The 138,194-nt window shown below is 50.5% G+C and overlaps 15 protein-coding genes and 1 pseudogene across 16 annotated transcripts in view; 9 read left to right on the top strand and 7 right to left on the bottom strand.

Annotated features, from left to right (window-relative positions):
- The first annotated feature begins 21,821 nt into the window (after nt 1–21,821).
- LOC131207039 (uncharacterized) lies at nt 21,822–24,452 on the top strand. Its single transcript, XM_058199646.1, has 2 exons — nt 21,822–21,893; nt 21,967–24,452. Exons 1-2 carry the CDS (start codon nt 21,830–21,832, stop codon nt 24,450–24,452), a joined length of 2,550 nt encoding a protein of 849 aa, XP_058055629.1. The 5' UTR covers nt 21,822–21,829.
- Nucleotides 24,453–24,940: 488 nt separating this feature from the next.
- On the top strand, nt 24,941–27,149 carry LOC131208467 (myogenesis-regulating glycosidase). The gene is made up of 2 exons (XM_058201232.1): nt 24,941–26,721; nt 26,802–27,149. The coding sequence occupies exons 1-2, from the start codon at nt 24,981–24,983 to the stop codon at nt 26,984–26,986; spliced, it is 1,926 nt and encodes a 641-aa protein (XP_058057215.1). The 5' UTR covers nt 24,941–24,980; the 3' UTR covers nt 26,987–27,149.
- A 725-nt stretch (nt 27,150–27,874) lies between these two features.
- Nucleotides 27,875–34,355, top strand: LOC131210191 (uncharacterized). Its single transcript, XM_058203401.1, has 2 exons — nt 27,875–28,745; nt 33,243–34,355. The coding sequence occupies exons 1-2, from the start codon at nt 28,553–28,555 to the stop codon at nt 33,638–33,640; spliced, it is 591 nt and encodes a 196-aa protein (XP_058059384.1). The 5' UTR covers nt 27,875–28,552; the 3' UTR covers nt 33,641–34,355.
- Nucleotides 34,356–35,869: 1,514 nt separating this feature from the next.
- On the bottom strand, nt 35,870–37,094 carry LOC131207040 (uncharacterized). The gene is made up of 2 exons (XM_058199648.1): nt 37,063–37,094; nt 35,870–36,977 (listed from the first exon to the last, which is right to left on the bottom strand). Exons 1-2 carry the CDS (start codon nt 37,092–37,094, stop codon nt 35,870–35,872), a joined length of 1,140 nt encoding a protein of 379 aa, XP_058055631.1.
- A 6,362-nt stretch (nt 37,095–43,456) lies between these two features.
- LOC131212413 (myogenesis-regulating glycosidase-like) lies at nt 43,457–51,283 on the top strand. The gene is made up of 5 exons (XM_058206272.1): nt 43,457–44,320; nt 49,139–50,015; nt 50,093–50,657; nt 50,719–50,875; nt 50,946–51,283. Exons 1-5 carry the CDS (start codon nt 44,119–44,121, stop codon nt 51,143–51,145), a joined length of 2,001 nt encoding a protein of 666 aa, XP_058062255.1. The 5' UTR covers nt 43,457–44,118; the 3' UTR covers nt 51,146–51,283.
- Nucleotides 51,284–51,293: 10 nt separating this feature from the next.
- LOC131212412 (nucleolar protein 6) lies at nt 51,294–55,166 on the bottom strand. The gene is made up of 4 exons (XM_058206271.1): nt 52,643–55,166; nt 51,938–52,569; nt 51,580–51,873; nt 51,294–51,503 (listed from the first exon to the last, which is right to left on the bottom strand). The coding sequence occupies exons 1-4, from the start codon at nt 55,164–55,166 to the stop codon at nt 51,372–51,374; spliced, it is 3,582 nt and encodes a 1,193-aa protein (XP_058062254.1). The 3' UTR covers nt 51,294–51,371.
- A 343-nt stretch (nt 55,167–55,509) lies between these two features.
- Nucleotides 55,510–56,912, top strand: LOC131210162 (zinc finger protein 69-like; annotated as a pseudogene).
- A 1,147-nt stretch (nt 56,913–58,059) lies between these two features.
- LOC131210531 (adult enhancer factor 1-like) lies at nt 58,060–59,632 on the top strand. Its single transcript, XM_058203789.1, has 2 exons — nt 58,060–58,209; nt 58,277–59,632. Exons 1-2 carry the CDS (start codon nt 58,072–58,074, stop codon nt 59,525–59,527), a joined length of 1,389 nt encoding a protein of 462 aa, XP_058059772.1. The 5' UTR covers nt 58,060–58,071; the 3' UTR covers nt 59,528–59,632.
- A 1,922-nt stretch (nt 59,633–61,554) lies between these two features.
- LOC131207041 (putative ammonium transporter 2) lies at nt 61,555–64,208 on the top strand. Its single transcript, XM_058199649.1, has 4 exons — nt 61,555–62,000; nt 62,705–63,100; nt 63,196–63,428; nt 63,505–64,208. Exons 1-4 carry the CDS (start codon nt 61,555–61,557, stop codon nt 64,206–64,208), a joined length of 1,779 nt encoding a protein of 592 aa, XP_058055632.1.
- A 376-nt stretch (nt 64,209–64,584) lies between these two features.
- Nucleotides 64,585–65,817, bottom strand: LOC131207042 (mitochondrial import inner membrane translocase subunit TIM44-like). Its single transcript, XM_058199650.1, has one exon. The coding sequence runs from the start codon at nt 65,815–65,817 to the stop codon at nt 64,585–64,587; it is 1,233 nt and encodes a 410-aa protein (XP_058055633.1).
- Nucleotides 65,818–66,570: 753 nt separating this feature from the next.
- LOC131206938 (TP53-regulated inhibitor of apoptosis 1-like) lies at nt 66,571–67,328 on the top strand. The gene is made up of 2 exons (XM_058199542.1): nt 66,571–66,807; nt 66,904–67,328. The coding sequence occupies exons 1-2, from the start codon at nt 66,661–66,663 to the stop codon at nt 67,003–67,005; spliced, it is 249 nt and encodes an 82-aa protein (XP_058055525.1). The 5' UTR covers nt 66,571–66,660; the 3' UTR covers nt 67,006–67,328.
- Nucleotides 67,318–68,813, bottom strand: LOC131206937 (complement component 1 Q subcomponent-binding protein, mitochondrial). Its single transcript, XM_058199541.1, has 5 exons — nt 68,477–68,813; nt 68,219–68,369; nt 67,959–68,149; nt 67,806–67,894; nt 67,318–67,732 (listed from the first exon to the last, which is right to left on the bottom strand). The coding sequence occupies exons 1-5, from the start codon at nt 68,691–68,693 to the stop codon at nt 67,580–67,582; spliced, it is 801 nt and encodes a 266-aa protein (XP_058055524.1). The 5' UTR covers nt 68,694–68,813; the 3' UTR covers nt 67,318–67,579.
- A 2,695-nt stretch (nt 68,814–71,508) lies between these two features.
- Nucleotides 71,509–74,908, bottom strand: LOC131207043 (tyrosine-protein kinase CSK). Its single transcript, XM_058199651.1, has 8 exons — nt 74,646–74,908; nt 73,779–74,528; nt 73,479–73,698; nt 73,138–73,394; nt 72,881–73,042; nt 72,611–72,806; nt 72,445–72,531; nt 71,509–72,358 (listed from the first exon to the last, which is right to left on the bottom strand). Exons 1-8 carry the CDS (start codon nt 74,906–74,908, stop codon nt 72,167–72,169), a joined length of 2,127 nt encoding a protein of 708 aa, XP_058055634.1. The 3' UTR covers nt 71,509–72,166.
- A 53,908-nt stretch (nt 74,909–128,816) lies between these two features.
- On the top strand, nt 128,817–130,627 carry LOC131209631 (3-ketodihydrosphingosine reductase). The gene is made up of 2 exons (XM_058202740.1): nt 128,817–129,172; nt 129,229–130,627. Exons 1-2 carry the CDS (start codon nt 128,959–128,961, stop codon nt 129,996–129,998), a joined length of 984 nt encoding a protein of 327 aa, XP_058058723.1. The 5' UTR covers nt 128,817–128,958; the 3' UTR covers nt 129,999–130,627.
- Nucleotides 130,628–130,930: 303 nt separating this feature from the next.
- LOC131207044 (nuclear pore complex protein DDB_G0274915) lies at nt 130,931–135,788 on the bottom strand. Its single transcript, XM_058199652.1, has 2 exons — nt 135,442–135,788; nt 130,931–135,369 (listed from the first exon to the last, which is right to left on the bottom strand). The coding sequence occupies exons 1-2, from the start codon at nt 135,786–135,788 to the stop codon at nt 130,932–130,934; spliced, it is 4,785 nt and encodes a 1,594-aa protein (XP_058055635.1). The 3' UTR covers nt 130,931.
- A 661-nt stretch (nt 135,789–136,449) lies between these two features.
- LOC131209930 (methyl-CpG-binding domain protein 3) overlaps nt 136,450–138,194 on the bottom strand; it is a 1,900-nt gene continuing 155 nt past the window's right edge. Inside the window, exons 1-4 of one of the 2 annotated variants that reach the window (XM_058203091.1) lie at nt 138,131–138,194; nt 137,424–137,732; nt 137,002–137,179; nt 136,450–136,945 (exon numbers count right to left, since the gene is read on the bottom strand). The exon at nt 138,131–138,194 is cut by the window's right edge and continues 155 nt beyond it. In XM_058203091.1, coding sequence (XP_058059074.1) covers nt 136,634–136,945; nt 137,002–137,179; nt 137,424–137,732; nt 138,131–138,194 — 863 coding nt within the window. In that variant the 3' untranslated portion in view covers nt 136,450–136,633. The remainder of the gene's footprint in view (nt 136,946–137,001; nt 137,180–137,423; nt 137,733–138,130) is intronic. The other variant, XM_058203094.1, reaches the window with a different exon arrangement.

Genomic DNA, 138,194 nt, shown 5'->3' on the forward strand with positions numbered 1-138,194 from the left:
GCTCTTTTTTGCCCGTGGTGGGCGCTAAAAGATTAAAGATGAAAAGTAAACAACATACCAAACAACGTCCCCTCACTCGCATCATGTGAGCAATATCTCGGTTGGGTCGATTTGGAGAAATTACCGACCAAAGGGGCGAGTCGTCGAAAAAGAGGGGAAAGTTTTGGTCACTCCTAGGCGATTCCCGCTACCCGCAAGGGTGTGAAGTTTAAGCGCTTAAATTAGTCACGCACCCCAAAAGCCAAAGAAAGTGATCCGAAGAAGCACAACGCGTGTTTTGCCGACGAGTTACGCCTTTTTTGTTGTGAGTGCAAGTGATACGAGTGCGCGTGAATTTTCACCAGCCACATCTTTTCTGGTTCCCTGGTTAGTGGTGTGCAAATATTGTGGGTCTGTGCCGGGGTCCTGTCGCCGCCCAATTCGCGTGTAGAAGCATATCGACAAGCGTCCACTCCAATCGCTTCGGCTCATGTAATACCTGCAATGGGTGATCTTTTTTGGGCGAAAGTTCAGCGGAATGCATAACATTGGAGCCACCGGAATTTTCTTTTTTGTTGTGATCGAACTCTGTGTCTTTGGCCGAATCTGAACAGGCGTCGCGGCGCCCTGTCGTCACTTTTTCTCCACGCACATCATATCAATTCATGATTTTAAACGACAGCCTCTTCATCGAAACGGAACGCATCGCACCGAGAGAGGCAAGATCATTCAGCACGCGCTGGTGAGAGGGGTTCAGAATGATCAGACACGACACGTGGATTTAATTTTTAACATCTTGCTGCCATCTTGTCAATTGAGAGGCGCGTGTGTTCCTTTCTAATACGCAGTTCTTAGCACGTCAACAGGCCACAAGTCAAGATGGCGAGCGCTGGTGTGCTGGTGTGAAGGTACATGACCGCATGGAAGTAGAATAAATAAAATAAAAACATTGGCGCTGCTGATAAAGAGGCTACCCTCCGTCACACAACGCAGCCATCTCACTTCTCGCTTCGTCCGCGGATCGCCCAATCGGATCGAATTTCGATCTTGCCCCATTAACGGAGACAGCGGACGGAGCTCTTATCACCGCGCGCCCGACGGCAAACAACAGAGCATCAATTGCAAATCACTGCATTTGGGCGAAAATAGAAAAAAAAAAGTCCAAAGACGATAACCGACCGGGCGGCGGTCAGTTGTTTCTTGTGTAAGAGCGCGCGTCGTTATCTTCAGATATGCTCGTGTTTAACCCCGTGCCGTGATTACAACGAAGGATGCTTTCCAGCAGAGAGCGAAGAGTAATGTCCATTGTGTCCTCTACATTTTTTGATGCTTTCAATAACTCTGTTGGTGAAAAAACACTTCGCTTTAAGAATCGATCCACTCATCGGCCAGGCCAAGGCCAATGTGTGCAAAGAAAGCAATTGGCGGAAAATTGTCATCAAATTTTCACCAAACAATTATCTGATGACGCACACATAAGCAGTCGGGGAAGCAAATTCGGTTCGACACACACATTGAGAAGCCTCCTGTTACACGGGGCGTCGCCTTGAGCACTAATGGACCAGAGCACACTAATCGCCCCAGCGCACCGGAGATTATGGGTGAACGAATTATTCGATATTCAATAAGTACAGAAAGAGCCACGGGAAACGCGCACTTTCCGTCACCACTACGCCACACGGCGGCCACAACACAGAGCAGCTCTGACAGCGCCCACGTCCGGGGCCGAATGTCAACGATCGACTGAGACCATCGCAAACACCGACCAACCGACCCAGGCCAGGCCAGACCAGGGGCAGCCCGAGACGAACGCAAATGATGGACACGAATCGTGGGCCCGAGAACGCGCTCGCGGTACGATCGAAGAGCGGGGCGGGGAGTCTCGACTCCAGTTCCCTGTGTCCGCGCCGCTGCTGGACACACCAACGACGAAGGGGACACGCGAATCTCTGCTACACACGCGCTTGGCCGCCTCGCACACACAACAATCGTTCTAATCTCGTTTCCATCCGATGATGAATGGCGTTTGTCTGCGTATGGTGTTTGTGTCGCGCGCCCATTCATTCCATATGATCCGCTTTACTGGCTCTCTGATTCCCTCTCACTCTATCTCACGCACACACGGAAACATCGTCGATCGCTAAACTAAAGTAAACACGCCCGAAGACGGCATTAGCACGCGTTGGCCCGCTTCCCGCGTGAGTCATCATCTCACTGCCGTTTGACGTTTGATCGAGCGAAAAGCGAAAATACCACCAAAACAGGCAGCGATCACCAACACGATACGCGATCATCGCGCGTCAACGTCATCCGTTCCCGGATGAATGCATAATTTACATCGCGACCTAACCACTGCGCATCGCCTTATCAGCACTGTCTGCTTGCCTGCGACACCCGTCTCGTGTCTCGTTGGGGACAAATTGAAAAATACACTCTAAATCGCGCGCACGTCGGGGGGATCAATCTATATTCCGGTGCTCCTCCTGGCCAGCGACTGTTGCTGCGTCTTACACTTCAGGCAGGCAATGCTTTTCGCGGCTCGTCGTTATCTCGTGCGCGCAAAAACGAGTGTTTTCAAAACAACGAAGGCGCACAAACCGGACACCTCGGGGCGGCTAAGCCATCACCACACACCGCGCGGACCAGGACCAGCCAGCGGCATCGCGAGGATGAAACATCTCCGGCGCGTTCCGAAGCGAAACTGAAGTACGACTCACGCGGGTCTACTAAAGGGCGGCGAGCGATACTCCGAAATGACTCTCTTTCAGTCGCTCACTCTCTGCATCTCTCTCTTTCTGTCTCTCTGTAGGTGAAGCTAGGTTGGCCCTTATGTACACTCTACATAATTAATCTCGCTCGATGGGTTGGTGGACCCACCACTCCACCAACTGACCCTTTGCCGAATGAACGCGTGCGCGGACGTGCGCCCCCCAAAAAAAGAAATTAAAACCCATACAACTCGCTGTCCCCAAAGCGTAATACGGCATGTGGTGGTGGCCGGCTGCCCTTCGATTCCCCGAGAATAGTTTGACCACCACCGCCACCGTCGCTCTACTCTGCGCTCAATTTATCGATCATTTTTGGGTCGGAATTTGGTGGCGATCTCACTTTAATGCAATTGCGCGCGCGTTCATCACGTTCATTGGGGCCGGGCCAGAAGCACGGCGTAGAAGGACCCACACGTAGATTTCCTTATCGCGCGCAGGTCGCCCATTCAAAGGGTGACCCCACGACACACACCCGACCGGCCAGCCAGCCATCATCGTAATCCTGGGGAGTGAAATCCACCCAAAATTCAATGCCACAAAGTCACGCGATTTGGACTTCGAAAGCCGCTTAACACTTTCGGTGTTCCCCCCGCCGAGTTCAATAGCTTTTTGGGTTAACACTCTGCTTTGTGAGCTGGGCACCAGTTTTACATCGATCAAAGATTAAAGTAGCGTACCAGTGAAACTCGGGCCGGGTAATGGGTGCTCTTGAAATGAAACGAACTTCGAATTCGAGAAACCTTACTTTAATCGATGCCGAGGGTTCGCCGTCCGGTTTCGAACTGAAGTGGACACCAAAACCAAAATTTGGTTCTAGAAAAATGTGTGGCGTTCCTAGATTCGACAGGGTATGGTGACAGCAGCACCAAGTGACACCTGGAGCCTGGAGCCATGGTTTTCGTACGTTTGCTCGTCCTCAGTTTTTTCAACATAAATTAACCAAAACGACAGATACCACCCTGCAGCAGGAAGCGTGGCCGCCCGAAAGTTCTCCAATTGGTTTCGAAGCTGACAAGTCAGGGTCAGCGATTGCCATCACTGACGCCGCCGCTGGTGTGGTTTTGGCCAATGACGACCCGCTTCAACCAACAACGCTCCGCAGGAGCACAGGAGCAGTGAAGTGGCAAGCCCTTCCGGAGAGAGAGCGAGAGAATATTTTATCAATTTCATCGATCGGATGGCCGATAAACCATGAGCCCGGGAAATGCAACAAACACAAACACACAACACTGCTGCTTTCTAATAACACTAATGGCCGATGGATGGATGGTCGAACACGACCGGCAGTGGTGTTCGAATTTAAATTTTAGGCAACGAATGTAACGGGAATGTGTCACGATGGTAATTAAATCGAACACACCAGATGGACCATAGTAAAATCCTCCTCCTTTTCTCGGCGGAGGCACTCTCTCGCTGTGCTGGTGGCGGGGTGTAAGTGTAACTGTGCGTTTAATCCGCCCCATTGGTCCATCAATTTGGGCATTTGAAGCGTTTAATCTTATTTCGCTGGCGGCATCCACCAACCCAACCCAATTGCAAGCGATTATCCGTGTTTTACTTTTTCCCTCTTCCAGCGTTTATTAGGGCGCCATGCCGATACAAAAAGCCAATGCCTGCTGCTGCTGTGGCTCTGATGGGAATCACCGTCGTCGTCGTCGTCATTCCGAGCGGAATACATCGAAACGAAAATGGAGCATAAATTTGATTACCAACCGAGCGCCAGATGGAAGGGCGGGCGCGCCTGTTGCGATCGCCGGGGACTCAGTTGCGTTTCATTGCACCTACCCGGACACGACCTCATTCATGCCGTTAGTTGCCAGGAAGGCCCCAGGGGGGGCCTGCTATATGCGGTGTAGAAACGGACGAAAATATGGAAAAATCGATCGCGGGAAATTACCGAACGGAGCGCTGAAGGACCCACAGAAGCAGCGTACGAAAGCTGCCCCCAAGGCTCGATAATTACGATTTTGAGGGGCTTCAAAAAGTGTGACAGGTTGCACCTCGGTGGTGTATTATAGAAATGGTACCTGTGCCATGGTTGTGAATTACATTTTCCAAATATTTTATAGAAGCGAGAGACCCTTTGCAATACGTTCTTTATGCAAAGAACAATTGGAGTTAAACCATCGGGCACTCACTCATGTTCCAGGACTTTAAATGACCCCTAGAGGGTGCTACGTGAATCTGATTCTAAAAAATGGTTTTAAACCACAACGAATGGGACCCATTTATCATCCGGGCCGGACAAGAAGTAGTGCCCAGATGCATTGCACTATCGTCCTTGGCGCGACGGCACCGATAGTACCTCCTGCCTTGCCTGCCCGTTCGCCCATCCATAGTTCACCGGAAACGGATGAAAAACTCACCTGTAAAGAAGAGAGAAAGAGAGAGAGAGAAACGCCACATTAATCCTACTGCCAGCCGTGGGTAGCCCCAGAGTCAAGGTCGATATAGGGAAAAGTATCCAACAATTAATCTTTGACGCCTTTCGATACTTCCATCCTCTACAAATCCGTTTCTCAAACAACGCGATCGCGTTACAGTCGGAAGCTTATAATGGTTGGCAAAACGGTAGGAGAAAAAGTAAATCGTTTGCCTTCCTTTTACTAAGTTCCGTTTTTTATAGTTCGGAGAGAGTTTTTCTTCCGTTCCAGCCGGTGCGGGCAGCCGCACTTCGCGAACAATTGTCGTCATTGCGCGCCCTCAAGTGTGAAAAGTATCCTGTTAAACAATAACCAGGCACAAAAAGCACTTCACGGACACGACCGGCGTGGATCGAGATCCTCGAATGAGGCACCAAAAAAAAACACCGCTCACAATGGGGAAACGCAACGGAATTCACGGCAAAAAAGGGTGAAATCATAAAAAAGATAACTTTGGGGCCAGCCAGCGCCCGGTAATGAAGCGATAATTTTAATGGACTGTGTAGCAGGCATTACATCACTCGCCACACGCCACTCGCCAAGGCACGGTTCGGGGGCCACGCAACACGCAAACGCCAAAATGATAACAACGCTACCGCCGGCCGGCGATGAATTTGAATGAGCGGGTCTTCTTTCCAACTCCGAACCACGATTGGGCAACGAATCGTGTCTTTCGTTCATATGTGTGTGGGTAAACTTCGCTTGACCTTCCCTATTTATTTTGACGATGATTTGGGTGGTGCTCTCTATTTGTATCTTTGTGTTTGCTAAGCGTTAAAGTCATGCAAATCACTCACGATCGAGCCGATTACACACGTAAAACATGGTAAAGTACACAACTCGGTCAATATTTTGCTGCTCCTCCACCTCTTCCTTCGATGATATCGGTGGGGCCAAGTAAACCGTGAATGAACGTCTGTTGTACGCAGAGGATTATGATTTGTTATCACTGTTTAAACGCGCAAAGTCAACAACTAGCCCCTGCGCGGGTTACGTGCAAGATTGTGGTTGATAACGAACCCCGTGTGCTTGGAGCACTTCCACACACGGCCACACCACGACGCTACAATAACGTCTTACGTTACTCACTGTAAGTAGTGTTTGGAGAGTGTCTCACGGAAGAAAACAATATTTTATCGAATGATTCATACGATTACAGTAACTTCCCATCAGAGCTTTATCGCGAACAGAAGACGGGATTTTTCAAGACAGCCAGCTAGCATTAGCATTGCGGAAAAGGTAGCAGGTTCGCTTATCAAACTTTTGGGTGGTGCGTTACCTGACTCTGACTGACACAAAAACATTACACGCATTTTTTCTCAAATAGGAGATGAAACCCAGCGGAGAACTTGAGGACTCTCCTGATGAACCCTCAACGCCGAACTGCTCCCCCCGACACCGCCCGATGGCAGATAAGATTTCGACACAGACCCAAGAGACCCCACCACAGTACCGTTGATGTAGTCCGGAGTACAGTGGAGCATTTTCTTGTCGGACCGGCACAACATACGTAAACATTGCAGATAGTTATTTGTGTGACCTCACACCACTGGTGTGCTTTGCTGATACAGACCCCAAAGAACGGCGTCGTGGCCACCGCATAAGACGTTCGGAGTACAATTCTTCGACTCGGCGGCACCTCTCTACCGCGGGAGTCTACAGAGACATCATCCCATACTTGTGTCCGGCGGCGCAAAACGTTCTCCCTTTTTTGCGTTATTCAAATCTTCCCCGTCCAGCGAGCGGCAAGTCACAGACAGCAGGGAATTGTTTTCCTCCATCCGAGGTGTATGGAAATGAAGTTGGGGATGGTGTAAACAGCATTACGCATTCTATCGGCGGCTCCACCGGGTGGAGCCGGGCTGTAAAGAGTAGAAGCTGTTTGACAACGCGGGCTCTCTCCCGGCTCTGACCGGTCCCCGTGCATTCCAAAATGGCGGTGGCGGTTATGGCGGTTGATGGATGTACTCCGCTCACCGCACCAGGAAGCAAATAGTTGCCTCGTAGGACCGAAGAGCGTGTGTTCTTTGGACCGGTCAGGGAGCGGCGTCAGTGGAAAGAACAAACAGCGAAATGGGTTTCACTTTTCCGCTACCAACATAACGCGTAATGGGTGGCTCGGCATTTCCCTTAATGACGCATCCCGAGAGCCGCGTGCTGGTGCGCGGTCAAACGGAATCGATTTTGCATAACATCGAGTCCCCATCGAGTCCTTCCCCTTTCGGGAGTTTTGAGCCTAAAACCCGGCGCGGTTACATGGGCCTCAGATTGCGTTCTTCCGTTCAGTACACACCAGAGCGCGGGCACCGTTATAAACTTCACGCGACAGAGGATCCACGGAACAAAGAAGTCTACACCAGCGTAAAGAAAAAGGCAACAAATTGCCACACTCGCGGTGCGCGTTGTGACTAGAATGACAATTATGCTTGATACTTGGTATGTGCGATGCGCATCGGAATCGTGTGTTTGGAGCGTGGCATGTGCATCGCACCATCGGCACCGCGAGTTTTGTAATGGCCGCGGTGGTTACAACGCGAAAAGCCTCTGACCGATGCGCAACGCGCACTCACCTAATCGTTGTAACATCACACGAACGATTGTCGCATTTCCCTTTTTTCCGAGAACTGCAGAGTTGCTGTTGGTACGCACCCGAGGTTAGAATCCGGCACTAGATAGATCCTCAGCATAGCTGCGCACAGAACAACTCAAAATGTCACTCTAAACGGAACCGGGCCGGACCGGACTCTCTCTCTCTCTCTGTGGACAGCAACACAATCTACAAAGTCTCTGGCCGGTGTTCCACGACTGATTGACACTCCGCGGTACGCACACGGAGAGCACATTAACCGGTACCGGGCGGGCGGGCGACAGACAGAAGGAGGTCAACAGACTTGCAGCAGAAATGGCAAAAACCGGATTGAAGTAGCAGGAAGTTGCACCGTGCACATCATAGACACACAGACACTCACCCGGACACACAACAATCCGTAGAGAACGATTTCTGACACCTTTGTCGGTTTTTCCGGCAAAAGCCATTAGTGCGCCACAATGCCGCAGGAATGTGGGAGAGCGCTGTTGGTGTGGTGTCCCAACAGCGCTCCATACCGTTTTCCCCATAGCTGCGCCCGGTCTGGCTCAAGCCCTGCGCTGGAATGCGCCACAGTTGCACCGAGGACTAGTCGCCGAGGCAGTAACGGGCTGATGAGCGACGACCGTGAAGTGTACAAAAGGAAGAGCCGCCGCACTAAAAAGTGTTACATTGCAACCTCCCTGCGGCTCTCGTGTTCGTTCCTAAAAGTTCAGGAAGTCACCCCGAGCCCGGTTAGCGCCAATGTGCCAATCGGGGAAAAGTACCGCAAAAACCTGAACCCAAAGTTCCGGGGACCCGCGAATCTCCACCGCGAAAGGGCCGCCTGCGGGTCGACCTATCCCTCCGGTCAGTGCGCCACGGCCACCACTACCACCACCACCACAAGAGGGCTGTGCTGAGAGAAGGGAACCGAGGAACGAGTTTTGCAAGCGCCTCGTTCGTCGATCCTCTTTCCAGTCGGGTTTCGCACACTTCTTCTGCGCGCGGTGCATAAACGCGTCTTATTTTACCAGCTCTGGCCAAAACAACAATCGCTGCACGGTGTGTAATGGCCGACGAGAGCCACGGTTTGGTTTTATTTATACCGCTGCTGTTGCTGCTCAGGAACTCCACGCCACCAGCAGAAGCAACAGCAGGAGTAGTTCCCTACACACACTCCTCCAAGCAGGAAGCTAAGAGTCCCGCGCGATGATGGACCGATCGGGGCCGGGGCGGTGCGTAAATCTTTCGCGGTGAAGAATGGAGCGCCGCCAATCGCCGCAGAACTCACTCAGTTGATTGAACTTCACGCGGAACTGTAATGGCGCGCCACACAGGTAATGACTCATTGCTTTATGCAGCCGTCAGTTACGTTCAATTCGCCGTCGCTGGTTGCGCTGGACACAGGTGGGGATTTCTGTTTGAGGCGAAAATCTGGCACTGAAACCAGGGGCCTTATCTGCAATTCGCCCTTTAATACATCAGAACATAAATTTTTCCATTCTAGTTAACTGGACCATCAGCTGCTACATCCCGCCGGAAGACTCTCTTTTAAACGCCAGTGGCCTATCAAAACAAATTATGTTAGATTTTCTATTGGCACGTCCAGCCAGCTCTGGCTGGACCGCACTAACAGTGGTCTGCACTATTCTCGCACCGGAAAGAAACAATCATCGATGGGACATCATGTTAAAGTGCAAAAACACCCGACTTTGGACCGCCTCGTGCTCGCGATGTGCAGGACGCGCCTTCAGGACAGAGCCAACAACAGATACACCACAAAAAAAAACTTTAATTAGATGCTATGCTGCAGTATGTTGCGTTCATTCTACGTCATTCACATCACATCAATCCCTCAATCATATCGCGTTATATTTTTCCCCATTCGAGCGAACTAATTGGTCATTTATGTTAATAATTCAATTCCTAACCGTCGCCTCGAGCAACCGGAAAGTGGCGATCGCGATTAAACGCTACCGGAGATTGTAAGCAACGATTGAGGCCGGCAACAAAAACCTCAAGCCTCCGGGACCGGTCAGCAACACAAATGTTTGCGTTTAATGTTCGCCATTGATGAGCACAATTTAAACTGGGTCTAGAGTTTGCGTGTGCGTGATGGAAAAATTTGGTGCCCTGTGTCCGTGTTTCCGACGGCACGAAGATCACCACCGTTTGCTAAGTGACGACGCCATTCCGTCCGGGGAACCGTTAATCGAACGATCAAACAAACGTGACGGGCGGATATGATGACGACGACAGGGGAAAAAGAGGCGCGTAGTTTAATGATCACGTGAATTAGCAGCTAGCCTAGGGACACCGTTTAACGACGCACAATCACACACCCATCATGTGGGAGCCGGCGACGCCACTTGTTAATTTGAGGTGTCAACCATTCCGCAGGATTCAATCCTAAAAAAAAGACAGAAAGAATCCCACAGTACAATGATCTTCTGTTAACTGCAACTGCATATCGCGGAATTTTGTTTAAGGTTACCCCACCAATTAGAGCGCAGCATCAACAACTTCCGTACAGGTATACAGGCTAGCTCAGTGTAAGGAAACTCAATAGAACGAGACGACTGTAAGCTCCATTTGCACAAACGAGTCACCGGAAGAAGCACTATCTGGGCGCGAGACCGGGTAAAGCATAAATGCATAAATCAAAGTGATAACAGCAATCGTACACCTTCTTCTAGCAAACGATACGCAACTTCCTGCTACCATTTGCCATTCGTCAGTACTTTTGTAGGCCATCGTTATCGTTCCTCAGATTGCTTATCTAATCACATCACCCTTCGCAAACTGCAATGCCTACAATGAGACTCTGTTCTCGGAAATGTTGTTACGTACAAGAAGCGTCAGTCAGCGGACCGGATAGGGGGGTTGACAGAAATTTTAGAAACACACTCTGATCATTATGCACCGTCAAACGATCGTCAAACTGTCTGCCAGATATGCTCTACCATGTTCCGCGAACACAACCTACCTGGCCTGTCGGGCGACGTCACGATCACGGGCCGCACCGCCGGTCTCGCTACCGGTTCGGCCGCCTCCTGGCTGCTGCGATTGTTGTTGCGACTGCTGCTGCGGCGGCTGCTGCTGCTGCTGCTGATCTTTGCCTTCACCGCGCCGCTGCATCTTCGGTTCTGTCGCCAAGATGTCGTTGTTGTCGGCCAAAGCTTCGGCGATCGTCAATGAAGAAAAAGCGACGAAGAAAGATCGCGAAAAACGATCCGGTTACCAGTACGACAGTTCCGGGGTTCGCTTTCCAGCACACAGCGCATGTGGTTCTTCTCCCCGGGAATGGGTCCTTGTTTCTCCAAAAGTTCACGGTGTTTTCTGCACTGATGATGATGTCTAGACAACTACTCTCAAGCACGGTCACTTAATTTTCGCGAGATATTAGGTAGGATTCCTTCGCGATAAAACGATAAGATAAATTTACAACACAGTACAGCGGGCGATCGCGATCGGTAGTTGGTGGTGGTTGAATCAATTCTCGCGAATTTCTATGCCCCGTTGCGCTGTCGTTATTTACACAATGTCGATGGCGCCACGGCGATAAGGTCGGACGAACACGCTAACTGGCACCAGCAGGTGATGACCTATGCAATTCCGCAGTTGCGTGAAATGAACGGTGAGCCACCAGCTGATTTAGTTTGTTCCTCAGCTCAGCTCTGCTGCAGGACATCGGAGGAAGCCCACCGGAAGTAGGAGCAAAACACACGCACACAACACTCACACACAAACCGTTGCTGAACGCCGCATGTTTGCAGGCGCAACTGCAGTAGCATTCCCTCTTGCAATAGCTCTGGCACACTATTTTCCGTTCCGTTCGCCGACTGGAACACACTACTACCGGCGGTAAAAGGATACAGGGGCTGTTGTCACAATGTTATCCACAACCGATATCGCCGCTACCGGGCTTTTTCCACCGAACCTTTTCCCAAAGTGCTTCTCTTTGAAGGATTTTTTTGTTGCGACGGGTACACGAACGTAACAGGACACACAGAGGGCCACTCAGCTCACTGTGCACACCGCGATCTCCACCCCCACCGTCGGGCGTACCCTCACCACGTCATGGCCAGCAGTGTTGCAGGAAGCAGCAAACGTGGGCAAACACTTCGCTTCCCTATGACCTATGGCTGTGGCTGTAAGGACAATGGACAACCCACCACTAGCTGATCGCCATGTTGATGAAGATTATGACGCGGGAAGTTCTATTTCCCTGCACTGGTCACACACAGTTACCGGAACCGACTACTGGGTGGCTCGTAGCTGGGAGACGGATCACTTTCTTCCGGCACTCGTTTGTAACCACCGAAGGACGCGATGAAAACGACGATCGGAAGATTTGTGTTCACGTTTCTGGTTCGTCCTGTTATGTGGAGAGAGAGAGAGAGCAGAAAAAGGTTTTGGTTATTGAACTATTCAACTACTGTATTAACATGTCTCGAAGGACACTATATTTATCGCGTGATTCGTTGTGCCCAAACGGGAAATTCCAACGCTTTGCCGCTCTGTGTTCCAGGACCACAAGGATGTGGCGCGTGGAAACTTCCTTCCGCGAGAAGAACCATCCATCGGTGCGCGCTCCTTTACACGGGACCAGTGATGTGTGTCACTAAACCACCTAGCACTGTTCCGTAACACGACCACCACCAAACGTGACGCTCTTCACCATTTCCCTATTGCTTTCGGTGTGCTGCTTGAATGGCAAACATTTGTTCCTTCCGTCCTTCAGTGAGACTTCAGATTCGGGTGAAGTACAGCACCAGTCCTTCCCAATTGTGTCAACAGACAACTGACAAACGACAACAGGCGCATTGGCCTTCCCTGATCCGCGTGGGTGGTGCGAAATTTTCCCGTTCCTTACTCAGTTCACAGCAATTTTCCCTGCTGCAAAAAGCCACAACGAAAACAAACTCAATCACCCCTTATCAAGTTAAAATAAAAACATCCCGCACAGTTCCCGATCACGGTCATCGAGACACGGTGGGAGTCCTCTTGAATGGGGCGATGCGAGTCTCAGGCAAATCGGAACTCCAAAAATCGATTTTTCACACAACTCCTCTAACTGATTTCTGCAATGTCCTGACATGTGTGAAGCACCCATTTCGCTCTCTCTCTCGCGTTCGCTTCCTAAATAAAACCAACACATACAGTCTCTCTAAGGCAGCAGGAAAATTGCGCTCCCACACAATATACCGGAAAAGTCTCCCCGATCAACAGTGGCCACACGAATACTGTTACATATTCCCGCGCACGCATACACACAGCAGAGCATTGCATTACACACATTCGCATTCGTCGGCCTGTCATGTCACTGAGAGTTTTTGGGGCTCCATTAGAGCCAATAGTGTTCAGCTTCAAACACAGGCCTTTGTTGGCATATTTTTCTAGGCACCGCGGAAAAACAACACACCATCGTTGCGTTCGTTGGGATTTCAGAGGGCGCGTGCACATTCACGAGGGTCGCACAATGCTACTACGGACATACATCATGTGTCATCATGGCTCACAGATCATAAAAGTTAGCCCTTTCGGGAGGCGCCTCGCCTTTCTTGCAGTTCTTCCGAGCGAAGCCACCGCACGCACGCACGCACACTGATGGATCGCGAATCTCTCCTACAACATTACACGCGGGTATCTCGCTCTGCATCTCTCTCTCTCTCTTTCTCTGTGCTGCGACGGTGCAGGCCGTTTGTGAAACATTAGTGCAATGTAGGCGCATTTGAAAGATGGCTGGAACAATATGTTGCTTGAAACGACTTCCAGTCCGCAAACGGTGGCGCAAGTCGAACCGTTTTTTCTATCGCTCCGTTCACGCATTCGTTCAAAGTCCCATAAGCTCGCAGGGTGGTGCCTCTCGTTGGCTCGCTCTGGTTGGCCAGTTGCGTTGACGGTGAGTGGCTGTGAAATAAAAATCAAAACAAACGAATAGTTGTAGTTTAAAAAGTAATGGAACTGCCACGGGCGCTTGTAATGGAACGCACCATGGCGGGACTAGGGAAGAGCAAAAAGAAAATCATTCCATTCGTCTCTCGCCATTAGTAGCGGTTTTATTTCTTTTTTCCAGTGTCATCGCTAGCACGGCGCCGATTGTCAGTCAGCTGTCAAAAATTGAGCAACCACTCGCTGACTTGAACTGCTCGACGGAACTGCTCGACTTGAAAAGCGCAGTGTGCGATGGATACACGCACACCAACCCATGTTTGGCCATGGTTTTCCATCTTTAAAATAGTGCACAGAAAATCACGGGCAAATAATATAGTCCCTGCTTGCGAAACTTGGTGCGAAATTCAATGTTTATTGAGTTTATAAGGAAACGCTTGTTCAGTTTTTCGTTTTTACACTTGCAGCATATGCCAGCGGCTTTAGGATATCTGAAAGCCAAAGTTCCTTTGTGCGATTGAAACGATTGCAAAAAACTATTGGAAGCGCAAAATGGATGGTGCTTTGAACTGTGTGACTTGTTGCTGGATGCTGTGGTCCTTATAAAACAGCCCTCACCTCACGACGTTCTCCATTCATTCATCTCCCCGTGTGGCCCTGCCTTCATTTCCTTCGCCATTAAACGTTTCATTCATGCATATCACCGTGAAGAACACGGGAATGGGACGCAGGTGAAGACCGGTGACTTTCAAACGCGTTACCGTCGCTCCATTGAACAGAGCGCACATCTAACCCACCTCAGAGACCCCATAGCATGAGGCATATCGGATGATGTGCGCCGAGACCAGACTCGGTCGTCTGCGCCAGCGTCGTCATGTACGAGGCGAACGGCAGTAAAAAAATCGTAATCATTCAGGAGGAAAATTGATCAAACGGAATGAAGCGGAAGTGACGACTCGGTCGGTCTAGGTTCGTAAAAAGTTCAGACCAGTACAAAAATAGAGCTTTACAACTCGAGACCTTACCATAAATCATTTTAAGGAATGTAGATTTATAGTCCGAAGATCTTAGATAATTGCTCACTGATGGAAACAACAATGAGCAGACACCGAGCGGCCAAATGCAGAGAAAGTTGGACAACATAAAAACAGGGGACACAATCCAGCACAGCACACACCTCTCTAAACGTGTAGAAACAGACTGAAGGAAAATTAAAAATAGTGCACCCGTGACTGGGTGGGGCGTGTGGCGCCATCCACCACCCCGATGAGGGACCACCCGTAGCGCGGAGGGGTGTTGTTGTTGCAGTAGACGGCAGAAGGTTACAAAACACAAGGCAATTGGAAAGTGTTTTGGAGAAAAACAGCACACAAACCTTAGACCGCGTGCGCACACATCTAAGATCCGCCGAGGCCCAGGTGGTGTGCCAATGGAAAAAGCGATAAACAAAAATAGGGCTGAGCAAAACTGGAACGCGGAGAAAAAATAGATACTTTCGTTTCTAGCGCTTCATTAATTCCCTTCTTGGGGCGTAATTGCTTCTCTGGTCTATGTTTGAATTTCAAGGTGATATCGAAAAGGTTATTCAAAGGGACGCGCGAACATGGCGGAGATTGATTATGGAGGGCTGTACGAAAGTAAGATGTTTCAGAAAATATGCACCACAGCAAAAATATCCTCTCTCTTTCTCTTCGTGACTGCGGCGGGCCCATTGCGTCCGGTGAGTCAGCAGCGTCGTGTCGAAACATGACTCAGCACGTCCCGCCAACAGGTCCCATTGAAGAAGACCGCACACGCAACAGAAGTACAACGCAAAGCTCATCAGGCCCGAAAGACAACATCACATCACCAACTTCAGACGACCATTTCCAGGTAGGACGGTAGACAGTGCAGGAAAAGATTCCACTTGAGGCCACCAACATTTCATTACCCCACATAACCGGATCGGAACGGAAAGAACAACGAGAAGATGTGCACCAACCACACTCGGCGCCATTAACTTGTCTCGTCCCTCGTTTCGCTTTGCCTCGCATGCCATTGTTACCTTTCGAGAAACACTAGAGCGCCAAAGAAGGACAGCATTAGGGTGGTGCAGTCGTTAACATTTGTTGTGCCCCGCGACGTGCTGGGCTGGTGGGCAATAGATTATTAGATAGACCATTTGACGTCGTGGAGGTGGCTGGCGATAGATAAGGCAACAAGCAGCAACACGAAAAGGAAGCTGCCTCTGCCGGCCAGCTTTCGAGTTCGAGCTTTTTGGCCCCTTTTTCCTGCACCTAGAGAAGGAAGTCCTTGGGCCGGTGGTTTGTGTGCATGTTTCAACACGTCTCACATCGTTAGTGCCTAATGAAAGCGCACGTGAAGCGAGCCACACACAGGCACGTGATTTGTTTCCCGAAACATTCTTGACTGAATATGGAGTTGACAAATGGCACAGCACAGTACAAGCAGGGGACGAGATTGGACGAGTTTTAAAGACGCCTTTATAGCACGTTTCATTCATTTGATGTTTGAATATTGAATTAACGATATTTGATTATTCAAAACCAAAGAGCTTCTCGGAATCGAAAAACAGCGAAGCATCTTCAACTACGATCCGATAAATATGTGGACACACAAAACGATCCGTGAAACCGATATTGATCGCCCTCCGTAGGGGTCACCGAAGCCAAACGAAGCTGAACAACATTATGTTAGAGAAACGGTAAACAAACATACGCCCGACCTTAGGTCATGTGCGCCGCCATCGAAGACGACGTTAACAAGCGCCATATCAAAATTACCCGTTCACGCAGACTGCACACGAAAAGATCAGTTCGCTCTGCCTCTGTCACTCCGTCTCAAAAGCGTGCAACAACAACACAAACTCAATCACCGTGACACCAAACAAACAAACCCCTCTCAGACGGACGGACGGACACCTCTCATCAGCTTCACACCCTGGGATGGTGTTGTGGCGTACTGAGGAGGACGCATGCGTATCAAATTGCGTAATCGGTTCAAGAAGAGGCCTCTTCCTTTGCCGGCGGAAGGAGTGGCCGATCGCAGAAACGTCCTATTCATAGCCGTCCACACCGATCGGGCGCGGGCTGCGAATCAGACTGACATTGGCAATGAAAAGGGGACAGACAACGGTGATGTTCATAAAGCATCCCAAAAGTTAAATCAAACTAATTGTCGCTTCTTGAGCATTTTCGATACATCATTGTTTAACAACAATGATTGATCTTCTGATTGAAGCAACGTGAGTTGGACTTTATACGTTGGCGGCACGACCTTCATTCTAAGTCTCTCCTTCGATAAAGCTCCCATTCGTGACGGTTTGGAGGGCAATTACCCAAATGACCTTTAGGTCGAATCATCTTGAAATCCGCAAGATGCTTCTCACACATGCCCCCCTCTTTGGTCTTGAAAATCATGGATAACGAAACTAAATTCAGACAGCTCAGTTTGGTTCCTCTTCTGGATTGTTGCCAAGAGACAGATTTAATGGGCCCCACTAACGTTAGATGCATCATTTTTATTCTTTTAAGCGCAACCAACAACTGGTTGTGCTAGGGTCCCCCCCCCCTCGATGTTGGCTCACGCACTTGTCGCACGGTTCCACACTGTCCGCACAGGACCAAACGTGATAACGACGACGTGATAAAAAGCATTGTTTGCCAAGCAGGAGGAAAAGCAAGGAGCATGACCGTGAGCCCTCTTATCGAACGAATGGGTGGTAATTCCGGTACACTGGTCTACCTGCTTCCGTCTGCAGTGACAACGATCTATGGAGCCTCTTCTTGTCGGTCGCTCTTGGAAGACAAATCACTGACTTAACACTCGGAGCACGCTTATCGCCGCCGCGATGCGATACTGGTGTGGTCCAATGGATACAAAAAAAAAATAATTTAGCCGGCAAAATGATTAAACGATTGAACTTAATCATCAAGAAAAGCCGGTCCGGGCCGGCCCGGCCGGCAGCTGATAATTACGTGCCCCGCACAGAAAGTTATTATTTTTCTGTCCAGCACACACACATGGCCAGTGTGTCGTGGATAAAATGTTCGCAAAGGTCTTTAATTAGCCTTGTTTTGAAAAGATTTGTAGATATGCCAGCCGGACGAAAGAGCCAACTCGGTAAGGGCGCGTAGAAAAAGTGCCCTACAATTTACACGTTACGCCTTGAACGGTACACTCTAATCTATCACCTGGCCCGCCACCAGCTGATAACGGAACCTTACGCCTTGCACTTGTGCCCAGCACCGCTCTAACCGCGCTGGCCGACCCATTACCTGCTTGCCCGGAGCACTCGGTTATCACCTTGGTGGTTGTGACGCGTTTTTTTTTCAGTTATCTTTCTCGGCACAGTTTTTACGATTACCAACTTGGACGGGCGCAGCGAGCAACTGGACTCGCGATGATGATGGTCAGGTGGAGCAACATTTCTTTGGCCACCACCTGCTGCAGCACCCCGTGGCGAAACAGTGGCTGACCAACGGCGCAAACGAAATGCGAAAGCGTAAACAAAGACACCACCACCAACAGGTGTTGGTGCGCAATGCAAGGTAACCTTATGGGGCGGCGGATGGATCTGCTAGTGGCCATCCTCCATTGTCGATCGTTTCCAGGAAAAATAGAATAAAATAGTCGATCGTTTCCAGGAAAAAAATGCGTACCGCCGCCGTGTTTTTTAACACGGCTAATCATACGAAGACGCTTGCGATTGATTTAAGACGATTTGTGGAATTTGTGGAATGGCCTATGAACTCACTGATCCACCCAAAAATTAAACTAATAACTAAAGAAAAATATGCGCTTTCTTCGCTGCAAAGCCCACCGTGTGTTGCGTTCGTAGGGCGTCATCAGACAGCGGCAATTGGCGCACACCTCACACTGGCCCGACTTCTTCGCGCGAGATATATTCTTTTTTGCCAGTTTTCCCTCTATTTGCTATTAGTTTCGCGGGGAAACGTGTTCCATCGGCAGCGATCGACAGAAAACGGTAACAGGAACCCGTTTGGCTAGTGAGGCCGCCCGAGAGGCTGTCCCGAACATACAACACACACGCAGGACGAGGAACAGAAAATATTTGAACAGCAGAAATTTCTTTTGACCCACATCAGGGGTTGAATTCGTGCAATGGAAAGTGTGCAGTTAATATAAATCGCCAGTTGAAGAAACAACTGTCATGAAAGAGTTGTAAACTGTTTAGCCAAGATTAGATTTGATCTGTTTTAGGAACTGTTGCCGTCTTACAGACCCCGGAAAGGTCCATGGACCGCATTTCGCATGGACCTAAACCGAAGAGAAAAAAGGACCTTTAAGCCCATCACTCGAAGAACTAAAAAGAAAGAATTAAGATCAAGAATAGCAGAGTTATGTTTGTTGACCGTGGACCCCCGCAAATTCCCGACCGGAAAACCGTTGCTCAAGTATTAACTGTGCGACTACAAAATGATACGATCAGCACCGTGTTGCTCTCATCAGTAGAAAGGCGAATCAGCAAAAAAAACAGCTTTATGTGCAAAAAAGACCCCACAGATCGGGGTTGGGGAATGGCGTGTGGAGTCTCGGCGATGAGTCACGTTTCCGAAAACCCATCGAAGAAACTTCGAAAACCCCCACACCCGGCTGGCCGGTCGTGGTCCACCGGCTAAATGAACGTTCTTAGGGGGCTTCTATTTCTCTGCACGCTCTGGAGTGGTCTCGCCGTCGTATCGTTTTTTGGTGGGCAATTTTTTATGTTGCTTTAATTTTTATGTATCATACCGTGTGTACCATAAATGGTACCGCGGCTGCTGCCGCCGTCGATAGACGCGTCGCGATTCCGTGCCCCCAGAAAGCAGGGGCCAATAAAAAGATCATCGACGCACACTCTGCTGCCGCCGGATGTTGGTGAAGCTTTTACTTGGTGTGTGCGCCCGACAAGGTAGTTTATTGATGAAACTTACCATTCTTTGCTCACTATGCCGCGATGATGATGATGATGCTGACGGGTCGCCAAGCTCCATTGATGGATTCACCAATCGCAGGCAGCCATGCTTCCTGTTGATCTCATTCGTTTTACCAATAATTCTGCATTGGGCCCCGGATGTTAAATACTTCCTGGAGAACGACACGATTCCAGGAATCGTCGGTCAGCGCATTATTCTCGGTTCGGAAAATTGCCTCCACGGAATCTTCAGTTCAAGCTGTCTGCCAGCAGCAAATCACCACACCTCCTGCAATTCGTTCACGCACACACTCGAATCTCGCCTTGGCTGAGTGCCGCACTAAGTTGCTCGAATTCGTGCCCGACTTTTTGCGGTTCGACCTGTCATTTTGAGCTGCCAGCAGTTTGCTCGATTTACGCACTCATACACAGTGCATATCTTCGTCCTCTTTTCCACCAACGGCAGAAAGCATGCCTTCTCTCGCTCACACCAAACCAGCTCGTCTAGATTTTCACAGCCTTCTTTGCAAAGCGGCCGATCTTCAGTTGAGCTCACACACATTCACACTCTAGGAGTACGGTAAACCAACTCTTTGCCCAATCTTTTTCTGCACACTACCTGCTACCTTCACGCAATGTAGCGAAAATATTTCCACCCGAACCCAGGTCGCCTTGCACACCATTCGCTAGTTTCGAACCACTAACAGCTTTGCCGTCGAGTAAAGGGCAAAAGCAGCAGCGCCACAATGGCCAATCAGAGACTCCATGCCAACGAAAGGCACTGGGAAAATTCTATCGCCGGAGCAGAAAAAATGGCGAAGAACTTCATTACTTCCGGCAAGCAGCCTGGTTCTAGGTGCAAAACGGTGCCATTTATCCGGATGCGCAATGCTACGAAGCGAACTATAATTGCCCCCCATTAGCATGGGTACACGTTCGGTGCATGCACTGGTCACATTTTCACACGATTACAAATCGAAAGCAAAGGCTACATCCTGCAGCTGTGCCCGTTTTACCTTCGATCTCGAAAGCACTCCTGAGGGCGCTGAACCAACGCACGCACCACTGATTATCGGAACGCGCCTTGAAACGAGCTTCGCGCACGGTTCAATCGAAATTTTCCTCTCTCGCACTCGACACGACACGCGAACGACAACCGCACGGCTTCACGGATTGCCTCGATCTGCCTGCCTGCTTGCGTTCGTATGTGTACGACTGCCAGCTTTCCAGCAGCACGCCAGCAATGTGCTCGAAACGTTGCACCAGCAGCTCGAAAGGTTGCAATGGCGGAGCTTGGCACTGCTCGAAAAGCGACGCGCAGCGCGATTTGACAGCTCTCGGTGTGGGTGTGTGCGTGTGGCCCAATTGTACACCCACACAAAGCACTCACCTGCTCCAAGGAACGTATTGTTTAGCGATGCAATTTTACGCGATAAACTCTGGACATGAAATGTACGCATAGAATCTGCGACTGCGACACTTTACTTTCACGGCACAGCTGACACTATTTGAGTAACACCAGCGACCGATCTTGCTGCCGCGATGCCATCAGATCCCGTTACATTGCGAACTGTCCTTCGCCAGCGGTGTACCGAAACACACATAAATCTCTTTTCCGGTATGCTTAATGCACTAGCTGTGACAATACGGCAAGGGTCGACAAACTACTTTACTCATTAAACGGATCCGACACATCCGTTTGTTTATTCTGAATTGTCAACAGCACAAGTTGGCGATAGCAAACGTATTGAACCGACTCGCATTCGTCGTCTTCTCTTTCATCCAACATTAAAAAACTCCCAATTCGAGTATGTTCATCAATTATTTATGTGTGCGTAGGCTTGGCATTTGCAACCGCTTCCCGGCCGAAGGGAACTCACTTGTGCGATTCGAGCAGAGGGTGTAGATTGTACACAGAAATTAATAACAAACGAAATGAAAATTGTTTCGGTAAAGGTTAATACACAATCGTGGTAGGCTCACTATTGTTTAATCGTTCAATCGAGAGAACATAATTCTCCCCAACTAAATGTCCCAACACGGACATAGATAGTCCTTGCATAAGAAGTATTACAATTAACAGTGTATCTTCTCCGTCATCCTCCCAAGCGTACTGTCAATTTCAAACGGTCGCTTTGTTTACATCTTTTCATCTTTTTTAGGGTTTGTGCAACGACGGTTTGCATTTCGGTGTTTGCCACATCAAAGCAAACTGTTGCGGTTGAATGAGTTTAATTTTCAAACGAACGCTATCAAACGTGAGCTACGCCAGAATAAAATGGAAAATAGACAAGCGCCAAACAACGAGGAGGAGCAGATCATCTTCTTGAAAATTATTCAAGGTAATCAAATACCGCAGCACCGTGGACTAAAGAAGGATGCGCTCAACTTACTGACCTCTTTCTCTGTACAAAGGAATACGGTTCAATCAGGACAAGCCGGCCCGTAAAATAGCCCTGGTGGCATCGCTTGATCACACCACCCTCAACGCAGTCAGCCGCAGGCCTATAACGCCCGGAGGTGGTTCTGCTTCGTTCAACTCGAGCATCGTGTGGACCTGTGACCGGATCTCGGTGAAGCGCATGAAAATGTCCAACCAACCGATAAAGCTCGATTGCTACGAAACGCATCCCGATGGCCAGCGGTTTCTTATCGGCTGTGTCGTCATTCCGTTGCGGTCCGTCTCGGTTGTAACGTTGGCAAGAGCCAGGCAACTTCAACCCCGCTGGTACCGGTTGATTGGGATCGAAAGCGAACGCTGGAGACGGCAGAAGCCAGAACTGCAGCTGCTGGTGATGGTAACGGATTCCCGCTACCTCCAGACCGAGGATTCATCAAGCGCTACCGATGATCTGAGCGAGGAACGCCAACGTACGACCATCTTCGCCAATCCCGACGTAGCTCAGCTTCCTGGAGCGGTTGAATTGCTCGAAGATCGGGGCCTACTACAAGTCGGTCAGCGGTCAACCGATACCGATCTCTTTCTGCTGGAAATTGTGCTGAAGTATGGCCGACACTTGGATCGCCTTGCCAAGGATCTAGACACATTCCACCTGCGCTACCAACTGCTGGGCGATCATTACTCTCCCCACGCAGAGCGCAAGGACCCTGGGTCGGCCGTGTTCGTTGTGCAGGAGAAAATATCCATCCATCTGCGCAGTTCCCTAATCGCTTTGGCGAGCTTTTTTCAAGATGCGCTAAAGATTAGGGTCGATGTGCTTCGCGAAGGCTCCGAAGGTGTCGAAGCGATTCCCACAGGCATGTCCACCATCGGCAGTACTACGATTGATTTTGTCAATTTTCTACACGGAAAAAGCATGCAAATGTTCGAAGAGAAAGATACACTTGTGGCGGAAGGCAACTTCCCCATCCTTCCGAGCGATCGCCCAGTGTCGGAGCAATCTGGTGATCGGGGCGCCGAGGAGTACCTCACAGAGGCGTCACTGAAGTGCAAAATTTCATTACGATTTCTGGGATGCGACAATCGTCCAGCGACGGGGGACAGTGTAAAAACAGAAGGAGGCAAAGCGGTAACCAATGAGGCGGATGAAATTGAGACCGTTTCGTACACTATGAACGTGACCAAAAGCGTTCCGGAATTGCATCGAAGACAGGAGTTCAAAGCACCTTCGGAAAAACAGGAGAAGATCGATATCGACACGATCTTGCTGACGTCCGAGCAGGATCTGCGAGACATACGGCGTACGTTTGCGTTTTCGGTCACCGTAGAAAGTGTCCAGTTCAACATCAACCCTTCTCCTGGCATGTGGCAACTTACGCTGCAGCATCCAAAGGGAGATACACCGTTCACGAGGCTCGTGCTAGAGTTGCTACCCGGCGCAATCACTCCGTCGTACCAGGTTGACTTTGGTGGTGTCGCTTTAAAGCTGCTCTTCTCCACCCTTCCCGATCAGATGGTAACCACCATCGGGTGCGAACCTTCGAAACTGACACTGAACGGACCGCACGGTCTGCACGGATTCGCCTGGCTCGACAACGGGAGCCTCTTGGTCGGTACACGAGAGAAGCAACCTTCCGGTGTGGTGGTGCTGGTAAACGATGCCGGCGAAAGTGTGGCCATTGCAACCGTTACATGCTCTCTGGAAGAGGTGGGCCTCAACTACAACAGCCAACTGCGGTACGATTCGGTGCCGAAGCCTTCGTCGTCATTACCGACTTGTCATCATTCGGCCTCCCGCTCAGTACCGTTCGATGAAACCATTGCCTACTATCTGCTCGAGGAGCAGAAAGAGTGGATGCGTAAGGAACGCGATCGATTTTTGGAGGAACTGCGCGAAAAAGAGCTAAAACATTTGGAATCTCTCACACGGGACTGGAAGGCGAAACAAGCAACGGACGAACAGTTCCTGGCCGAACGGTTAGCATACGCAGACACGCTGGCCAAGAGTCTGGAAGAGGCACGACGCAAGACGCTGGACTCTCGCACACCACACACGGCACGGATAGAGCAGATCGAGCAGCAGTTTCAGCGCCAGCTGTCGGCGATACGGGCGCAAGCCCTTCGATTACAGCGTGAGGCGGAATGTCACATCGACGCGACACGCAAACAGTGCCTCGAGCTGCAGGAACAATCGGCCGAACAAACGTTCCAACAGCAGCAGTTGCTGGAGAGGAATCGGATGCTGCAGGCCGAGCTGGATGACGAACGGGAAGCGCGCAGCAAGGAGGAGGCGGACCTGCGCCGGACGCTCGAGGATGTCGCACAATCGAAGGCGTACTACAAGCAGCAGTGGGCGAAGCAGACACGGGAGTTACATCAGCTGCGGCAGGAGCTGGCCGTGTGCCGCACTCCGTACCACCAGACCTCGTCGTTGGTGACTCGACCCAAGAAGCCGTCTGCTCGAAAACCGCCGACGCATTCGTCGGGATATGGCCGATGAAGAAGTCGTGCATCTATTTACTTATTTTAGATACCTCCACAAGCAAACTAATTCATATGCCTGTTCATGGTTTTCCTGATTCCGATAAGACTGACTTTTTGTAACAATTAGATCTAAATTGCTATGTAACGCGACAATAAATTGTACTGTGATTATGTTGTTCAATAAACAGTTAGATTGTTATGATAATTATGCTGAAAATTGCCTTTTTTACGGAAGTCGCAAAGGCAAAATGAGTACTTTCTTGCAAACTGCCCATTGATGGCCTAATGTGAGTGAGGAAACTTTCGTAACGGAAGCATTATTGTTGCGCTTATCAGTTCAACGGGTTTGCCGCGAAAAAGCGACTGATATCGGCGTTTAACAACAAAATATTGACCAGCACACTCCAAACCCGACGGGGGAATATAAATAATGGAGCCTCGCGGCCACTGATAGTGATTGGCTATTTAAGTGCGGACTTCCCTCGTTGCCCGGCAGGAAGTTATTCGGTTTTCTTGTGCTACACAGTGCTACACCCCCGTTAGGATGGCCACTGTCAGGTCGTTCGTGGTCGCGCTAGTGATATCGCTTCTCCCATGGCCGTCCCACGGCCAGTCAGAATACAGCCTTTCGTTCAACGAAGCCCCAACCGTGGTCAACGTAAATCTGCAAACCCGTGAACTGCGCGTTACCCACACCGGGCGGCTGGTGCAACAAATACGGCTCAGCGCCAACCTGTCGCCCGCGGCCCAGTACACCGAAACGGCCACCGGTTTCACGCTTACCGCGGCCGACGGGACGGTTCTGGAACTGGCGCGCGATGCTGATCGCTCGGACCTGTCTCAGTTCTCGGTCGTGCGCAGCGATGTGCCGCGGGCCGTGTCCCTTGTGGACTGCGTGAATCTACTCGGTACGCAGTGGTACGGTGGACCCCAGCAGAAGCGTCAGTACTGGCCAGTGCAGAAGCTCCACTTTGACCGCTACAGTATGCTCTCGAAGGAGGCGGACAACAGTGCGATCGGCGATCGGTACTGGCTGAATGCGCTCGGGTCATTTCTGTTCGTTGACCAGTGGGCGCCCCTGTTTGCTGACCAGCACTTCGGCCAACCGGGCTACCTGTGTCTGGAGGTGGCGGCCCGCGCTCCGTACGATACGCACGGTTCGAACTACGATTTCCGCTATACGATCGGAGTGGCCACCGATGCGAAGGTGGCTCATATGGGTGCGGTCCGTGGGGTGCTTGGTCGCCCGTCGGATCATCCGGCCCAATCGATGGTGGCCGAGCCGATCTGGTCAACGTGGGCACGCTACAAGCGGGATGTCGATGACGCGGTCGTCAGACGGTTTGCCGGAGAAATCATATCCAATGGGTTCCGGGGGCAGTACGAGCTGGATGACGATTGGGAGCAGTGTTACGGTGCGCTCACTTTCAATCGTACCAAGTTTCCCGACATTCGCGCCACCGTAGCGGCAATCAAGGCGGCCGGGTTCGAGCGGGTCACGTTGTGGATTCATCCGTTCATTAACAAGGGCTGCGAACCGTGGTACTCGGAGGCGAAGCGGCGTGGTTTTCTCGTGGCCGACTGGACCGGAAGCACCGACACCGAGTGGTGGAACAGTGGCAAAGGTCAGGCCGCGTACGTCGATTTTACGAAGGAAGAGGTACGCGAATGGTTCAGCGCACGGTTGCGCGGCATCCTGCAGGAGTCCGGAATCGATAGCTTCAAGTTCGATGCGGGCGAAAGCAGTTGGACTCCGCCGGATCCGGTGCTGAATGGGCCGTTGAAACGACGCCCCGGCCAGATAGTGGGCGATTACATTCGCACGGTGGCCGCCTTCGGGGATCTGGTCGAAGTGCGGTCGGCACAGGCCACACAGGATCTGCCGGTGTTTGTTCGCATGATCGACAAGGACTCGAACTGGGGCTGGAACAATGGGCTCCCGACGCTCATTACGACACTGTTGCAGCTGAACCTGAACGGTTATCCGCTCGTGCTGCCCGATATGGTCGGTGGCAATGGGTACGACAACCAGCCGCCTTCGAAGGAGCTTTTCGTTCGCTGGCTGCAGGCAAACGTCTTTATGCCGAGCGTACAGTACTCGTACGTACCGTGGGACTTTGACCGGGAAACGATCACTATTGCGCTCGCCATGACGGAACTCCACCGTTCGCTGACTCCGGCGATCATGGAGCGTTTCGCGCTCGCCGTTTCCGAGGGCCAGCCCGTCAATCCACCGCTCTGGTGGATCGATCCGACCGACGAGACGGCACAGAAAATCTACGATCGTAAGTAGCAGAGTCGCAACGACTGAGTTTTCATCGGGGCACGCCACAATATGAACGCTTCGCTTTCGTCCTTTCCGCAGAGTTTCTCCTTGGCGACGATCTAATCGCCGCGCCCGTAATCGTAGAGAATGCCCGAGCCCGGGATATCTACCTTCCGAGAGGATCGTGGACGGATGGCAACACCGGCCAGCAACACGTTGGGCCCACCTGGCTACGGAACTATCCGGCACCGCTGAACATGGTGCCATATTTCAGAAGAAGCTAACTCGTTGCGTCCCTTCCGAAGGCCGTTCCCGTTTGGGGTGGAAGAATGATAGATTTTATTTATTTTGCTGCCTCCTACATTAATCATTGAGAAACCTTCAAAGCATCCTCCAATCGTTAAGCCCAAATGAAGCGCTTTCGATATAATATAAAAAAAATACAAAATCCACGAAACGTACCAGCCCCGGCTCAAATAGAGGAGAAAGTTGCGGGAAGCACTACCTGTCGAAAGGCAGCGGAACCTCCTAACGGTACAGCATTTGCGCCGTTCTCTAACGGCGCGATAGCCACAGACCGAAAATTCGCCACAAAAAGGGGCCTCGGATCGTCTCCGCGGCAGCCAAACACCTGGTTCACATTACAGCGATCCGGTCGATCTTGGGGGCGCGGCGTCAGGAATTTCAGGTCATTGTTTCCAACGGAGAATCGTATCGGTTGGTCGCTATGTTAGAATTCGAATGCGGGTTTCTTGCCCTCCCCTATTGAAAGCGACGTAAAACAAACATCTAAAAACGATAATATCTCAGTAAAAACCCAACCGTCCATTTCGCTCCGTTCTCCCCTAACGTCTTGCGCAGCCCTTTCGCCGGCGTTATGTGGGCCACCGGTATGCGGAGTACAAACCACCACAAACGCAACGGTACACTGTGTCCTAAATACGCGCGCGAGTTTGTTTTCATCCGGCGCACTTTGCGTATGTGTTCGCGGGAACCGATCTTCGTATGATCGCAATGCGCGTGTGTATGTGTCCTCTGTGTCGGGGTGGGGTTGGGAGGGGGTTGGGTTCTTCTGTGATCCGCAGATGATAGCTTGCAGAGCCCATTTCCCGGCCAGCGGCCAGTAGTTGTATTCGGAAATCGGAATCGAGCACTTGGCCGTGCGCGTCGCGTAAACGCGAAACGGAGTTCACGAAGCGTGACACGGTGACAGACAAACGATCGATCGATCGCACGCACCGCGGTTTTCACAAACAACAGTGCAGCACACAAACCGATGCCGCTCTATTTTAGGATACGGGAACGGGAACGTGAACCTAAATAAAGCGGCCGCGCGCGGGTGTATGTATACAATCGGAAACATAACCCCAAGCATCGACGAGAAAAAAAAACAAATAAAATTAAACAAACCCACACGCACACTAATTATGCTGCGCGCGATTAAAACGCAAACGGACCCGGCAAAGTGTGGAGCAAATTTACGCAAGCAACCACCCAAGATATGGTTGCGCTGCAGTGAGTGAGTGAGAGTGTGGCAAGCAAGAACCAGCCAGTTCACTTCTGGTGCAGTTTGGAAGAGCTCCGGAAGATCGCTTCCTTCTTTCTATCGCCGGTGGGCTGGGCTGGGAGAAAACAGTGTCCTTGATAGAAATGTGCCGCAAAGCATACGCGCGCGCTCCACCAACGCCGTGGCCGCGTTTCCTACGCCAGGTGTCGTCGGTCGGTAATTGAAAACAAAAGGTCGTGGCGCGATCGTTGTGTTGTGGGCCGAACGGAAGTCGATCATAATTTGTGGTCCCAGTTTTGTGGGATACTCCTTCACCACCACCACCACAACGACAATCAGTGAGATGGTGCTGAACGCGACGACGAAACTGTTTCTGCTCGTGGTCGCCCTTTTCCTAACCTTCGTGGTGGGGTTCTTCGCGTACGTGCTCAGCCTGCGTCACGAGCGGGCGCGGCTGTGGAACGAGATCGAGCGACGGGGCGCCGCGCGGTACACTGAGCTGGGCGACATCAACTATTGGTACTTCGTGGTGCGTGGTAAGTCCCGGGGGGCGGTAGAGCAGAGCGCAGCAGCAACATCGTGTCACCGAGGGCGCCATATTTGTTGTTCAAGGCGATGGGGAAGACGAATGGGGGCCGCACTCACGGGAGGGGTGCCTGCTGCCACCAATACCCATCGCCGCGAGCAGTCGGAGTATGGAATTACTATCGATTACTGCACACCTTCGCTCGTTATCGTTGCCGGGGCTGATTCGCTCTTGATTTCCAGTAGGTCGCGATTGCTAAGTGATGACTAAACAATACCCATTGCTACTTGTGGTCGTGTGAGAGTGCACAAAGCGGGGACAACGACGACAACAAATTTATGATGGGGAGTTCGAATCGTTGCCGCGACACACCACCATCGAGAGGCGCAGGAAGTTGACGGAGAGTGAGGCCGCCACCTTCACACATTTCGCAGAAATATTCAAACAAAGGCCCCAACTTGGGATACACGTAATTCCACCGTGACCACCGTGCAAGTGCTGTGGTTCCGGCTTTGAGATTTGGGATTCAATGAGCCAAAAACACTGCATACACTTAATCTTACACACTGCATCCCCATTCCGGCAAGCGTTTCGGATTGGATGCTGAGTTTCCCTCCTCTTAGTGAAGCTTTTTGGGGTGGTGCGAAGTAACAAGAAACACGATCGTTTCTCTCATGTGAAAGCGCATTCGTACGATCACACTGTGTGAGCCTGCGCTCAAACATAACATTCGCGCGTGAAAAGCGTGTCGACTGGAAGTAGAAAACAATTCGTGATTCGCTTCGTTTCGTAACACTTAACCGTTTCGTTTTCTTATGCCTTTTTTCCATTCCTGCCCGCATTTGATTTTATCGCCACTGAAAAAACCGGGGAACGATTAGATATCTCGAATGCTATGTTTCGAACCGCGTAGTAAATTCCCGCAACTTTAATAAAAGACCCACATTTATCACCGATAAGCGCTGTGTACGGGCCGCTTTATCCAGCATCGTTCGTTTTCGAAGCATATCTCCCGACGTTCCACGTTCGTCTTAATCAGACAAAGGGTTGTTTATGTTTTTGGCGTTTCGTTATCCCCAGCGGATCCGGCAAGTTTCGTTCCCTTAACCTTGAGGTGTGTGAAGCGCGTTGTTTTTAAGGTCTGAAAAGATGTTAGTCCGCCTTCCCTTACCATGCCAGTGTGCCGGATGTTGCGCAATGCCGTCAGCATCCCCCATCAGCAGAGAAACTGGAACCGCCGCATCCATCGAAACTGTGGGGGGCCTTAAATGAGCGATGACTGGGCGCGACTCATACGGCAACAAACGTGCTAGTCGTAGGTTTACTACTATTGTGCCTGCGGTGGATGAGGGAGTTCCGTTATTCTCGCAGCAAAGAACCTGCGTGGCGCACTCTCTTTAACCTTTCTCCATTAGGGACCGCTTCTATTGCACTTAATCCGCATCGGAGCTACAGGATTGCTTTGAGGTGGTTAGTAAACACGATTTGCCAGGATCATGCTTTTTTAATCGTTCGGGCCCGTTGTATGGAAACCCAATGAAATCCTGTGCTTTTGACGTACAGATGGCGCTGCACGGTCCTAATTGATTTTTTTATTTTCTCAGCTCGTCGAATTCGTATAGGCAGTTTCATTTGGATAGTTTCACATAATAACTGGGTTTTAAGCAGAATCTGCGAACTTTGGTCATATTTTTACTAAATTTAATAAATTTTTACTAAATTTAATTTAAACTCTTTGCATGTGTATTGATTGTTGGACGGACTACGGCACATACCCCCGGAGTAGTTTTGCTTAATTACTTAGTGCTGATCGATAGAACTGATCGCGATAAAGAAGCTGGTAAAAGTTGGTTTTGAAGAGTAATCTTTATTACTCTTTCTACTTTGGCATATAAATTCTCGGAATCTACGCAACTAAAAACTGAAGGCTAGAAGCAGGTTTAAAATTTTTATTGGTCATAGATAACTTAAATATTGTAAGAAAATAGAACTAAAATCCTAATTTTTTTAAAGATAGGTTTATGATCGCCTTTCCCCCATAGTGCTCGGCTAGCTCTGGGGCTGCGTTGCCATCGCAACCGGTTGAATCGACACCTTCGTAGGGGAGATCCTTTTTTGATCACTCAAATTATGAACACTAATGACTTATTTCAAAACAAAAACAATGCTACGATCGTTACCTAAATCACTACGATCCTGTCTAGTGTGCGTCGAAATGATTGAGAAGTATTTGAGTTGCAGCCCCAACGAGATTTCATGACCACACCTCGCAGATCGCTCCGTCTTGAGCTTCGGGATTTAGAAGAACAAAGAATAATTTATAGTCTAACGAACCCGCCTCGAATGTTGAAAAAGTTTTGAAATCAATGACACAACATCCACACGCTGGGAGCGTGGGTCACACACGGATCCGTGAGGTAATATCCCTCTCTAATCACTCCGCTAATCTACTCTGAGCGGTCCACATAAATCAAACGGAACTCTAAGAACAAAAAAAAAATGTGAAATTTCACGCGAAGAAAAATCTCACACTACAATCACCGAACCCGATGAATGTTTTGCCTAAAGGCACCGAGTTTCGAGCCTCGCCCAGCTTCGCACGGTGAAATGGCAGTTGATCCAATTGCGGTGGACAGAGGACCCTCTCTGGTCGGTGGTAGCGAAGGCAGAGAAACCCCGGCAGATCACAAGTGCACCGGAGGCGGCGAGCCGTGATACGATCTTCGCCTGACCGCGTATGACAGGCGCAAATAATTTCCCACGGCATGATAAACAACGGACGCGGCCGGCCTGCCCCGTCTCCTGCCGGTCCGCATCTCGAAGACCGTCGTCGTTTTCGAAAGACGGATGAACCGTCGGTCAGCGAGCGTCTCTTAATTGGACCCCGCGCCGTTGGTGGACTTCTTGATACTCAATTTACCCGCAAGCGGCGGTTTCTTGGGACTGGTCTTAGGCCTTAGGGGGCCGTAAGGGTTCGCGAGTGACCAACACGGCGGCGGCCGGGGACGGGGCTGGAACCACCACAACACAACGCCGGTTGGCAGGATGTCAGCACTCGATGAGGTTCATTAGAGGGCGGCAAAACTGAGACAGAAAAAAAGACGGCGGGCGTTCGCGATGATGGCGGTTGTGAGTGATGAATGGACATGAAGCAAAATGTTTTGCACAATTTTTGCATTGCCGTCGCACGCAGGGCTTTCAAATTTTAATGTACACGGCCGACCGCGACGGGAGGCACGGGGAGAAGTAATAGACCGCGAACAGGATTAGGAATGCCGAAATGAGAATGTTATAGCAACATCGCTCTGAGTAAACGAATTCCATTTCCTCGAATTCCGTCATTACGTAGTGCCTACAACTTTTGATTATGCACGCTAACCGCTTCCGGTTCAAATGTGTGGTCCAATATGTCTAGTTGGCATACGATCACATTACGTTAGCAATCAGAATCAGAATGGTTGATCTAAAGTACAAAAATTATCGTAACGAGGTTCATGTTAAAACCTCATCATGCTAATAAATGATAAAAGTGTGCTCGACAGATGAAGTTATGTCTAAGATGTGTTCAAAGAACAATGAATATAAATAGAGCCCAGTAACTGTTATCCTCATGACTCGCCGATTCGCTTGCTCAAAGCGTTAGATCGACCCAATTTTGTGGATCAACTGATAAACCGACAACAATACGAACAACAACCTGTTAATGCGGTTGTTGACAAACAAAATAGTAAACATTGGACACCAGCGACACTTGAGCAGCGCGGACTTCTTAATAAAATGCGATTCCACCTTCATTAAACACACACCCACCTTACGCTCGATACTAACAAATCAACACGCGCATAGTCAAGGGCAGCTCACAATAGAAGGAAATAAGTCAGTGGGATTGCTTCTAGAACCGGTGCCCTTGGCATTAGCAGCGCACTGATGATGTCCATAGTACTGTGCACGGTGTCACAGCGCACAAAATGTCCTCTTCATTCAAGGGGCAATTGCAAAGACCTTTTGCATCATTCACTAGCGAGACGCGAGAGCACTGCTGCAGGGAATCAATCAACGGGCAGATGAGTGACATAAAACAAGCATAATTGACGTGCACCATATTTTACACCGATCGAAACCGGCTCTCGGTAACGTGACCGAACGGGGAGGGTGCTTGAGTTATATCTAATCCCGTCCCCCGTCGTGTTTTCGCCGTTGTGCCAGTAGATTGAGAAAACATTGGCCCTAATCGAGGGACACTTCTGATGTACGTGAAACATTGTTTCTCCATTTAAACCTGTGGGAACATTGGAATGGTATTTTTGTTATTTGAGTTCCATCGTTGCTCGCCCCACAAATATTTAGACTTGCATTTTTTTTATTAGGCTCATAAGCTGCTTTTTGCGTTCTTTTCTTTTTTAATAGTCCTTAGCATAACTGTAAAATGTCGCAACCCACCACCAGCTCCATTTCTTGTTACCAAAGTAATACTTTTTTCACATTACTTTTCCCGTTTCCTTTGCAGACATGGACAAAATACGCAACATGACCGATATCCACTACCTCGAGCGGGCCTCGCACATCGTGCCGGTGGACGACGGTTTCATACTGGTCGGCAAGGATTACGAAATTCACTACGAACGGATCCGTCCCCCGAAGTCCGCAAGCGGCATGGTGGTCCACCATCCACCGACCCACAGTCCGCCGCCCGCCTCGCCGGATGCAGAAGATTACATGCCGACGGTGGTCAAGCGGAAGCTGTACGCTTGGGAAATAGGCAAACCGGCACCACCGGCAGCCGATGCTCCCACCGCCGTAGTTCGGACACGCTGGAAGCTGGGCGAACACCGAATCCGGAAGCCGCCCACGGGAAACACAGTCCTGCCATTCAACGACATCGACGAGGGGCGCAATGAGCAGTAACAGAGAGCACGCGTGATATGCGGGAGACGTGTTGTGTGATCACCAAAAATCTGTCCAACATCGGGTGGCGAAGCATTTACTTTCGCTCCGTGGAAAAAGCACTGATAGTATGCGACTTCCGAGGGAACTGATGACATTTTAAATGGTGCTTGATTACCTGACGGACAATATATCGCGAACATATCGCGTCCCGCCAATGGCAAAGAACACTTTCCAGTGCATTGAATTGGACAAACACAACGGCTGTGAATCGATAAGCTATAGCGCAGGGTTATGGACGTTATTTTTGTTTTAAATCGAACTTTTCAAGAATTAACCCCGACGGGGTGGAAAAGACTGTAAGTAGCGACAGACATCCAGTGACAAAACATTCTTTCCGCTACCGCATCGCGAAGGGAGTTCTTTTTTCGAGCTAGCAGAGTTGTTGAAAGGTTGTGAATTGTGTGAAACAATGGAGTGGAAAATTCCCGATTGTATACGACTGTTGCCATAACTTGATCATCATCAAGTTGAGGTTCTTTGAAAGAGATCGGCGGTCATTTCAGATCCTCGTGTGAGAATGAGCATCATAAGAATTCCATCATTGCAAATGAACTTACAGACTTACACAGTCCACATCGATTCATTGATTGTTTCTATACGTATTCGTTTTATATACTGTTTAATTGAACTTCCTTAAAAAAAAAAAGTTTTGCATCAACGGAGTAAGATATGTGCCGAGTTCGTAAGTTAATAAACTATTGCTATGTTGTTGAGCTTAATTATAATGAATAAATATTTGTTTCTGTCCCGAGGAAAGTTTAAGGTCACACGCGGCAAATGGCACGCGTCGCGCGCGGATATCCGAAACCATCAACCATCACATTGAGAAAAATAGAAATATCATCCCACAATTGATGATGGTTCCCTTTTAGGGTGTCAACGACATTAACAGGGTCACCCCGTTTGGGTGGGCTCTGACAAGTGGAAGTAACCGGAAAACGCAGTACCGGGTCGGGTGTGGGGTTCCATTTAGCGGCACTGAGGTCTCGGGTGCGACACCCAAAACATCGCGACGGTGCACGGTGCGCATCTCCGTTGCATTCCGCTCGTTGTCGTGGTTGGCAATGGGTGGGTAGGCGTCTGCTAATGGATCGGCAGGCCAAAGGGCACCCGAGAGAGGCCACTCACGGGTGGCGGAACATTAATCATGTGCTCAGTTGGACCGCCAAATGCGCAACGGTTCCCTTCGCGCGGACCTCAGATCCCGCAGAGAAGTGATCGTTGAAAGGACGATTAATGTGAGGGAAGAAGAACTACCCCCGATGTGTTTACTTTTTGCCAACCGAGTGTCACGGAAAATAGTGAAACATTGTCCACACTGTAGGTGGGTCACAAATAAATGCAAAAAGGAACATCGTAAAGCCCTTTGCTTGTTGAGTTAGATTTTTGTTCTTTTATATTGTTTACACCTAAACTAACTTATTCATATGACTTAAGGATCAACTTATTATATTTGCACGTCAACGGCCTGGGCTCCCTCTGGACTGTGCCACCGGACCTTCCACCGGAAAAGGAAGCCTTCCCATCTAACAGGCCTTACCCTACAGCTGCCTTCGTTGGCCTACCAAGCAGCTTCCCCCTTCAACGATCGAAACGGATCTTCGTGTGTTACGTGCAAAGACAGACTGATGAATGATGAATTTATGATAATGTCGCGTAAGCTGATCTGCGCAATTGGGTCGCGCGGCACGATCGGTCGGTGCAAGGTGCATTTTTCACCAGCGGTCTCTTAGCACCTCATCATCTCGCGCACCGTGGGCGGGTTTCGTTCGCGGACTTTCGCGTGCCGACCGATGTCAAAACCATGCCGGGGTCACGCCGCCCGCTTCACAGGCCGCGGCGTTACATCAATTACCACGAAGCGTAAGGACCCGCCGGGATGATCACCGTAGCCGAAAGTTGTTTGCACAAACAATCGACACCATAAAGACCACTGTAAATACACACAGTTCTAGGTGCCTGTAGATGGTGATTACAATTTGTCTGTCACTGTCCGACTTTGCGAGGTCCCCGATGAGGTGTTTTTCTTCTCACGGGTGCTATTTATTGGCCCCCCCCTGTTTGAAATGGTGTCGGGACCGAGCTGCGGTTTGAAGGTAACGCCACCTCACCACAGTGGCCCACATTTTATACGCTGCACATCCACTCCAGAGGGCCATATTTCACTCTCTCTTTCTCTCTCTCCCCCTAGAATGGATCAAGGGCCCTGGCAGGGCCCGCCACCAGGTCGAACTGCTCCATCAGGGTCGTCAGGTTGGCGCGCAGCTGTTCGATTTCCATCCGCTGCCGCTGGATGGTGCGCTGCTGCAGAAAGATGCGCTCTTTGAGGTGTCGAATTTCCTGCCCCGGTGACGGCGTTGGCGACGGCGGTCCGCCCATGCCATTACCGTTGCTGCGTGGCGTGATTCCGGTGGTGGTGTTGTCACTGTCGGTTCCCTCGGCATCGGCATCATCGGCCACGGCGTCGCACATCCGCCGATCGATCAGATGCACGATGGACCGGTTGGCGAAGATTCGCAGCGCTTCACGGTACGACCGACAGTCTAGGGCGTTGGCCGATGCGTCGAAGATGCGAAGCCGCGGGAAGCGTGCCACGATCGAGCCGCTATCGAGCGCGGTGAGCAGATTGTCCCGCACGCCCAGGTTCACCAGCAGCGGAAAGTGCCACCGGGGCAGGGGCAACGTGGTGATAAAGTTCCCACCGAGATCGAGGTGTGTCAGGGCGGGCAGTTGGACCACCGTTTGCTGCGGGAGCGCCGGAATCAGCGTTTTGATGTGATTGCCGCACAGGATCAGCTGGCGCAGGTTGGTCATCGTGGCGAACGTATCGAGCGGGACGGCCTCGAGCTGATTGTCGCAGAGATTAAGCTCGAGCAGCTGCGTCAGGTGCTCGAACCGGGACACGGTGCGCAGTTTGTTCATCTGCACGCGCAGATAGCGCAGCGTGTAGCGTGTCCGGCGATCGATCTCGATCGTGCGCAGACCGTTGTCGCGCAGGTACAGCTGATCGACCGTGCTCGGCATCGTGAGGTGCTCGATGTGGGTCCCGCGGGCAAACAGCCGCAGGACGCCCGCCCTGAACAGCTGATTGTTGAAGGCGTGCGAGAAGTTCCCGATCGTACCGTGGACGAAACCGAGCTGGCGCTCCCGGGGAAACATCGACGACGGAATGTCGGCTTCCATGTGGATCGTGACGTTGTGCAGCTGGCACCAGGATTGGAAGTAGTTGTCGCAGGTGTACTGTCGCACGACGGCCCCGGTCGTGAGCCTTGAGGCAGCTATCATCGCGCCCAACCTACAAAAAAAAAACAGAGCAGCGTTGAGGGAGCACTAGAATCAGGACGATCGAACGATCGTAAGAAAATACTAAGAATACTTACAGCGTACAGAAGAAGGTTGGAACCGAAATCATTTCGATTGCATTGAAGGAACTCAGGGAACCTGCAACAACGGCCACCTCTACACTCGTTTGCGCACGTAGTCAACTTCCGCACTGACACCGGGACGATTCTAGCGCAAACCGACAGCGGCGGCTACCGTAGATTCCATCGATGCTCATCACCATTATTTCTTCGCTTTGCCAATCACCGTTTAAGGATCATTCCATCACACCCGGCCCCGACGATGCTCGGCCGTTTCCGGCACCCGATAGTGATGGGCCCTTTGAAGGCTACTACAGGCGGCCCGTCTAGTAACGCGACCGGGTGTGATCCAAGTACGTCGAGCGTCCACTAACTGCAACGACTAAGTGAGCGCGCCCGTCACGGTTGGTTCCAAAAACGCGCCACTACTGCCGTACTGGGTGGCCCCCGAGAGCCACAGGGACTAGCCACGATGGAGGGGTTGTTTCAAGGTGCATTTTAAGAGCCGCCAAAGCGATGCAGAACCTCCGGCCTGGGGGTTGCTGTTCCCTTTCCAGTGCGGGTCCCCGCCCGAGTGCGAATTATGCACCGGCGAATTGTGCTCTACGCTGCTGAGAAGCCAATCCGACTTCGGCGGGAAAGAATGCAGTCGCAACACGGCACAACTTCGACGATCACGACTTTTGCGCGGGCCCCAGATCTCGCGGGTCTTAGATCGGCGCCTAACCTTCGCCCATAAATCAGCGACGAGCTACGCGATCGTGCGGCGGAAAGAGAAAACAGTTGGGAACCCGAAGGGAGACCGAGCGTCAGATACCAACGGTGTGGGCTAGATCAGACAGCGAGGCGGACAACTATTGGCAGCTCGGAGGGGCAGCTTTGTTTTTGGCCAGCTGGGACCGCCGGTGGATTATGTTTCCGACCCCGAAACAAACCCCAAATTATGCTGTTGCCAGCGGGCTGATGTGCGCTGCTTTTGTTGGATAAAATTATCTGGCACCGCGAGTCGCCCACCATTATGTTCGGGGGCTTAAAATGCAATGGAACGCCGCCCGCCGAAATTGAATATTTTCATTTTTGTTTGAGAGTGAGGCATACTAATGTTTCGATTGTTTGCAGCGCCATCGACGTAATTCGCGCCGCGAAGCACCGGCAGTTGATGATGATTGGCAGAGAAAACCACAAACCATTGCTCAATCTGTGATAGGAATTTACAAAAAAAAGGGGTCATAGTGCGTCATACATAAATCATAAAAATTTGCCCCAAAATGTCGCCACCAGGTGCGCTGATGCCGGCGGCTAGGACGTACCATGATATCCGTTTTTTTTCGAGATCGTTTGCATTTTATTTCCAAAATTCAAAAATTCATACCTAACCGAGATCGTTTATTTATTGTTTGTTCTTTTTGTTTATTTCGATTATATTAAAATAAGCGTGCAAATGTTGAATATTGTTGTATCTTGCTAAGGTAGCGCGTGGCTCAAATCAATCTACAAGATTAACATTGACACCGCCGGGTGGCGTGCGCGCTCTTGTACCACCAAATTCCACGTAAAAGAACTCTACACAAACTAATGGCGGTATGGCGGCACATTGGTGTAGAAAATACCAAACCCTCGCCCCCCAAAAATTGTCTGATGGCGATAAAAATAACGAAACGCTCGAAACGATACTCTCCTTCGATACTCTTCGCTCTGTTCCGATCGGTTCCTCGCACAACGGAATACATTGCCGCTTACGGCGAAGCACATTTCGAAACATCATTAAACAAAATCAGCGATGAACACATCGCTCCCAGGATGCCCGAACCATTTTACACGACACGGTCTGCCCTCGGAGCGTGGTACATTGATAAGTGGTAATTTGTAGGCGGCGAGTGACAACGAGGACGGAACACGCGGAGTGTGCCTGGTGACCACCGAGCGAACTACGGGGCCATGTCATTCAGACATTTTCGCGCCCCGAAATATTCCGTATACGCCGACGAACTGGTGGAAAACTAGGTGAAGCCAACGGTCGGCGATGCACCGCACTCTGGTGTAGTGCCTGAGAGGGACCACCACCAGAGCGACAATGTTGGCGTGCGGTGAAATGGACACGGCAAGTAAGTAACTGTGTGTTTACAAAAATCAGGAAGTCCCCTGCCGCGCGAACGAATGATTGATGAACTGCGGCCACGCTGGTGCCACCACCGTGGTCCGAGTATACATCCTCCAGCCTGGGACACGGACACGCCGACACAGTCACAGACTCCTTGCAAAAAAAACGAGGCAGATGGTGATGGCCGACCATTTGGCTAATTTTAGGATATGCCCGGACACGACACAACGTGCAGATGGCACCACGTGAAACATGATCAGGTGCGATGCGCTGATGGGCAGTGACGATCACCGGCCGGGTTGGGCGGGTCGACATGTGAACTTAATTAGTGCATTCGGGTCAGACTCGGGCTGGGCAGAGTGTGGGGCCGTGCAAGACAGTTATTCCCCAAAGTACAAATTTGCGCTTCATTTAACCTGGTACAGCGCAGGGTTGGCCCTTGGATTCCAACTTGTTTTGGGTGGTGATCCTAGTGGCAGCGATCACGAGAGCAAAGACCGGGCACCGGACTTGAAAGAACGTAATCTGAGAATCCGAGTGCCGAGAATCCGAGTTGTGTTCGGTGCCATTTATGCCATTATTGGGAATTTACCAGAGGAAGAGATTTCTTGCCAACAGTGCTGCTCCAACTCACAGGTTCCAATTTTCAGGAGCTGCTGCTCTAACTCACCCGCCGCCTTATTCTTATTGTATCACTATAGAGACTTTGAGCGTAGAGCTTAGTTGGCTGTTGTGGTCGGTACTTGATGTTGTTACTGGTGTGTAGAAGTATCGGAAAGTATTTAGATGTGAGTGTATAATCCGGTTCTTCTGAGGAAATTTACGCTCTTGGTTAGTGTGGTTGAAGAGTACTTGGGATATGTCTTGGTTTATTTTACAAATTGATCGTTCTGAGAAGTAGATATAGCAGTCCAGAAGTAGGTGGGCTACGGTAATGTTGACTCCACAGAACTGATATAAAGGCTTGCTGGAGTTGCCTATTAGATGTGAGTGTGTTAGTCTAGTGTCTCCTATCCTCAGCCGAGATAGGACATTTTGATGTTGGCTGGAGGTGTTGTCCATCCAGGGGAGGATGGAGATTTTAATGTATCTGAGGGAGCAGAGGTTTTTATTCCATTCATGTTCCCAGTGGTTGGCAATGTTTTCGTTATTCTAGAGGCATCCCTTCGAGAGGGTGCTATTTGCATTGGATCGGTTAGAAGTCTGGCTTGATTAACGAGGTTGTCGGCTGTTGAATTTCCTTGGATTCCGGAGTGACCAGGGATCCAGCAGAGGGTCGTGTTTTGTGACAGGGTGTTTTCTAAGTATTGTGTAAAGGTGTCTGTTATGGGTCCCTTTTCCACATCCTGTACGACTCTTGCGTAGTTAGTGAAGATAATGTTCAACTGATCCCCGCTCGTGTACCTCTCAGCTGCAATACTGAGGGCTATTGCTTCGGCTGTAGAAATGAAAGTGTGTTCAGGAAGTTGGATTGCGCGATCCACTGTGTCTGAGTGGATACCACAATGATGTAGATGTGTTTGTGGTTGTGATATTTTATACAGATTAGGATTTGGGTAGATTTGATGCTGATATTTTTCTTTTGGGATGAGGATTTCCAAAGTCCAGTCTATTTGTAGTGCCCTCGTTCCAAGTCATAGGAGTTCTTATGTTTCGGGGAGTTTTTGCTTTGTTAGGGAGAAGAGTGGTTTGTTTGTTCTTTTGATGAGGTTGGTGTGTTTATAACCTTTTCCTATGAGTCTGCTGAGTCTGTTAGTTTTTTTAGATGGACCAGGTCGAAGGGTAGTAGTCCCATCTCACATAGGGCGGAGTCAGTCACCCGCCGTCTGTCACGCGATTTGACAGCCCAAAAAAGAGCATTCCGTCGCGACCAACTGAGCCGTAAAAGTGATCATAACTTATGCGATGAGATGGGAATTGGCAATCGATCGTGACTCGTCGGGCTCGGGTCGAACTACGCCGTGTGCTGTGTATGGCGTACGATCGTCGGGGCGTGCGACACCCGCGGCTTCACATTTGAGATGCAATTCCCGCCAATCACCGCCCGCCGCGTTTTGCCCCAAAAACAGGTGGTGCTATATCGGCGATGGTCTCCGGGGGTTGGAATTCCGCCGTAAAATATCACCGAAAAAACAACATGACATCGGTACAACGAATCAGTAGTTCACTAATGAGCAGTAGCAGCACCACCGAGAGCCAGGCCTCCTGAAGGGAGGTCTACGACGCGACGCGAGGTGGTGGTTTGGCGATCGTGCTTAGAGAACACGGTACATGAATTTAAATTTAACGACCAATCTTCGTGGCCGGCCTTGCGGGGAACGCCGGACGCCGGACGCAGGACTTGCGGTTTTTTTGCACTGGAGCAGCCGCCGACAGCAGCCGAGAGGCGCCATTTGTCTTGGGCCATTTTCCACTCACTCGCGGAACGGCGCCTCTACGGCGATCGGTCGGTCGGGGATGCACTTTTCCGCAGTGGCATTAAGTTGTCGTGTGAATCTTTTTGGAACAAGGCGCACTCCGCCGCCAGGCGGCTGTAATGAAGCAATTTCCGTGCCCGTTGCGCTGCGGAGAGGAGGTTTGATATTAATTTCCCCCCACGCCAAAGGAACATTAGGGAAATGATCTATCGATCGTACGTACTAATGGGCGGCAGCTTCCGAGTAGATCCAAGCGACATTTTAATGGCCTATGATTTACGGGGAATTGAACGCTTTGCAAAGCGTTTAGAGTAGGTTGGTTGGTTGGTTAAAACCGGTTAGTTAGTAGTTTTGGCAGCAGAAAACATGAATTTTAGTTAAAAAACCTTTAGTACTTTTAGTACATCGCAAAAGTAATGGCCAAAGTTTACAAAATAAAGAATACAAAACGAACATTATACCAATAAAAGGTACAAAACAAATATCAAGAGAGACTCAAGTGCAACTTCACGTCGGTCTCCCCAAACGTAACGGAATATTTTTAGCCAACCATTTACATTTTAGTACCATTTAACGCAAGCAATTATTTTCCGGTTTTTACGATTTACTCGAAACACGGGCCACTGGGTGCCCATCAAAAAGGATGGCGATGCGACAGGCCACGGTTGTGTTGCAGGAGAGCATCACGCAAAAAAGGTGTAAACAAAAAGGGGCAAAAAATAGCACAATGATTATCCGAGAGAACGAAGCACAATCATAAAACCGTGCAATGCAACAGCGATCCCGGCTCATCAAAAGCGTCCATGTATCACATTTCACCATCAAAATGGGGGGGTTCAGTTACTCGGCTCAGCCTTCGCGATTCGCCCTTTTTGTTAAAATGTATTTTGGCAGTACGCGCGGATCAGCGCAACACGTGCAGGACAACCAGTAGGACGCCGGATGCAGATCACCACCGGCCGTCACGGGCTGTCCGCGCCGGTGAGCGAAGAGAATGACTAATGATACGTGTTACCACCACCATCCTGTTTTTTTTCTTCTTTCGAGGATCGCCAGAAGACATTTCCACGCAGCCGGGCGCGGCATTCTTTGAAAAATGGAGGCTTTAAAATAGGAAACGCAATCCAGCGTAGCGCGAGCGCGAAACATGCTTCATTCCGCCCGCCCAACAACAACGCACGATTAATCAATTTTTCCCGGGTGTGGGGCTGGTGGTTCTGGCACCTCATTCTGGTGCCACCTTTGCCACCACACGACACGACACGATGACGCCCCCGACGAGCGAGAGAGAGAGAGAGGGGGCGTGCGCGTGCGGAAAAGTGACAAGGTCGAAGAAAATGAGATCTCCTTTCCGTGACTGGCTCGCCCCCGCCATCGCCTGCGCGTCGGATGATCTGGTGAAGAATTTCCCACCGTGCGATCGATCGTGCGCAGCAAGGTATCCCGTTCTGGCCGGTGCGTAGCTGGCAGTGCGCCGTGTCTCGTTCGTGTCACGACGTGGCGGAAAAACTGGCAAACAGCCGCCGAACTCATCTCGCGCTCAGTCGCTCTCGGGGTTTCGGTTGGCGCGATCGTCGTCTTTTGCCACTGACCTGTCGGGGGCAGCGCGACTGTCGTGTGTCGGAAACTGTGTGACAGCAACTTGTCCTGGGGAGTGATTCTGTGATCTTTCAAGTGTTAAGGGGCAGCCCAGTGCCCTATTATGAGAGTAAGGTCTCGTCGGGGAGATCAATGGGCTTCACGTGGTATCTTCATCCGTGGTGATCGATCTTGTGTACACGTGCCAGGAACGTGCGGATGGCCAGCCTGCGATAACACCGTACCGTTCAGTGAGATAATGATGTCTATGATGATGCCTATTGTTCCACGCCGTGAATGAAGCTTCGGACCCATTATCTGGCGAGATGTCCGATCGTCGCCATGGTGTGATTTGAACGTAAAGTTACTGCGCAGCCCTCACTCGAACGGCTGCCGTTGGTGTGCTCTGGTGTTTATAGGGTTGGGTGGTCCAACCCGTAGGAGCGTTGTACTAAAAGTGGAGTTCTAAAAAGAAGGATCTCGTGCAAGCTATTCTTGTAGGTTATTCACTCTCATCTCCGTTACGGCAAAAAAACTTGTGTGTCATTCCGGTGCCAGTGGTTCAAAATAAGCTACATGCTACGTGGCTACGCTGACGGGTCACGGGTTGGGCAGTTGTGTCGTGCGCCGTGTACTCGAGTAGAACCCCCACATGATGATATGGTGATGTCCGGGTCCGGGCGGTACGTTGTTGTTGGGGTAGAAGTTTATTTTGGGTAAACGCCTGCAAGAGCGTGTGTCCGGATGCAGGTCAACCAGGTAGACAGCGCCACGGGATCATCCAGACGTTTGACAGACATACGTGGAAGTAACGTACAGAAATTGCGACCACCCTCCCCGGCAGTGACGGACCGGAAGTCCGAGTGTGAACCTACACCAGTGATTGTTTTTCCCACCAGCGACCCCGGCCCGGCCTGACAGGCAACAACATCGCGCACCTATCACCAGCCTGCGGACGGTCGGCCCGCACGTTCCCAGATGGCAATCCGAGTGACGAAGAAATGTTGCCTGCTGTCGACGCTCGGGGTGCTGGTTTTGGCCGCGGCCCTGACCGTGACCCTCGTGCTGGTGTTGCGGGACGACGCGGACCTCACTGAAACGTATCGCTTCACGGCCAGTCCGATCGAGCTGCGGTTGCAGGAGCAATCCGATCACCGATACGTGCTAACCATCCACCGAGGTAAGTTCGCAGGGGGGGTGCAGTACCGAATCCGAATAAACCAGAATTGACCTAACCAGCGACTGGCGAGTGTGAACAGAGAGGCGTGTTTGTTTTCCGTTTTCCAAGAGTTTATAAATTCCGTCCGATCGCGGCGATCGGGGCGATCGGCGATGTTTTCATTGCGGCCAAGCATAACTACCGCCGCCGCCGCAATCGATTACTGCGCGCTCAAAAAGCGGGATCTCGTTGGTGGTTTTAAACCTCGTATCTCGTGGTTCTTATTGCCCCGAGGGGGTTATGAAAATAAACAAAAATCGAATATGATGGCCACATGTGGCGGCAATAATTAGCATCAGGCCGCTGTGTAGTGTACACCTCGAACGTTCGGCCAATATCGTTCGGCGCTCGAGAAAGGGTAAACACAGTCTGTCGGAGCGAAACTCTCACTCGATTGGCTCATTATTTGATGATTATTGGCGATCACTCGTCGAAGGAAATGCTCCTCGAACCTAAGTGATTTTATTTTGACTATCATTTGATGTTGATGCTCGATGGTATTGGTTTGATTTAAACTAAATTCAATTTAGTTTAGTTTTTTATTCTGCTTTTTTTAAATCTCATTTTCGATCCTTACATTTTCTACTTCACTATTTACATTCACGAATTGTATTTCCATTTATTCGTTAACACTTGTCGGCTAACTTATTCGATGCGTTGTCTGTACTTTTGTTGTTTTCTTTATTTGGCTGTTGAGTTTATCATTTTTCAAATATTTGAATTGATTCAAATGATTTCAATTGATTGTTTGATGAATTTGAATATTGAAAACGATTCACTACAATAGTTGACAACAGTATAAGCAACGTTTAGCGAAGGTACAAACTTGTAATAAGCAGTAAACTATAATCTTTAGAAACGATACGGAAAACCGTCGGAATGGGGCTAGCGAAACATCAAACGGTGACCAGCCAAACACTCTGCCGGTGCCGTCCATCTGCCAATCTGGCATCTGCCAATCTGCCAAACGGCAGACGTCGGAAAAGAATGCGATGCATTCGCCGATGCATTGCGGCGATGCATTAGATAGGGGACGGAATGCACATTTTGGCATCGAGTTCACAGGAACATCCGTGCCGGCAGGCAGAGCGGCGGCCCAACGCAAAGATCATTGCAAATGGAATATACCTTTCGACTGACACCGCCGGCAATGGACCCCACAAATTAACGCCGGAAGAGCACGGGGTCCCCGCTGCTGCTGCTGCTGCAGATTGCAACAGTGCAGCACAGTGCGCAGCGTTAAGAGGAATGTCAGGATCTCCGCGCCCGACAGCAGCAGTCACCTTGTTTGCCACACACCTTCGCCAAGGATGCCAAGGTAGAAGGTTTTCGGTAATTATCGCCAGGCCAGAGCGTTCCATGCGGCGCCGTGGCATAAATGCTGTCTCCCCACTTGGAATAAATCAAACCCCCGTTTGGCTGGCCCCACACGTGGGGGAAGAGTGGTTGGCCGTCGCCCAACCACCCCGACGGTAATCCGATCGGGCGGTCGGGGAACGATCGTGAGGGAAATCACTACGAGAGACTCACAAGGCGTTGGCCCGTTCGCCCAGAGTACCCTACCATTTTCGATCCATCCATCAACGGCATCCTCGACTGGCTTGAGGGAGCCCACCGTTTTGGGACCGGAATTGAAATCGGTTCGCCCTCAGGTCTTAGGTAACGCTTTGGGAGCCGACGCCACGTGTAATCGACACTCGAAAATACCCGCCAGAGCAGATGAAATTGTTAGAACGAATGGGGGTATTCGGATATGACACTATATGTAATAAAAAAAAAATAAAACATCAGAAAACAAAAATAACTTTGCCCGACTAAGCTTAACAGTAACTAATAAAATACGAAGTTTTGTAATTACCAGCAACTGCATGGCAATTACATTTCATTGGGGTCCGAACCCGAACTAGGTACCCGGAGCAGTGGCGGTTCTTTTATGCTTCAAGCAAACATGTGGGTTGGGTGCTTCAAAACAATGTTCAACACAATTGGATTTATTTTCACTTTTTTCAAATTTACAAAAATAATAACTGGTCAGTTTCATGTGGCGGGCCATTTATCTTCAAGGATACTGCTAGGGAAAGTCACAACTCGTCAAACATCCCCTAAACTAATAAAACGAGTGGAGCCATGTCATAATCCCAGTCATCAGAAAACAGAATGGCCGCCCAACAAAATCAACACATTTGCAATGGCAAAACAAATGACAAAAGTCAGTTATCACTTCCTCTTCTCCAACACGCGCTCGTCTCCCCGGCGGTGCACATGGCCCCTGGATGGGGCCCCGCCGACGACAGACGATCCGTCCCCGATCCCCGATGATGGACGAGATATGGCCGGGTTGCCAGTGCCCGCCGTCCAAGTTACGACGCGCACGACGACACAAGCAAAACAACAGAACGGCTCGTGACAGGCGACATGCAAACACGAGCATTAAAAGCCAACGGCCAGGCCACGGGCGCAGCGCAGCATCATGCTCAATGCCGCAAACGTCGATCTCGTGAAGGCGATTCATTCGCGATCAAAACTTGACGGCGGCGGTGTTTACATTTTCCGCTGATTGATGGACCGCTTCTCCGCGTAGCTCGCCCACAAAGCCGAGGAAGAACCCCGACAGTGAGAGTGGGGTTAGCCACGGAGATTTGGATGAGGTTTCCCCGGACAGGAAGGCGAAGGCAGTGTTGCCAGATCAAGCCGCGCTCTGATCGGTCGCCATGACGATGAGAAGCTGTGCCCCTTTGGCTACTGCGAATGACACGGCCAGTCGCGTTTTGGAGATTAATTTTAGAACGATCCAAAACCGATGTCGCCGGGGAAAGCACGCGCCACCGTTGGTCCATTTTTCCATCCTAAACGCGCGCGGCGCGGACAATAGCAGGAGTAGCAGGAGTAGCAGAAGTAGCAGTAGTCTAAGTTTCTAGGCCAGGTTTCGCAGCAGAACCAATCGTGGGTTGCTTCAATTTTCGCCATTCCAATTGGCGCGGTCCGCGGGTGCCGCGTTTGATTATTATGGAGCCAATGTGCCCTTTGGCGTCTCTCATCTGTTTCCTCGTCAGTCGTAATGGCCACGCGCTGCTGCTGCTCCGAGTTGATCCGAGCTCTTGATCTGCACTTCGCTGAACCCGTAAATCATCACAGCAGCGTCCGCAGGGGTTCGAGGGGAACCGAATCCAAATCCGAGACTCCGTGAAGCTCCGTGAAATGTTCATTTCGAAATGTGATGCGCTTCGTTTAAAATTTATTGATTGTCAGTTTCGACATTTAAAGTGACCGTAAGGGGTCCCCGCTTCGAAGCACAAGCTGGCATTTTTGGCATAGCATTGGCAATTCGGTTTTATTCGGTTGCTTAATGAATGATGAAATTCCAGCCATAATTTATGGTAATGGAAGTATGCAAAAGTGTTAATTGCTAGGCAGAGTTTGATGATGGAGTGTTTCATTCAATTTTGCTGCTGATCAAAGCCTGATGGAATTATAACATAAAACAGAAGAGGTTTAAATCATCAATTTTAAGACAGCCATAAGACAAATTTGATTCAATTTTGCAAATTGTGATATTAAATCAGGATAATATAAAAGAAAAATGCATCATCTTCCTCGTTACGCCAGCCAGTGGCAAGAGCCAACATTGCTGAATGTAAAAATAAACTAAATATTTTAAAGGGTCGGTTTTGAAGAGCGCATTCAATTCAATACATCATATCTAATCAAAAACCTAATTTCAATAACCCACTCACGGACCATAAATTAACAGCTTGCCATCTCGACTCGACTCGACCGAGCTGTCTTCGGCCGACGATATCTTATCGCTCACCTCGAGCAATTGTTCATCCCAATCGTTGCTAGTAATCAATCGAAATGCTTGTATTTGTGTTCGTTCGCAACCACAAAAAATGTAAAGATTTCCAAGGGGAGCTCCCGTTAACAAGGACCGTCAATAAAAATGATGCACATCGAGCACGTGACACCACGACGACGACGACGCCGCCGAGCGCCATTTCGATCATACGCACCATTTACGCGGGAGTTTCGTGCCACATTTTTCATCTTTTTCATAAGCCCGAACGCAAAAAACAAACATCTCTGTCCTCACACACCGAGTTTTTCACGTGCCAAACGCCCAGCGCACCGAGCGGTGGCACAAAATGGCCATAATTAATGGGAGTTTCCTTCGCTTCCTGGTAGCACGCGCGCGTTTCAGAACTTGAACCATAAGCGCGGCACATAAATCTCGTCCTCGGCCGGGCGCAGATCACCTACCAGCACCGCCGGAAGGCCAGTTGGCTCCAATCACGTCACGGTTGGCGCGTTCTCAAGACGCCACCAACGCGCGTGCAGCATCGCGAATCCCTCTCGGTCGCACGGCCGTTCACATCCCACCACACCCAGCGGCTCGAGCCGCGCCGGATATCCAAACGATTCGAAATTAATTTCGTACCAGAGGAATTAATTATCTTTCCCGGCCGTTGGAGGAGCTCACCACAACGTGACCGGCTCGTGGCACACCACGAGGAATGCGTTTTCGGTTCGCCCGCCGTCAAGAGGGCGCGCTGTCGATTCGCTCCGTTTGCTATTATGGGCAAAAGATTGATTACGGGACTGTGATCGCGATCGGGGGCAAAGGTCCGGACAGAGACCATCGTCTGGTTGCGGACGCTATGTGGGGGTTTAAAAATCGATTCCATTTTAAATTCGACTAGAACTAGTAAACAAAGTATGCTCTCCTGTTCCTGTCTCCGAACACACTGCTCTGTAATTGCTGACGCTGTCTCATCTCGACAGGTGACGAAACATTGCAGAAGATCACCTTCGATCACGACTTCACGGACGACTCGGACATCGAGCCGTTCCCCAAAGGGCTCCGCCTGTACGGCAACGGGCAGGACGTGGAAATTCGCGAGCTGGAGGACAGCGCCGGGTTTTCGTACCTCAGCATCAGCCGCACCCTGCGCAAAGGGCAGATCGGTAGCGACGTTATACAGCTGCAGGGCACGGTCGGTGGTGATTCACCGCTACACTGGTACGGTGGCCCCGAGCAGATGGAGCAGTATTATCCGATCGAGCAGCTGCGCTTCGATGACTACGCGTACATCACCAAGGAGCTGCACAGTGCGGCCATCGTCGAGCGGTACTGGCTCAGCACGGCCGGGGTGTTCTGCTACGTCGATAAGGAGGTGCCACTGTTCATCGACCAGGACGAGCAGGTGCTGCGGTTGACGGCGAAGAAAGAGCTACCGTACTACACGTACGACGATGAGTTTGTGTTCAAGTACCGCATCGGCATCGCAGCGGATGCCCGGGAAGCGCACAAGCGGGCCGTCGAACGGTTGCTCAATCAACCGGTCGACATCCCGGACGAACGGATGGTCCGCCACCCGATTTGGTCGACGTGGGTGCGGTACCGGCGCCCGATCAGCCAGCAGACGGTGATCGAGTTCGCACGGGAGATCAATGCGTACGGCTTCAAGAACGCACAGCTGGACATCGACGATCTGTGGGAGGTTTGCTATGGTTCTCTGACGTTCAACACGATCACCTTTCCGAACGTGACGGAAATGGCGGAAACGCTACACGAGATGGGCTTCCGAGTTACACTATGGGTGCACCCGTTCATCAACAAAAACTGCGATCCCTGGTACACGGAGGCCCTCAGCAAGGGGTAAGGAAGCGGGCAATCGGGTCGATGTCAATCAAGTACAACTGGTTTCGAATGATCGTTTCGTTTCGATGTTGCAGGTACCTGGTGAAGTCCCACAACGAAACCATCAGCTATAACACGAAATGGTGGAACAGCGGAGAGAACGAAGCGTCGTACATAAACTTCAACAACCCGGACGCGGTCGAGTGGTACCGGCGTCGGCTGGGCGAACTGCAAGAGCTCGGCATCGACAACTTCAAGTTTGATGCCGGCGAAACAAGCTGGGCACCGGACGATCCGGATATCGGGGGGGACAAAGCGCTTCTGCCCTCGAGCCAGACGGTCAATTTTGTCCGCATGTGTGCCGCTTTCGGTGGCATGATCGAGGTCCGCACGGGCTGGGGAACCCAGGATCTTCCCGTTTTTGTCCGGATGCTAGATTTCGACACACGATGGGGTTGGAACAATGGTCTCCGCTCGTTGGTGCCGACCCTGCTGCAGATGAACCTGAACGGTTATCCGTTCGTGCTGCCCGATATGATCGGGGGCAACGTATACGGTGACGACATACTGACGAAGGAGCTGTTCATTCGCTGGCTGCAGGCGAGCGTCTTCATGCCGAGCCTTCAGTTCTCCAAGACGCCGTGGGATATTGATGAGGAGGTAAACCACACCATCGCACGCTGCGTGACCGTAACTCAACTAATTGTTTCATATTTCGCAGAGTATTACGCTGGCGAAGAAGTTTACCGAGCTACACGAAACGTACTCAGACTACATTATCCAGCGGATGCGATTGGCCGTTACACTTGGCACTCCAGTGAATCTACCACTCTGGTGGTTGGATCCTGCCGACAAAATTGCCCAAGTCGTTAACGACCGTACGTTGAACCGTCGATAAGGAAGGCGTCTGGCATCTGATCCCTTTTTATGCTATTCATACCATTCCAGAGTTCCTTCTCGGCGAAGACATCATTGTCGCACCCGTGTTGATAGAATTCGCTTCCAGGCGAGACGTGTACCTGCCGAAAGGAACGTGGCGTGATGGTAATACTGGCCGCATGCATGAGGGTGGCCGATGGATCTACAACTACACGGCACCAATGGACACGCTGCCGTACTTTGTTTCCGCAACGTTCCAAGCGATCTAGAATCGAGCTGGGGGATTCTCGTATCCTGCTTAAAGCTTCCCACCACGAACGGAGTGCTTTCGGGCGAACAATAGTGATATGTATATTTTTACTTATCTACTCCCTGGAAGGGAAGCCAAAATAAAATGAACCAACGGTTTGAGGGGTATATGTTTTTTTATTGGCCTACAGATAGTGACCAATTCTTCTTCTTCCGATGGACAGACCTGTTCGGGTCTCTGGCAGTTCATCGACGCTCCACACGCGTCACCAATCCTTGGCCAATGATTTCAAAGTCTCGTATCAACGCGTCCACATTCAACCGCAGTGTGCCATCCGCTTCCGTTCCACTCAGCATACGACCGTTTACATTCGACATCTGGGGAAGATAAGAATCACGATAGTAGATAGTAGAAGATAGTAATAGCCTTTAAGATCGTTGTGCCTCAACCTACCGTAAATGGTTTCTCTTCGAGTGCTTCGGGGCGCCAGAGGACGGCAATACGATCGCCACCGCACGGATCGTAGAAGAAAAGGGCAAACTTTCGGTAGGCTTCACGGAGCTCGCGTAAGTAGAACCGCACGGGATCGAACCCGGCGGCCGGTTCCTTGCCGGCTGGCTGAGCGAAAAGACTGGGCGGTTCGCGATTGCCAATGCTTGCAGCGCTCCGTATACCGATCGACGGTATGATCGAAGGGTCGAGGTGGATGATCATATTGTAACCGTCGTACGAGGGCTTGAAGAAGTTCTGAAACACACACAAATCCCAATGAAATGCAAGTTCGGTGGTCACACGCTGCTCTGCGACTTACCTGAATCTTACGACGGATCGTACGAAAATTCTCGTCGATCATCCCGATCGCCACCTTCGCCAGTAGCGACACACGGTTCAGAATCGGTACTGTCGGTGCCCGTCGTCCGAACAACCCGTAGCGCCCATAACCGTCGCACGGTGTGACGATCGTGAGCGGCGGAAAACGGTCACGACGATCGCCAAACTCACGCTCCAGCTCGTCGATCGTTTCGGAGGAAAGTTCGTCGTTAAAGTTCACCACCACCATCTCCTTGCTCCAGTCGGTGGTCGCGATGAACTGGAGCCAGCGTAGAAAACCGGCCTGGGGTTGAACCGAAGGATGCAGGGGCTGATTGAGATATAGCGAGGCCAATAGCAACTCCGTGCACTCGTCCGGCCAGTGGTACGGATCGATCAACTGTGCGTACAACCACCTTTTGGCAATGGCCGCCACCGAACCGAAGGAAAAGTGCTGCTGATGCAGACCATGAAGAATGCCGGTTAGGTTAGGCAGAATGATAGCCTGCATCTCGAGCCCAATGCTTTCGTCCGTATCCTGCAGCATACGGGTGACCTTGTTTTCGGCTAGATACTCTCGCAGGATCGAGATCTCGCGCTGATGGATGATGACGAAACGGAACAGGAATTTCTCTGCAATTGCAAATACGGGACCATCAGAATCGCATTGAAGTTGGAGTTCCAAGTCACCTCCCTGCGTACTTACCATAGAGCACATCCAGATACTCGTTGTACGCTTGGGCCACGGGTTTCCCGGTGGTGCCCTTTGCCTTACCGATGCATTCGGCGATCCGTAGATAGAAGGCCGTTTTAAGGCGACGGATCGCCTCCAGCTGATCCGGCCACTTGCCGCTCGCTTCGAGCTGAATCGTTGCGTGAATGGGTTTGCCACTCAGAAACACGAGCTGCCCATTGACAAGCAGCCCACTTGCGGTCGGTCGCGCTGGATCAGGATCGGTGTACCGAAAGACTCCGTCTGTTCCGGTGATTGCATTGATCGTTAGTGGTAACTTCTCGAGATCGCGCATCATTCGACTGAGCGAGTCGAATGCCCGGATGATGGCAAGCGAACGCTCTTCGATTGTTTCGTGGAGCATCTCGAGCTCTTTCCGTGGCCACGGATGCAGTGCCGTTTCGAACTGAGCCGCCAGATAGCTGACCTTCTTCGCCGGTATGTCGTAGTGCGCTTGCAACAGAAACAGCACGATCGAACGTACGATCAAACGTTTCTGCCCGATCGGATCGTCCGATTGTCCCCACACGCACGATTCCGTGATCGAACCATCCTTGAAGCGACGAAGTTCTGCCTTTCCCCTCCAAAACGTTCGGAATTCTTCGCTCGCATCCACCTTAATCGCTTCGGGACCTTTATCGACCAGATTGAATGCTTCCGAGGGGTTTAGAACAATACCGATCGTACATCCATCGTCGGCTGTATCCCCTTGGTTAGCTTGTGTGCCGGGTAATGGCACCAAGCAAGTAACCCGCGATCCGAGACCCTTTCGGAGCAACCGTTCAATCATTTTCACAAACAGCGCCCGTCGGTCCCCAACAAAATCGAGCCGGTCGATGTCCTCCGCGAAAGATTCGATTGTTGCCGGCACGAGTCCCGGTTCGCGCAGGGAGACGATGTGATCGTACTGACTGAACACCGGATAGCTGGCCAGAAACAGTGGCAGAAAGCTGTTGATCTTCCGGTTATCAAGCAGACGGATTGCGAGGGCACTTTCATGCCGGACACGGCGGTACAGATCGAGCGGTAGGTTCGCGGTCAAATTGAGCACGCCGATCGGATCGAGAAACACCACTTCATGGAACTGGCGAAACGATGCGATCAATTCACGGTTGCTCGCCTCAAAGGACAGTCCCTCCGTGTCCCAGGTGCTTGCCGCTAGCTGATTCCAAAACAGTCGTATAATCTGATAGCTGCTCATGTTCGGGTAGATCCGTCGACAGTGCAGCAGATACGCAACGTAGAACGTGATCAGGCCTCCATCGAAACCGTACCGTCCCTGGTTGAAGCAGCGTTGGCTGGCCCACACCTTCAGCAGCACAATCGCTTCCCGCACACTATCCGACTGGATGATGCTTTCGAGCAGTTCCGCATTCTTCACGACACGCAAATCATACGCAATCGAGTAGTTGTAGTGGGGCGTTGGGAACCTCTCGTAACTTTCGGCCTCTGCGACGTGGCCAACCAGCGCCGGTCGGACGTTGTTGTTTGCCGGGAGGAAGCGTGTTTTTGAAAACTTGCCACCCTCGGGTACGGCGTGCAGGCGAAAGTGTACCTTGTGCACGAATTTTTCATCTGATGGCACCATTTCGAGGACTGGCTTCAAATGATCACCTTTCAGCGGAACGAAACGAACTTCGCCCACACTTTGATGTGTGGCACGAAGTATGTGCTCGGCAATCGTGCACAGATAGTGCGCTCTTTTGCAGTGATAACGAAGGTTAAGATAGTCATCCTTGTGGAAGCACTTATCGGGCATGGCGAGGATCAGGTCCACGATCAGGGGCTTACCGAACGAAGTTCGCAGCACTCCGCCACCGCCACCGATGATGCGTACGTTTTGCTGGGGGCAGTACTGGAACCTTCCCATGCCCAAAACATCCCGCAGATGAGAATCCTCGAGCTGAAGTGGAAACTCGATGCCATCGTAAGTAACCTCCAATAGACCACGAGCGATGGGTGCTTCTTCGATGCCTCTCAGAATGCCCTTAAACTCCTCCAACCAGACGTGCACGAAGCGTCCCACCTTGGCGGGGACACGGACCTCCTTCAGCATTTGTTCCGTTTGCATCCGGAACAGATTGGAGTGGTAGTAATTCTCCGTCTCCTTCAGCCGATTGATTTCCTCCACTGTCGGTGGTTTGTACAGTTCTTTGATCGCCTTCAACCGCTTCCGGTGAGCTTCTTCGTCCTCGTGGGCTGCCGCTTTTCGTTTGGCATGCTGGCGGCCGGTGGATGGTTTAGCTTTCGGCAGCCGCACAAAGGCGCCACTTTCGTGCCCACTGTCGGGGCTTTCGTCATCCTCGTATGGTACGTTGTGACCGTTCGAAATGTCACGATGATCGTCACCATCGTCGTCGTCGTCTTCATCGGTTCCGTTGTCCACCATGGAATCGTAGGAATCGATGTCGGATTCAACCGGCTGCTTCTTGCGTTGAACCAAAGGCACCGTCTGCTTACGCTTGGTTGCTGCGGCTTTCTTTTTTACTCGATTCATCGTTAAATCGATGTAGGTTGTACGACCGAACGAAAGCACTTTCTAAAAGTTTAACACCAAATACCTGCACTTGAATCGAACCACCAAAAGTTATAAATTGCACCGTTAAACGCACATTGTTTTCGTTCTTCGCTCTGCTAGTGCCGGGACACACGCGGACAGCAAATGACAGTTCCCACCATTACGCCACCCGAACGATTGCTTCGAAGGGAATCTTTTTCACCGGACCATTTGACAGTGAAATTATTGTTTTGACATTTTATTCTAGCGTGTTTATATTATTGTTTAGCAACGCTTCGGGATCGTAGGCACAACATACTAATTGCAGAAAGTTAATGTTAGATTGGTTCGTCTAACAGCATTGCTGGTAAGATGCTGCCAACGTGTGTGTCGTGCCATGCCAAATCAAACGGCATGATAGCCATCTACCAGCATCCGCATGGCCTAGACGATATGTTTCTTTCCGTAACGGGAATCGGGGTAAGATGTCGCGAAGTCTACGGAGGAGCTCGCTTTCTTGGCGACATAATGACACTCTTTAATCGCTTCATTCGAACCCGAATGTTAGATCGAACCGAACGACTACCTGTGTGTTCCGTGCTACGACGAGCTTAAGTCTGCGCATCGATTTAAACAGCGCAGCATACAAAACAACGTAGTACGCTTGTCCGGTCAATCGCAGCAGAAGGTTACTAGCCACTCGACCACCACACCGGACCAAGAGTGTGAGCCCAGTACAAACTGGAAATCAGAGGCTGAGCTGCAAATCAGTAGTCCACTGTTGGTGCCGTTACATGAATCTACCGCTCAAGAGGACAAGGAACACGAGCAACGATTGGCTGTCGAGGAGGAGCCTGTAAACGACGCGGAAGAACACGTAGACGATACAAAAGAGCACAGCATTAAGATTTTATTGGACGACAACGAGCAGAGCCGTGAGAAAGATGAAGAAGTGGAGCAGCATCCTGACGAGAGTGAAAAAGAACCAACCGAGCACAACGAGGAGGACGATGTAGTAAAAAAGTCGGAATACACGACGCACGACGAACACGACCAAGCGCATTCACTCGATGATGAACCACTACCGTCATTCCCGAGGCTCCCGAAAGTGCACAATCTTATGTGCGAATACTGCTTCAAGGAGTTCAAGCAGCTGCCGGAAAAGGTCGAACACTCCGTTATCCACGACACTCAGAACAAACCGTATCAATGTTTCTTCGATGGGTGTACTAGCTCCTTCAAAGATCGCGTTGGCTTGCGGGCACACGTTCGGATACACGCGTCATTCAAACGTTTCGGTTGCGGCTACTGTTCGAAACGGTTTCATACGTGTGGCAATCGCAACGCGCACGAACGGACACACACCGGAGAGAAGCCCTTCGTCTGTACCAAGTGTGGCGTGGGGTTTGCCGAGTCCGGGAACCTCAAAAACCACATGCGTCTCCATACCGGCAAAAAACCGTATGTGTGTAAGATCTGCAAAAAAGCGTACCGAACGCACTACTCACACACGGTGCATATGCGATCGCACACGAACGACCGGCCGTTTGTTTGTGACGCTTGTGGCAAAGGATTCTACTCGTCCGGAAAGCTTACCATCCACCGGCTGACGCATACCCGGGAGCGACCGTACGAGTGCAGCTCATGCGATGCCCGTTTTGCCGATCGGTGCGGCCTACGCAAGCATCACATAAGCAAGCACGCTGCATAAACTGAGCAGGCGCTGCACCAGTTTTATTGATTGAGGCATACGTTCTTTTTTACATGTCATCATAGTATCATCGGTTTCCATTCACAATCTTTCGTGTTGAGGTTTGGTACGACGCAGCAAAATTGAAGTTCAGTACAAATATTTGGTGAAAATATAAGTCATTTTTAACACAAAAACAGAACATTAAAGATTATTTCACTTCGAAGACAAAACAAAATCGGTGCGCCGTGTAACACAATGTCCCAACAAACGGTACCCGTGAATTACGAACAGCAAAGCCATGAAATGTTTTCCGAACCGATTCACCGTGAGTATTGCAACACATTCTGGCCGGCTGGTCTTGTACGGGGCATATACAATTTGGCTTGTGAATCCAACAGTTCCTTTCACTGTCGGAAATGAAACATTCATCATCACCCAGCAGGATCAACGCACGATTACCGATCGAAGGAATTGGTTTTTGTCCAGACTTTCTTCACCGGAGGCCCACCATCAGGTGCCAAACGGCTATCAAGTGTGTTGGCAGCAGCAAGTGCTGCAACAGCTGCAAGCAGCGATTGTGGCTCAACAAATCCAGTGCCATGGACAGAAATCGAGTTTCCGTTTCCATTATGATCAGCAAACAACCACCGATGACCTGCCGTACTATCAAAGGTTGGACGAACTGGCCAGGCCTAAAGCAGCTGTTGTGAAGCATGTCCACTACTACGTGGATTGTGCGTTAAAGGATAAGGCCGTTAATACAGACGCGACAGGATCGTTGGGTACTACGAACATGGATATTTCCACAGATAGTAATGAGTATGCCATGACCGAATAAATCATGGCGCACAAAATCGTCAGTCCCAAAACGTTGAGCCACATTCAAGTGACAAGGTCTGAAGTGCAATGATAAATAAAATATTTTTATGAAGCAAAAGGCAAAAAAAAATCTTGTTCTTCCCATTTGAACATTCGTGAAGATTTAGCAACGCTCAGTGAATTTGAACAATGTCACATACAAGCCACAAGCTTAGTGTGATATTTTTCACAGGGCTTCTCAGTTTTCACGCGACGTCCAACAACTTCAAAACAATTTGTTTACCTTTACTAGCGATATAAGTTGTGTACGGCGAGCAAATCAACTAATTTGCCTACCATGCTGCTATCATAGCCTGCAAATAGTCGAAAATCTCCCGAATCGGTTTCAGGTGAATGTTAACGGCACCAGCAAGCAGCAAAATGAGCCACGGCCAGTGCGTTGCGTGCCATATCCAGGAACCCGGCATGTTCAATATCTACCAACATCCAAGAGGTGTAGATACGTTACTAACCTACGTTACGGCAATCAGAGTGAGTTTTTGGCCGCATCTTCTGCTGGTTTTTCTCTTGAACCGAGCATTCGTGACGTGTTTTCCAGGTTGAACCCAAAGATCAGCTCTGCATACCGTGTTACGATGAGTTGCGAGTAGCGCACCGGTTCAAGGAAAAATGCACCCGCAACAATATCAACCGGTTGGGCAGGTTGCAGATCAGTGGTCATCATCAGCATACCCGGCCTGATGCGTCAACACAGAATGATTCCCTGGAGACTGGTGGTGAAACTTCGACCACGATGCGTGCGGAAAACCCTCGCATTCCCAGTGAAGACTGTGTCGAATCAGTGCTATTGACGCGAAGAAGGGCATTTTCGGAGCAGTCTTGTCCGCCAGTTGCTATGTTCATCAAATCTGAACCATCCGTAACATTCGATAGCGCAGTGAGCCTGCCTAGCACTCCGGAAGAGTGCCTTAATGACGCCAGCACCAGCAGCAACAGCGCAGTGAATGAATATCGGCAACAGCAGCAGCAGCAGCAGCAGCAGCAGCAGCAGCAAGAAAACGACCATATGGAAATGAACTATAGTGCCGGACATGCAATCGATGTGGTGAAGATGGAACTAGAACTCTCGCTGGAGGATATCGGACTACGAGCGGTTTCGCTGTCGAGTGACAGCGTCGAAAACGGCTTCGACAACGCCCGGGATCACGAAGGGAACGGAGAGGACGGCGTGCCGCAGCTAAATGGCACCGAAACCAAGTGCCACCAGCTGGAGCAAATGCTCCGTTCCGCCGCGTTGCCGAAGCAACATCAGCACAAGGAACACGCCACCGGTACCAAAGTGCGCCGGGACAACACGAACGCGATCAAGTTCCGGCGCATGCTGTCGGGCAAGATCAGTGCGCTGATGTGCCGCTACTGTTACCGGGAGTGTGATAATCCGGAATCGAAGGCGATCCACGAAAGCGCACACCTTTCCGATCCGAAACCGTTCCAGTGTTCCTACTCCGACTGTAACCGGCTGTTTCAGCATCGATCCGCGTTAAATCGCCACTTCTACACGCACGTCACACCCAAGCGCTTCAAGTGCAGCGCCTGTCCGAAGCGCTTTCATCAGCAAAGCTCGATGGCGGTACACGAGCGGTTGCATCGGGGCGATCGGCCACACATTTGTCCTCAGTGCGGGAAAGGATTCACGCACCTCTCGAACGTGAAGCGCCACATACGGTTCCATAATGGGGAGAAACCATACCAGTGTGGCCAGTGCCCGGCACGCTTCACCACCAGCACGGATCTCAGGCGCCACATGAACAGTAGGCGCTGCATGTTACGATCGTTGAAAGCGAAATGATCGACGAGAGAGATCGAAATGATTAACGAGTATTGAGAGCGACCTGGAGACGTTGTGTTTACGATGTATATAAAGTTTATTATATTTTTTATACACGCATATTCGTTGGAATTGGCAGATCGTAATGATTGATTGACACTGACACATCCACATTAATGTTTGTTTTCTATCCTAAAATGGGTTTGGAAGACGTGAATTTTTTAAACACTGTAAATAAAGTTAACTGTATTGTCGACGGAACGCGATAAAATGAGCAGTTTAATAGAACACGATAATCCGTTTGTTTTGATTCATTCCGACGTTGTTACTCACTACCATGCCTGAATTCTGAATAGAGTTCAGTGTTCCCGCCACGCTTTCTAATTATCGATCACAATTCTGATTCGATCATGAGAAACCACAAATGTTTCAAACATTTTTTATTTTATTTTTGAGATAGGCGAGATAGTTATCGTTATGATGTTTATATTTAAAAAAAAATAAAAAAATTGGCACGAAGTAGTGGCATCGTTGCAAGACACTCTAGAACACTCTGTCTGAAATATGTTGTTTCATTCATGTACACTATATTATTATTTTAAATTATGATAAAAAATTCAAATTCGAATGAAAAAAATAAACAAACAAAAGACCTTTTTTACTCATCATCATGGCGGAATCATCCAGCTTCCGTCGATGAGTGCAGTAGTTAACAACTCTATGCTAACAACATTTACCTAACTACTTCTTTGACGTACGGAGCGCAGCTTCGTCTAAACTCTCAAATGTTATCTGTATTTACTATCTCTTTGGGCATTGAATTCAACCATTGGATACCCTTTACAAATAAGGAGTTGCCGGCAATTCTCGATGGCATCCTTAAAATTATTGGCTCTTTTGTTCTTGTGTACATCACATCCCCTAACTATTCGTTCTCCTAGGTAATTCGGAAGCATGCCTCTAACTAGTTTGTAAATAAATATCATGGTCCGATACACCACCAACCTACTGACATCCATTGCAGAATGTCCACTATCTCTTTATGATTACCGCTGATGATGCAAAACGGCCATAACACAAAACTACCCTCATTACCCTGGTCTGTAAACGCTGAAGCCTTTTTATTTGAGTCTTCGTCCCGAGAAATAGGACTGAGGAGTAAAACTCTAAAGGTGGTGCAATAATAGCTTTGTAGAGGCAAAATAGCATAGCAAATTATTTATCCCGTTCCGTTCGAAAGACGCCCGAATTCAACCGTGACACTCCGGAACCGGAAAAGATCAATTATGTGCGAAATCAGGCGAACCACAAACGCACGCTGAAGCAGCGCCGAAAATGGCGACACGATTCTCCTAGAGATTTAGGATTATAACCCATCCGGGCGGAATATCGTGTAACGCTACAGCATTCCAAGCGCGAACCAGCGACGCGTGCGACACCACACTCCGCACGGGAGCGTTAGTCAATTGAGGCGGTGTGTCGTTTCGACAGCAAACACGCACGCGATCCGCGGCCAGGCGGCTGCCGGAAAACTTTGCATGACCACCTCAGGGCGCGCACCAACCAGCCCAGCAGCAATCACAACCCCCGATCGTAATGGCTTAATGACATCTAATTTTTTAATGAATTCCACACAAAACCTACAACTCGTACATGGCGCGCTGCCGACGGTTGGAAAATATCTTAACCACACGAGCCGCCGACTTGTCCCGAGAACAACATGCCGTTCTTGAATGGGTGGAAAACGGTAAGAGGGAAGCAGGCAGTGGCGGCGGCATTTCCTGTCCTCCCACGGCGAGGAAATTGTTTTCGAATTTTGCGGAAACCGACAACCAGAAAAGCTAATCCCTCCATCCGATGACCAATGAGTCAGTTGTCAATCGGCCGTGATCGGATGTACATTCGTGATCCCGGGAAGCTCCCACAGTCTGGTGAGGGCTCCTCCGTTGTTGTGAACTAATCGGATAAGGACACGTGAGATCTGGGTTAAGCGAGTGACAAAGGACTTGGCCGGTGCAGCCAGTAGCGCGAAAAACTATTCGACCATCATGGCGAACGGAACCGTGGCGTCAACTGTAACGAGTCCGGGAGCGTTTCAATCGCTGGCCCGCAACAACAGCTACGTCATCCCGGGCGTTTACGATCTGAACGTCGAGGACACCAACTGGGTGCTGACGTCGTCGTTCATTATCTTCACCATGCAAACCGGCTTCGGGATGCTCGAGTCGGGCTGCGTTTCGGTGAAGAATGAGGTGAACATTATGATGAAAAACATAATCGACATAGTGCTGGGAGGGTTTACCTACTGGCTCTTTGGGTACGCGATGTCTTTCGGCCGCGGGGAATTCAACAATCCCTTCGTGGCTCTCGGCGACTTTCTGATCGACCCCGGTGTGAGTGATCCACTGTTTGGGCCGATCTTTGCCGCGTTCCTGTTCCAGCTCTCGTTCTCCACGACGGCCACGACGATCGTCAGTGGAGCGATGGCTGAAAGGTGAGTTTGGCGATCGTTTATAACGGTTGCCCCGGTGTACGGTAATAATAATTTTAAATAAGTTTAACGTGTTATGAAATTTGTGATAAAATTATTAGTTTCTAACAGTATGCGTTAACGATCGGCTATAGTGCACTTTGCACAAGTAATTTTTCAAACATGATCAAGTGTCTTTAAATGGTGTTTAAAAGTTGGTTTATTGCAAACCAAGAAACAGTTCAAAAGAGTTGTTCACTAAAAATATCGCTCCATAAATGTATGCAAAGCGTACCAACGATTTCGACCTTAACCTTCAAACACAAACCCCGTAGGTTAACCTTTGCCCGGTTAGTCCTGAAGTTCCAGGGCACGGCGCTACATGCTTAGGTCAGACACGCTCCAATAATGATGTCCTGTTAAATAACCAATGAGTTCAACCAGAGCCAAACGACAACAAGTCGGGAGAGCATTTTACAATGGCGGGCCCTCGCTGGGTAGCATTCGCCACTGAAAACAACCCATTTGGACGAATGTTTCCGTTGTAGAGGACAGTGATTAGTGAGTGTTTTCAAGCAGTCGGAAGGGCTGGTCAGCCAATAAGAAGTTGTTGTAGAGTTCATTCAACATTTAGGCGCCATCCATGCATGCAATTAACAATGATGGAATGGGCAAAGGGAATTCATTGCATCGCTTCGATATTCAACGATCGTTCGTCCTTTCCACAGGTGCAACTTCAAAGCGTACTGCATTTTCTCGTTCTTCAACACAATCGTGTACTGCATACCGGCCGGCTGGGTGTGGGGCCCGCACGGATTCCTGAAGAACCTCGGTGTGGTGGACATTGCGGGCAGCGGTCCGGTGCATTTGGTCGGCGGTGCATCGGCATTCGCGTCGGCCGCCATGCTCGGGCCTCGGTTGGGTCGCTACGCGAAGGGAACGGATCCGTTGCCGCTCGGGAGCCCGGTCAATGCCTGCATGGGTTTGTTCGTGTTGTGGTGGGGGTGGTTGGCCTTTAACTCCGGCAGTACTTACGGCGTGAGCGGTGCAAAGTGGGCGTATGCGGCCCGGGCGGCCGTCATGACGATGATGGGTTCCTTCGGCGGCGGAAGCTTCAGCATAATGTAAGTGTTTCAACGCGGTACGATAGGATCTGTTCAATAATCGATGATGCTCGTGTTGTGGTGCGTTGGTTTTTGGCAATTTCTTCCCGGCGCAGCTACTCGATGTACAATAACGATGGCCGGATGGATGTGGTCGATCTGATCAACGGCATCCTGGCATCGCTGGTGTCGGTTACGGCCGGTTGTTATCTGTATCACGCATGGGAAGCGATCGTGATCGGTGCGATCGGTTCGGCACTCTGTTGCTTCGGTATGCCACTGTTCGATCGGATGGGTGTGGATGATCCAGTCGGTGCCAGTTCCGTCCACGGAGTAGCAGGGATATGGGGTAAGTTGGAAACGTCGCATCAACGCATTTAGAAGCGACCACTCTAATGCCCAGTCTTTTGGTTGCTCTTCCACAGGAGTGCTGGCTGTTGGTCTGTTCGCCGATAATCCTCTCCGAATGGAAACCACTTCCGGCCGGTCGGGGCTCTTCAAGGGTGGCGGCTGGTATATGCTCGGTGTGCAATCGCTGTCGGCCCTCTGTCTGGCCTGCTGGAGTGTTTGCAGCACCTTCTTGCTTCTGTGGCTAATCAACAAAGTGGTACCGATCCGGATGGACCCGAACGAGGAGCTACTGGGAGCCGACCTGATGGAGCACCGTATTCGCCACACGCAGATCGGAATCTCGCGTGCACTGTCGGCGCTGGCTCCGATTCAAATCGATTTGGGTGACGTCATCGATGCACCACCGATCGGACGCAATCCAGGGCACGAACGGTGTGTCGATCAGATCGAAGCGGCAAGCCAGAAGTTACACCAGTGGAGGGTAGCACTGGATAAGTTTGGTAACCAGGAGACGGAGGCAAAACAAAAACCGCCGAAAGAGGGCCGCCGAAGGGTCAATATTTTTGCCACAAGCGCCACAAATGGGACGGATAACCCGGCGTACGATGGCGGAGGTGGAGGGCCTGTGACGGTTAGCGTGTTTGGCGGTGAGGATCGCGTCAAGACAAGCAAAAAAGAGGCCAAAGAAACGATCCCCCTTTCGGTTATCGCTGGCCAGCTGAGCCAGTCTTCGCACGCGCCCGATGGCACCGAGCGTAATTTTGCGTGGATCGATTGAATGCGTTCCGATTGCGTTTTATCCGAATAAAATCACGTCAATAATCCATCGATGAAGTATTTCGAAACGATGTTTTTAGGAGTCCAATACTAATAACAAACAAAACAGGGTTTATATTTAAAAGTAAGAAAACAAACAGAAGTTACTTACCAGAACGATACAGATTGGACTGAGTGACCGCAGGAATGTCTGTGCATGAAGACGAAGAGTCAATTCTGACCAGCACTAGGAATGACACAGTAACACATTGAGACCGACAAATCACGGCTCATTATGAATGATCGTGAAACAGTCTTAAATAATAACTTTACTTAACTTTTAATATCAATTTCGTTTCACTTATGGTTTTTGTCTTCCGTACCTTCACGAACACGATCTATACGAGCTGCGTCCGATAGTTGGTGGATATTTCCATGAGCCGCCACGCGGATCGAGGATTAGGTTCGTTCGTATCGCGGCACAAAACCCACACATGATTGCAGCGCAGCACCTTTTCCGGGTCCCCTTCGACTATCGATCCTTGCGCATTCCGCACACAGGCCACTTGCTGCGTTTGAAACGAGACGATCAACACTGGGCCCTGCGGCATCATCTTGCCCATCACCAGATCTACGCTCTCGATGTCGAGCAGCTTCGAATCGAGCCGATAACCGGCCTCAATTGCCGCTTCAATCGGTGCCGCAATGGTGTTGTAAGTGCTCTGGAAGCACCAGTCACGCAGCACCTCCAGCTCACCGCGTATGATCGATTCCAGCACGTTCGGGATGATATCGTTTTCGCAGTCCAGAAGAAACTGTCGCTGATCGAAGCTCGGATCGATGCGGCAGATCTCGCTCAGTGCCTCCGATAGCTCGTTCCTCGAAAAGAGCGCACCGACCTTGTCGGTGAGCAGCCGGAACGCACGTATCATCGGCTGTTCCGACTCGTCGTAATGGATCTTCCACGTGAGGAACTGATTCACCACCTGGCTGTTGGTTTTGAAGCTTTCCCACGATTGGTATAGTTTGCTGTCCTTGTGAATCTCGATGCCGGTCGCAGTCGCGTTCGGTTTGACCGTTCGTTCCCCGGACGGATCGTTCGCCATTTCGATACGCTTCCGGAGCTTGACCGGGCTCCGGTACACACGAGCCGCCATTCCTTCGTGGCTTTCCATCTCCTGGCGCACCACTTTGGCCGTCTTGCTGATCGTCCGAAAGGCTCCGCTCTGCCCCAACTTGTGTCCCTGTTCGGCAAGACTTTCGCTCAACTGTCCCGCCTTGTGGGCTACCTTGGTCCGCGATGCTTCGTCGACTGCCTCCATTAGTCGTCCACGTAGTGCAGCCAAATTTTCTTTCAACGCCACACGACCTCTACTCGCTTCCGACTCGACCGTACGGAACTTCTTGCGGGCGGCCTGGAGCGTATCGGATTGCTCCAGCCGGTGAGCATCCTGGCGAAACTTTTTAACGTTTTCCTTCATCTCGTTGCTCTTTTCCAGCTCCTGTCGTATGTTGGCGATGACCCGCGAAAAGAAGCTGGGTGCACGGCCACCGGAGTAAGCACGAAGCGGATAGCGTCCGGCAGCGGAAGGCAGAGCACGATCCGTGGCTAGTAGTAGAATTCGTTGCATTTCGATCGTTCGCACAATTGGCCACTCAACACACTATCGTTGTTTGTGGTGGTTTTTATGGGTTTTTGACTGTTCGAGGCACCGGCAAGGAATCCGTCCGGGTCAAAGTTGGCTCTGAGAAGATATACGCCGTTTTAAGTTGCAAGCAAATCGCATTGTTTCATAATCACACGGAATGTCAAATTACACGAACGAAATAATGTACGCCGTTCTAAATCATTGGCAGGGAAGTTGAAACATTATTTAGTTGTTCTTTACCGAATTCAATCCAAACGAATTCTTCACCGTCCATTGCGGTTATAGCAATTCTTCGTGTTGCAACTTAACTATTGAGTTGAACCCAAACGAAGCATCATGCACTGTGCAAGTTAACCATAACCACCTTAACAGTTCATTCTTTCGTGCATTGACGATTATCGATTATTGGACGATTATCTTATTTCACTTATTCCGATTACTAAAGAACGAACCGATGAATCACATATATTTTCGAATTCACTGAGTCAAAATAGCTTGGAAAGAACGTGTTTCGCGCAATGATTTCTCAAACATGCTTCTATTACCGAACTTCTGACTACTGCAAATTCCGCAATGTCATTTTCTCGCGACCGGAGCGACGAGATTCAAATTTACCCAACAATGTGAATCTCCCAACTCGCGGCTGTAAACGCTCGCCCTGTGTCACGGCGCACTCGGGAGCACAAAAGGGTTCGAACCAAAATACGAAAGAGCGCAAAATCTAGGGAGGACGGACACGGCGCGGCAAGTGACAGCGAAAGCAAATGTGTTAGCGAATCCAAAACAAATAGTCGTGGGCCAATAGCAATACTGATTCCTAAAGCAATGAACAGTATCGGGGATAACTGTACGCAGTTGAAGAAAGATTACGATACCTGCTTCAACAACTGGTTCTCGGATCGGTTTCTGAAAGGCGACATGGACGATTCGCTGTGCGCTCCGCTGTTCAAAGTTTATCAGCAGTGTGTGAAGGTAATCATCTGCGTCGCGGGAATGGTTATTTGGCGGTTCCCGAACGGGATGTGCAATTTCTGCATTTCATCTTCTCCCTTTCAATCCGCACCATAGGAGGCAATGAAGCAGCATCACATTGAGTTTAAAGAAATCGAAAATGACCACCTCGGGGAATCAAAGCGGGAGGAAAAGAAATCACCGAACGATAGCAGTTGAGAGTCCGGCTGTAGTACCCGCTCAGCGGACATATTTAACTGAGTAGCGGAAAAGTTCAAACAGTAGTTAATTCCTTACCGATAAACTGCCAGCTACCGTCATCCTGTGGCGATGGGCGTCGTGTGATCGCATGGTGAGCGGAACAAAGTAATGGGGTCAGTCTGCTGGTTCCCTAGACCATCTTCATTCCCTCAGATTTAATTTAGTTAGTAGGAGAGAAGAAAGTCTATTCTACGGCTGCTGCTGTACACTATTTTTTAATTGTTAAAGTTGTTTCCCAAATAAATGTGAAATAATCAACGTTGCTTTTACGGTTGACACAAGTGAAATTGAATAGCTTTGTTTTTTATTATTGTACGGCGATGGTCTAGTTCACTATGACACAGAGGGGGCTTCCACAAAGGAAAGTGTGATGATCATGACGGTTAAACAATACAAATGCAGCAATTGATCATGTACTTTGCCCGACGCGATTCCTCCTATCTTAACGTTGCTCGACTGCGGACTGGGATGGATGATGAGGTTGACTCCGAAAATGAGCCGGAGATATTAAACGAGTAGCGACGGTATCGCTTCACTTCTGCTCCACGGTAAACTTAGAGATGCCTTCGAGCAGCTCCACGTATTTTGCGTGCTCGTAAGCGCTGGCAAATTCCGACATTTTCTCCGCGAACTCGTTGCTAATGCCCTTCTCCTCCAGGAAGTTCATCAGCAGATCGTACAGATACTATATCGAGGTTAGTAGTAAGAAGGAAAGTTAGCAAAGTATTGCTTCTTTGAAAGTATCTTCCCGAGCTTACCCCATCGAGAACATCTCCGGCAACGGCGTACACTTTGTCGTTCCACTCGCCCTTGAAAATCGTTACCTCGTCGATGCCGAACACATCATCTGGTGAAAGATTAAGGTTTATTCAAAAACAGGTAACGCCTTACGTCGATCAAAAAACACTCACTGTATTCTCCTTCCTGTGCTTCGCCGGGCAAGTAGGAACAGGTGAACGACAGCGTCGTGCCCCCGCGCACAATATCGACCTCAAACTGTGGTCGGCTTTTCATGGCCGAAAATTCTGGCTTACTTTCCGTCGCCTCAGCATTGTCCCCGTCCATATCGACCGTGTGGTTCACATTGAACGAGATTGTAACTCTGGCAAGGGTCAAGCGCAAATGTAAAAAGAAAACGGACACGGCAATCATAGGGCTTCAGCTTGCTTACTTTTCACGCTCAGAAGATTTCGTCAGCTCCACTTCCGCTTGGTTGCAGGTAACCTTGTAGCCGCTGAGCGACGTCGGAATGGGGCCATGGTTGCTGGATTTTTTCTCCGCCACGATTTCCTCGGCCAGAAACTCCACCAGCTCGCGTTCGCCTGGCAAACAAACACACTTGTTAGTACGGACCGGGGCGAGTCTGATTACATAAGATGGGTAACTTCTCATTTTTGCCGTAAGCCATCATCGGGACCCGATCCCTTACCTTTGGTGTGAATGTTTTTGCTTGGCACAGCGAAAATCGGGCTCCGGTTAGTATTACTACTCGAGATCATTCCCGCGAGCGGTCTTCTCATCGCACATGTTGCAAGGCTGTTAGCCGGTTGTGCAACACCGACGCCGGCACACCACGCACTGCCGGTAATCGGTTTGCTGGTCGTGAGGGTTTTGCTGATAGCGGTACGTAGAAGATTGCGAAGCATTTTGGAGACTGTTGCAGTTACCGGTCAGCGACACAAATCGGGTACAGCAGACCTAATGCAGCAAGAATTTGCCAATTATTTACAACCACACCGCACGCAGCACGCCTTGCTCACTCGATTACTACACGAGGTTTACGAGCCGGGCCGAACTGTCATGTTGCTGTCACCGTTTCAAACAATGGTGCCCGGTGAAAAAGCTGAGTATCAAAACGTTGAGTGTCGTACAGGGTGATCATAGATTTCGAATAAAGCCATGTGCAACTCAATTTCATTAATAAGGATTTTTGCTGTTTTATTATATTTACTTGAATAAATTCCAGTGTACTGTGGTTTTTACTTTCACCTCCCTTTACACTTTACTTTACCCACGATTTCTGCCCCGGCGTCCGTCTGAATAGTAACGGTGTAGTTCATAGTTGCTTTCCATTTCACACGTGCTGGTGTTACGCCTTGGGCCTAGGTTGTGCTATCGTTTGTGCCTGACTCGTCGGAAACGAAATTCTTCGCTTCCCCTCAAATCGATTGATTGTGTGTTGCTAAACTGTGCTTGCGTGTCCCTTCGTCACACAACGGGATACTCTCGCTATCTCGCTCTTTGCGTAAGGTAATTACGGTTCTTTAATGCAATTTTTATCCATCTCGAGTTCGTCTCTCTTTGAACAGCACACACAAAACGCATGACAGTGGAGTGATTCAAAATAATTTAAAACGATTGGGAAGCATACCGTTGATTGATTGTGCCGTTATTTTTTGCGCGCCTCTGGTGACGTTGGATAGTTTGGTAATGTGACTTCCGGTCCGAAGAAAACGGTGTTCTTTACGAGCATTTCATCTCCGCCGTTGTACGGAGCCAGCTGTGCGGCAGGTCTATAGTTTCTACTGAACAAAGCACTACTACTCCACTACACGCTTACCGTTTTTGTTTATGATGAAATTTGAACTATCAGTTTGTGTGATTTTTGTAATGTTTTTTTGCTTTCTGCTTCACTGTTTGTTTCCTCTGTTCTATTGCTATTTTATTTGATGATTCCACTTGATATTTGCTTCATGTACGTGCTTTCGGTTGACACCATGTACCATAAAACAGAGCTAAAGGGGGCCAGTAGGTTAGCTTTGATGATATCGTAATATTAATTGTATCATTCGATAAAATTCTGTCCTGAAATCATTTGAGTTAATTAATATACATGCGCTGCTGTTCTTCTGGACCTACTGATATTTTGGCGTGTGTTTTGCTAGTGTTTAATAATGATTGGTATCACTCAACACGAAACGTTTGACTTCACGTTGCCCGCAGGATTGTAGACGGTTCCTCTGATGATGCTCTCTTTGAACAAGGAAGGTGTGCTGTCTCTACTGCAGCCCATTGTGGCGCGTCTCTGTAGGGCTTATAGCTTCTTTTTTCATAGTTTTGCGCAAATGTCGCTTGGCGTTTTTACTTGGAATGGTAACAAGGCTATATAGGATAATATTACTCGCATTCCTCGATGACACAGAGTTAATCCTCTCTGTCCGATTCCGGCAGCTTTAACACACATGCTCTCACACTCGTTTCAGATCACTTCAGGAAGAGGCCTTGTGCCGCATATGGTCGGGCTCGGTCGATGCCACCCGTCTTCATTCAGAACCGTTTTTCGACTATCGAATTATTTACAAAATAAAACAACACTAACTATGCACACCGCAAACAAGTTGAAAAGTAAGTAGTATCCCTCTCTAGTTACTGATTCTTCCTTTTCACCATCATAAATAAAATGCTGCACCGCACCGAGTATGGCGCCCTTCGGACACTTGCTCGTAAAGTAATCGTTCCTCATTTCCCTACGACCTTGCAGGAGGATTGTGGCTTATACTCATAGCACTAAAAGTTTTAACGGGACGGCCATCTCTGGCATCTCTGCTAATGGTAAGTAATCGTAATCGGGCCGAACGTATTAAAACATTAGTTAAACAAGTTACGCGAACGAAAAAACTGATATTACAAACTAAACAATTCCTTTTCCTGCTACGTACCCAAGTTCTGTACAAATAAATGTTCTTGTGACTTCTATGAAAAACATACCCCTCCGAGGCCACGTACGGCGTTAGTATGTGAACCAATCCCAACTTAATATCGTACGCCGCCAGTGTTTTACTCACTCACTTTCAACTACATTCCTTTGCGCTCAGCTGAGTCCAGTCGTGGAACAAATGTATAAAACAATTAATCAACAAAACGATACATAATTTAATCAACGTATTTTCACTCGGTCTCTCATGTGTTTTCCTCTTTTTACAAGCGCCAAATGTGATCCGTTAAATTGTTTGTTTTTTGTTTTGTTTTAATTTTATTTTCTGTCTAGCGATACGTTAGGAATTTGGGTGTGTAAAGCGCGTACGCGGACCGTTCTTCTACCATTTGAAACATTTTGTTTTCGTTTTTTACTTTTTCTTAATGACCACACTACATTTCTCATTTGCTTTACCATTTTACTTTAACTTTTCGCTTTCTGATAGTTTCGTAGTTTAAAGAGAGTTACTCGGTCGTTTAATGTTTGTATCTTTTGCATACTCTTCTCGATCATTTTCAATCCCACCAATAAACTGAAACTGAAATCGTACCGTTCGCGCGCCGTTTCGGCGTCTTAATTGAGAAACGCAAGATTGCGCGCGACGTACGCTCGAAAATGCTATTTACCACCTAATCGACGAGCGACGAACCCGCATTACATTTACGGATATATTATTATTAGTTAGCACGCTAATCATTTACAGTGTAATGATAGTAATAAATTACAAATATGAATATCATATCGATAATTATTGTTGCCCTCTTTCACACCTGCACACCACGCGGCCCATAAGGTTTTACCTGATGTTACGATTATTATGTTTGTCAAGTTGCAATTCACCGCGGTACTCAGCATCAAAAGGTTGACCATTGTTTCATTTTTGGATTCCTGTTTTCGCAGCGGGAAGTTCGAAATGCGGCCATGGCTTTACTAGAAAACAATAACAGAAGCTGTATCTGGCGATCTGAGGAGCACCTGAGAAGCCGGAGGTGGCTGCTGGCCGCTGGCAGCAGCCGCTGCCGCTGGCAGGCTCGTAAGAAAGCCACTCGTTTGTTGATTGATTGCAGGGATTCACACGTAAACTGCTTGGCCCATTGGTTGTCATTAAAAGTAAAATGAGTCGTTCACTCAACCCTAACACGGATCCTCAGTGAACGGGCAACGGCAACGTAGAGCTGTATTCGGTTGGGCACGTGACGGACCATATCACACTGTCTGTACACGGTTCGACCACAGGGATTTACGCAAACGCAAAAAAACCCGTTGGTGACCCTCCTCCATAATGAGTGGCCCGTTTCGGAGCCTTCGAGAAAAATGCTGCGTGTGCGTATGAGGAGCGAACCTAAAAACTACCGGCGTGCGACGCACGTGCTTTCTCTGCCGGGTGGAAGGATCATTTTACCGATTCCCGTGTGTGCCTCTCTACGTCACGTAGGTGTTGGCCGTTTCCCGCTTGCAGCTGTAGAGCCGTCGCTTGAGCTCCGCAAAGGTTGGCCGCTTGTCGGGCACCAGATCCCACGCTTGGCGCATCATTTCGTAGATTTCCGGTGGACAGCCTTCGGGTGCCTCCATTTTGTACCCGCTCCCGACGTGTTTCACCACATCGGCCAATGGCTAGAGAAAGGTGCGTGGCGTAAAAAAAAGACAAACGTTAGTTGGTTCATTCGAAGCGCACATGACACTTCCTGCCCGATTCTTACAATTCTCGGGTACGGAACGCGACCGAAGGAATAGATTTCCCATAGCAGGATACCGAAGCTCCACATGTCGGTTTTATTGGAAAATTTCTGCAATTAAAAGGGGAGGAAGATTGATCGTAGAGCACACCGGAACAACGTGGATTGACGGAGAGACGGAAAAACTTACGCCCTCTTTCAGTGCCTCCGGAGCGGTCCATTTGATTGGCAGCTTGCTGCTGTCGCCGGTGTACCGCTCGTCCCGGGCAAGCCCAAAGTCGGACACCTTCGCGACGCAATCCTCCGAAATGAGCACGTTCCGTGCGGCCAGATCCCGGTGGATGACTTTTTTGGTTTCCAAATACTCCATACCGCAGCAGGTGTCACTGTGTCCCGGGGAGAAGAGGGCCATCGGTTAGCTTCCCAGTAGCTTCGTAACATCCGACGTAACATTACTTACTAAGCAAAGTTGATCTGGTCCTTTCGCGTGATGTGCTGCCGACCGCGCGATCGCAGATAGTCGACCAGCGAGCCTTTGCTCATGTACTCCGTCACCAGGTAGATGTACTTATCGTGGAACACCAGTCCGATGAACTTGACGAGATTTTCGTGCTCCAGCGTACTGTGTGTGCCGGGAGAAAGTGAGAGAGTATTGAACGGCTGGTGTTCAATTGGCGCCACGTAACGCCACCGAACCACTCCTACCGCGCTACTTACGTCATGACGCCCGCCTCGGCCAAGAACTTGTTCGACGCTCGGCCCGCATCCTTCAGCACCTTCACCGCCACCTTCTCGCCCTTCAGTATGCCGAGCATCACGTCCCCGAACTCACCCTTGCCGATGTTCTCCTTCAGCTGCAGGTCGTCCATCTTGATCTCCCACCCATTGTCCTGGAAGTCCTTCACGCAGAACTCTTCCTTCGGCAGTGCATTCATCAGCTTCGTGCAGAGACCGTCCGAGTCGAGCGTATAGTGCTAAATGTAACGGAGGACATGACATTGACATACATTGTGCCGTTGTGACCAGGGCCACCCCCATCCCCCCCGCTCTGCTCTTACCTCCACCAGCTGGCCAAGGTGATCGAAGTACTCATCGTCATCGATCGTAAGCTTGTTGTCCACGTACTTGATGCGATAGTGTTCGACCTTTTCGTTGAAACACACACATAGCGTGTAGTCGCCCGGGAAGTTGGTCGATTCCCGCACCAGAAACAGTCCGTCTTCCCGCGGTTTCAGCAGCGACTCCGCCTCTTCCCGCTTTATCCGCCCGTGGAACCAACTGTAATGGAGCAGGCAGACGAAGAGAGTTTAGCGAATTACATCGGGGGTTGTAGGGACTGGCGGAGGGTGCTGTCTTACGGCATCGCATTCAGCTTAGCGTTCACTTCCGCCCTCCGGTGTGCGGCGGCCGCAGACGAAGCCGTCGGCGACGAGAGTCCGACCGGGACGCAGTTCCAGTTCGGGGTCGCCACCGTCGGGCCGTTGCTTCCGCCGTCGACGGTCTGCGGTGCCGGTGGCAGTCCGATGGGTCCGTGTAGCGAGTTGGACATGTGTTGCTGCGATTGCTGCTGTTGGCCACCACCAGCCGCTGCCGACGCCGCCACCGACGTCTGTTGCTGGATGGAGAGTGAGGAACCGGATAGGGCACCACCGCCGACCGGCTGCAGGATGTGGCCCGCCAGCTGCGCGCTGTTCATCGACACGGACATCAGGCTGACGGTGGGTGGCCCGGTGGAGGAGGACGCCGAGGACGACGGGGCGACCGACGGCATCACGATCGGGTGGGCGATATGATTGCTCAGACCGCCGCTGCCGCCGGTCAGCTGTTGGGGAGCTGACGCCACTGCGCTTGCGGTGGACGAGCCGGACGTTGCACTTAAAGCTTGCTGGGGATGGTGGACGACGTGCCCTAGCGGTGGTTGGTGCTGGTTGGGCGATTTTGGTATGTGGTGCACGGCCGGCGGTGGATGGGAGGCGACGGTGGCAATCAGCGAGCCGGCGACAGGATGCGGCGGTATCGGTGGTTGCGCTGACTGTGCACCGATCACCAGTTGCTGCTGCTGCTGCTGCTGCACCGGATGGTGGAGGGAACTGAGACTCGGATTTACACTGTGTGGAGGTAATTGTGGTGGCGGCACGTTGGATGCTGCGGCTACGGACTGCTGACTATGTTGCTGGTGCTGCTGCTGCTGTTGCTGCTGCGGTGCTGGCGGTGGACTGATGAACTGCGGCGGCTGCATGTGGTTATGTCCACCGCCGCCCATTGGTCCACCGCCCCCCGGTTGGGGGGCAGGCCGCTTGTGCTGGCGTGCCGGGGCCGTCGGAGGCATCTGGTGTGGCATGAACCATGGACAGTCGCTGGTGGCGGCCGCGGCAGCGGCAGAGTTGGCGGCCGCGACAACCGTCGACGAGAAGCCCCGATGGTGCCCGACCACCGCTGTCTGTCCGGACGGGTGCTGCAGGTTGATGGCCGCCGTGTGGCTGTTCATTCCGCCGTTCAGCGCCACGCTACTTCCGGTTGAGTTGCGCCGCGACAGCAGGAGCGTCTCCTCGTCGTCCTCACCGGCGGCGGCGGGCAGGCGATCCGGCTGCTGCTGCTGCTGCTCGAACGATGCGGATGACTGGTACGGCGGCCTGCCTCGCTGATGATCGACGGCGCTGCTGCTGCTGCTGGACGGCGGCGGCTTAGTGCTCCGATCAAACCGTGGCGCACCCCTCACATCGACATCTGGAAACGAAATGAAGAGTGAAAAGACTGTCACATGAGTTTGTCGGAGTTGGGGACTATGACCAATACGGTGTGTGGGCGGGTGTGTTGTATGCTAAACTCGTCGTGTGCCAATCGTGCCGCCGATGGCGATTGCTGATGACGAATCGAATGGTGCCCCCACAACAGAGCGGCATGACGTACCGCGGCATGTGATGACCTTCTTCACTATATCACAACGTGTGAGGAAGGCACTGTGAGGGTCCCTCAAAACCAGTCACCTTGCCCACCTCTCTTCAGGCAAGAGTTGTTGACACTTCCCATCGTTTTGCGCGAAAACACACAAACATTGCCGGGGGTTCGAGAGATTCAATTGAATATTAATTTGTGACCACCACAAGCTGGCTGTCGAACCGCTGTTTGTTTGAGTTTGCTTTCGGGCTCTTTGCTTTTCCACTTCAGGTGTGCTTCTTGGCGATGACGCGCGGTACGATGCTAGAACAACGGTAGCCGGCCGGGCTCTTTCGGGATGGTGGAAGCCTACCAACTGGACAGACTGAGCTCTTTTTGAGGGTAAAAGCTGCCATTTTCATGCAGCACAAATCATATAAGAATGTGAGAAGGGTTTGAAACGGTTGTTTGTATATAAGGTCCTGGTCATCTACGCGAAACTTATCGTGCAAGCTCGTGCTCTTCCATCCGAAGTTCATAGCCTGCTGCGAACTTCTTATATAGTAAATGAGAGTGCTGTGCTCTCTAACACTTTTCTGCACATATAATGGCACCCCTTTGACAGTTACAGAATTGTTATGACACTTGGCCGACCCCCATTTTTGAAACGTCAACAGAAAACAAACAGGAAATGGTAGGGTCCAGAATGGGGCCAGAAACTGTTTCACGGTGCGCCCATGTACAACACATATCAAAGGCTCGTCAGAAAAAGGGCTGAAAGGGCGCTGCTACTGTCACCCGGTGTGTATGGTAATATCGGATCGCATCGATTCTTCGGCCCGCTTCGGCAACGGGGGATGGGAACACAGATGGCACACATTTTCGTAGTGACACGAAACATGATGTTGAAGGGTCCGGCCACTCTGGGCGCTACTGTTCGATTTCAACTTCCGCCTGTGACAGGCAGGTTGATGCGTACACAACGTCCTATTGTTACCCACGTGCCCCGCCGGGGGGCACAGGGAGTTTCGGAGGCCAGTTACGTATAATGAAGAGGGTGGCGCATTATTAATTTGCATACACTACGATTGTTGTTGCTGCTAGGGTTCGGCACCGTTCCGAATGTCCGTTTGATGAGCAAATCGGCTCTCGATGGGGCTGCGACGCGTTACACAATTTTAATTGTGAAACGTTTTGTATTCGATGTAGGTAAGGGTAAGGAGTCATCGTTCTGTGTGGGTAACTCTGCCATCACTTGGCAATATCGATACAAGAAAATAGTGATCCTTTACTAATCATCAACAAGTTGTGCTGCCATTGTTAAAATGCAACAGATCTTTCCGAGCTTCGCTTATTAGCTGACACCATCCGTCGAGAATTGATGCGTTCCACGATGACAAATGGCTAATCGTAGCACAACACACTCGGTCAAGTCACGTGCCATCTTTCCCCTTTCGGTCCAGAGCCTGCTGCTGTCCACAGTCCACCGCATCGTGTAATCGGTAACAAATGATGTTACGGCATCGGCACGTGTAGCATCATCGTCGACAGTGGGACAGCTTCGTGTCTCCTCTGCCAAAAACATAACCCAACTCTAGGTGGCCCCGAAAACCGCGAGGCGTTGAGAAGCGCGAAAAATGCCGCGGATAATAAAAGCAACAGCACTGGAACAATAGGAATGCCGGCGGCAGGTGATTGAACAATTAAAACCCATATCCATTAAAAGAAACGGAAACGGAGTTGCGAAACCGGAACACCACCGCGGGCGGACTCTGTCAACACCTCGACGCCAGGAGGGTACCGAAAAAAAGATGGCTGTTACGTGATTTGTGCACGTTGTTACTTGGAAAGAAAAACAAATGGCAGACAACCGAACGGTTTCTGTGCCAGTAGTAGAGTTGACCACATAACACTGTCTCTCCACTCAATCCGCGAAACCAGAAATAATCGCAAGGAGTTTGGACACAATGGGATTGGAATCTTGAACGCTTTTCCAAATGGCGCTTAGCTATTTTTAATACAAGATCGTTGTAATAATTTTATTTATTAAATTCATGAGAAAAATGTATGTTTCGCTAGATTGTTTTAATTTCAATAATAACATCGTTTTTTTCCAGTTCCAGAGACTCCAGGCGAATCCTTTTACTGAGTCGTTTTGCTCTTTTTCAAACACATCTTAATCAATTCTATGTGGTGGACTCTATGGACCAACAAAACATTTCCGAAGAAATCGGAACAATAATGACATCACATCGTATCTCCTTTATGAGTTTTTTTTCTTAAAGTTTCCCATAATCCGCTCACATTTTGTAGGGCCCCGCTCACATTATTCGTTGTAGTAGCAACTCATGATGCACTTCTCCCTTCAAATCCCAGCATCACCTAACCTAACTACATTGTTTGGAATCATTATTTATTGGAATCATTATTCATTATTATGGAATCATGTTTGGAATCATTTATTTATTTAGTTTTATAGCTTGAAATCTCTTTGACTAGTTTGCTTTGAAGAAAATAAGTAATAAACAACTAAGTCGATGCAAATTTAAATTAGAAGAATGTCCAATGTTTAAAATGTAAAGAAAAGGACCACATCGCAAATTAGCAGAAGATTAATCGGTGGCATCGGTGGCAACAAAATAAATAAAAAACAAACACAACGGACACTTAATCCGATGTGGCCTCAAAAATTCCGTTACTGCGTTTTAAAAGCCAAACAATCTGGGCTTTTAAGCTTCAAAATGTAAGTGCGAGGTGCACGTCCCTGATCGCTGATAAGCTGCTATCGGTTACTTTCCAACCACCCAAAGCGATGATGGTGTGGCCATCAACACCGGCGCACCCCCTCACACCCGCCCACTCTCTGCGCCCGGTGGTGTGAAGTTGCAAATCAAGTGCCGAATTCGGGTCCACCACGGCCCACACTGCTGTGTTGCGTGTTGGACACTAAAAAGCCGGTCCGTTGTTGTAGCCACCAGCCAGTAGTTAAAACCCGGGGCGCACGAGGTGCACACGTAAAGAAAGAGGAAACACTCAACCAACCAGCCCCATCCGGGCCCCTGGGTGGGGTTCGTATTAAATAACCGTCGGTGGGGATTACACCATTTCGCGCCCGGGTGTTCCACTGAGGAGGAGCCGATATTACGTGTGGCCAAAAAAGTACGTTCATAAACACGAAAGTCGTGGCCGCTCAGTCTGTGTGAAGGCTCGGAAAATTCAGTCATCAATCCTTAAAGCCGTGGCCGTTGCGGTGGCCAATAATGTAGGTTAAACAGTAACACTAAAAACCGGGCCGGGGCGCCACCAGTGGATCGGATCCGACGGGGATTTAAAGCGCTTCTCGGCGGTGGATGAATCGCATCGGGGATCGCTCAACCATGGGCCGAGGAAAAGTTCGCCGAAACGAACCAGCCAAAACAGTGTGTTGGTGGTGTGACCCTCTGCCCGGGGTGCCGATGGAAAAAGGTTTGTTGTGGTGCGAAACCACAGCAATTCATCCGCCGGGGCCATTTGGCGCAATTGTACGCACCATCATCATCATCAACATCATCATGCACTGGGCTTGTAATCGCTTAATTCCTTCGAGCGAATAGGCCTTTTTTTTTGGAGTCACGCGACTGGACCAAAGCCAAGCGGATTCCGTTTTGTTCCGTGTCAACAACATTGTTGTCGTGCAAATGTTTCTCCATTTTCTTCTTATTCAATTGACGAGGCACAATCAGGAGCCGCGTAAGTGATGCTAACGCGCGTTTAATTGAAAGATTAGGCCCGACGACGACTACGACCAAGTGCCGGCTGGCAACGAACGTCAGAAGGTTATGATTCGTGGGACCCACCACTCTTGCAATTTGCATAAAGGCGCTGCTCGATGTTCCAGATTCAGAAAGAGTTCCTATCCGTGGGGGCCGTACTTAGAGCCGTACTCTGGCAGCACACCTGTGCCACGTGTCGGGCGGGCAGGCAGGCATTAATGGCTGTGGCAGCCACAGATTTCACTTTGCGCCTTCGAATGCAAGCATCGTGTCCAACCCAGCAGAAGCCGCTAGTCGCCGGTGGGTCTCGTGCGTCTGGAATATCAATCGAGAGTCACACGCGGCCCCGGCCAAGTCAAGACAGTCTTTGGCTTTTCTTCGCGGCAGAAGAATCGTAAGCCAAGCTGACCTCTTTCGGGTCGGTGGCTTGATTCGCTGCAGAACTCGAGTTGTTGGTGCCCATTTTGCGCGAAACAAAACGGTCAAGATTTACAGACCCGAGCAGAGCCCCATTTTGAGAGCGAAACAAAACGGTCAAGATTCACAGACCCGAGCAGAGCCCCATTTTGGAGATCCTTTTGCCGGTTTTTTTTTGCAGCTCAATTTCGCTGGCCGGTCCTTCTCTCGTTGAAGGTCTGCACGTGGCACGTGGTTTAACAAACTAATCGCCGCATTTTCACGACTGAGCTAAATGGATACGCTACGTGGCGATCTACGCCACTTGGCAGCAGAGCGACATAAGAGGGTAAAAACTTCAATTCATGTATTTTAGCCACATTTTCTCTGCAATCTGCGACCATAGATCGGTTGGTGGCAACCTATTTTGCGTTCGCGTTCCGATTTAACCACTAGTTCCGAATGTAATTTTGGCAAACGGTACTTTCGGCCATGTGGGCAGTGAACGCCAAGTTCCAAGGGCATTCCAAAACATGTGAACCAATGCCGCCCCAACGGGCGAAATTTGAGCAGTTGAGCGTTGATGGAGCCCAATCAATCGATTGCTCACTCGACTCGAGGGGTAACATTAGGGGGTCCTTAATGACAAGAAATTTACCGTTGATTAACAAGTCGCTAAAAGAGCTCTCTCTGGACAGTGCCGATGCGTTCCGAAGAGGTCGCGGCAGATGAGGCACACCAAACTGTTGGTGAACCTTTGCCGTTCCAGATGTACAAAAATCTTCAGCATACGTGCAAAATTCAAGAAGACGATCGCCCTTTGACGCCCCATCCGACCCGGTGGGTCCGTCTAATCACAACGATACTGAAATTAAGATGAACTAGAAAATCTTCACCAACCCGGTGTAGTGTAGTCGTTTACTGCACTCCTCCCTCGAGTCCTCCCTGATGGGCTGCATATAATTAAGCCGTGCCCGCAGGATCGACAGGGCCGGCGCAGAGGCACAGAGAGCTGTATCTCGCTTTTCAATTCGCTCCGGAGTGCCATTAAATAAATGCAGCCCGAGCAAAGAAATCGTGACGTCGATCTCGATTCCCTCGATTCCTCGAAATTACATGCGTTGGCAGTCCGTCCCGAGCTGGCCTGTGCCTGGGCAACATTGTAGAAAATGTTTGACCATGCGCTCCGCCGCCGACGATGGGATTTTTCCAGCCCATTTTACTTTTATTTGTCGGCCACACACAACAAGTCGGTGAGCTGGGTGGAGCGGGCGCCGCCACGACCAGGGACCAGGATTTGGTTTTTAATTTTCTTTCGCCCGAAGTACGTGATTCAATTATTGCCGCACGTTTCTGGCGTGTAAAATGGCACCGTTCGCGGGGCTCGGTCTCGGTCCGGTCGGTCGATCGTCCAGCGTCTCCTTCGGGACTTCAGAGAGGGCACCGCCGCGCCCTCCATGCTACCACCATCAATCCAAAGCGGCCGTCCGGGTGAAAGAAGTGTAGCTGGTCGCCGTCTTCCACGAACCAGCTACGAAGGCGCACCAGTTTAGCTTGACCCCCGTCGTCGGAGAACATCAGGACCGTTCAGAACACTGCCCTGCGAAGGAGTGGTGTTGCGTTTCGAATAAAAAGTGTAAACCCTTCCCGTGACGTGCGATACCGTGGCGCGCGAAGCTGCTCTTCGAACACGCTGAATTCTCACGCTTCCCAGCCAAGTAATTGCAGCCCGGCCCGATAGTTGTGGGTCGGGTCTTCTACTCGAGTGCAGCGCATTCCTGTGCCCTGATTGCAGGTGGCCGGAAAGGAAGCCATCGTGTGGTAGGCGGCGGTCTTTGGTGGTCATTAAGTGTGCTTCCACCTGGCCGGCCGGCCAGAAAGTGAATCATTTTAGGCCCTATTTCAGCGAGCCAACACTAACACTAAACCGTGTAAGCAGCTTGATCTGCGCGCGTTAACTGCACGAAATTTTACCACCCAAAAAACCCCTGTCCAAGGCCAGGTATCTAGGTCCTTGGATAATTGTTTTTTAATTGCACCACCTCGCCCGCTCAGTGTTTCACAATCAAGACATTGGGCCACGGCGTTTGATAGTTGCCGCCGACGAGAGTTATCGCGCATCGCGCGCGCAATTCAGATGTTGCCACCGCAGAAGGAATTGCCGGCCGAGCCGTGTGCGTCACGCTTCGGTCCGCGCGATCCGAACACAAATTGGCTAAAACATACCTACAACATTTTCCAGCCATCAACCGGCCACGGATTTGGGAAGATCGTGAGACCGTACGCTGCAAGGGTCTGTGAATCCACCCCATCCGTTCAAACCTGTTCTGTTGTGACCTTCCTTCCTTCCCGAGCGCGCCCTCTGAGATCTGGGTTTAATAAAGTAATTAACTCTCCATGATGCTCCAGGATTTACGACCGATTCCCGCAAAACGGTTCCCCGGTTCCGTCTTAAGCTGTGATCTGGTTCTCGTGCAATCGATCAATCGGATAGCCGTTGCGGACCGCGCGGATTAGCTGGCCCAAACTCTGTGCGTCTCGGCTGACCTTTTCCGAAAGGTTCACCAAAACGCTCGGTCCCAACCAAAGTACACCCCAAGAGCTACTCAACCATTACACGTCCGGAATCGGGTGGCCGGACGGCCCGGCCAGTTGGGTGGGGTGCTTAGGTGCCTTTTTTGGGCGTATTTTTTATTGACAATGCCCAATTCTCTTCCTTATGGCCGGCGGATAGACACCATTGAAAGGCAGCCAAGCCAGCGCAGTGCCAGCAAAAACTAGAAGGCAAAGAGAGAGCCCAACCCAATCGGAATTGTTTGTCGCTGTTTTTTCGGTAGCTGAAGGCTGTAGGAAGTGCTTCGTTGCGAGACGGCGTTATAATCCGCGAACGAGCATAATCCGGTTCCGGTTCTCATGCAAAAGCAGCAACGGTACTCCTCCGAGCAAGTAGCAGTCCCATCGAGGGATTGAGGAGTTCCTTCGCAGCTCGGGCCACTAACAAAGAGGATGCGCTACGTAGAATAGGGTTATTGCATAGGGGATCACCATAACCGATCAAGAGAGATCTTCTTCAGTGAGTCGCTTGTCGCTCAAAAAGCACTTATTATGATCCCAAGATTACGGAGCACACGTCGTTATGCATGCCGAAGAGTGATAAACGACACAAGAAGCCGCAGTTGTGTTTTGACGGTGGGGCCAACACTCAACCTGCTTTACTGCGCGCGAAAAGTAAGAAAATTGGAGCTAAACGGTGACTGCGCGACATGGTTTCACGAAAAGCAGTCGGCCACCGATCGATGCGCAATTAGCTGCGCTTATGTAATCGACACCAACACGCCGCCCCAGGTACGGATGGTAGTGATCGTAGCCTGACTCTGACAACTACTCCATCATGACTGGGTGACTGGTACTGGTTTCGTCAGGTTTCGACGAAACTAGGACTGCGAGTGTCTGACAGACAGGCAACGTGGTTCCACTCGTACCTCGATATGGAACCGCCGCGAGTTGATTGAACCCTATCAAAGTCTGCCCTAAGATGGGCGCCCGAATAGGTGTGCCTTGCGACCCACAACAGCCATCGAGGAGGTTCATGCACCTTGCTCCGGGCGAGCTCTAGCAACCTTCGACCGGCAACAATGTTGGCCGCGGGCTGCGTGTGTGCGTGAAATCGGGGACTGGGCCTTACATGATGGGCGGGTCCGGAGGGAGGGGACTGTAATTCGAAGTGCGTGTGCGCACCCACTTTGTCAACCTGTCAAGGTTTTCTGCCTTCCATTTCAAGAGAGACAGTGCACCTCGTTGCTCACGACCAGATCACGATCAGGTTCGCAATTGGTAATATGTTTACGCGGTGCTTGCAGCCACAGCAACATGGGAACTAACGGCCGCGGTTTCCCCCACTCGAGACTAGAAACTACTTTCAACTGGCGCACTGCCACATGCCGAAATGTATCGATCGACACCACTGAGAACTAGGTGCGCAACGGTTGCGCAGGAGCCCGCGGAACCGGCTTCAGGTCCGAAGTTGGGCAGGTGCGTTCACGAGAAGAGTGCTTGAACCTTTGGAGCACGACTTCTCGACGGCGATCACACATTCCATCATCACACGGGCACAGAACCTGGAATCCGGCTGACATTAGCAGCGCCTGGCGTTGGGTGACTAATCCGCGTGTGGGTAAAAGTTCAACCCTTTTCGGCCATAGTCGCGGCCATGTCCCGATGAACTTGCGCGCGAGCTTGTGAAGGTTGCCAGGCACATATCTCGGTCACGCTTCAGCCCCCGATACATCAGTCAGAAACCACGCGAAGAAGCATGACCGACCGGTGGGGCCCAACAACTTCGCCAACAACGTTTTGTGATTAAACACAAACACCATCAATATTGTGACAAATCGGAGTGAATGTTTAAACACCGACTGTCTGACTCACGCGACCGACCAACCGGCGGAGGATGAGTTCACCATCCAACAAGCGGTGATTACACATGTATGATGATCGCAAAAATATGATCATCCCGGTGACCATCAGTGTGGACCAACATTGAGTTATTACAGACATTGATATTTAAAAGCGTGGTGCCTTTCCCAGCGCGAAACCGGCGCCAGACGCGATTTGTTTACGAATGCGGAAGATACGCCACCGAACAACTTTACGACCGTTCGGTGATCCTTCACCGACTCCCAAGGGCAACACCATCGCACATGATGTCATTGAGGTGATGCTTGGCAGGCAAGGCGTGGAAAGTGATAATCGCAGTAGGGCATGATTCATCTTAGTGTCTTGTTGTCCCTAGTAACGTATCGGTGACTGGTAGACTCGTCACAAGTAAAACGAAGGAGATAGAGCACGCACTGTCGCAGCTGTCCCAACAGATGGGATGAAAAGTCCCGAGTCTAACACACAAATGACGCTTTTCAGTTAGTACTAAGCTTTAAAAGAAGGCTGTTAAAATGTCATTATATAGTGTGAAAAGTGTTATAAGGACTTTGCATCATCAAAAACAACAGTAAAACGTTGGTTTACTGACTCCAAACGTGGTCGTAGACACACCGATGGGCGGTGCAGAAAACATGAAAAAAATCCACAAAATCGTTTCGAATGCTCGAAAAGTGAAGTTTCGTGAGTTAGCTGACATTAAGCAGATATCAAAAGAACCTGTCGACTTGCATTTGAATTGAATTTGACTATAAGATAGCCCTGTTCGAGGTGGCCACTGTTGACCAACAAAACGAGAACATGTTGACGATTCTGAGCAGTGTGAAAACTGGACCGTATTCGCCAGATGTGGCTCCCAGCGACTGCTGGCTATTCGCAGGCCTCAAAAAAATTCTCATCGGTAAGCAATTTCGCTCGAATGCAGAAGTTATCGCTGAGTGGATGGTGAGTTGATGAATAAGGCCAATTTGGAATTAAATAAAAATTCTTTCTCAAGCTCGGTTTTTTTTAAAATTGGACGATCCATTTGGGATGATAATTTTACAATTTTCGTACAACAAAGTTTTTTTTTTCATCTAACCATCGTTCAACGGTGCGGTTTCCATGCGAAAGTTCGTCAGTTCGATCCGTGACACGGTGCATCAAATTAGAGCGCAAAACAATAAATTGCTGCCAACATCCGATAAATGATACTAATAACCGTATCGATTAGCACCCTATTTCTACAATCCAAAAGAGTTTGCTGTTGCATCGAAGCCGTACCTTTGGGTAAGAAATGGATCAATTTTAGGAATCCCGACTAAATAAGACTGATGCGGCAAACCGTTCCAATCATCCAACAAGCAAGATTATTTCGTATAGACGTCAATCGTCAGGCTTTTGCCCAGGTAAAGTAGTTTGGTTCAGCCCGAAGACTGGTGGAAAAAATTTCAATATTAATTTTAATAAAGGCTAACGTTTCTTCATACAAAAAATAAACTAGACAGACATCCTCATGACGATATTGTGAACTAGAACAACGCACGGAAACGGCGAATCCTGACAGGGAAGTCGGCCGCAGACGCCGCGCCATATAATTAGGAATGTTACGAAATCGAAAGTGAAGCTTAAGACCCTGTGGGCTGGGCGCAATCGCATATCGACCACGCGGTGGGCAAGTGAAAGCAATTCGCATAAATGCATCCAACTGTGGGCAAGTAGTGCTGCGGGCGGTCGGGCGGGCGTGTGCAGTGGCGTTTTATTAGCAACGTTGTTGCTCTGTAATTTTGTGACCACCGAAGAGTGAAGGAAAAATATTTCATCGGTAATCGTTCAACTTCCCCGAAAACGTCGGCCCGACGCAAAATGACTTAAGCATTTAGCCCCGTCCGCGTTTTATGCTTGTGATTCAATCGCAACCGCAAGAAGGAGAGGCACGCACCACGGCAGGGGAGGATCTTGGAGTCCCCCGGTTTTTGCGAACGCGGCCAATTATCATTAACGGGGTTGCCTTATCATTAGCCTCCCGGTGGTGGCTTGGTATTTATGTTTACAAACGATGCGTGTGGTTTTTTGATTTGTTTTGCACTTGCTGCCCATTTATCTTTCGCGTTTTCCTACTACTTAACACAATCGTAGGCCATTTCTGCCCCATAATCGGAACGGCCCCCCGGCCGGCCACGTGGGATACGCCAGCCCAGTGGCGAGCCGCGTGTTGTATGTTTGGCATATTGATTTGCCATTTGCGCTGTTGTGCGGTGCCGAGAAACTCGGTTGCGGTGGTGTGCAATTATCGAAATTGTTCATTATTGTTTTCTACAGTCCGAAGCTAATTCCGACAAGCGGCACGGCACGTTGCTGGTTGTTGTATTGCTGTTTGAATGTTTGTGTTGAAAGTTGTTATCAAGTTGTTGAAGTTTCAAAGTGAAGCGATCCTCAACTCTGACAGAGAAAGGTAATTCTATTTTTCTCCAATTCCTAATCCAGAACACTGACAGCGATCGAGAGGGTCTCAGTCTTATCCGCACGGTGCGAACTCACCGAGCGCAAGCATTAGATAACCCGGCACGCAACTCGCGCGTTGAAAAATAAGCGACATAAATCATTCCGGAGGCTTCTTCTCCGCACATCACCGAGTGTAATCGGTGGCCATCGCCGCCGTTGGATCGATGAGATGGACTTAGCAGAGGCACCCCTCGTCGTGTGCTGGTTGGATTTCTCAACCCGCGACCAAGAGCGGGAAAAATCTGACCCAACAAAAACACAACCCCTTTCGATTTTCGACCTTTTCGAAAGGGTCGTCTTCACTTTCGCGGACGCGCATTAGGAACCCCCCACGGGCAGATGGTCCGACCCTGAGATGCCCAGATGCCTCATGCCTTCTCCAGCCTGGGGCTGACATTTGGGGCAACGCAGCCGCCATTCAGAGGAGACAGAAAAAAGCAGTACCAAGGAAAAAGCCAGTTACCCCAAAGAAGATATTCGAACCAATTATAAAATGCGCAGCCCCGAGCAACTGGGCCCTTAGGCAAAATGGTCAAGTCAGTCAGTCAGTCAGTCACGTGGAGTTTGGATGTTGGACGAAAGCCGCTCACCGACGACGCATCTTCTTGGGGCTAGTTTTTTTCAGGAGGTGGTCCATCCCAACAGTTTCGTTGGGACGTTGGAAGTTGCGACCCGACTTTGGTTTTCATCGACACGAGAAATCGATTTTCATCGCCAACGGCTGCCAACGGCCAACGAGGCCGGCGTTTCCGATTCTTTTCGGGCTTTTGGAACTTTGTGGCGAAGTTTCAATTGAGCCTTTCAATTGCTGCAATCGAGTTCTCTGTGTCATCTACCAAGATAAATGGGACGGCGCAGTGGTTTCACGATAATCCTTTTTTGTGGCGAATATGTTCTCGTTTTGGTAGGTCCCAATTTTCCCGCAGGGTTTGTGCAGGACGCGTGACCCAGTTTGTCGCTCACAGTACACTTCATTTTCCGGAAGCCAAATGGAAGGAAGGTTATCCTTTGCGAGGTTTCGAAGAGCGAGGGCCTCCATTACCGGTCCATCGTCCATTAACGTTAATTGATTTTCCTTCAACTTTTGGTGGAACCTTTGCGAGTATGAAGGAATGTACCAACCAAAGCCACGCACAACACGGACCATAAATCGATCGAACCATAAACTGCCCGAAGGTCACACTTTGCCAGATTCGTGAGCCGAGTGCCTACCTAGGTCTAGAAACTCCACGCACGGTCTCCACACGGTGGTGATGCACTCAAAATCTATCATCTTGTGTTGGACTTCGCAATTGCTTTACTTCACCGGTCAACAAATACACTTCATCGCGCTGAAGAACTGAACTACACGCCACTCTCGAATCACGGCGCAACGCCAACTGGCCGAAGAAGGTATCGAGCATCCGGGAGACTAGGGCACCATCCAAAACAAGCGCCCAGATCCCTGTCATCTTTCCCTGTCTCTCGCCTAGAAGAACCCGGTCCCAGATGCAACCACCCGCAGGCAGCAGGCGGACGTCACGGCGGACGATTTCGCTAAAACTGGAAATTGGAGCAAAACTGGCTTCCCACTCGCCAGAGGTGGAAAATCAAGAAATGGCGTACGCCGGGCGGCCCAACCATTTTCCACGGTCACACACATCGTGCGCACTAGAACCCGTTTGTGACTCTCCCGGGAACACACCTGTTAGACGGCCAGCCAAGTCTCAAAACAATTTCACTTACTCAAAGCAGCCACTCACACTTTCTTCGGAGCGGTTCCGGAACCGGTTGTTCAACACACTGCTAGTGCTGCTGCTGCTGCCCCTGAGATGATGGCCGCCAATGGCAGGAAGCTGGCAAAAACCGGCTTCCGGCGAGAGTGAGACGGCGTGCGCGAGCGTGCGCAGGAACCGGATTTAATTTCGCCATTAGTCAACTCCGGTCGTCGTCGTCGTTGTCGTCGGTGGAACCTTGGCGGGGAACTGCGCCACCATTTTCGTACTCTGGAGCAGAGCATAGCGCAGAAGAGGAAGCGCGCGTCGTGATTCGTGATAAATTTCTTCCGCCAGGCCAGGAAAAGGTCACTCGGCTCGGCAGCAACAGCTGACGGCTGTGTGATCGTGGACTAGAAACCACCAGGTCTGAGACCGGGTGGCAGATCTTGGGTTGATTGATTGCAATATCGTCCAAACGCCAGGGATCAGGCCGATAAAGGAAACTGGAGCTCCTGGACGAGGAAAACCACATCCAATCTACGATGATCTCAAGCGGCTTCAGGCGGCGGCTCTTGTTGTTTCACACTTTCTTCCGCGCTCTAGAAAGCTGCCGGGATGAAGCTAATTTGCGTCACACGTAAAAGCCGACCCCAGCTGGGGACCTTCACCGGGCGACGCATCATCATCTGCACGGCGCTAGGATTTAAAACCGAAAGTGCTCGAAAGCAAACCGGTCATCGGTGAAAGACAACCCCAGACGATGGGCAATATATTACCCCGGGACAGCAAATAGTACCATATAACCTTTCGTTTTCATCCGATGTCAACTCCGTCGGTTCCCCGGAGGAGCGCATCCTGCGAGATCTTCGAGTGGGACGAGATCCCCCACCAAGACGGGCCATTCGACAGTCAGTCAGGCAGTCGGTAAACTAGGTGAACCTCTTTTACTTCCCCAGGACCATGATGGTGGAAACCGGTTAAACGGAAGCTGCGGACCAGCTCTGGACGCATTCCTCCGTGAATGTTCATTGATCTAGCGACGAAAGTAGAACCGGTTAGCGCTTCCGTGTGTCCATGTGGCCCAACACAACAACCGACACCTAACCGAGTAATTAGTGGCCTCATGGACTCATGGACCTCTGTGTGGTGCTGTAACTTCATACGCTTTCACGGAGGAGAGGACCAGCATCCGCCAAACACAAATAATGGTCAATTTGTCACCTCAGAGGAGGAGCTTTGCTGCGTAGCGCTGGCAGGAAGGAACCGGGTGTCCGCGGGGTGGGCAAAATAAAGACTCATTAGTAAAGCGTGTAATGATCGAAAGTGGTCACTTTGGTGCCGTGGATGGACCGACGGAACGGGACGATTACGGGGATGGGCGTCATCATTATGGAGTTAAAAAGTGCTTCCCCTGTGTCGGACTCAACGCCCTAGGCGAAATCCTTCCCCCCGAGCCAAGTGTCTTTCCGCTGACACTTTAATAACTGACCACGATCCGGACGCGATGACCCCCTCGGAGGGTTAGGTTGGTCATCGCACCCCGCGGACCGGTCCGATGTATGCGCGGCGCGCATGACTTTCACTTGCGTGCGTTTCGACATCCATGTAAAGGTTAAACAATTGAGCGGCCTTTAACCCTTCAGAGAAGACCGATCGATGACCCTACCGCCATCGTCACCAGAAAGCTTAGGATGATCGCGATGCTCAGCCTGCTCATCGTCACGATCATCAGATGTTTCGAAAATTGTCCAGTGGCTGGAGGGAGATCGTTGAACTTTCAGCTTGGTGGGATCATAGGAGGTGCGAAACAAACAGCGGTACATCGAATCGAAAGTGATAAACCGTGATAAATGAATTGAAAATTTGCAGCCACAAGAAACATCAGTCTCCGGTTCGAGGGCAGCTGCCCTGTGCGTTGGCATTGACCGCGACGAAAAAAGGATGCTCAGATTCAAATCGGCCCCCGGGGGGGCTAACAGGGGCTAATAATGTCGAGGGGGCTCTCGAATGTCGATGGAAATCTTGGCCATGTCTGCGGCCTTTTCGTGAACCCTCTAATGGGTGCTGATGTTGCGCACGGTTTGTCGATCGTCGATCGATAGCGCCAAGCAGCGGTGAACATCACGTCTGGGGACGTCCACCGATGATGAAAGGCGAATCAATCGCTCAATTAGTTTAATTGCACAACCGTATCGAATCGTTATGTGTGATCGTATCCGACACACTGGGCGGCGAGTACATTTCGGAAATGATGTAATGGAACTGCGACTCCAACGTGCGCTGGAGCTGGAGCGTGAGTTGATAACTGATGTTTAGTCGAAAATTATATAATTTGGCTTCACAAGAAGAGGTAATGATACTTGAGCTTATCAAACCCACCACCATTAGTTCCCCGGGGGTACTCTTATACTTTATTAGGCTATCAGCCGTATCTTAACATAGTTATACAGTCTGTGTAGATTGCCAAAAAAAAAACGTCAACATTAAACAGCGAATATCGTTAGGCGAATGTAAAAGTTTTCCTTTCCATTCACTGGCCAAGTTCTCCCTTTCAAGCACACACAAAGCCTTCCTCTAATCCCATTGTTAATCTATTGTTCCCGCGCCGGACAGCCGGTCGGTCGCCGGGTTTCATCTCCCGTCCGTTTTTATGCTGCGTTATGTTTTCTCTTGCGCAAAAAAATTAGAAAACTGTGGCCAACCAACCGCGGCCCACCCGGGCGGTCCGGGAAACCAATCCGCGTGTGAATGGCGGACGTCTAAGCGCCCAAAAAAGCCAGGTCAGCCTCTCACAACGTGGCGGATAGAGAAAGAGAGCGAGAGACAGGCAACACAGCAGCAGCACAATTTTCACAAACAATTGGCACCATAAGAGCATCCCCATCCGGATGTCCGGTCGTGCCGGTGGTCCACAGTATCGCCCATCCAACAGCCAGCCATTTCACTGTTGTTTCGTTTTGTGTGATAATTATCTATTGGTGTCGGAGCTTTAATTGAACGCCGCTTGTTGGCCCGATCTAGAACAGCAGCAGTAGCCCGACCGGGGCCGGAAGTGCCGGATTTGGCAAACAGCTTTATTGTTCTGTGACCCACCGACCCCTGCCGCCACCTACGGGAAAGTACTGGGAACACAAAACAGTGAGAGAATGCGGTTGTTGAGGGCAGGTGCCAAACATTTTCTCTTTTTAGGGAATTGTAAAAATCCGACACAACCAACCCAAGATAGATAGAGGAAAGTGAAACGAAAATCAAGATAAAGAGAGAACGGGGAAACATTTGGCTCGATTAAAATATGTTCGATGTTTAAGATTATTATGCACCAATGTGTTCAGTGCAGCCTAATTGACAGCATTAATGATGGGAAAACAGTTGAATAATAATAGCCAAAAAGTTAGTACAATTAAGCAAATTTATACACAACACATTAGCAAAACGATAGCAACCCCCAAATGGCGCTCGAAATTCCTCGCCTTTCTCCCAGAAGCCCGACCGACCCGACCAGAGATTGTTCGTTTCAGATTTGGCCCTACATTCTCTTTGGAGTAAAGTAGGTCCCTCGCCCGGGACACACGAGTTCTTCGGCCCCGCCGGACGATGACGGAAAGCCCATCTTCTCTAGCGTCGACCGAGGCTCAGTTCAGTTAGCTGTTGGTGCTCCGATTATTATGCAAATACAGGTCCAGTCAACTGGCGGCCATATACGCCCCGGCCACAAACAATAACTAGAGAGAATGGTACCGCCAGCGGCGAAATCCACACCACCCATCAGAAAGGACCGGCCACGAACCCGGCTTTTTTTTTGACGTGTGACGATCACCCAGCTCCGAAATAATGGAGGAAGGCCCTAGGAAGGGCCAACCGTGAAACATGAACCAGCATCATCTCACCACGCTCTCTCCTCTCGCTGGGTGTCTGTATGACTCCTCGACTGGATGGTGTTGGGTATCAAATTCAGGCATCGCAGCTCGAGGCAGACAAACAATGGCCGGCTAGTGAAGTCGGGTGAAAAGCATAACACTACGACGGCGGCGGCAGCAGCAGCTGCCAAACATGATCCTTGGGGCCCAAAAATCGTACGACTTCGTTTCGATTCAGGCCGGCCTGTGAAGCCTTCGCGTGGACACGGAACTTATTAAATTTAGGACCCAAGTGTGTGGGTCCCCCCGGGTTTGGCAGTGGCTCTTCCGTGGTATCATGTTACCCAGCCAGATTACTTGTCCATTACACGGTTCCACTCGACAGAGTGGAGAGCGCCAGTCAATCAAAGGGGAAGTATCCATTTCATCCGCCGACAGGAGTAAATGATCAAGTGCACCCGTGGCCCAGAAGGCGTTTGGTAACTCTAGAGTCGTATAGCTTCGATGCCTCGGGGATCTGTTTGTCTTGAGTTTATTTCGAGTGCAGCAGTGCACGATGTGCACGAAACATATCGTCCTCCGGAACTACGTAAACGGGCGGGGTCCCGGGTATCACAAGTGGAATAGTTTTGTGAGGCCATCTGGTGGCCACGGCAACGTCCGGTCAGCCAGAGGTAAATCGACCTATATTTAGGGTAGTTGTCTGAAGCGATTGGACACGTCACAGGTCACGAGCGTGTGCACGGTGGGGATTACGATCTGGGGACTTTGGGTACAGTAAAATACACAACACACGTGTGATATAAGTTTCTACCGAAACTGTTTAAAATGTATGAGCGCAATCTAATCCATCAGGTTCCCCACACACAGCTGCTGTGAGGCCCCGCCGTGATGGATGTATTATGGCGAACGAGCGTGAAAATTACACTCCGCCGACGTCATGCATTTGTGGAATGTGTTTTAAATCACCCCAAACCATCCTAATATTAGCAGCAGCAGCCGGCACACCACGCGATAAAGGTTACGGCACCGGACTTTTCTTCACGTGCCATCATTAAATTCATCTTAAAACCCGACCTTCACGGCATCGCTGATCGTCACCCAGAGCCGTTGGCTCGCTCAACGATCGCGAGGCGTGTCGAAAAGAAATTTCATAATCATCATAATCACATAATGAACATAAGAGCATCACAGAAGAACAACACGCCATCATTGGCTCGTTGTCGATTTTCCATTGCGTTATATCAGAACCCGGAACACGGATGTCTATATTACTTTTCCGCATTTGAGTCAAAAGTTAACTTTCAGTCGGTTTACCCTTTTTTCAAAACGGAAGATGCGTTGCTTTATGACATGGAAAGAAAGTTGACCCAATTCAAGTGGTAAGTGTGTCCAAGGGCCAAACGCTAGCCCTTCGCTGGGCGACCCTCCCGTCAAGAAAATCATTAACCCGCGGCGCGGCGGCATCTACATATAAAATAATAAACTCCAACTATCCCACGGCTCCAAGCAAACCCAGCAACAACCAGCAACAACATCATTGACATTTTTATCGGTCGAGGCAGCATTTCGAGGCCCCCCACTTCGAGGTTTTCGCCGTGACCTTTCGCCGTGGAAAGCCGCTTGATGTGCCACGGGGCCTCCACGGGCACCGAAATGCAACCTTCCAAGAGCCTCCGCTTCCAAACGGTGCTCGATGGTGAATGGTTTATTGAGCCTCCCGCGCGCGCGCTCGCGCATCGTGTGAGAAAAAGGCCCACAACAGCCCCCAACAAAGAAAGTCCTCAATTGCGCTACACACTTCCGCCTGTTTGTTGGAGAGCGTGCGCCGCCGTATTTTCTTTTTAAATCGGTAACAAACCGCACCGCACCGCGCAGCTAGACCTACATTTTCCTGAATCCGAATCCAAGCTCTCCAAGAGGAGAATTAATTTCACGGCCCGAAGCAAGTTGCAGATGATCGTCACCGCCGTCACACCGGCGCAGAACAGAGGCCGGGGCCCTTTGACGGAAAACTGCACCAGAAAGACGACGGGGAACGGGTTGAAATTGGAACGTCTTTCGGTTGGCAAACTGAAAACTCCAAGGAATAGCGACGGCAATTCGTGAGCCTTTCGACGCGCGGGTCGCCGATGAAGACATCAGCCGGGCCAGGGCTCTGTGTAGCGGACACGATTCTCTCGCCCGTCCCCCGGCCAGAAAAGATGCATATCCCGCGTGATCTCGACCTTTCCCCCGACCGGGCCACACGACATCAAAATATGCACTCGTTGCATTCCCGACACCGGTGATGATATCCACTCCCCTACTCTGAACGGATGCCTATTGGGCAATCCTCGTCGCCGCTGGCATGGGAACCCCCGGAGAAAGGATTTTCTCCGCAGCCCGGCGCCGCGTATCACCAAGTGGGAAGACTTGGGAATGGCATCTAACGGATGATGCTCCTTGACGACGACGACGACGACGATGATGATAATAATGATACGATGTAATGAGGCAGGCCCGATGCGGTGATTGTTGAGGCGTTCGAATGAAACCGTCGCACGACAACCATTACCGCGGGGACTGTAGAGTAGATGAAGAGATTGAGCGCATTCCAATCGAGGTTCCCAAAGTCCCGGAGCCTCACTATCGAACTCCTTGTATTTTTGGTTGTCCGGAGACACCGTCCCGGGCACTTTCAACGGATCGCGCAAGAAGCTTGGGTGCTTGAATGAATGCAAATGGCCGTTTTAAAATGTAAACCCCAAAGAAGAACCGTTTGGCTGGTTTTTAAGGGTTTGTTGTCACTAATTGATTGAAAATATGGGGCTATTTTGGGCAACAAGAGCTATCGATAAATTTGTATAGACCCCCGCTTGATGCAAATTGAACCTCTAATGTGATTAATAAAATAGTTGCAAAACAGACTTGAGGGTCACTGTCAATGGCAATACATTTACACAGTTCATACATCTCTTATTTTTATCTATTTCTTGTCATTGGCAAAATAATTCATTGCCAGCAAAAAAACGAGCTCTGAAGTATTTTTGAATTAACTTTTTATCCGGAAAATTGACAGGAATTTTGTCATGACGAAGTCAGCAAGTGGTATCAATTCCATGTAGTCATCAAATACACAAAACTATTTCCATTCATTACAATAAAATGATGGAAAATGGAAATGATTATTCCCAAACCCGAATCAGCTTGGAAAGCACCAGCAGTGAAGCAGCAGACATACGAATTAAATAAAATTTATTCCTTTGCGGAGCTGGTTGAATTTTATTACAGCAGCTTCTGTTATTTTTGTAATAAATGCCGATGCAGATCCAGCGGAAAGCCTTCCAATTAAAATACCGCTCCAAAAAAAAACAGTAACGCGGCGACGACGATCCATTTCGCTGTAGTCAATGGTAGTGACACGACGCCGGAGAGGCTGCCCGTTTTTTCCAAACTAATTTAATTTGGCGATTGACAGCAAAAACAGAGGAAAGAAATCTCCCCAGTTGCTGGTGGAGGAATCTTTCCTAACATCCACCAACAATTAATTGCCATCGCTGCGCCAACGGGCCCGGGGCCGTGAAACAATGTCCGCTAGATTCGATAGCCTATAGCAGCAGCAGTATGTATTTGAAAACTTTCCAAAAACTATGTCATCGCCATGTCGTCTGTCCTGGCCAACCATTTTTTGCGTTAGGCTTTTTTTGGCACGCAATAGAAGACACAGAAACACGAAGAGAGACAAACTAGGTTTGCAAGTTCGCAAAATAAACCATAAAACACGGCGGGACGACCATCCTTTGCAGGCCTCGGCGGGTGCCGGCCTTACATCACAACACACCGATTTGTGTCGAGAAACGGAAAATGAAGATTTGCTCCGCTAGTCCGGCCAACGGCCGTCGGTCGCGTTGTTGGTGGAAAAATCGTCATTAAAAGCATTTAAATCCGAGCAAGAAACCTCTCTTTCTTTCGCATCGTACGGCGTACAAATTAATTTTCAATGCCGTTTCCTAACGTCGAACAACACGCTGCTGCTCTGCGTGCCACCACCGATCGCGATCGCGTTCCGACGACGATCGCGGGAAAAATCAACATAAAACCAAAACTAACGCCACCCCTCAGTCGCGATTCGCGTGGTTTAATGAACCGATCTCTCCCTCCGATCGATCGATGATGGTTTTTTTTTGCAGCAATGTTACGATCGGTCAACATGCAACAAAGCACCGTTCCGATTCGCACTATTCGGTGGCTCTTTCTCCCATCGATGGGTGGTAGAAATTTATTTTCAGTCAAACACGTTTTCTTTAATATTGAAATGAAGCGCCAATCCCGGCAACAGGTCGAGATGGTGACAGGCGATTGTCAGCGGCCTTTAAATAAAATGTTAAAACATTCGATTGGCCGAAAACCAACTCAATAAGGTCGCTGCAGCATAGCGTAAAAGATGATTAATTATTACTTCGGTGGTTGCCACTCGAAGTAACTGCATCGCTTAATAGGCGATTGTTCTATAAATAATATAAGGGCTACGGATGGCAGCCGAAAGCACTTCCTGTCTGCCGTCATCAATATGAGTCATGCGAGCGGAAGCTAAAAGAGCAGCTCGCCGACATGTGCACCACCACAAGCAGCAATGCAGATCACCGGTGGCACCTTGACATAGAACACCCGCTGCAGTACTTGCGGATGGACCGAAGACCAGAAACATGCGCATTAAAGTGCTGGAAGTTGTTGTGGCGTGGCCTGGCGTTGTTGTCACTAGCAAGGTCTCCCTGCCTGGCTCGGGCTTCCCAGAACCAACCGACATCCATAAGTGGGGTCGGTGGATATCATTGACGCCCTTCTCAACTTTGCGTCGAACCATGCGACGCTTAAGGCGCCACACTGACACCAGACACACTTGTCCAAGGGCGTGCGTGCAGCGATGCACTCACGTACCAGAGAACGCGAATGCAATGCGAGGAAGACATCCGGCAGAAGAACAACCGCTATTTCCGCTTCGCGATAAAACCCGACACCGTGAACCCCCAGAGCTTCGGGTGCTGATGTTCGTGTCGCCTTTTTTTTACAGAAAACCCTTCTCCGATTAAGGAAGTAAGGTCCATTAGCAGCATCGGGCGTATCGGGAAGAGGTTCCGCACAGCCCGCCGTCTGTTGCCATGATGATGCGCGAAGGTTAGGTCAGTGAGTGAGGACAACCGACAAGTTTAAGGTCACCCAACCCCGGAGGCAGGCGGCTGATGACTAACGGTTTGGCGCCGCGGTTGTTTCGAAGGTTGCCGTGTGGTCGATAAGAAACCGGCGGCGACATCGTACGCCTCATAAAGCATTGCTTGAAGGCTAAAAAACGGACCCAAAAATCGCGCCCAATAAAAACACGGTTGACTCATCCATCGCGGCAACATTCCAACATTAATTTTGGTCCTTTTTTTGCTTCGAAATCGAAAGGGCCCAAAGGGAGCGAATGGTTTTTACAGCTAATGTAAAACGATTTCCAATTTCTACGAGGCGGAAAAGTATTCGTCTCAACTTGATCAAACATGCGAGTCGGCGGGCCTCTGTTTTGGACCAATGGAGAGCGCATCTTCAACTTTTTCACTTTCACCCTCTGGGCATGCATATTTGACCGGCAGCACCCCACAGCTCCAGCACCATAATTATGTTCAATCACCGCGGTCACTACTAGCGCTCGTCGGTTGAGGTGTGCCATTCGCAAACCAATAACACATAATGTGCTGGCGCGTGTGTTGGTCGGTTTTCGTTCACTTTCAACTTTATCACCGCCTCCCATCAATTTGGCCTGGCCCCTGGGCCAGGTGCACTGGCGGAGCTACTACTTTCCATTGCTTTCCGCCGGTGGTCGTCGTCGGCGTCACCGCGACCGAAGGAAAGCATTATTGACGCGTGGAAATCGTGCGCATGAAAAGCGTGCGCATCTCGATCGATGGGTGGGCCTCCGGAGGGTCCGTCCTCCCGATCAGCGATCGATCGGAAAAGTCCGAGCACAGCGACGGGAAAACTCACCTACAACGAGAGAGAGAGAGAGAGAGAGAGAGAGAGAAGAAACGGTGGGGTTAGATAAACATAACATACAAACGGCACAACGAAAAGAAAAGCAGCGGCCACGGTAAGGCCGTGACGGTGTGGTCAGGCGCGCAGTTGTTGGGTCATTAGTGAAAATTGCTTAAAACGGCTGCGGCGGCGGTGGCATTATTGGTGGCGCCAACGCCACCGATCGATCGCCGAAGTTCGTTGATTTTTATGATTATTTCCGACTCCTCCCGGCGACGACCGCGAGCAGAGTGTCGTAATTAAGCCGTGCGTCCACTGATTGGTTGGGAGGCCCAACAAGAGGAAAGCTACCGGCCGCCGGACCGCGGAATGCTATGCTCTCACCCCCACCGCCACCAGCGGTGGGGCCAGTGATAAGCGCCCTTGCGGATCTCTCTAAATTATTTACCGATCATCACCATCATGCCATCGGCTCGGCTTTTCGTACTGGGAAGATGTGCGGCAGCCGAAGAGAAAGCTTTTTCGGCAACGCGGGAAGATCCTCTCCGGAGGCAAAACCCAAGTCCTCTTTTACTTCTGGCGATCGAGTCCTGTGGCGTGGGGGCTTCCAAACGGGCGTTGCAATGGCGACAAAAAAGAGAAAAGCAGTAGCCAGGCGCGCAATAAAATACGATCTTCGTGGGGCTCACAACAGGCTCCTGACACACACGACACGAGGTGTGTGCAAAAACGAGGCACCAAATTCACTTAATTTGCATTCCGACGGTGCGCGGAAAATGGATGATGATATGTAATTTACATGGCGCCCGCACGAGCGCGAGAAAGACTTTTCAATTAACAACCATTAACTATGAGGCCAGCACGGACAAAAAACGGATCATCATTCGCAGGCACACTAATAGAAAAAAAGGAAACATATTAATTTGAACGAACCCCCCCAGCGCGATTGGACGATCACCTATCGTCTAGGGTGTTTGTAGTAAACGAACGCGGGCTAATTAAATTGGGATTTTCTCACTTCTCTTTTTTGGTAAAACTATTCAAAAAACCCGCATAAAGATGGCTTTAATTTAACGAAGCTCATTGTCAAGCCAACATATCAAAGCCGTGCCGTGTAAAAATAACAAATGGGGTCCTTTTCACGTTGAGTTTGTAGATGAAAGTTGGTCTCTTTACATGTTACACCAGGGCAACCCATACCCATCGCGGCATTGTGCGGCCGAGGGTCCCATATATAGCGTGGTGGTGTTACGTAAAATGGTGTTCCGTTTTCGAAAACTGTACAACCTGCCTGCCTGCCTGTGCATTGGCGTTTCTCTTCCGAACGTGATCAGAAAGTGTCAACCGGTCAAAGATCCGGTCTCGTTACGTATGACTGCCCCGTGCAATCGCCGGGGTTCGGAACAGTTCGAGTGCAGGGGATTCGTGGGAACTACAAGAAATTAAGTGAACCTAAATTATGCCCCAAAAGGACAAGCGATCGATCATGGAGCGATGTGCGTTCATTATATGCCGGTAATCTTCTGAGGCGCCCTTTAGGGGAAAATGTCCTTCTGTGTTCGGAGAAAACATGTTACAGTTTAATTGATAATTGCTCCCAGTAAAGGTCTTTCTTAAATATAATGAATATATGCAAATTGGCTAAATTGGTTACCCTTGCAGGATGGCACTGCAACGTTGCAACAATCTTCGGTTCACGGTGAGGAAGCCAAAACACTTTGCCGACGGAACGCGGAAACAATCACGTACCATGCTATTGCTTAACACTTAAACAGGGAAATGGAACGAAATATTGTAAACGGCACGAAAATATGAGCCCAAAAAAAACAGAGGCGGAAAACCCGAAACACACACGATAACCGACAGCGTTAATCTCTCAAACTGAGAAACGGTTCATACGCTACTGCGATCGTGTTTAGCACCCGTCCGTCGTCATGCTTTTCCGTCATTCCAGATGTTCCATCGAAACATAAATCGAAAAACATTTCATCACCGAGGAAGGCCCTAAACGCCGGAAACATTTTCTGGCAGACGCAATAAACATTTCCCAACATGTTTCTCGATGATGATCGCTCACCGAATAAAAGCAGCCTTTTACGACAACTCAGCCGAAGAAGGACGGATGCTGTGTACAGAAAAAACCAAAAATTCTTGTCAAAAAACTCGACCGACTCGATAGCCGCTCCCTTCCGACAGCATGATGAATAGAGTTTACGATGATGGTTCGAACATCGCGTGCCATCCCTGGGTCAACGCCAGATGCTGTCGACAGCCAATCTAACTATTTACGACTGTCAGAATAAGTCAGAAAGTTTGTTTTCCGGTTATTGTTCGCTCGTCATCGTTCGCGTTAATCCGGGCCATGAAATATTTCACCAGCCATGTTTTACAGAAACATAGTAATAATAATAATAATATACGAAAAGGAATACTGGACTGCTAACCAACAACAGCTGAGCCCGCTCTCGTTAACACGTTCCCTAAACAAACAAGCCCACGATCGATGGCGGTTGTGTATTCACTCGTGCCGTGTTGTTGACGAACCATTCGATCTCCGGCCCAAGGCGGCGTTGTTGTTGTTGTTGTTGCTGGTGCACGTGACCATCGCGTAAGGCTGACGCGCTGACGACCTTCCGCTAGAAACAACAAACCCGGACCATTTAAATTTCCTACCAACCCCGGTCACAAGCGAGCGAGCGCATGCAACAACGATCAACAGTTGTTGCACGCAAACACGCGCACGCACGCGCTTGCATGTTGAAGGAAGTAAATGAAACGTTTTGGATGTTTTTTTGGGAGCTAAACCCAACACTAACATTCAACAACTGACTGAAAGGGCATCAATCAGCGGGCCACAACAGCTCAAAGCAAATGCCTATTGATTACCGCCAGTGCCTCGATTTGGAAATGCGGAATGCGTGCAGGCATTCCACACGCATTGCGGAGGAATGCACGCTACGTCATTGATTTAATCGATCGACGACCGAACAGGACGACAGGGACTGTGTTTCCAAGAAAAATGTATTTATTGGGCGTGAAGTTCTCAAACAAAATCATTGCTACGGACTGCGACTCGCGTCTTGCGGCAGTGATTTGTGAGTCATCGGAATGGAACGAAATGCTTCCGAGCTGCGAAGAAGCCGAGCCGAAAAATTTATGGACAACGCTTAGGCGATAAATAAGAAGCGTTTTTTTTTTTCTGAAAGCCCTCCATCCCCAAAATGGAATTAAACGAGACGTTCTTTATTAAAAATGTTAAATCTGTCGATGATCTCTTCAAATAGGTGCCCCGCTCGTGGGTCTTTCGTACGGATTCGCCGCCCGACTACCGGATGGCCGATCTCAGGATTGTGTAAATAATGCCACCGTCGAGCGCGAAGATTGGCGGTAAAACTAGCAATAAATCAGCGGCCAAACAAAACCCCAGCCCAACTGCAACGGACCGCGACCCGTCAACATAAAACACATCTGGCAATCGGCGCGGGTTGCAACATCGCAACCTACTATTAATGTTTGGTGCCGCCGCCGTTTTGGGTGGCACGTTCCGCGGACATGCTACTAGTCACCTCTCGATCTCTCGCTCTCTCTCTCTCTATCGTGCGCACTTGAGTCATCCGGAGGGCGCGAATGATGTGCCTCCTCTCGGGTGGCTTCGTGGGTGAGTGATTCGCCGGTAAGAAAAGTGGTCAGCCCGAGTGCGCCAAGTGCGTGTCCGGCGAGAAGAGAGAATGACCACGCCACTCCAAAAAGCCTCAAAGAGCCGCCCAGGGGAAAGAGTGAAGCGGAAACCCTGAAAATTCAAAGCATCGTCTTCCACGAAACTTATGCCACGCACCAGCCAGCCAGTGGCGTTGTTGTCTTGAGAAACTCTTCGGAAGGCGGACACGGGAGGGCGATTGATGCTGGCTGAGCATATTTTGCATTGCAAATCTCCCACTGGTAGGTTAACGAAACGAGGTTTAAATGCACAACACACCCAAATGGGCGAGCGCGCGATGAAGAACGGTGTTTGCTGACTCAAAAAACGATGACGCGGCGGCCCCGGCAACGGTCAGCGGTACACAGTTTACAAGCGAACACACTTTTGCATCGCGACCGCGGGTCATTAAATTAAAATAATGTTTTACATTAGGTGCACATATATTTACGTGGTGTTTTCCTTTGCCACGGACTTGATTTATCGTTTTTTTGAATATTTAGTCGCAAGGAGCGACCGACAGAAGTTAAAACAATTTGTTCGAATGATAGAGTTGGTCAAAGGTCCACAGTCCAATTTCAATAAAGTAACATGACACTGCAACGTTACAGCGCAAGCTCCAAAAAACCACGAGCCCCCGAAACATTGGCCGAGTGAAAGTTATCACTTTACAGCAGTCGTTCGGAACACGCGCCTCCGTAGCGTAATTATTCCGCTGGGGGGCCCATCGGAGCTTCTCGGACGGGAAAACGATGATCGGCAGCGCTCCAGCACTCCGGTGAAAATTACAGCCTCACCGCAAGTTCGAAAGGTGTCAGTTACGGGGGAAAGGGTACCGCAGGGTCTTAACATGCGCCCGCCACACGCTAGTTTACTTAGCGTTAAAAAAAATCAACCGAAAAAGATACGGGGGGTTCAGAGATCCCCACAGACTGGCATCTTTAACATCTCGCAGCTCGGAATTATATTTCTTTCTCGCTCGCTCTTTCTCCGGGCGGCACTTTGGACAATCAATTCGGAATGGAAAACCAATTCGATCGGGAAATCACATTTTTCGGTGGCCGGGCGCCTTAATGGATCCGAGAGATCCTTGGGGCCGCGAAAAGAGAGACTAAAAACCCCAAAAACCCAACGGAGTGGGAGCCCTCTGTGCACTTGGCATCTCCTCTTCCAGTTCAACAGTCTAATTGTCGTAATGCCGGCTTTCGGCTTTCTTACGCAAACGGTGGCCCGCATCTTGCGCAAATGAAGAACACCAAGTGGGTCTCGGGAGCAATGAGGAACCACGCATTGACGTCACGGGCTGAAGGAAAGCGAAGCTCCCAATGAGAGGCCCGATGAGGCACCCATTAATCGGTCTCAACCCTCCACGGTTGGGACGGTTACTAATTTCCAGAAAACCAATCTCCCATCGCCAGTCATAAATAACACGAAAAGGACACCATTTTGATCTGCCAGAGTCACACAATAACGCACCCGTAGAGGTCCTTTTATTCCGAATGAACACTAGGCCGTTTCGAGGTTTTTCGAGTTGGACAATGTCCAAACTGCCATGGAATTGAGAAGCTATGCACAATAGGAAGATTGGCCAGCCTCGTACGTGAGTGTGAGTTGGTCAGTGCGAACCCCCATCAATGCCGTCGGTGGGACTCGGTCAGATAATACGTATAAATTGGGGGAAAAAATAGATCCCTCTTTCTTGCCCGGGCCGGGGACCAATAAAAAGGAAGCCTCTGCGCGCCACGCGATGTGCTTCTTTTTAATCAACCACAAACGGCGACTCCATTCACCACTTGCCCTGGCCGGCAGCAGTAAACAATAAATTATGCACGACCACAATAGTGACGACACTTTCGTGACCCGGTCGAATTTTGTGCACTCTTGCGAGACACGAAAACGGGGACAGGTTTTTGGTGGCTGACTCGACCCGACTCGATCGAGAAAGAAAAGTGTCCGCGGGAAGAGCACGAGAAAGTGGCGCGACCACAATCCGAGGACCCCAATTCTTTGGGGTCCGTGTTGGGGGGGGGGGGGGGCGAGCTACAGATGATGATTCCCCCGGACTGTCTTTGGTCTGGTGGTACTGAGTGTGTGTGAGTGCGTGTTGTGAAATAAAATCCACCAACACGCGAACACGATTACCCAACACATATACACGCGCCCCATACATCCACGCTGCCCCACGAAGTCTTTTTAAAGACCCCACACCAGCAGTGAGAAAGTTGCCGACCGTTGTTTGTTCTATTGTTTTGCGTCACTCGCGCGTGAGGAGCACCGATGGGAATAAGAACGTGAGGAAATGCAGCTGTGGCTCGCCCGGTCCACTCTACACACAGGTGGATAACGGCGTTCGGGTGATCCCACCCGGGGGGGTTTGTTGACCATCATCTCCCCATCGTCATCTTCTACGCCAGAGAGCCCTACCTCATCCTTGCTCGTTGGAGAAAAAAAATTACAAAACTTCCGCCGGTGGTGGAGATGGCAAACAGTTGAATGAAATAATTATAATTACAAGCACACAGACACGCAGCAGACAACAACGCAGAGCTCAAGCTCCGTAAGTCACGGCGAAGCATTAGTGGCCAGGCCCACAAGAGTTGGCGGCATCGTAAAGCAAAAGGCGCATCGCCGGAATATATTAGCATCGGACTTAAGAATTTGTAATGAAAGTCGGCCTTCTTCTCTGCGACTTCTTCGTGCTGATGATGAATAGAATGATGAGCGTTGTGAGTGTCTGTGTGAGTGTGTGTGTGTGTGTTGGTGACTCGCAGGACCTACTGACCAAGATTTGCCGTTGACGATGATGGTGCTCCTGATGACGTGGTCGTCGGCGGGGTCGTCGGTGCACAGGCTGGTGGTGTTACCGATGGCGCTACTACCTCCACCGCCGGCGGTGGAGAGTTCGAAGAGGAACTTGGTCCGGAGGACACCGGTGGTGAGGCGGACGACGAGGACGATGATGAGAAGGGTGACGAAATGTCGGAGGATATCGAAGACGAGGCTGGACCGCCCAATCCGGACGGGGGCGAAGGTTCCGTCGGCGACAGGAGCAACAGCGGGGAGGCTCTGTACGAGGAGCTGCCACTGGTCACCAGGCAGGAGGTAGACTTAGCCCAGCCGGGAATGACGGCAGGCGGTGCCGTACCAAGCAGTGCCCGGTGCTGCTGATGGAACAGACCGTTCTGGTATAGCTGCTGCTGTGGGTCACCTGGGTCCCTCGGAGGGATCAACTGGTACGGCGGCCGTTGGTCTATCCGTCCGTTAGTCTGCATCGAGCCCGGCCCGGTGCCGGTCAGCAGCGAGGGCGAAGTCAGCACCGACGTCGACAGGGACGGACGTAGCCGATTGTACAGGTACTGCTGGTAGTGGCTCACCGAGCCCGCGGCCGTCTGCTGCTGCTGCTGCTGCTGGTAGTACTGCTGGTGTAGCACCGACGACGTCTTTGGTTTCTTGCTGTTGTACACGATGAACTTGTGGTTGAGCATGCCCTTGCCACCGCCACCGGTCGTCGTCGAGCCCGACCGGTGCGTGTTCAGGAACGAAATCGTAAACTTGTCCCGCTTCCGGCCCGACGGATCGGCCGGACCGACGAAGGCACCATCACTTTCACCACCCACATCCGACGTGGACCCGGCGGCGGTGACACCACCCGCGGGGCTCCCACCATCACCATTCTTCAACCCGGCGACCCGATCCGGTTTAATAAATCCCGGACCCTCGTCCGACTGGTACCGGCGGTGATTAAAGTTCCTGTAGCCCTTCTGGTTGTTGTTCGTATCGTTCAGCGGCAGCAGCGGTGACGACGGAACCACGGTCCCGTCAACCACATCCAGCGATCCACCGCTGTGGCCATTCCGATGATTCCCATTTCGATCGCTGTCCGGAAGGGGCAACGCAGCCTCTCCGATTGCAGCACTCCCGGCAACACCGTTTCCGACGCCGACTAGCCGTCGCCCTCGGCCTCCACCACCGGCTGCCGTTCCTCCGCCGCCGGCACCGTTCACCGATTGAATGAACACTCCGTCGCCGGTGATTTTAATTGTCGTCACCATTTTGCTGAGCGACGGACGGACTAATCGCTATAAACGCGGAGCCGCAATCAAAGACACCCAGTTGACAGTTCACAACGCTCGCGCGCCCGCGATCGATCGATCGATCGGGAGTCTGTCTATCGCCGCCCGACCCCAACATTAATCACCATGTCAACACACACGCATACACAACACGCGCGAGAGGCCCATGTGCGGCAGGAGCAGAAGTCTCACAGGAGCCACCGCCGCCGCCGCGGAGATAATGAACCGCGATGAAGATTTTATGATGAGCTAATGACATGCAAAGACGCGGCGCTAAACAAGGAGAAACACCATCAAATGCAATTGCAGACTAATGAGAACAAACACATGCACACCACATTCCGACACGTGACGCGGGTTCATTAATTCTACACCACAACACACGGGAGAGAGGGTAGAGAATGTGATCAACTACCTTTTTTAATTGAGCTTTTTTCTATTGATTTTCTTAAACTCTTTCCGGGGAAGATTGTTCAGCCTCTCGTTCGGCTTTAGGACACTTCACCTTCACCTTCACAGGAGTGGCGCCCGCTGACGAGGGTTTGGTCCAAGGGCCACAGTAGCGGAGCCTCACTCATCCCCACTCGATCCACGGTGCGCTGTATGGCGCCGGGCCGTCTTGTTTTACATCATGTTTATTTTTTATTTCGCTGTTGCTACACTGCCAGCGGCCGAGGACGTTTTTATGGACGTGGAGTGTGTGGCTCTGTTGGGCCGTTAGACGTGTAGTAACAACAAAAATTAACAAAAACAGCACTAAAAGGGATCGTGCCCCAGCAGAAGCGAAAGAAGCGTAAAGAGAGGCGTATAGCAGATTATGAGGCAAGGCCCACCCCAGAGTGTAATGCATCAGCACGGTCCATCATGGGGCGAACACGTTAAAACACCAATGAGTAATGAGTCAGGTTAGTCACGGATCCAGTGACACACACTCTGATACGTGAATGTGTTGGTTAATCGGAACGATACAACAGTGAGAACGTCACACTTTAAGAAAAGCTCAAGCCCGCTTCACGGTCACCCCCGGCGACTGACCTGAGAGAAGCAACCCTGAACCAGTGCACAGTCACACACGGATAACCCACTGTGAGGGGGGGACTTAGTCCGGGGCTATCAGGCATGGGAAATCTATCTCGAAGTGTGTTTGCCCGCGCACAACAAAACGATGTCAAACATTAGACCCGGCCATGAGTAGATGGCTTATCCCGCCTTGTGCGCCTAGCCTTGTGCGACGCGCACGCTTAAGTCGAGCAGTAACCGGGTTGGGCTCCAGTGACGAGAAGAAGTCCCAGTCGAAGCGATGACTCACCGCCAGCGCCAATTACAGGGAAGCGCCCGAAACGAGTGTTTGTGGGGCGCGCGCTGTCAACAGCTTCCCTTAGAAGGAAGTAAATTACGCCCGGACACGGGGCGATCCGCTTTGTGGTTGCGGTAAACCCGTGAGAGAACCGTGGGCTGTAAAAAGTGGCAGGGATTAAAGTGCGCGCGCGCGCAAGGAATTTAAATTATCGGTGAGAAGACGATCTCACGCCACGCGATGCGTACGAGATGACTCTATACGAAGCTGATGAAGTGACGAAATATCGTAGTCCGGGTTCTATAAATCAAAAATTCCCCACATGGCACAGAGTGGCCCACATTACCATCAAAATGTTAAGTGCCGATTTTATGTCCTGATCACCACCACCTTGCTCAACGTTTTTATTTTTTTTATGATATTAATAATTTGTTCTATTAATAATATGCCAGAAGATATGTGCGCAGATGGCTGGCTGGCGTTTGAGTGTTCTTAGTCATCGACGACGACAGGAGGAGGAATGATTATTTTCACCCTTCCAACTGGGGCACATTATTTGCGTAAACCCGTCGTCGATCAAGATCGTCATCGGGTCGCTGGAAGGACACGAAAATCGAGCCGGGTCCGTGTGTGTGCTGGATGCTATGCGCCACCCTCCCAAGCATCACCCAAGAGGCTCACAGTGTCTCACGACCGCGGCCCGACTTCGAAACGACCCGAAAACGAGCTCATCTTTCGCGCGGTGCTCTCGAGCGGAAAATTAATGGCGCGTCGACGACGACGACGACTTCCTCAACGTTCCACCACCAACGTCAAAAACCGTTTACAGGTTTCGTTGCAAAAAGAAAAAAACAATAACAAATCGATCGAGATGGGTGATGGTGTCATCGTCGTCGGCAGGGTGGCTCGGCGCGTTTGATGGATTTCAAGTCGGTGTAGAGGGTGGTGATTGAAAAGAAACGGCTTCCCTCCCCCCCACAAACGAGACTCCACGTGAGCCACCATCCAGACAGCCAGAGCCCGGCCCGATGAGCTAATGTTCCGCCAGCGTTCATTGAGCGGTTTCTTACGCGATATTTTGCGCATCCGCCGCACGCAGAGGAGCGAAAGACGCCATTTGCTCTCCGTTAAGGGTGGTTAGGAAATGGACGGTTTGGCGTCGAGTCTTGCGTCAAGCGTCACCGCTGGCCCGTGACGCATCGTGCGTGCCGAATGTGAGATGTCGAGAGAAGCCCGAAGGTAAATCCACACTACGCGCCCGCGCTAAAATTAGTCTCAATATTGGGATCGGCTCTCTGATCTTCGCACGCAAACACAAGCGATTTGCGCAATAAAACGCGGGCCATAGTTTTGCGTGCCTCTGGAATCCACAACGGCATGGCAGACGGCAATAAATGTAATATCGATTTCAAACACTGGAGAACCGGATCTCGGACCGGACCGGAACGTTCCGCTGAAAGCGTCTGGGAGCTGGTTTTGGTCTTCGCGCGTTGCGGATATTTTTTTAGGGTACAGCGAGTTTCAGAGCCGCCAAGAACACAAATAACCCGATCCACTTCCCAAACCAGAACCCACGACCCGTTCTCTGGCCGTTTTTGGAGAGACACATTCTGGGTCGGCCGGCAGCAGAAGTTCGGCACAAAACCTGTTGTACCACGGCACATACCCGCGGACGCGCGGCCCACGAAAGGGACGCGTACCACCTTCTTTACCGAAAAGGGGGACCAGAAAATCTTAACTCGGTAAAGGTCATCTCGTTTCCGGTTGAAGCCGACGACGATGATGCTAATAACAGTAATGATGGGCTTCACGAAGAACTGGACCTACAATCTGATCGGTTGTAGGTTGATTGGGGAGGACACTGCAATTAATCCATATTATTATTATTATATGGATTTCTGCGTGCGGCGGGGGATTGATTATCTGCTCAATTATGACAATCGAGATGAATTCGGTCCCGGCATCGGTCCTTTACTGCAACAAAATCCAAAACATGTTAATCCCTTGCGAAGACTCCAAATAGGCGATTGGAAACGAGGACGGTAATAAAGTTTTCTTCCTGAATTCTTGTGTTCCAGCGTGCACAGGCTGGAGTCCTACAGCTGGAGTTTCCGTCATGGGGAATAAAACATGACAAATTATCTGTCCACCACCCGTCGACTCAGAGAACGATTGGTATTCTAGAAATAAGTCAATAAAGCGGAGACACCTGCTCTCGCAGCTGCATCGGTGCATCGCCAGAACGCACTGCATTCCTGATGACGATCGTCCGTGTCGAAGGGACAGAATAAAGACGCACAGCGGACAACTCAGGCGAACTCAGCGAGCGTTGCGAAAGGTTAATTAGTTTCGCGCAGTTATCGCTTTGCACCGGGCAGCGCCATCGCCATCATCGTCAAATCTTGCGCGGAGTTCGTTGGAACCGTACCGAGACGGAGTCGGTTCATCTCGCCAAGTGCAGAAGGACCCGCCGGGGCAGGTGCATTCTTCTTGCCGGTCGCTGGTGACACAGAAGAACGCCACGCCACACGAACGTTCCAATTTTTGTAAATTGCGCGCTTTCCGTGCCGTGGTTCCGAGCACGCCGGCTGCCAGCTGCAACTACTCCCGGGGGCCCTACGAACAATTTTGCCGATTGGTTCCGCCCTGAACACGGCGACGGCGCGAGAAGTAGAACTCATTCCGTGGCCCACCGGGAGACCGTGAGGGTCGCGCGGTGGCAACAGCGACACCGCCGTGGCCGCCTATGATGTGCGCCGCGTGTTGACGTTTGTAGGATTTTTCCGTAGGACCACGATGATGACGATGGTGGCGGAATCGGGCGGAAAAGATGGAACTGTGACGATACTCGCGGCGTGCTGGGTGGGGCCGATCGATACGCCCCAGTGAAGGCGGGGTGGGGTGCCGGGCCTCTCGCGGCCTGCCAGCAACAAGTGGGCCACTTGCACGCGCCTTCCTGCAATTACTTCTTCCACACATCCACTGTGCAGTGCGGCGAACATAAAAAACGGGAACACGAACCGCTCCACAGTCCGCCGCAGAGACAGACCTTCGCTGGGAGGCGGCGCCCGTTTTGGGTTCGCTAGACGAAGTTCAAAAATGGAGGAGAGCGACCGGATTGACCCAATTTCACGCCCGTTTGCGGAAATAGATCGACGACACACGAGAATTGGCCGAGGAGAATTGGCAGAATGGCGGGGCGGTGGCACCATCGAACTATGCTCCGAAAAGATTGTGATCTAGGTTAGGATTTATGTTGCCACACCCGTCATTAAGGTCGCTCGCGCCATGGCTTCGGGTACTGTATGTTGTAGTCAACGGCATCTGGAGGGAGGGCGGCTTCGACCGTTGTTGCGATTTTTTTTCGCTTTCTCAGTGAGCAGTCGAAAATAACAACAGATCGACTTATGGTGGACTATTACACGTCGAATCAAGACTTTCAACTTTAGCCTAGACGACCTCAAACTCGCTTTTGGGCACCCGACTGCTAAGAATAGCCGGCAGCCCTGGCATCAGTGATTGTTTACAGAAAACATCTCACAACAATGATCTCGCTGCGGATCAAACGTTTGCTCGGCCCGACTGTCATTGTTTACCATTTTTTCCGAGCGGACGGAAAAAGAGACCTCCCCCCAAAAAACCATCAAAATTGACGTAAAAGGCGCAGAATCAAATCCATCCGGATTCCTGTTCCGGTCCCGGTGTTGTTTTCCGGTGGATTCCAGCGTGTGCCAGCGAAACCAAATGCCAAGTACAGGCGATTCTGTGACTAACACCAGCTAATTAGTCAACCGGCCCGGCATTTGGCCTTCGCGGCCAGCGGAACTGGAGCAGCAAAGCAAGCCACATAGCCTTGTCAAGATGGCGCACAGCAGAGGTAAAGGTGAAGAGAGAAGTCGAAGAGGAACTAATAATAACGTGGCCGGCGTGCGCGTGTGAGGCAAGCGGGAAAACTAGACGCAATATTGGCCAGGCCAGCGGCTGCGACCATTATAGTTAGAGAGAGACTACGAAACCCTGAACCGCCTTCGGCAACCAAGGCGATTGGCAGCAGCAGAAGAAGATGACTAAGAAACACCTAACCAAAAACTTCACTTTCGGTGTCTAGGGCGTCTGGCATCTTTTCCTCTGGGCGATCTACATGGTCGAGTGTCTGTGGAGCGATCGTCCAGCAGCAGCAGTTCCCGCTGATCGTCGAATCAATTTCCCCAATTTTCGGAACAACAATCATTCTTCTGCTATGTTCCGCAAATCCACAATCATTGCCACGAGTTTGTTCCGTTGTTCTAGATTATTTCATTTGCTCTGCCTGCCGACCGCCGTACTGTGCGCGACTTCGGACGAGGAGAGCGTGAAGTTTCCGGTGAGGTACCGGAACTTGGTCAAAGGAAGGAGAGGAAGGCATAGATTGGCGAAGGTCAGCCAGTAATTGGTGGTAATTCTCTAATTACTGAGCACGGTTCTCGAATGAGCGCGGGGCTAAGGCACACAGAAAAGGAAGCTCGCGCGAAACGAAGCCATACGGACGCTAAAGATCACCCAGCGCCGCAAAAGGTCAGCAATAAATATAACGAAAAAAAACAAAACATCCATTTGTATACGCCGATGGATGTGTTGGGCGAAACATTTAGCAGAGAAGTGCACGCAAATTCTGGGTGATCCTGCTTAACTTTAATGCTACAACCGAACCTGATTTTATAGGCCGATTCGACAAGCGCTCAGTAGCGACTTGAGTAAACAAACGGAACTGAACAAATTGCAAATAACAATTGCTGTGTTTTATGGCTTTCATCGTTAAACCTTCAACAATTACCATAACATCTTATGCACTTTTTACGGCACAACATTCAATGTTTTTTTTTTTCTATATAAATTCTGTTTGGTTCGAGCACTGAAGCCGGCTTTTCCGTAAGATCCTAAACTAATATTACATCTTCAAATTTGTCCAAGCTTGAGCACCAGCGTTCTAACGATGATTCAGAAGAGGCCACACACTCTCTGCATTTGTTGACAGGTTAAAGTGGTGTGTGGAATGCTCTTTTCCCGGAAATCTGACCCTTTGGGGCACTCGAATGGAATGCGTTTAAAATGCACGTCAAGGGGGGCTTTCCACCGATGAATCAAGTTGGCAAATTGTTCAACAATAAAAGCAAATGTTTCTAGTTCCGCGAAGCAAGCAACATAACTTCTGACCAAAAACTCCGGATGCTCATCGTGCGTAGCACTTGCGATATACAAATGGAATTAATTTATCTTATAGCTCTAAGATTAAAAGCATACTGATTAATGGACAGTTAAGCAACGCGAAACAAGTGTCTTCCCGATTGTTTTAAACCCGGGGGCGCCATTTACATGAAAATGAAGCTCCGCGAATGTGACTTTCAACACGATTAGCATTATTTTGTGTCACCCATCCAAGATCATCAACACCTTTGCACCAGCTTCTTCTTCTCCGTGTATGTGTTTTCAAGTCAGCTTCAAGGTTATATCCGAGCGTCAAGCCAAAAGCGCACCACGCAAAGTTCACTTCGTGTGATTATTTTGCGTATTAACTGCGTTCACATCGCCATCATCATCATCAGCAGTCAGCCACAGGCCAGCCAAAAAAAGCAAACGATGCTCGCCCACTAACCTTCGTAGAACTTTGCGTAGGCAGCCGACGACGACGCCGGTTGCCGTTGGCAAAAGCGCAAGAAATACATCTTTTGAGAGGGCGTTCTTTTCGGGACGAAGTTGTTGTGGTTTTTTTGTTTTTCGTTACAAATTTATGTATTTATTTGTTGCTGATCTTCCGGCCGATCGCGCTGCTGGCGCTGATCGTACTGAAGAGTGGAAGGGTTCACTTCGAGATTGTGTGAAATGTGCGCGAAAACGCCTCAACCGACAGAACGGCGTTGTTTTGAATTCCTCAACTCTGGCTTCCTCCCCCCGTTATTCGCTTCGCTTGTGGAGGAACATGATTTTCTTTTTGCTTATGATTTTTTTCGTTTCAGAAACTGTCCGATCACCAGCACACTTCTGTTTCCCGATCGCGGGTGTGGTGCGTGGTGAATGATCGGCTCAAAGACGACGGCCCCTCTGATCGTGTGTCTAAATTTAATCCTTCTCACACTTCACTCTGCAGGATCATGATCAACACGTCAACTTTATGCGTCTTTGGATCAGCAACGCCGGGTCGATCGAACGGCGTTCTAGGGGTTTCACTTTCACTGCGCGTGAAGGAACCACTTTAGAAATGCTTCACATTATACGTCTTCTCACACACCAAACAACGGGCGTTTCTTCGAACACCTGATCTTCGTTTCACAATATCAAAAAATTAAACTTACAAAACCAACAGGTTGTTGTAATCCACTCGACAGAGCACTGAACACGCACGCACGGCTTCGCGACCCGACTTCAGACTGCGGTGGAACCAGCGAACACGACACGAGCAGTCATCAACTTCTTCATCTTCGAACGCATTGGAACTGCTAACGAACGCAACGCATTGGAACTGCTAACTAAAGCACCACTCTAGTTTTCAACTTGGACGTTATTATTATTGTAGCGAAACAAACACCTTTTGAAGCTACGAGCAGTTTTAACTCATTCCTATTCGGATGTTCGAAACCGACTGAGCTCAACTCTATCGCAGCATACTCTGCTCACTCTTTCTCTCTCCGCGTGGTTGCTGTTCGCTCATTGCAGAAATGAGAGAACGTTTCACTTCTTCTCTCTTTTCTGCACAATTAATATTGGTTTTTCCGATTATTGGTTTATTGTTTAGCTTGTTTTAATATTGTCTTCAGACTTGAGGTACATTCTGAACTCTAACGGTTTATGTTTGAATGGTAACGGCTCAATCAACAATCTGTCAATTTTGCTGTGCCCAAGTGATTGATCAACACAGCAAGTGAGCATTTAACAAGTAGTCGAGTGAATCCAAGTAATTTAACAAATTATCAACGAATCAAGGTACGTTATGTTTGATAATTTTGCTCTTGTTAATCCTTTCTGATCCTCCCTCGACGTATGGGTAGATGCTAACGGATGGTTAGAGTAATGTTTTTTTCTTATTCTTGCAGAATGTCTCCAACGAACAAGGACGCAAACGAGGATCGAGCCAGGAGCCGGACCGTCCAAGCGGCGACCGGAAGCCGATCCCGAAGCAGGACCGAGCTCGCGTTCAACACCTCGAGTTCGTTCGATCGAGGATGATCGATACTACCGGATCGATAGCGAGCCGGAGATGATACATAGTATACATAGTTCACCTGCTTCGTACCTCCATCCATCCCCATTCCGTAGTGCTCCTGAGAAGGTCTGTTGGTTGGTGTTGGTGTTGTTGATTATTGGATTGGTATGTTGCTGTTGTTGTTGCTACTGCTGAATTTGTTGTTGTTGTTGCTGTGAATGATGGTGCGCATGTCTCGGGTGCTGTTGTTGGTGCTAAGCCCAGCGAAGTTAAATCGAAATTAGCTACTAGAATTTCTATCTACAATGCCATTTTTCCGCCCTTGCCTCTGTTAAAGAGCCTTTCCTGTGCCTTGGTCATTAACTGCGGTGGTCCAAATTAAAATCCGATATAAACTGCAAGATTGTTTGTTGTTTCTCTTTGGCCCGTTTCCTAGTCCAGTATAATGCAGCTCGGACCGCATATATGTTTTGACCTGTTGCTTCGGCTAATTTGCGTTGTTGGGATGATGATTGCACATCACACAAATCAGGGTGATCTCAAACTGATTTCAATATTTCGAAACGATTTAATCGCATTAAATCGTTCACAGAATACAATACATTGGTTAGTAGTTAACAACATGTTAAGAAAGAACATAGAACTAAACACCAAACATGAATCAATGACAAGACAAATATGTTTTCGCGCCTCAATCGAAATTCAAATCGGCCGTTACGTTAGGTTACATCGTTATGCGTTACGCAACACACAAATGTAACAACAAATAACAAACAAAAATCTTCAATTGTAATTCAGACAACACGCGAAACAATTGAATAAAGTGAAACAAAAATAAATAATTGAAGTAAGAAAATGGAAATCTTACATTCTTAACCAAAATCTTACATTCTTCATCAAAATCTTGATCCAAATCTTCAATTCCAAAACGAAGAAAAAACTAGAAGAAAATTCTCTAGCGTTCCCAGTCTCTTTTCTCTCTATATTTCGCTATTCTCTCTCGTTTCCCTGCGCTCTCTCTGTTTTTTCGACGGGAAAGGGATAGCTGACGATAGAGCGAGATAGCAGCTTCGTCAGTCGATTTCGCTCAGATCTCTGACTTCTCATTCTCACTCTGCTCACTTTAAGCTACTCGAAGTGGCTCAAGTGAGAAGAAAGAGAAAGGCGCAAACCAAAAGCAATCCGCGGCAAGTGAGTTAGACGCTTCTGGTGAGAAATGATGCTCACCTTCTCCGATAGCGAGTGTGATTCGAATCGCTCAAATGCGCGTTTTACTTAGCTCACTACGACAAGACTGAGAGAGTGAGAGAACTGGCGAACTGGATGCTTTCCGCTCTCGCCAAGGCACAGTGAGACAATCGACATTCGCTCAGAAGAGAAAGTGTGATGGGAGTTAACCCTTTCGGTGGTATTCACCGCGTCCAATATGACCCTCTTCGGTGAGCGAGCCTCTCTCGCGGTGAGCATCAATTGCCAAACAGAGCGCGCGATCGATCGTCACGTACGCAGTCCAATGTTTCTTGTGCCGTTCGCGGCGCAAGGGCTCTGAACCGGCAACACATTCTTGGACAACAGAAAACTGCAGAGCTTCAATGCGAAAATAAAGGAAAGTGGACACACTTTTGTGGTTGTTCGTTAAAGTTTACCACAAAAAGATTTGTTTAGTAGAAGGGAAGACGCTTAATGACAACAAGTGAACCGCTATTAACCATCATTTCCAACCAACGTCAGAAGGTAACTACACACATTAATGAATGATTATTCTTGTTTCGTTTCCCGGCATTCTTGACGCGGCGCTTTCCCGCCAACGGCTGTTACACCGTTCCAATTACTGGCTGTGCTGTTCAGCTCGTTTCATTTTCTTGCCCAATCAAAACTAGACTTCCGTCCACTTCCGTTTCCGTTTCGAAATCTGGTGCTGAGGCCATGTGGGAATAAGCAGCACCCCGAGGTCCCCGGAACCGTTATAAACCACCACGCTGTTCGCCCCAGAGGTTTCTGGTTTTCTCTACCGTCATTCTTTTCGTCACTTTAGTCTCCGACGACGATGCTGCTGGCAGCAACGTAGAAAGCGAAACACACTGTAATTTTCGCCAGAATGTAATTATTTCGCCCCTAGCTCTTCCACCGGCTTCTGTAACTTCCTGTTGGTTGATTATTGTTTTTCTAGCGCCCCGCTCAAATGAATCGCTTTTTATCGTTGCCTACGCGGAAAGACCGGACACTCTCTCACCGGGGCACGTTTCATCAATCGCTCCCCGAGGTGCCCAAAAACGGGGTCCGGGGCAGTACGGGGCATACGGCGCCAGCTCACGCGACAGCCGGAACTGCGTACACACGAACTGCGAGGACGGACGACGGACGATAAAACGATTGTGGGAGGTGACCTTCGGCGACGCAAAACCCGTCATCGGACCCGTCCCTTCGGATTCCCCAATGGTACTTCCGGTAGCCGGCAAATCGTGCGCGACACTCACGCACAGGTGACGTGAGAAATGATGGAGCGGCGCCATCAACGACGGTGACCCTGACACACCGTTAGTGGTGGGAAGAGTTGCGCAGTTTGCGCAGGGGGGCGATCCCCCGCCGATCCACGAAAAGATGTCACGACACGGGAAGCCATCAAAAGCGGCCGTCGATCGGGTTAACGAGAATTGCCCCAAAATAATCAAACACCATTGCACCATTCGTCAACATCCCACTTTCGTGCGGTGCGTGGTTTGTGCCGTGTAAATATCAAATATTAATAAACACGACCTCGATCGATGGCAAACGATCACCAGGAGATGAGCCAATCCTCGCACCCCGCATGTGTGTGCGTCCGATGATGGGCGTTTCACATTTTTTTTGTGGTTCGCGTTTTTTTGGATTTCTCGAGGACGGCCGAAGCCCAAGGTTTGATCATGATTGTCACCGCCGCTCCGCCCCGCCCGGCACCCCGCCAGCTGGCGAACCGAAAACCGTGTGCGCGTCGCGCGACACACATTCTTTTGCGTTTCTGCGCGCGATGATGGCGGCGACCTGCGCCAACCTGCGCGACACCACACGCGGGGCCGGGACGATGGTGAGGAGGCGAGGAGCAGTGAATTAAAATTCCAGAACAACCTCCACCGCCCATAGCACGCCCCCCCGCACGCACCCGCGCCCGCGCAACACTGTTGGCCGTTTTTTTCCTCTTTCGGCTTCGGTTCTACCCTTTTTGCGTTCTGCGTTCTCATTCCACGATCGCGATCTCGCGGCGACACCAATACTAGTGCCGGCCGCACAAATACCCTGCTGTGTTGTGACGCTGATTGTTGCACCGGTTTTGCTGCACGCGCCCCATCGACACGCGTGACGTCATCGATCGATGGATTCGGTGTCGAAAAAAGTGTTACCGGCGAAGGCCACGCGCGCGAGGGCGTGAAAGTAAAGCCTAGCCGCGAGAGATGCCAACAATAATTACATGTGCCCCATCCATCTATAGGTCACCACCACTCGCGAGAGAGCTCGAGATTCGTCCTGGCGCTAGGCAGTAATAGCCGCGCGTAAATCGAAACCGTGGCCCCCCAATTATGCTGCGCCGTCTGGTCAACGAAAAGAAGGTCGAAATTTCGGTTCGATTTTATGCGATTTTTCCCACCACGGGGGGCGAAAGAGAAAATGCTGCGCCGCTACCTTCGTTTCGGCCGCCGATGATGATGATGATGATGATGATGATGATGGTTGCGCCACAACAATACGTACCTGGGGAAAGAGAAAGCAGAACGTAGTGCGTTAGAGAGAAAGGAGCTTTACCGATGAGGATTGGGAACTATCTTCAAAAACAAACACGGTGCGGAGTTGACCGAAAATACGCGAGTGCTAATTCGTGCGATAATTAAACAAAACTGCGCCTTCAAAAGCTGTACAAATGAAGATCTGTGTAAACTGTGCCATTTTCTTCTTTGTTCGCGCCAAGGAATGCGCCATCGAGGGGTCATTCACGGTGAGTAAACACACGATGAAAAAGACGCACGACGACGTGATTTATAGCCCCCAGCCGCCGTTCACACATGTATGGCTCGTGCCAATTTGCATCGCAGCGCAAGTGAACGGAGTGATGATGGCCACGGGCGTCGGGCTGATCAGAAACAACTCACTCAAGAGACCGCGGAAAGTGTCAAGGGCATCCTTATTAGCACCGGTATGCGACATGTGGATCCCGGAGCACTGCTGCAGGTTCCAATCGTTTCGTCACGATTTTGTTTGCTGTAAGATGTTTGTTTTCGGTGATTGGAACATTCCAAAACAGATTTAGAACTGAAAGCGATCATTTTCCACGAACAACTTCCCGAAATAAAAACCCGTCACCGTCAGACAACGTTTCAAACGAGAAAAGGAAAACCGCATGAGTCAGTGATGAAAAATCGGGAAAAAAGCGAGGGAGGCAGAACATGAACATATGTGAGTGACTCGGAAAGCAGCACTTCAATTTGCGCAACCCGCGCGGCGGAAGACGCGTGTTTAGTGCGTACTTCCGGTAGCGGGCCAGGAGTCGGCCGCCCGACAAAAGAGCATCGCATTCTTCCAAGAACCCTCGGAGAAGCGATCGAAGAACGAGCAAGACCGTTTTTATTTTCGCAGAATTACGCACTTCATGTGCTCGGCACGCCACATTTTCATATAGGACCAACAACAAGAACAACGACGACGACGGCGGCAGACAATCATTTTTCATTTTATGCTCCATTGCCTGGCAGGATCGTGGAGGGTAGCACCGGGTCTTTGTGGCCAACCGATGCGAAAATGCAGAAATAAGAGCCCGCGTCACGTCAATAAGGAAACCTGCGCCTCTCGTCATCGGCGCCCGCCCCCCACGAATCACGCCCCGCGAGACATTGAAGAGGCTCGAATCAGAGAGGGTAATTCTAATTCAAGTGCTCTATTCTTTGTTCACTGACGAAAGGGGTTTGCCATTTTTAAGCGGAAAGAACATTTCTGGGGGGGATGAATATCAAATTGAAATAAACACTCACGAACAATACACGTTTAATGCGCGCTCTGCTAACCGATGCTGGCAGGCAGGCGCAGTTCCCCTTTCAATGGGGAAGGTTTATTCAACGTACTCCTGAATCGCAAAGCGATTCAAAAATAACTTCATTATTCACACCACACCCCACTCACAGTTAAAAGGTGTGCTTAAATCACACCAACTCGAGCGATCGATAATCGAACCGATGAATGGCGGTGAGAATAATTATGTGCTTCCCCCGCTGGTGTTAATCTAAGCCAGTTTTTAGCCCGAACATAGCTTCCACCATTTGCATACACAAACGGGTGAAAGATAACAGTTGTTGCGCGAAATGATGGACACGGACGAAACCAACTAAAACTGGCGTTGGGGCGCGGCTTGGGCGATGCAAGAACTTAATGACTGAGAATGTTCATATTTGCTGCCCCGGGGTGGATGATGATGATGTTTCAGCTGCCGCCTAATAACGGCGTATTGATACATCGATCTATGGAACGGGTCCCGAACGACGTGAGTTGCAGAAACGGGTTTACGGTTTTCGCGCGTATTGACTTAAAACGCCTATTATCGATTCAAAACAAGTCCGTTGATGATGATGCCAACAGTAGGGAATCGATACCGGTTCTGTTTCGTACAATTGTCTGTGTCAAACATTTGCCAAAGGGCCCGGCCAAAGGGTGTGAGCTTAAAACGCGCACTGAACCATGCAATTATCCCTACTGGGAGCCGTTGTGACAATAAAGCACTCATTAGCGTTAATGGGCGCCCAGTTCGATTCGGACCGCTTCGTTCATGCACCGAGGTGGTGCATGCAAATTGCTACTCCCGGCAATCGATGATCAAGCTCGCTCTGCGATGATGATGATGCAGTTGCTGCGTGTGGGGCAGGGCAATGGGACACAACAGCGCGCGCTCACTTCCACGCTCCGATGGGGCCGGAAACCCCGAATGCAGTCGCAAAACGGGCCAGGCAATGAACGAAGAGAACGCGAACGCGGCTGGCAGAAGGTAAAAAAAGGCAAAATACTGCATTTGCGCAAATGTCACACCGTCACAGCCCGTCCATTCTAGTTTTACGGCGACACGCAGCAGCAGCCGCAGCTGCTGCTGCTGCTGCATCGTTCTAGAATTTCCTCGTGAGCGAACGGAAGTCCGCCAGCGTGCGTGCGTACGGTGGCTGGAGTACGCACCCGGCCCCCGGTCGTACGCACCGGGTGTATGCGCACCAAAATTTATGCTGCAACCCGGGTCCCGGGGTCGGTCGCGCCAGATACGATGATGCTCCGCCGTCCCGTCGTTTTGGGGTGTCCAGAAGCTTCCATTGATTCGCTTCGATGCACTGCAGCGCCGTCGGTTCCGGGCAGGACCCGAATTTCCTGGTGCACACGCGATGCACCGGCACTGCGCACCACACGAACATCCTTTTCCGGGGGGTCATCGAGACAGTGACGACCGCTCATCGGCTGGGCAGCTCGTGAGCAAAACGATCAGTGAGAAGAGGACAGTGTGAGCATGAGATGACCACCACGCACCCCAAAACTCGTAATGTGATAAGATAGGCTTCTAATAAATGCTTTTCGAATCGGTTTTACATAATTATTCTTTAGCAAAATGATTTTTTAAACGCAATCGAAACCACTGCGTGGAGAAGAACGGACCAGTAGTGAGAACGGTGATAGTGAGAGCTGAGCCGGTGGGTGAGATTCCGATTTGCGTACGAAGGTAGTGTCCGGCTAGTAAGTGCGCATGTCCATACCAGCCCCTATACTGCCCAGCCAACCAGTGCGTCCCCCTCAGCCCTCTCACGCGCTGGGCCTAGTAATGTTCCGAACGGACTCTCGTACTATACGAATACGAGCGAAGTAACCCGAAGCCGAACCAGGCCGGTCGAGAGGGAACCGAGACTCGCGGAGGAGTGGCTGACCCCACAGACTCCGGGGATTTCGTGACCACGTGTGTGTGTGTATGTGTGTGGCTGGGTGCAGTTTGCTGTGCTGATAACACCCCACCGAATAACCGATTGACGGGATGAATGCGCGTAGGCCGCCGAGCCGGTCGAGAATCGGGTTTCGCGTGTGGCTCGCGTAGGGAGTGGCAGCAAACGGGAATTTACGTTGTCAGCGAACACAGGACAGACACACGTACGCAGACAGGGACTCGGTGGTGGGGAACCTCGAGCGGAACGGTGTAAAAATAGCCATAAGGGAGCCATCCGCCATCCGGTACCTGGAAAGCTGTCTGGAAAGCTGTCCCGAAATACTGCGCCACGCCAAGCAGTCGGTGCTCCAAACGTGGAAATCTCTTTCCTGGTGGGAGCCTTTCCGAAAGGATGCGACTATTTTTGGTCGATCGATCGATTCGATTATTTTGTGAAATTACCAGGCCATAGATCAACACCTAGCGACTTACGACCGTACACGGTCGGTGGCGCGCGAAGTAACTACAAACACATTGCAAAACGACGAGGAGCTTTTTACATAGGAAGCACATATTTCTGTGGCCCACAGTCCATGGTCAACGTTCTGGCCGCCGTCCCGGAGAGTCTGCGCTTTCGGTGCGCACAGCCTCGACACGACAGGGAACGAAGCCAGCGCAGATGCTTTCCGTTAGATGATTCCGTTCCGTGTGCTTTTTCTTTTCGGGTACGCTACCCAATCTCACGTACTGAAGGCGTACTGGCACCGGCCATTACAGAGGACAAAAATAGCCCCAAAGGATTCTTCTTCACTGTAGCGCGACTGATCCTCACGCCGCTACTCGTGTTTGTCTATTTAATTTCTCCGGCTTGAGGACGCGTGTGTTTACGTGCCGCCGTGTTCGTGTCCAAACACAACTCCGACCACCGAAGGAGGCAGGGACAGGAATGGTTGTCCTCTGTTTGGTCAGCATGCAAAGATAAGAGGCCGGCGTAAGAGATGGGGCTAATTAATTTAGGCCCCTACACACTGAAGAGGTTGACATAGTTTATGGGTTTTTATCGACGCTTCCGAGAGTGGGGGCGCGCTATTGGAACGGTTCCACTAGATAAGGAAACTAATGGCGAGCCAGCAGAGGTCCTTTGAAGGTGCTACCACGGGCACCGTAATGTTTGATCGGTAGGTTCCATTTATGAGCGATGGGCGCCACTGAACCGTCGTCTGTCGAGGCCGTGCAAAGATTAGCAAAACGTAAACACAGCGCATAGTTCAATAATCGGTGCTTCACATCCTTTTCAATTATTTTATTGATTAAAACGCTCCAAAGATAGTAACGTACACCCGGCGGCAACGTTTCAATTGATTAAAGCACACTCTTCGGATTTCAATCCGATGCCAACACACTCGATAACGCACACGCTGATTGCCAGTGCACACGGAAACCGACCGTTCCCGGGTGGGGCCAATTAGACAGCCATATCATCACCAACCCTTCCGGTGCTACTCATCCGGAGCGAACCGCGCACCGGAGCATGGAGCCATTCTTATCGACGCAGCAGACGACGATAGTTTTACAGCCATCTGTCACGGAACGTTGTTTCGAACGTCATCATCCGTGCCTCGTGGCGCCGTGGCACGACACAAACCAAACTCTGGTGGACCCTATCTCCGAATCAGAGAACCGATCATCGTGTTTCCTTATACTCTCCGATTACAAACATTAAAACCCACACGGTTTCCAGCTCAAAAAAAAAGATGGTCCACCGCCAACGGCCACGCGTCGCATCGATAGAGAAAACGGTCGTATCAATTTTATGCAAATTTGGACCAGATCCAAAAACCTCGCGCTTCCGTCGTCGTCGTTGCTGTTCCGCGGGACGAACCGGATTAGCTTTGGTTGAGCAGTTCAATAAACTAGAGCAAAACGGGGAAAACGTTCCGAGGGAAGTGGAGTTATTATGCTGCGCCGCTGGCCAGCCAGTGGAGCAACAACTTGGCTGTGGCCGTGACGGTGCCAAACACGGCGCACCGGAGTCCGAACCGATTGCCCCACGTTCACCGCGCGTTCGGGGTGGGTGCAATTTATGGTCATATGTTGGTGGCGACGACGGCCAGAGGTGATGACGATGATGATAGGGGCCATGGGGCCGCACGGATGGTTCAAACCGACCCGTGTCCGGGGGGCGGGGCCCGAAAAACTATGTGTTTTTAGACAATTCACCTTCGCCGGAAGAAGCTAGATTTATGCCACGCCGGAGCGCGCGATTCAACGTCGGGACGACTTTGTGGAGATGAACATAATTTGAATAATCCCGCTCAGACGAATCCTCTTCGAACGTGTCCGAAGTGAGCGCCTCCATCTTCTATCCGACACAGCAAAGCTAAGGAGTTGTGTTGTGTGGGAAAATTTATTCAGCCAAACACGTTCATCAGTGCAACTTCTTGGAACGGTGCGCCCCTGGTGTGGCCAAGTTTCCCAATCAATACAGTGCCGTTTGCTGGTTTGCTATTGACAAATTAGGCACATTCTGTCCAACATTCGACGGCTTCCAAGAAAACCTACCACGAATAATAAGCGAGCAACCAGTGCAGTGAGTGTAGAAAGCGCAGACTCGTTCCGACCAGTTCCGTGTATCAGGCGGTTCTTCATCATCATCAGCCCGCCGTTCGTTAGCGATCCATCACTTTCAACTTCGCCACCCGCAGACACAGTTCTGGTGCGCCATCAGCGCAGATGATGCTATAAATAGTGTTTTTGTTAGCTTTCTTAGACATTTAGGCCCCAGCAGAAGGGCACGACCGGGACCGGGCGTTTGGGCCAGAGCCGGCGCCAGGACCCAGCATTAACGCTGGGTGCGCGCTGGCGGGGTTTCATGTTCATCGTTTATTGCATTTTTGTGCATTGTGCCTCCACCACCACCCGCACGTTGCGCATTCGGCAAAAGTGCATGACCGGCAATTTGGCCGGCACATACCGTTTCTCGACCATATTAGCGGCCGCGGTTTGGCGCTGTTCTGGGAAATAGTTAGCCGAGCGGTTTTTGCTGCACTCGAAAAACAGAGGAGGAACCCTTTCTTATTGGCACTCGGTCGGCTCGCGTATGTGGCCACCATATTTCTGCAGCCAAATTGAAGCCGAAGCCAGCAGGCGCGTCAGAGTCTTCAGAGACAAATTGAAAATAATTTTCCAGTTCCTGTGCCTGCAAACGGACTGCGTTTGTGCTTCTCGAACCGGAATAGCATGCAAAAAAAAGGGGAGGCACCGTAATGCCAGACTGCGGAAACGGCCGATCGATATCCGGTAATTGTATTCCGACACACCGGAAGTCTTTTGCCGTACGACAAGTTCTTCGCTAGAATGACACTAAGGAAGCATTTTAGAAGCAAGTACAGGGTGAGTTCTTCCTTTTTTGATCATTCGAACAATGCCACTGCAACATTTGCAGAAATGGCCCCCGGGTTATGTAGAAAGTCAACACCTTACATGCATTTTCTTATGCCGCTGATCTAAATATAACACCTCGACTATGCCTTACTTACCTCGCAAGAGCTTTGCAACTTATTATCTCGGACAATGAAGCCCGAAGCCCGAACGAAACGGCTCACCACCGCTCCGACGTGAAGTTTCCAAAGCCAATAATCCGTGGTGTGTGCAGGGTGCAGAAAATAGAATTTTACTCTCGACCGGGGGCGCCGTGGGGCGACTTTTCTCGATTTCGATTCCCGCCCGAATATTACGTTTCCGGGGAAAATTTTAAACACTCACTCTCTGCCGGTTTCGCGCCAAAGGCTCTTTGGCCTCCTTTTTTCGGGCACACTTTGCACACTTTAAACTTACCAGCCGAACGGGGGCTCGGTAATTAGAAATCGACCGAACTGCACTGCGCGGCCAGACAAAATGGAACCGGCTGAAACACTTCACACTTTTCTGTACGCCGTTGTGCCACTCTCACTACTCGTGCGCCACTTATTTCATTACTCTTCGTTATGCGCCGATCTTGCTTACCACGTGATCGCGCGCTGGTGGCCGCTTTTATGCACGAAAAGCATAATTTTCTCACTCTCACCCACGATCGTGCGGCCTCTCGGGATGGGCTTTTGAATACGGTTTGAATTATTAAACTTCACCCGGAATGGATCTGATACCCGCGCTGCGCTTCTTGGCTTCTTGGCTCACTTTTCGCGTTTAAAAAGACATTCACACTCAAACAACACAATGCGAGCATTTATTATTCAATTCGGCGATCGTTTGCTGCAACTATAAATTGAAGCACAAAAGACCGTGATTATCAATTCAGGGTTTAGAAGGTTAAGAGGGATGGTTTCGGTGTTAGAAGATGCTGCAAATATATTTATGGTACTCCGATCTGCTGCTGTGAGGTACCCAACTTTACACGGTTCCCTTGTCGCGTTTAGTATTACGTTTTCGCTTTGTTTCCTTTCATCCGTTGGCAGGGGAAACACGTTTGCCCTTCACCGTCACTGTTATTACTTCACTCTGGCAATACACGCCCAATATTAGGTGGAGCGAAACATTACGCCCTTCGCGGGGATCTGTAGGAAATCGAAAACAAACCCCACAACAACCCTCCGAAGGGGTTCGATTTTTCGTTTTCTGTATCAGCCTTGCGGAACAGGGTACCGGAAAACAGGCAACACCACTAACCGTAAGGTAGGGTGGTGTTTTGCGGAACCTCACGCACAGGTGTTGAAAAATTCAACCACCCTAGTACCTTCTGCCTTACTTCCGCAATCCCTGGAATCGATCGGAGCCAAGGCACGATCGTCAAGGAAAACTTCCTGCAGCCCGCGGGGGGTGGAAGCGCAAAATTGAATTAAATATTTACGAACCAACCACACACAGGCCACGCACAAGGCAAGCGGTGTCTCGAAAATAGCCCGCAGGTGTATTGGTGAGGTTGAGCAACCACCACCAACCATCATCATCATCATCATCATGCTGGGCACAAAATCCGCCCCATCTGGGTGCAGATGGTGAGATAAATGATCAAAAAACGACCGTCAGCAGCTGTCGCTTCGGAGGGAAATTCACTGCGTGCGTGTCTCACGGATGGAAACCTTTCCGTTTGCTGTGGAAATATGCAACGATCTCCAGGACCAAAAGGTGTCCATTTGGGGCGCGGTAGTCCGGTAGTTAAGAACAATGAATGTCTTTCCCATTGGCTCGCGCTCACTATGATGGCTCACTTCTTCAGGTTCAGCTCGCATCGGTGAACTCCACATTGTTCGCGATTTCAGCGTGAATATTTCACATTACACGTTTTGTTTTTATTGCATTCGTTCAGTGCGCCTTATCCGCATCACCCTTTCGATTGGCACCAAACAAACATCGCTCATCAAAGCAACCTTCTCACGCCACGGGACAACCGACAATTTTACTTTATTTTTATTGGAAAGATGATCCGCGCGCGCTGAGGATCGGTGGCCGCGTTAAAGATATTTTTAACCTTCAATTTAACTGCTATTGCCACTTTCGCCCAGGTCTCTCGTGTACCACGTATAGCATTTTTAACTCGTTTTCTCCTGTTTTGACTATTTTTTAAGGCAAACACTATGTCACTGCACTGGTCACAATCGGAAAGTGCATGTAAACACCGTACTTCCTTTGGCGTCGCTGGCCAGAAAGCAATGGCCCATAATGTTTTCGGTATAGTTGCGTGTGTGCTCGCGTGTGTTTGGGTTGTAGTTTCTCCTCAAAACATTATTATTTTGCCTGCCCCCCAGCGGGCGGTCGGGATTCGTTGAGCTTTCCAACCCCATCCGCGTTTGGTTCCGCTTTTACTCTTCCACCCGAAACAGTTTTAACAGGCAAAACGCCACCTTTATCATGTTTGATTATCCTTTTCACGGTTCACCGAGTCGGAAGTGGCCTGGAAGTGGGAGAAAGAAATTCCTCAGTTCCTTGGCGCGCCGTGAGAAACTAGAATCGCGTTTCTTACACTGTTCGCCCGTAAAGAAAAGAAAGAATGTGGCCGTAATTCACGAACCGTTTTTCACACCGCCGCCCCTTCTGCCGCGGAGCAAAAGAGCGAAGCATAATTTTATGCTCCCTTTTTCCCAATTGGCGGACCCTTCTTGGGTACGGCCATGACGAATGACGTTTTGTGCATTTTTATTTTTGTCTTTTCACATTCCTCCTCCGATTCTTCCTGAGCTTTGCCGTTGCACCTGTGTGCCTGTGTGTGAGGACCGTGTGTCCGTTCACCTTCTCACTTTCAGCTCCCCATACGCACACACACATCACTCGTCTCGCGATCCGATCCATCGGTGAGAGCAAAGGACAAAACGGAAGTGGCTAGGACGCGAAAGCACGGCAAGGAATCGAGATCTTTCGAAGCTGTTTCTTGCGGGATTGCTTCCCAAAGCAGGCGAACGGTGAGAGGGGAACGCAAAACGTCACCTTTTTCTCCACACACACACTCACACCGTAGGGAGCAAGCGAGCAACAAAAGGTGTGTCGCACCTTCTCACTCGCGCTCGCTTGCTCACCTGTCCACAGCCCATTCGGCGATTATTTCCACAGCCCTTTTTGAAGACTGAAGCACGCCGAAAGGTACTTTATTCACCCAAATTCTATCCGCGCACTGATTGGGGCCACTTTGCATGTCCCCGGCACACGGCTACCCACCGCCAGGCGCATGCTGCAATCATGGGGTGGCGATGCGTACAGGGCATTTTTGTCTCACCGTATGCTGCAAACAAACCGACGAGCGGAGTGGCGCCCCATCGCTCGTGGGAACCATTTTTGGGGTGGAATTCGCGAAACAACTGGACACTTGCCGTTTCCGTACCAAAGCTAAGAACGGCCAATTAGCGACCACCCACCTTTTGGATGCTTTTGCCTTCTCGGTCACTGTCTTCAACACAAATCGCGCGACTCTGCTGCTCCGTTCCGTCCGACTTCTGGCTGCGTACTACTACTACGACTACCTCGGAGCATACTCCACACGCAAACGCTCCGAGGACAGTGTTGAAGTATGCAACGATTAGCCTGCTACGACGATGACGCAGGGAAAGAAAACAGATTTTCTTCACGCTTTCGCACAGGAACCGCCGCAATCACCACTACCGCGAGAGGTAGAACACTGGGATGAATTCTTCCGTAGCGTTCGTCCTTGTGGTATCACAAGCGGTTTGGTACACCTATTTTCGTGGCAACCATTCCTTCAATGGTTTCGATTTTCCTGCTTCAAAGTTCCGCGTTTAATTGCGAATGTAAAATGAAAATGAACAGTAAAATGTAAGCAAACAAACTGTCAGTTTATTTGCCACGGGAAAATGGCGGCTTTTCGCCTTTTCGCCGTTTCGCCTTCCTGCAGATTTAATGTGACGGTTTTTTCTTATATGCTTCACAACAATTGATCGAGTGAATCCGAGTGATTCCAGCCAAATCCGTTCCTAAGGGAAAGACACAATATTTATCAAGCTGTTGATTGAAAGAGAAGTTGTTGCTAGATTGAGTTAGTTAGTAAGATTAGATAGATAGGTAGATTTGTTAGATTGGCGCTAGTTAGATTATTTGCTGGATAGAGTTAGTGAGATTAGTTAGATTAATTAGCGAGATTGAGATTTTGCCGATCGATTGATCTTGATCAAACCCAAATCAAATATAAACAGTTCTTTTTAGACCTTTAGATTTTGAATTCATACCAAAAATGACAATTTCTCGCAGTTTTGATGCTGTTCTGTTAGCTGCGTTCTTTTCGCCAGGAATGTCAAACCAATATGTACGCAGCCCCCGTGTGTCTGTTATCAGTTTTGAGTGCCGCTTTTTTCACTGGAAACACCCGAAAAAGCAGCCAGCAAATCTGCTCCTTACTGGTGCCAAATCTAGTTTCGTTGACTCATTAATCGGCCGCCACCCACCGCGCAGATGAACCATTCCACCGAAATCATCCTCACAATATCCGGCATCGTGCTGGTGCACGGTTTGATCTTCTACTTCTTTCTTAGCAAATCGCGCCTCATCAAGGGAAAACATGTCGTCGTGACCGGCGGTTCCAGTGGAATCGGATTGTGGGCGGCGGTCGAATGCGTGCGATTGGGTGCCCACGTTACCGTCGTAGCCCGCAATGTGCCACTTCTCGGTAAGAACGCGGGAGCAAAGTCCATCGTGCGTTGTATTATTATTCCTCTCTTTTAGAGAAAGCCCTGCAAGAACTGGAAAAGTGGCGGGTTCGCGACACTCAAAAACTCCACTTCCGTTCGTTGGATCTGTCGCGCGATTACGAAGCGGTCAGCAAAACGCTGGATGAATTGGAGCGTGACGTCGGCCCAATCTATATGCTGGTCAACTGTGCAGGTATGGCCATCTGTGGTACCGTTGAGGACACATCCGTCACGGACGCTCATCGACTGATGGACGTTAACTACTTCGGCACGTACTATCCGACGCGTCACGTGCTTCCAAAGATGAAGGCAGCGGGTGATGGAATCATTGTTATCACCGCTTCCCAGGCCGCCCTGATGGGTGTGTACGGGTATGGGGCATATGCGGCGTCCAAGTTTGCGCTGCGCGGACTCGCCGAAACCATCGCCATGGAAGCACGGCACCGCGGGGTTAGTGTGACACTGGCGCTTCCGGCCGATACCGATACGCCGGGCTTCGAAAACGAAAATCGCAGCAAACCGGAAGAGACGAAGATCATTTCCGGTTCGGGCGGGTTGGCGAAGCCACAGGACGTGGGCCGCAAGATTGTGCAGGATGCGCTTAAGGGGTCGTTCTTCTCGATTAGCGGTCTCGAAAGCTGGGTGCTGAGTATTCTGTGCGTTGGAATGGCACCGTGGAAGGGACCGCTGTTGTGCTTCGCACAGTGCTACCTTCTCGGGCCACTCCGGTTGCTCGGGCTGGGATTGCAATGGAACTTTCAGCGCATCATCAAGAACTGCGCCAAGCGGCGAGAGCAAGCCTAGGCCGGAGACAGCGTTGCAAAAGCACAAAACAAAACCCACGAAAACACAGTGAACGATTCCACCAATAAGTATTGTAACCTAGTGAGGAAGAAAAATACCGTATTTATGGGCAACAGCACTTGACAAATCTTCTTTTACTAGCCAAATTCCTAGAGGTTGACACGTTGATCGTGGAGGTCAAAAAATACACAAACCTGTAGCAGAAACGTGGGCGTCTTGTTTGCTCCTTTCCATATCACAAACACGCTCGGTGCAAGTAAAAGGCAAGGATTGAAGCTTTTTTATTTATTCATCAATTTGTTAACTAACTTACCACTTCTATAAGGTTCTTTATACACGTACAATATTAAACTATGCGCTTCACATCAACATTTAAATCACCTTTTCGAATCGAGCGAACCAAACAGAGCGTACACAAACGGGTTTTGAGTATAAATTCTATTTGCTTCCAGGTGAATATTTTTATTTATCCTAGTTTCGCCATTTTTACACAAATTCTTCCTCCATAACAATTTTAAGTGTTGTTTTTTGCAGTACTATGCATGCTTCATAGAAATAGATCGATTGGTGTACAAAAAGAGCAGAGGCGAGCGATAGAGAGAGAGAGAGAGAGGGGGGAAAATAGGATGTTCCGGATACTTATCTTATCGAATGGAAAACATAAAACAAATAGAAGAAGCGAAGGGAAACAGAATAAAGCAGATCAACTAATAACTCTCTTACATTGAACGTTAGAAACTTGACAAACGCAAAGAAGACCGATAGGGCATATCAAGAAACTCGCGATCGACGAGCATCGCCGAACGAAAGGTGACCCTCTAAACGTGCGATCGTAACAAGTTCCTCCTGTTTTTGAAAGGAAAAATACAATATATTTCGAAATTTTTCAATTTCGTGCTTACCGCCGTTTGCTGCGGCAACAGTTACTTATGGTCACTTGATACGGCGGGTGGCGGTTTTGATGCGCCGTTGCCCGGCCGGTGGTCCGTTCGGGGTCGAGTTGGTGCCGATGCTGAACGTTGGCATACCGGTCGGGGCACCAAAGACGGGTGCCCCACCAAACGTCGGTGCACCACCGACGGGTGCACCAGCGACCCCTCCGAATGATCCACGGCCGGCGGCATTAAACGTGAACGGTGCCGGAGCACCGTCCGCTTGCTGTCGCTGCTGAGGCTGCGGTGCTACGGTGGCCACATTGCCGGCCGAAAAGCTAAACGGTAACACCACATTTGGCGGCGGCCCTCCTGCCGGACCCGAGATTTGCGTGGAACCGAACGTAAACGGTCCACCGGACGTGTTGGCCGCTGGTTGCTGTGTGTTGTTGCTGGCACCGAACGTGAACGGAGAACCGGCCGACGGTTGCGGTTGCGGAGCACCGAACATCGGTGGATTGCTGCTAGCTACATTAGTACCACCAACAGCAGCGCCACCACCACCGAAGGCGAACGGTTTGGCCACAGGACTCGACTGCACGTTGGAACCGAGATTAAAGTTAAACCCTCCGGGTGTCGGCCCTGCTGTTTGTGCCGTGGCTACTGTGCCCGCACCGAACGTAAACGGTTTGCTCGACTGTGGCTGCTGTGGCTGCTGTGGCTGCTGGGACTGTTGTTGCTGTTGTTGTTGGCCACTGCCCAAGCCATTCGTGAGACCGAACGTGTTACCATTGCCGACGACGGGTGTTCCAAATGTGCTGCCAACCGTTGCAGATCCACCAATACCGCTGTTGGCATTGTTGGTGGCTCCGAACGTGAAAAGAGCACCACCACTGGGACCGGATGGCGCCGTGGGTCCATTCGGTGCTCCATTAACCGGCTGTGTCGATGAGCCAAAAATATTGGCCGGAGCCGTGGCTCCCGCCGAACCCGTATTGGTGGCGGCGCTTCCGAAAATTGAACCACCAGTGGAGCCGGATCCGAACGTTGGAACGGCCGATTGCGTTGCACCGAATGCTGGTGGTTGGCCGCCGAAAATGCCACTTCCAGGTGCCGACGGTTTTGCTGTTGCACCGAATGTAAAGGGTGCCTTAGTGGTCGCCGGTTGTGTTTGGTTGCTGTTTTGCAATCCCGAATTGCCCCCGAACGTTGAGCCCAGTGTAGTTGTGCCGTTGCCGACCCCTTGTGGTGCACTGTTGGTTGCCGCTACGTTCGGGTTTGGTGTGGCCGAATTGTTGGAGTTTTGCGACCCGAAAGTGAATAATGCAGCGGAAGCGGCTGTGTTAGAAGTTCCGGTCGAGGGCGAAGCGAACAGATTTTGTCCATTCGGAAGTGCCGTGGGCGCCGTGGCTGGGGTGGTGCTTTTGGCACCAAACGTGAAAGGCAACGGAGCATTGGTACCGGCCGCCGTAGGTATGCCTACTGTAGATCCACCGAAGATGGAAGTGGACGATGCGGCACTAGCTGTTGCCGATTGGGCTGTTTGGGATGCAACGGCAAAAAGATTCGCCGCCGCAGGAGCTGCTCCCTGTGCCGCTGCCGCTGCTGTTGCTTGAGGATTGTTACCGGAGGAAGCCAAGGATGCACCGAACACGTTCGGAGCGGAAGCTGCGAACAGGTTTGTTGTTTCGCTAGTTGCCGTTGCTTCTGCCGCCTTTGGTCCACCGAAAGTAAACGTAGCCGGCACACTTGTAGCTGTCTTGCTGATGGTATTACTGCTGGCCGGAAGTGATGCAGGAGTGCCTCCGAAGGAAAATGTGCTCGGCGACAACGTTGCACTGGATGGAGCAACACCCGGCGCTGTCGATTTGGCAACGGCACCGAATGTGAATGCACCGGAAGCTGCCGTTGCAGGCGTTGCAGTAGTAGTCGGAACGCTTGGTTTGACCGTACCTCCGAAGGTGAAGGTACTTCCGGTTGATGGAGCTGCCGTGGAACCAAACACCGGGGGCGCCGGGGCTGTCGAAGTACTGGAAGAGGACACCACAGCACCGAAGGAAAACGTGCTTGGGGAGGTTGTTTCCGGTGCAGCCGAAAATGTTCCACTTCCGACAACATTCGTCGTCGTCGTCGTCGGTACGGTCGTTGAAGGGGAAGCACTGGAAGTGGCCAATGGGGATTTGAACGCACTAAAAGTGCTTTTACCAAAGGTTGGAGTCGTGGCCGAGGTCGCTAAGGTGGTACTGGTGGTTGCAGCAGCACTGCCAGTAGCAGAAGCTCCAAATGTAAACAAGGATGCAGCAGCGGGAGTTTGCGATGGAGCTGCCGTTGTCGTTGTGGTGGCATTTCCCGCACCAAACTGCACCACCGGTGAAGTAGGTTTTGCACCAAACATGGGCGTGGTGTTCGAGGTCGCACCGAATCCTCCTGGAGCGGGAGAGAAGGAAATCAGATTGCCCGGGGTTGGTGCTGCTCCGCTGGGCATCGAGGTCTTTGCAGTTGGCGTTCCGAAACTAAAGGTCGCTGCTGGGGCTGGTGTCGATGATGCTGCGGATGTTGTTGTCGGGTTGACCGGTGAATTGACGGGTGCAGCCGATGAGGTCAGTGTGTTTGTTCCCTGCGCGTCGGTCGCTGCTGTTGTTGCTGTTACCGTTGCCGATGCCGTGGAGAGTGGCGTTGGGCCGAATGTAAAGGCAACTTGTTTCTGGCCAACCTCTGCTGGTTTCGCAGTCGATGTTTTCGTGCCGAGCGTGGCCTCCTTTTGTGGAGTTGACAAAACCGCGCTCTTTTCCGGCTGCTGTGTCACGGTCTTTCCTAGACCGGCGTCTTTAATCGGATTATTCAGTAGTGCCGATATTCCGTCGCCGGGCGATGTTGCCGTTGGCGTCGACTGGTTCACTGTAGGTGCTTTAGAAGTTTCTGATTTTCCTGCTTTGTTTAACTTGGGTGCGTCTACTGTGTCCTTCGGGGTTGTGAAAGCGAAAGCAGACTTGATTCCTGACACTGTTCCGCTACCAGACACCGCCGTTGCTTGCGGTGTTTTCGGCGTCATTGTTGCCACTTCTTGCACGACTTCCTCTTCTTCTTCTTCGTCGTCCTCTCCCAAGTCACCGCTCAAACACTTCAGCATAACGGACAGCTTCGAGGGCGGCGGTTTCTTGAGCGGATCACTACTGGCCGTTCCACCGGACCCGGATATTCCTGATGCAGATTTTTCCTTCGGCTTCACAAAGTGCACCCGGCCACCGCCTTCAGCACCTTCGTCCTCTTCACCATCACTGGTCACTGTCACTCGTGGCGCCGTCTTCGGCGACGCCTTTGCATCGTACGGCCGATTGAACAGCGTTATCTTTGGTGGTACCCGGTGATCTGGCTGAGGACTGTCCGTCGATGCCGATGGTCCCGTTCGGTGAGGCCATGGTGGCACGGATAGGGGTGTTGATTTTGCGTTTTGCAACGCACCGCTGCCACTATCACTGCCGCCGCCAGCATCCGCCAGCTCCCGGTCAACTCGAAGGGAACCACTACTGCCAGGAAGTCCGGTTGCCTCTGAAAGAGGTGTCGAGGAGGACGTCGGCATCGAACTGAGCAACGATGCGGATAACGACGGTGACCCAACGGTTAATTGCAGGCGTCGTTCGGCACGCGGCGCTATGACGCGCTGTTTTGGCGTGTGGACTGCTACGAGGCTCGAACTGAGCGAACTGAGAATGTCATTGTTTTTGCTGCAGAACCGCTTCTTTAGCGATTGCTGTTCACCGGCCGCGATAGTGCCACCGGAACCGTCTGAAGGAGACGAGGGACTGCCACAGCCCGTGGACGACGCTTGCTCTCGGCTACGCTTGGCCGCAAGTCCCAAAGTGCCCGTAGCAACAGCAGCGGTCGCCGATGGTGGGCCACTGCCTGCCGCATCCAACTCCGACAGTTCCTTGCACTGTTTCTTAATCCGGTCCGCGTCTAGCTCCTCGCTGTTGATGCGCTTACGAGAGATTTCCTTCAGCGCATCGAGCACACTCCTCGTCGGGGTCGCTTCCGGTTCGGCGCACGGTGTTATGACCCGGTTTTCGACATCCGACTCATCGCATCCGGGGCCAGCTGTGGCCGGTAGCGGCGGCGGCTTCGCAGTAGTACTCCTCTGCAGAACGCCACCCACAGTTGCCGTTCCTCGGACACCGAACGGAGAAGAACCGTAGCTTTGTGTTTCACTGCCACCGGGCATAAGGAGCGAACCGGTGCGCAAAATGCTGCTGCGTTTGGTAACCTGAAACACGGACTGCTCCGGTGGCGGGATACGGAACGTGCTCAGGTTACCCTTCCGCCTACCACCCAGCCCGTAGCGGAGTTCCTGTTTGCGCAGATGCACCACCGGGAACTGGCCGGGTTTGTTGTACACGCTCGACAGCGAGTGCGAACGGTTCATCGCACCGTTGGATTGCTCACGGTCGTAGTAACGCACCAATCGGTTCACCAGTCCCGGGCTCTGGGCGTCGGTGTAAACCCTGTGAAGGCGAATGATAAGAAGACAGGCGATAAGGGACGGCCGAGGACCGAAACACCAGCGCAATACTCACTGCGAATTTGTACGTCCAAAGATCGAGAGATTGCTGCTGCTTTTGAACAGAGTCCTGCTGTTCGACAGGGGCGAGGTGGGTTTGCGCTTGAACTGCCCTGTGCTGGTGCTGGCGCTGGCGCCGGCGCTACCGTTCCACACTCCTTCCCCGCGCGAGGCTCCGATGCTAGGGCCCGGGCTCCCGAACAGCCCGATGTGCGTCGATTCCGCGATCGGCGTTGTGTGAAGGGAGGAACGGCTCAGACTTGCCGTGCGCGTCAACGAGGACAACTGCTTTGGTTTGTTCACGTTCCGGGTGTCACCCGCGACCGGGGTCGCCGGGGCGCCTTTCGTGTCGCGCGTGAACATTGCTACCGAGGACTCCTTTTCAGACTCCCGCTGCCTTCAACACCTATCCCGAGAAAGGAAACGGCACCGGAAAAAGCACAAAACCACCGCCGATATGCCGATATGTCAAGCCGTGTTTGCTATGATCAAATTCCACCACCGAGTCAACCACCTTGTTAGACTTGTGCCTGCTGCTGTGTGCCGTGCGTGTTCACTCGTGTCGCGGCAACATAGTGTGCGGCGCGAAAGATGACACTCACGCAAGGCCCGGACGATGATCACGACGATTCGCGGGAGGTCAACGAGAACGCGCACTTCACGCCTATGCGCTCACCGTTCGCGGGTTTCTCCACTGCCAAAGTAAACTTCCTTGTCCTATCCGTCTCCGTGAATAACCTTGTGAACGCGCCGCTGATGGAGACAAAAAGAAACGAAGGAAAACGCGTGCCGTACGATCACGGCGCAACCAGACGCTTCCGCGATGATTCGTTTGACAGGCTCTTGTGCGCGCTTGACGGCCACCTGGTCCGGGCGCCCTGCGGGAACGTTCACGAGCGCAGGCATCTTGCATTTCGAGGCGTTACTGAAGGACGTTCCCTACTGCGGCGGTTCCAACGAAACACTCGCGAAGAAAGTTGAAGCAGATCCGAGTGAGAAATATATGAAGATGCTTTTTCCGTGTATTTTCCGGTTTGTCGTACCACTTATACGAAAATGTAAAAAAGTAAGAATCACGTCTAGTTTAGGATAAAACGGTGTGTTTGTGTGTCTGTGTCGTTTGCTTATAGTTAAAAGTTGCTGCTCCGATACGGATGAAATAACGCCACGTTGCTCGCCGTTTCGCGAGTCTGGCCGGCGCTGTCGATTTAGGCCCGCAAAGCTTCTTGCAACCTCAGTCGGGCGTACTGAACCCGTTCCTCCTGTCGCTTGATGTCGTCCTCACCGATACTCGCGTTCGACATCAGCGGTTGGTCGGGATTGACGAACACTCCGGCGTTCGTGTTGAGCGACGTTTTCGATGCCGTTTGCCCAGTCACCGGGTGAGTATTGTGGTGGAGTGCGGTGGCCAACGACTGGAGGACGGTCGTTTCATGAATTCCAGGCCCAATTGCACGAAGACGCTTCGGTAACTCGATCGCTCCAATCTCTTCGTTGTGCGTGTTGCTTGCTCCCAGGTGCTGTGGGTACAAGAAGTGAGATAACCGATCGCACAAAGTGGCCACAGAGTCCTTACCTCGAGTCGCTTCTCCCAAAACAGTTGTTTCGGTTTGATCTGGCTACCGTGCTGCAGCTCGCGCTTCACTCTGCTGCTGTCGGTTTCCTGCGACCGGACGACCGTGACCGGTTGCTTGAAGATCGACGCCGTCTGTCGTATCGGTGGGATGAGCGAGGTATCTGCACGCATTCCGCGGCTAGTAGTAGGCAAAAGAATCGCATCACAACGACAATGAACTTTATTCGCTTCACTCTTTCGTCAAGCATGCCAATGGAGTACCACTACGCTTAAAGAACAGAAAATACTTCAAAGCGATATGAAAGCAAATCAAAGCAATCGAAGGAGGCGAAGCAACACGACAGTTACTAAGAAGTATTGAAGAGGGCGCTGGGCCAAAACCATAGTGTCTAAGAACCAGGTGTATCTCTTGTGGCCACTACCTGTAGTCGTACTGATGCGCCGGAGGCTTTAGACTGGCTCCCGAGCTGATCGGAGTGGCAGTGACTGAGTTCGTCCCTCCGGACAGCATACTTCCGGCGAACATTGCCGGAAGCTTCCGGCGGAGGTTGGAACTGTGAGGGTGGTGGTGTTGATAGCTCTGTCCGTGATGGCCATGTAAGAGCTGAGCAGCGGCTACCGACGGTGGCGCAATGATGCGTCCCGCGGGATAGTCGAACGTCGACAGATCGATTGTGTCGCCGAGGGCACGGGCAAGTTGCGGTTTGCTTTCGATTTTCTTCCCGGCCGGACTTTTCCAGCGTGTGGGCGGTGGTGGCGGTGGCGCAGAATGGGTGCAACAAATTGTTATGGCTTTGCGGTCACAGGCGAAGAGGCAGGCAGTTTTGTGCGGTGTAATGTTGCCAGTCGAATTTAAGAGACCCAATTTGGGAGGGCGAATTTCGTATAGCGGTCCGTAGACGAATGAAATTAGAGCGGAGCAACGTTCTTCCGGATTAACAATGGCCGTGCTACCGATGGATCTTTTTGGGTCAAACATCAACGCTCCAATATCACCCCTCGTACGATCGGGAAGCCAATCATGCTAACAAATTTTGATTACTACTGATAACAAAATTCACACACGCAAAAGCTTGCAGCAGAACGGTTCCGGAGGACACCCCTCACAACGCGATTGCGGTTTGCTCACCTGTAGTAGTACACATCGACTTTTCCGGCCGACAGACCCGTCTTGCGGAGGACCTCCTCTCGCT

The sequence above is a fragment of the Anopheles bellator genome, chromosome 2 (assembly GCF_943735745.2).
Source record: "Anopheles bellator chromosome 2, idAnoBellAS_SP24_06.2, whole genome shotgun sequence".
NCBI classification, from domain to species: domain Eukaryota; kingdom Metazoa; phylum Arthropoda; class Insecta; order Diptera; family Culicidae; genus Anopheles; species Anopheles bellator.

Bases quoted from the DNA above. Each gene is read 5' to 3' on its own strand.
- LOC131207039 (XM_058199646.1), top strand. From the start codon at position 21,830: ATGGAAAATAGACAAGCGCCAAACAACGAGGAGGAGCAGATCATCTTC. The intron at 21,894-21,966 runs GTAATCAAATAC...CTCTGTACAAAG, and splicing joins CTTCTTGAAAATTATTCAAG to GAATACGGTTCAATCAGGAC.
- LOC131208467 (XM_058201232.1), top strand. From the start codon at position 24,981: ATGGCCACTGTCAGGTCGTTCGTGGTCGCGCTAGTGATATCGCTTCTC. The intron at 26,722-26,801 runs GTAAGTAGCAGA...TCCTTTCCGCAG, and splicing joins GGCACAGAAAATCTACGATC to AGTTTCTCCTTGGCGACGAT.
- LOC131210191 (XM_058203401.1), top strand. From the start codon at position 28,553: ATGGTGCTGAACGCGACGACGAAACTGTTTCTGCTCGTGGTCGCCCTT. The intron at 28,746-33,242 runs GTAAGTCCCGGG...TTTCCTTTGCAG, and splicing joins TTGGTACTTCGTGGTGCGTG to ACATGGACAAAATACGCAAC.
- LOC131207040 (XM_058199648.1), bottom strand. From the start codon at position 37,094: ATGATTTCGGTTCCAACCTTCTTCTGTACGCT. The intron at 36,978-37,062 runs GTAAGTATTCTT...TTTTTTTTGTAG, and splicing joins CCAACCTTCTTCTGTACGCT to GTTGGGCGCGATGATAGCTG.
- LOC131212413 (XM_058206272.1), top strand. From the start codon at position 44,119: ATGGCAATCCGAGTGACGAAGAAATGTTGCCTGCTGTCGACGCTCGGG. The intron at 44,321-49,138 runs GTAAGTTCGCAG...TCATCTCGACAG, and splicing joins CGTGCTAACCATCCACCGAG to GTGACGAAACATTGCAGAAG. The intron at 50,658-50,718 runs GTAAACCACACC...CATATTTCGCAG, and splicing joins CGTGGGATATTGATGAGGAG to AGTATTACGCTGGCGAAGAA.
- LOC131212412 (XM_058206271.1), bottom strand. From the start codon at position 55,166: ATGAATCGAGTAAAAAAGAAAGCCGCAGCAACCAAGCGTAAGCAGACG. The intron at 52,570-52,642 runs GTAAGTACGCAG...TTGCAATTGCAG, and splicing joins GTATCTGGATGTGCTCTATG to AGAAATTCCTGTTCCGTTTC. The intron at 51,874-51,937 runs GTAAGTCGCAGA...TGTGTGTTTCAG, and splicing joins CGATCCGTCGTAAGATTCAG to AACTTCTTCAAGCCCTCGTA.
- LOC131210531 (XM_058203789.1), top strand. From the start codon at position 58,072: ATGTTAACGGCACCAGCAAGCAGCAAAATGAGCCACGGCCAGTGCGTT. The intron at 58,210-58,276 runs GTGAGTTTTTGG...CGTGTTTTCCAG, and splicing joins CCTACGTTACGGCAATCAGA to GTTGAACCCAAAGATCAGCT.
- LOC131207041 (XM_058199649.1), top strand. From the start codon at position 61,555: ATGGCGAACGGAACCGTGGCGTCAACTGTAACGAGTCCGGGAGCGTTT. The intron at 62,001-62,704 runs GTGAGTTTGGCG...TCCTTTCCACAG, and splicing joins AGTGGAGCGATGGCTGAAAG to GTGCAACTTCAAAGCGTACT. The intron at 63,429-63,504 runs GTAAGTTGGAAA...GCTCTTCCACAG, and splicing joins CGGAGTAGCAGGGATATGGG to GAGTGCTGGCTGTTGGTCTG.
- LOC131207042 (XM_058199650.1), bottom strand. From the start codon at position 65,817: ATGCAACGAATTCTACTACTAGCCACGGATCGTGCTCTGCCTTCCGCT.
- LOC131206938 (XM_058199542.1), top strand. From the start codon at position 66,661: ATGAACAGTATCGGGGATAACTGTACGCAGTTGAAGAAAGATTACGAT. The intron at 66,808-66,903 runs GTAATCATCTGC...TCCGCACCATAG, and splicing joins TTTATCAGCAGTGTGTGAAG to GAGGCAATGAAGCAGCATCA.
- LOC131206937 (XM_058199541.1), bottom strand. From the start codon at position 68,693: ATGCTTCGCAATCTTCTACGTACCGCTATCAGCAAAACCCTCACGACC. The intron at 68,370-68,476 runs GTAAGGGATCGG...TTTGTTTGCCAG, and splicing joins CAAAAACATTCACACCAAAG to GCGAACGCGAGCTGGTGGAG. The intron at 67,895-67,958 runs GTGAGTGTTTTT...ATCTTTCACCAG, and splicing joins AGCACAGGAAGGAGAATACA to ATGATGTGTTCGGCATCGAC.
- LOC131207043 (XM_058199651.1), bottom strand. From the start codon at position 74,908: ATGAACAGCCACACGGCGGCCATCAACCTGCAGCACCCGTCCGGACAG. The intron at 73,699-73,778 runs GTAAGACAGCAC...GCTCCATTACAG, and splicing joins GCTAAGCTGAATGCGATGCC to TTGGTTCCACGGGCGGATAA. The intron at 73,043-73,137 runs GTAAGTAGCGCG...CGGCACACACAG, and splicing joins GCCGAGGCGGGCGTCATGAC to TACGCTGGAGCACGAAAATC.
- LOC131209631 (XM_058202740.1), top strand. From the start codon at position 128,959: ATGAACCATTCCACCGAAATCATCCTCACAATATCCGGCATCGTGCTG. The intron at 129,173-129,228 runs GTAAGAACGCGG...CCTCTCTTTTAG, and splicing joins CCGCAATGTGCCACTTCTCG to AGAAAGCCCTGCAAGAACTG.
- LOC131207044 (XM_058199652.1), bottom strand. From the start codon at position 135,788: ATGTTCACGCGCGACACGAAAGGCGCCCCGGCGACCCCGGTCGCGGGT. The intron at 135,370-135,441 runs GTGAGTATTGCG...TCGCCTTCACAG, and splicing joins TTTGGACGTACAAATTCGCA to GGTTTACACCGACGCCCAGA.